General features: G+C 51.9%; 1 protein-coding gene across 4 annotated transcripts; it reads right to left on the bottom strand.

The window, feature by feature from the left end:
• Positions 1-40428: 40428 nt before the first annotated feature.
• On the bottom strand, positions 40429-138711 carry PAX7 (paired box 7). Of its 4 annotated transcripts, none has more exons than XM_063106007.1 (9): positions 138627-138711; positions 135809-136044; positions 135119-135248; positions 134135-134269; positions 85024-85223; positions 78069-78234; positions 75994-76196; positions 46430-46676; positions 40429-40602 (listed from the first exon to the last, which is right to left on the bottom strand). In XM_063106007.1, exons 1-9 carry the CDS (start codon positions 138709-138711, stop codon positions 40487-40489), a joined length of 1518 nt encoding a protein of 505 aa, XP_062962077.1. In that variant the 3' UTR covers positions 40429-40486. The 4 variants fall into 4 exon arrangements, with proteins under 4 accessions (XP_062962077.1, XP_062962078.1, XP_062962074.1 ...); XM_063106008.1 differs by having other exon boundaries at positions 134135-134263; XM_063106004.1 differs by lacking the exon at positions 40429-40602 and having other exon boundaries at positions 46302-46676.
• Positions 138712-142570: the final 3859 nt, after the last annotated feature.

Here is a 142570-nt window from a genome sequence, read left to right as displayed (position 1 = left end):
AGCCTCTGGGCCTGGACACTGAGACTTCATGTCCAGGGCCTTGGGAAACCTCACACCTGGCTGGGGAAAGATGACAAACACAGCAGAACAGTGTCTGTGACGTCCTGTGAATTAATCTGAGTATCCCAGGCCCCAGGCAGTACAAGTGGTGGCAGCAGGGGGGGGATCCTGTTTCCAACATTGATTAAATCAGAATGCTCTGCCAGTCCGTACCCATTAGCACAGCCAGAGAGGGCAGCTAAAGTGGAGAAGATGTGGCTGACACGTGAGGGGAGGGGGCACTAGGGTGTGGGGTGCAGGGCCAGGCAGAGGCTCTGGGCAGTGCAGATAGGGCAGGGGCACAAGAGGGGCTCTCTGGCCATGGACCCCCTTCTGGGCAATGGGATGCTCACCCCCTGCCACCCTCCCCTGGTGACGTGAGCTCTCCTGGGGCTCCTGGGTGAGCACTGGCTGAGCAGGTTCAGTTAACCTCTGTGGACCCCCAAAGTATTCATCATTCCATGTGTAGAGGAGACTTCTTGAACTGGGTGTTGTCGGCTGAGTAGGAGTTTTCTTGGCTCACTCCCCGCCGGCCTCATCTCTTGTTATCCCCACCCCCCACAGCTGGCTAATTCACACCTCTGTGCCTGTGCACGTACTGATCTCTTTGCCTTCTTTCCTTCCCTGTGTGCCACTTGGCAAACTCCTACACATTGTGGAAATAAACAAGACCAACCAAATGAGAAAAGCAAAGGCTATTTTTATTCAGAGCTTGCTATAGCAAGGGAATCAGCCCCCATCACTTGCATTTTGGCAGAGACTCAAAGACAGGCAGAGCAGCAGGAAAGCTTTATAGTGGAAAAATAGGTTTTGGGTGTGCCCTGGCTGGAGGCTGTTGGCCTGGGGAGGCAGGAGGCAGCTGACTAGAAGTGGGGCATCCTGTGTGATTGGTTAGGGGTACACATCTGGCTTTCTCTGGTTGGTCTAAGTTGGAAGTGAGGACAAACATTAGGAAAACTGTCAGTTATTAATCAAGTCCTGGCCATTTGGGGTCAATTGCTGGAGAAGTTATTCTTTAGCTTCCTGGATTGCCACTAGAGAGAGCAATCTGGCTTTCTGTGTGTCTGACCTAGAGCAGGCTGACCTCCTGGGTTGTTTGTTGTAGATAACGGGGTTGGTTTCCTGGGCCATTTGCTGCAGGTTGTGGGTCAAAGTTCTATTTTTATATATGGTCTGGTCATTGTCTGTTGCAGTCTCTCAAAATCTTTTGAGGACAAGAACATGATCGAGAGCCACCTCCTCCAGGAAGCCTTCCATATACTCTAAGGTCAGAGTAGGTGACCTCCTGGCATGCTTCCACACTCCGTTTCTATGGAGGCATCGTTGCTCTTGGTCCAGACTAGTACAGGTTTGAATCCTTTTCCCCACTCGTTAGGAATGTATGTCCTGAGCCAAGTGAAAATCTCTCGGCTTCCTCATCTGTAAAATGGAGGAGAATAATAGTACTATCATGAAGATTAGATGAGATAATAAATATACAGTGTTTAGAACATTGCTATCAATACTAGCATTATTATTACCACTGCCCCAGCAAGCATCAGGGTGGATGGGGCCATTTGTTTAGGATCTCTCTCCCCTTTAGACTGGGGGTGAAGGTGGGGGAAGTGTCAGCTCCAGGTCCCACCCCTCCTTCTCAACAACCCACCTGGCTCCCAGTACAGCCCAGGTACAGCACACACATCTTTGCCTGTCAGCCTGACTCCCGCTGAACTGGGAGCCTTTGAGGGTAAAAACAGTTTCTTATATTCTCTGTTTTTAATGCCTGTCTCAAGGTCTATCCAGGAGTGGGAGCCCGGGGAGGTCAGCTGGATGAGCACAGGAGTGAGTGAGCGAACGAATGCTCGGGGCTGCTCCCACAGCCAGCTTTGCCTTCCCCTCACCCTCACAGGACAAGCACGCCTCCCCTCTTCCTTGGCTCTGACAGGTGGCCTGTGTGTGTGTGTTGGGGGCTGGGTGGCTGCGACCCCTGCCCCTGGGGGAGGTTTATGCTGGAGGAGGGTTGGAGAAACAGGGAGGAGGAGGATGGGGGCTCTGTTCAAGGGCGGCCTCCTGACAGCTGGAGCTCTCCTAGGGTAGGTCACGCTTCCTCCAGAGGGGATGAGCTCCCCGTCACTGGAGGTATGTAACCAGGATCACGGTGCTGCAGAGTCTTTGTTTCATTCATTCATTGATTTCTATATGCATTTGTTCATTTCTTCAGGACCTCTATGCTGGGTGAGCAACACTGGGCGGACAATTTCATCAGAGGGGTGATTCCCAAGTCATGGGGTGTGTGGCATGAGAGCCCCGCTTATCCCTCCTTGGCCAGAAGTGTCTACAACCTCCCACTGACCCCATGCCACAGAGCCCTCCACCTCCCCACCTCTCTCACAAATCACAGAAAAGAGGAAAAAGCTGTTCTCAGAAAAACACATCCCTAACCACATAGAAAGCCAATTCTCACTAAAAGCTCAGCTGCTTTTTTAGTGAGAAGTGTGTTTGGACAGATAGATGCCACTTTGAGGTGCCAAGGAGCTGGAGAGCTGAGCCTCCACTGGAAGCAACCAAATTTTGATTTCAGGTTTTTTTAAAAAAACTTTTTCTTGAATTATAACAAATACAGCAAAGAGCACAAAAATTGCTAAGCATACAGAAAGAAAAATTTTCACCACGTAAATGCACCTGCATAGCCAGCACTCAGATCAAAAAACAGAACATCACCAGTTCCCAGAAGCCCCCTCATACCCCTGCCGGTGGCCACTCCCCCTACTCCCAAAGGGAACCACTTTCACATAAATGGAATCGTACAGTAGACCCCCTTTTATGTCTAGCTGCTTCCACTTGACACGTGGTTCTGTGTAGCTGAACTTTATTTATGCTCAGTGCCCTGTAGTAGTCAATCCCATTGTATGAATATACCTCAACCTGTTTTTCTGTTCTACTTGCAATGGACATTTGGATAGTTCCCAGTTTGGGGCTCCATGAATAGCCCCGCCATGGGCATTCTAGCAAATGGCATAGGCACTCATGTTGAACGTGTACCTAGGAGGGAAATTTCTGGGCCATAGGGAAGGCTTATGTTCTCCTTTACAGATACTGCCAAACAGCTTCCCAAAGTGGTCGTAATAACTTATACCCCTAACAGCAGACCATGAGAGTCCACTACTCTCCATCGTCAACAATGTTAGGGTCTTCTCCTCAAGCCCCATTCTGGTATGTAGTTTTATGTTTCCTTAATGATTAACTAAACCGAACACCTTTTCGTGTTTATTAGCCATTTGGATATTTTCTTTTGTCAAGTGTCTGTTCAAGTCCCTTGACCGTTTTTCTATGGGTCTGTCTATTTCATATTTATTTGCTGAAAAATTGTTTAAAATATTCTGAATATGAGTCCTGTGTCAAATACCTTCTCCCTCTCTGCAGGCTGCGTTCTCACCTTCTTACTGGTGTCATGGGGTGAACAACAGTTCTTAATTTTAATATAGCCTAATTTAGAACTGTTTTCTTTGATGGTTAGCACTTTTTGTGACCTGTGAGGAAAATTCTGCATGCTTCAAGGTCATAAAGATGTTCTGTCTTCCTGTTCAAGTTTTATTATCTTACCTTGCAATCCATCTGGAATTACTTTCTGTGAATAGTACTAGGAAGGGTTAAGATTCGTTTTTTTCCATACGGATGTTCAGTGGTTTCACTGCCAATTATTGGGAAGTCAAGTCACAGTGTGGTTGGGGGATGGGTTTGCAGAGACATTGTAGTGGGGCAGGGTGAGCGGGGTGGGGGGCATCTTCTTTTCTCTAATTAGCAGAGCAGTCATCTTGGTCTGTCTGCCCCATGACTTCGACCTCCTAGACCCTGTGACATAGGGTTTGTCCTCAAACTGCTCCTTGGCAGGGCCCCATGCAAGAGAACCCACTGCTATCCCTCCCACCTTGGAGAAGACGACTCCCCAAGGCTCGGCAGCTCTGGGTGAGCGAATCCCTGCTCACTGGGAATGCGCTTTCTGGACAAGACATGGCTCTTACTCATTCACCCGTTTCTTCATTCATTCATTCATTTACCCATTTTCCCTTCCTCCTCTCCTTCCTTCCTTCCCCTTTTCTCATCCCTTTCTCCCTTCCTTCCAAGGACATCCTATGTAAAATCCCAATCCCCTGACCCCCGGTTTCCTTCTTTATTTTCTTCTTACTATTTAGAGCCATGAGATATTCTACTCTCTAAATGTATAGATTTTACTTCTTTACTGAGGTTTACTTTAGGTACCGTAAGATGCACAGATTTTACATGTTCAGTTTGATGAGTTTTGGCAAATGTGTACACCCATGTTACCACCTTCCCACTCAAGACGACCCTCCCATCACTCCAGAAAGCCCCCTCATGCCCCTTCCAATCTTCCCTCTGAAGGCAATGGCCACTCTGAAGTCTATCACTGTAGTAGTTTTTGAACTTAGTATAAATAGAATCCTCCAGCAACACCATGTATTTGACTTGCTTATCTTATTGATTGTCTGTCTCCCGGACTAGAATGTAAGCACTATAGGTACAGATTTTGGTTTATCTTGTTTATTGCTGAATTCCCAGCTTCTGGAACAGTATCTGACATGTACTTGGCAAAATATTTTTTGAATAAACAAAAAGTCATAGAGCTGTCCTTTCACTCATTCATTTGCTCACCTTTCTTTCTAACAGGAGGCGGGAGATAAGGTTAAGTGAGAGGGCCCCAGAGTCAGGCTGCTCCTGGCTCCACCACGTACCTGCTCTCTAAAACAGGCTAAGTTGCCTTAGTTTCCCCACCTATGACATGGGGATATGAATGGTTCCTACCTCACAGAGTTGTCAGGATCAAAGGAGATAACAGTTATAAAAACAATTTGGTAAGCATTCAACAAATGCTAATTATTATAATTAATTGATTAATCAACTGTTGTTAACTTATCCTGAGAGGCCATCTAGGTCATTCATTCATTTATTTGTTCAACAAATATTTATTGAGGAACTACTTGGTGACACCCACTGGTGTGAATAAGAGTAAGTCCCTGCCTTCATGGGGGCTGTCATTTTGGTGGGGGAATTGGAGTATAGTGTAAACTACTAGAACAAATAAGCCCAACAATACAGTGGCTTCAACACATTAGCAGTTCTTTTGTTTATTTGTTTGTTTCCACCTTGAGTAACACTCCAGAGGTAAGTGGTCAAGGCCTGCTAAGGGCAACTATGCCATCCTCAACATGTGGCTTCTACCTCTGGGCCCAATGTGGCTGCTGCAACTCCTGCCATCTCATCTGCAACCCAGCAAGCAGGAAGAGGGAAAGGGCAAGAGAAGTGCCTGTCCTTTCTTTTTAAGGCATGCCCCAGAGGGTCTGATATCACTTTTATTTATACCCCACTCCTCATAACTTAGTCATGTGAGCACATCTAGCCACAAGGAGGTCTGGAGAATAGAATCTCTAGCTGAACTCTCCAAGAACTTGGGAACTAGTGGTCTGGGGCACTGATCCCATATGCTCCGGGTGAGCCAGGACCATTGTGAGGTAGCTTGAGCTATCTAAACGCTCAGACTGCCAGATTAGAAAAATCAAGACAGGACACCCAGTTAATTTGGATTTCAGATAAGTAATATTTGGGACATATTTACACTGAAAAGTTACTCATTGTCTATTTGCAATACTATATTTTATCTGTCATTCCTTCTCAAAGTTCTTTCTTGGGTAGGTCTCAAACCAGCCTTCCTTGTGTCTCCTGGTCCATCCTTGTTCTGCCTCTGAAGCCAAATGGGACAGATGTAAACTCCACAAAGCTTAACTGTGCACTTACTGGGTGCCAAATATTGCAGGAGGATGCAGAAGTCTCAGGTGACAGGCACCTGCCTGCTGGGGCACAGCTGTCTGCACAGGCTGCTGCATCTTTCCCACAAAGTGCATTAAGCAGAAGCCCACAGTTTGTCACATGGAACAGCTAGAGGTGTCCACCCCAAGGATCTGATCACAGTGGGCTGAGGCCTGCCTGTGAAGGCTTCTTAGAGGAGCTGAGCTTTGAGCTTGGAGTTTCCATGTGGTGCCAGAGCAAGGCCCAAGTCTTGGAATCACTGCAGTCCTGTGTCAAATCCCAGCTCTGCTCCTTCCTCACTGTGTGACATTGGGCAGGTCCCTTTGCCTCTGCAAGCCTGGGTTTTCTCCTTTGTAAAATGGGGATCAAAACAGAACCCACCTCATAGTGTGGCATTGATTAATTGAGACAATATTAATATAACACACTGGCAAAATAAGATCTGGACTGTTTTTGTGTTGTTAATATTTTCACTGAGCCTTTGAAGGGAACAAAGGACTGAGATTCTTATGCAGGAGTCAGAAGGACTTCCGAGCAGAATGAGGGTGGGAGGGAGAGCAAAGGTCAAGATGTAAATGGGGTTGAGGGACATCACCCTGGGCACCCCAGGGCTGGGCTTGGAGGTGGATGACCAGGCTGGGGACAGATTGGAGCCAGCAGGACCCCTGAAGGCCAGCAGCACTGTCCCTCCTCTCACCCCTGCACCCTGCCCCTGCCCCCTGGCACCCCTCTTGCTGAGCACTCAGTCCGGTGCCTCCTAGTCCCCGTGCCCCACTGCATGCCATCCCACTGTGGCCACGGCCACGCTGTGGAATTTCCAATTTTCAGCTAATGTGCAGGTCGTGACAGAGGCTCAGAGGCCCTGGTTGGACATAATGGCAGAAGAATTGTAAATGTCACCCCAGTGAATGGCAATGAGGAAGGGCAGGGAGGGGACATTTTCCATCGGCTGCGGCGCCAAGCCTGGGAATACATTTTCTCTCGGAGTGTGTCGCATTAGATTTCCAGAGGTGCTCGGGCTCCAGGTACATGTCATTAGTAACAGTTTGGGTGATAATGAATCCTTTTATTTCTTTTCCTCACAGCTCATGAATACATAACGAGCCCCGCTCAGGCGCATCTGGCCTGGGCCCGCTCCTCCTCCCGCCACCTAATCTTGTCCCCGCTCCAATATCCAGGTGGCCCAGCTGGGGCCTGCCTTAAAGGAGCCACTGCCCTTGCCTGCCTGGGGACTCCTGGCCAGCTGAGGGCCGGTCACCACTGAGACCCAGGACATGAAGGGGGTGGCAGAGTCAGAGAAGGAAGGGGGTCCTCAGACACTGCCTCCCAGTGTATTCAGCAGGCGCTCAGCAATGCTGCTTAGTGAACAGTGACGGCCCGCCCAGGGAGGGGCTGCGTGATCGCGTCACATAGGCTATACCAGGTGGGGCTTGTGATCCCATTTTACAGCTGAAGAAACTGAGGCTTAGAAGGGTGGGGGACTCTGTCCTGTATTTAGCAAGGCAGGCCAAGGCCACCGGTTAAGGAGGTTCCCAGTAAAGGGCATTTGATAAAGTCATTCTTGGCTCTACCAAATGTTTCCCTACCAATAATTCCGTTTCTATATTCATCATGAACCTGTTCGGTTCTGTCCATTACTTGACTGAGTAAATGCATAGTGGAAGACCAAAAGAGTTAGTTTTTTAAAAATCTTTTTTTTTCTCAAAATTCTCTCCTCCCTCTGCACCCCTGTGACTCACTTTATTTCTCATCACTGTACTTGTCAACACCTCACATACTACATTAATCAACCTCATACTACATTACGTTGGTTTATCGTCCATCACCTGCTGCCCTAGGAAGGGAGCTCCCTTTGAGCAGACTCTTGGTTTTCAGCTGAATCTCCAGCGCTGAGGACGGTGCCTGGCACACAGTAGGTGCTCAGCAGACACTTGCAGAATGACTAGCCACGTTTCACCGCAGTCATGGGCATTCCAAGGCTGGGCTGCTGCACTCCACAGGCTCCAGGAGCCAAGACCAGTTGCAGGCAGGGTCAATGTCTCAGGCCTCTGAATCAGTTTGCAGCCTCGCATCAGGGTCTCTTTTCAGGCCTTGGTGGCCTCCTGGACTGGGGTGGAGGAGACAGAGCAGGCAGCTTGGCTTCCTGATGGGTGGAGGGTGGATGAAAAGTTTAAGCTGAAACCATAACGCCTGTGCTGATGGTCTGTGTCTCTGCACTCTCGGATTGTTCTGCCTCAGTCCCGGGAGTTGAAGGCTAGTCTGATGCTGGGACCTCCCCTGGGACGCCACTATTGAATGCTTGCTGTCTGCCATGCAGCGTGATAAGCACATTACAAATGTTAAAACAACGTTTTAAAATGTAACCCCCAGAACACCTCTGAGAAGCAGGCGTTATCATGGATCCCATTTCCCCAGGTAAGGAACCGGAGGCACAGAGAAATCAGGCAACTTTCCCAGAGACACACAGCAGTAAACGGCAGAGGGAGGATTTGAACCCAAACTGTCTGGCTTAAGCATGCAGGTCCTCAAATACCAGTGCATCCTGCCTTTCTGATGGGCTTCACAAAAAGGCAGACAGCATTAGGAGTACCCTCTCGGCGATGCCAGCCAACGATCTTTCTGGAAATCCACCGAACCTGGTGAAAGTCTCTAAAATTCCACTCTTAAAATCTGAGCAGGGTTGGTGTGAACTCGTGAATAAGCCAGGGGCATGGGAGGAAGCTTTAGGAGATTAGGTGTGTGGGCCCTAGGTAGGGTCAGACAGACCTGGGTTGAAGTCTTGGATCTGCTACTTACAGCGATGGGATCTTGGGCGAGCCTTCTGGCCTCTGTGCCTCAGTATCCTCATCTGTAAAATGGGGATGGCACAGCACCACCTCACAGGGTGCTGTACATGTAAAGCATTTAGAACGGTGCACACAAAGCCCAGGAGATGGTAGGTTTCTTAGGAAAAGCATGAAGGGGCGCGGGGAAGGGTGTGGGTTAGGGCTCCACTGTGACCTAGCCATGGTGCTCACCTGTCATCAACTCTTACGGCATCACCTCCACTGCCCTTACCGCCACCATCCTCCTCGTCACCACCCCTGCCACCACCGTTGCTATTTCGACCCTCACCCCAGCCACCAAGAAGCACTGGCCTGAGACCCAGATCCAGGTGCCTGGAATACCTGCAACCCACCAGGCAAGGGTCATTGGGAACACCTGACAGCACACACCTGTCTTGGGATGTGCTGCCCTCAGGAATGCAGAGCTCCCCATGGAACTTAGATTCCACTGGGATTGCCCATGGCCACATGGTCACCTAAGGATTTTTTATTGAATACCTACTATATGCCAGTCCTGAAACTAAGCACTGTACATTTATTATCTCCTGTAATGCTCACAAAATTCCTGAGAGGAAGGTATTATTATTTCTATTTTATAGACATGGAAACTGGGGCTCAGAGAGGTTAAGTAATTTGCCCAAGGTCACACAGCAGGTACAAGGAAGAGTCTGGATTTGAACTGTAAGAGTCTGTCTGACTGTAAAGCCCATGATTTTAACCACAATATAGCACTGCCTTTCCTCTGCCCACCTGCGTCCACTACCTATCTCTGAAATTCCACCCTGGCTAAGAAGTCTTCCAGATTAAGGACAGAGGAGAAATTAAATGTCCTCTATGCTCTTGCCAGCATCTGTATCCACATGTCCCAGGGTCTGAGACTTGTCTTACACAGACTTTGTGTACAAAGCTTGTCCCATGGCCAGGGCCGTTCAGGGATGTGCCTTAGAGCTGAGCGTCTGGAGGGCAGGCTCAGCCCAGGAAAGCTCAGGATGGATGAGAGCTGGGTGTTGGTGCCTCAGTGTCCAGTCCTGTGTCTTCAGGTACCAGTGCCCTTGGCCCAAGCTTGACCACCCTTAGCTTTGGCCATCTGCCCCATGCACTTGTGGGGAGGCATTATGGCTGGGGTAACGACACCCTTGGGGGAGTGGAAAGGCCTCGATCCCAGCCCCAGCTTGGCCACTCATCAGCTCCATGACCTTCTGGCAAATGGCCCCCTCTGTGTCTCAGTCTCCTTGTTTATTAAATGGGGGTAATAATGCAACATCCCGTGCAGATATTGCGTGTGCTCGGAACAAGGCTCAGCACTTGGAGGTTCTCGGTAAAAGCTATGATCATAATAAGAATTATTGTTTTATTTTCTTCTCTTCACCAAGTACTTGTCCTATGCTCGTTCATTCAGGGCCCTGCCAGTGCAGTCCTGGCTCGTCTGCCTTGCTGAGATCGCTCTCCCCTCCCTTTAGCCCATTTTGTGAGAATTGCTTGGATGGCACATCTGATAACACATCTCTACTTGTCTCAGTGCCACCCTTAGGAATTTTCAGTAGCTCCTTATTGCCTCCAAATGAAGTCCAAACCACTTGCCCTGGCACTCAAAACCTTTCACAAATGTCCCCAACCTCCCTGTCCAGTCTGAATTCTTATACTGCCCTATGCGAAAGCACCCTCTGCTCCCCTGCAGGCGCCCACCCAGCACGTGGGCTGACCTGCCTCCCTGGTTTGGCCCTTGCTCTGCCCCACTCCTGGAATGCCTTCCGCACCCCCACTCTGTCTTGCTCCTCCTCCAGGAAGCCATTTACTCGCTTGCCTCTTTGGGCCTTGTTTTCTCATCTGTCAAGTGGACACTCACCGCGCCCACTTCAGGGAGCTTCCATGAGAACTGGGTGTTTTCAGAGCAGTTTGAAGACAGTGACCACGTGGGTTTTCTTCTGTTCCCCCAGTCTTGCTGCAGAGCAGCAGTAAAGCCCCTCAGTGCTCCATGGCAAAGACCCCCACCCATGCCCTGCACAACCCCTCTTGGCCTCCCCGCGGCCTTAGGTACATAGCCCTCACCTGGGCTGCCGTGACTGGCCTGGAATTTCAATCTGAATTTGATTTGACCTGTTCTGCAGGGCTGGCCCCTAAACCAAACCTTATTCCCGCTGAACCCCTAGTGTCCAGTGTCCCCCTGGGGGTGGGGACGGAGCCTGGCTGGGCCACTGCGCGGGGCCACCTTTGCCAGCCCCTGCCCAGTGCTGCCTCCTGAACTAATTCCCTAATCCTGCCTCCTGCCTGGCCCCAGCAGCTCAGGAAGGGTTCTCTGGTCTGCTCTGATCCCACCTTCCTGCCCAACCCGCATCTGCAGCCCCTCGGCCCCTCCCCCATCCATGCTAGGGCCCCGCTGAGGTTCTGAAACTCATTTAGGTCCCTCGCCCTGCTGGCTTAGCACCCCTGCCCCCACACCCCCAGCTAGGCCCTGTAACAGGATCCAGATGTTCCCTCCCCTGTCCCCAGGGTCCCTGGGATAATCCATGACAGTTGGGGGGCCAAAAGGGGCAGGTATAGCTGCAGGGACTGCTGGGAAAGAGGACAGAAATGGAGTAGGAGTCCCAGCATCCAGAGTCAATGGAGGGATAAATAGACACGCCCAAAGCTGGGCACCCTTTGTCCAGCCAACTCCACCCTCCTCCGGAAAGCATCTTCTTCTCCCCAGGTGAGGGAGGAAGTTCCCACGTGTGCTGGCTGTGTGACCTTGGGTAAGTTGTGGACATCTCTGAGCCTCGTCTTCCTCGCCTGCTGAACCAGCATGACTCACAGTGTTGCTCTGAGACCATGGAGGTGAGGGGCTAATTTGTCACAGGAGCCAGCACATAGTAGGTACTGGCCAAACAGGCTTGGACAAGTCACCTCATTGCTTGGAAGCTCAGTTTCCTAGTCTGTAAAATGTGGATAATAGTGCCTTCCTATCAGAATTTTGGGGACAACTGACATAGAGCAGGAGCTCGATGAATGGCAGGTGCTGTTTCCCTTGGGCCTCCCAGTGTTGCTGGTCAGCACCCAGTGGCAGAAGGAGGGACAGTCCCTCTCCTGCAGGCTGCACGGAAGGTCTGCACGGGGTTGGGAGCTGCTTATCCAATGGGAATTTCAGGGCAGAGAGGCTCAGGTCTACACCCAGCTCTGCCTCTAAGCAAGTCCCTTCCTCTGTCTAGGCCTCCGTTTCCCCACCTGAAACATATGGTCTTTGGGGTACCTTCCAAACTCCCGGAACACAGTAGCTGCTCAATAAATATCTGTTGAATGATATCTAAAAGGCTCTCCCTCCTTTCCTCTCTTCCTCCTTTCCGCACCCACTGGCCTTCCCGCAAGTAGCTGGGCATCCCTTGGCTTGACCACCTTCCCTCATCAGTGCTTATCTGCTTACCAATCCATGACCCAAACTCAGCAGAGGAGGGATTGAGGACCAGGTGGCGGGCAGGGAGCACAGGCCCAGGGGACCCACCTGGCTTTCCAGGCCCACTGCAGATGCAGTTTGGATCTGTAGCAGAGCGAAGGAAGGGTCCACACCAAATTTTCTACAGGAGGGGGAGAAGTCTTGCATTTGTTTTTCATACCCAACTAACACTTCAATTCATTCTCTTGGTAATAATTCAAAAGAGACAAGGTGACAGAGCCCTTCACCCCCCATTGAGATGAGTCTCCCTGCCCAAGTCCGCTCCAGCATCGCTCTGCTGGGTGCTCTTCCAAACACATTTCTGTGCTTTCAACATACAAATGCATGTGCAGAAATACAGTCTGGGGAGGGTCAATACAGGGGATCGTATTGTATGTATTTTTCTGCCATTTCGAAATGTCATTTGCTAAACCTTCAAGATCTGTATTTGTCAGTCTCTGTAACTCCAATTTATTTAAAAAAATTCACTCTTAAATTTTACTCTGCAAACATTTGTGAAATACTCACAAGAGCCAGAACCCAGGATTTGGAGAGCCAGACTCTGCTTTCAAGGAACTTACATCCAGGAGGGAAGCCAGACATCAAACTAGGCATTTCAGCTCCCAGAAATGGAAGGCTGGGAGAGAGGGTCAGAGTATGTGGGGGGGAGGGGTAGCTGAGCTAACCTGGCTGTGAATGGGAGCCGGCAGGCTGGAGGGGAAGGGCGGGCAAGCAGGAGTTTTCCAGGTGAGGAGGAAAAGGCATTCCAGACAGAGCATGAGCAAAAGGATGGAGGCATGAAAAAAAATGGCAGGTTCAGGACTCAGGGTGGCCCAGTCTGGCTGGTGCCTGGGAGCATGGAGGGCAGGAGGGGCAGGTAAGGCTGGGGCATGGGTGGAAAGGGCCCAGAGAACCACCATTTCTAAAATCCATCTGCATGCTGCTTGGCAGTTGTTTGAAGCTTCCCCCATATTGACACCTTTAATCCTTGTGACCGTCCTAGAAAGGGGTATTATTATCTATGTTTTAAAGAAGAGAAACTGAGACACAGAGAGGTTAAGAAACCTATCTGAAGACACACAGCTGGTAAATGGAGAAGCTGGGATTAAAACCCAAGCCATCCGTGCTTTAAATCACTTATTTCTTTCACTAGGGACGGGGCAGTGTCCTGTTGATGGCTGCAAGGCATTCATCCACTTATAAAGGAAGTGGGCTGGCACCTGACCCATCACAAAATCGTACAGAGGCCCCACTGGGTGCAACTGGAGCCCATGATGTGCTGGAGGATGGGCAGGGCCTCTGCCTGCAGGGACCTGGAAGGTGTTTGATAAAAGCTGCAATTGCAGACCATGGAAGGACATAGCTGTTAATGTTGGAGACGTTGGGAAGTGGGGGACAGGAGGGTCCCTGTGGCTTGTGGGGGAGACAGACTTGTTAAGAGATGGTCTCAGAGGAAGCAGAGGAAGCGAAAGACAAGAAGGGCGTGTGGTGAGGAGTTGGATGGTGACAGTGATGGAGATCGGGGGTTCTCACACTCGAGTTTGCAACAAGCATCACCAGGAGGGCTTGTTAAAATACAGACTGTTGGGCCCCAGCTCCAGAGCTGCAGATTCAGGGGATCTAGGGTGGAGCCGAACCATTTGCATATCTAACAAGTTCCTGGGTGCTGCTGCTGCTGGGAACCACTGTGAGAATCACTGGTGCAGCTAAAGCAGGAAGAGAACAGACTCATAAAGGGCTGAGCACAGCCCCTGACGCCTAGTAAGCCTCAGATCTTGGGAGCTACTGTTATTCTATTGTTGGGGAGGAACTGAATGGTCAGGAAGGTTGAGTGACTTGCTGAGACCCCTGCCACAGTCAACGTGTCCTCACCCCGAAGCTCGTGGTCTCCCACTCTGGGAGACTCACCACAGGGCCCTTGCACTTGCTGTTTCTTTTGCCAGAAATGCCTTTCTCAAGCTGCTAGGTGGCTGCCTGTTCCGTAGCATTCTGGTTGCTGCATAATTATAGCTTTCCAAGGGGCACTTAATGCAGCTCTACTGTCCCCTCGCAGAGCCCTCTGCTCCTTCACCATGCTTAGCACGAGCTGCAGTTACTATTTTCAATATGTGTTTGTTCAGCTGCTGTCATCTGTCTCTATCTGCCAGTGTGTGAGCTCTCCGAGATCTGGAACCATGACCGCGTTGTTCCTGCTGAACCCCAGGGCCCAGCACGGTGCTGGGATACGGACAGGCTCATGTCGTGTTTGCCGAATGAATAAAATCCTCTTTAATGGTCTTTTTTTTTTTTAGTCAAATGTTCTTGAACTTTTTATCTCTATTATTATTATTATTTTGTGTTTCCCTGTTCAAATCTCAACCATCAAATATTTCCCTGCCCTGGGAACCGTGTCGCTCTCACTAACTCGGGCTCTCTTAAAGGACTGTCTGATGGTGCAAATAAACTTTTCAGGCTTTACAGAGAAGCAATCTGTGTGCCAGGTCTGATGCTGTGACTCTCGTGAGCTGTTCCTTCAGAGTCTGTTCTAACGACTGCTTGGCTGGTGACCACCACCTATTTGACTGTGCTTTTCAGATGAGGTCTTCTTTGTTTTCTTAAGGTTTTTAAAGTTTGTAAATTTTATATATTTAATATCGCACATTCACATGATTCAAAATTCAGAAGGACAAAGGCCTCTCTCCCTGTCACCCTCCCTGGAGGTAACCAGTGTAACCAGCTTCTCATGTGGCTACCAGAGACTTTTACACAGGCACACGCGAGCCCACCGAGTCATTATTTTTTCTCTTTCATACACAAATAGTGGTATACCATGCGTACCATTCTGTACTTATTTATTTTTTATCTAACCAGATATCTTGGAGATCTTTCCATGATTAATAACTAAAGAGCTTCCACATTCCTATTTATGGCAGCGGAGAAAGGAGCAGTGTTTTCTTACATGGTTGGTTGACCTTCACTGGGCTCCTGCCTAGCGAGCTGTGCCTGGTGGCTGTGAAGGTCAGAGAGACCAGGGTTTGCATCCCAGCTCTGCCGCTGGGTGAGCCACTAACCTCAGTGTGTGCATCTCCAAAGGGAGACAATCCCGGCACCTGCCTCGTGAGCCAGGAAGAATAAGGTAACGCACATCAAGGTCTTAGCTCTGTGCCCAGCGCACAGCAGGCACTCAATATGTGGTGGCTGTTACAACAAGTATTATTAATTATTAAAATAAATATTATTACCCTGTCCTAACCCAGAGCATGAGGATTGCTGGAGGTTGTGACACATGCCCTGTTGAAACTGGAGTCCCCTCTTTAGAAATAGCCACACCCATGCTCGTGAATGGTGGCCTTGGCACCTTCGGACAGGAGGGGTCCTGGAGACTCCACCTTGTCACATGAGGACGGGAGAGGCTCAGGTTGACCAAATAACCAGGGAGTCCTCCCAGATGGAGCAAAAGTTGGTTCTTAGTCATTGGGCACATTTAGACTTGAAGTGTTTTGGATTTTGTGAAGTCCCTTCCTCCATCTCTCTTTCTCTAGCAGGGGCAACTTCTGCTTTCCTTGGGGAGTTGTCATTAAGAACAGGGCATTTTTCTTCTAGTCTTCCTTCTTACATTTATCCCTTGTCTGCCTTTTTCTGTTTAATGGGTTTCTAGTTATCTTAGTAATAGAGCATCCATTTGGAGAGTAAAAAGAAAAGCCCCATAACTCCATTCTCTGTGGCAACTTCTGCTAGCACGTTCATACCGTCCGTCCCAGGCTCCCGTTCCACACACTTTAACATGTTTGCGATCATGTCATAGAATCAGTTTTTTATCCTATGTTATTTGGCTCATCATTGGAGCATCCACCTTTCCCTGTGATGTTACAAATGTCATAAACGCCCATTTTAATGGCTTCAGAGTAGTCCATTGAGTGGAAATACCATGTTTTCCTAAACCATCTCTCTCTTATTGAACCCTTGGGTTGTTCCGTTTCATTCCACTATCCCGGGCATCCCGGGTAGAGAGCTTCGCTCCCATATAGGTTATTTTCCTGAGGCTTAAATTCCCAGAAGTGGAATCCCTTGGCCAATGACTGTGAAGATGTTTATGGATCTGGATTCCCAGCCCCCACCCTACACCCATTACCTCTAATCGGCTTTATTTTAATATGTGGCTTAACAAATCCTGCATTGCAACACACAGGGCTCTGAACCAAGAGACAAAAATTTCACATTTGTTCTCCCTAAAGCATCTCTGAGGTCCCTAAATCCAAGACCATCTGAACCCAGTGCAAACAACGTTCTAAGGCATTCAGGACGGCCCTGCCAAGGCTGATGAAGCAACATGGTAGGGAACAGAGAACTCTGCCATGTGCAGCAGACCTGGGTTCCAGCCGTTGCCACTCCTATCCCTTCCACTATGTCGCTGTCTGCTCTTGCAAAACATCTTAGCCACTCTGAGCATCAGTTATCTTTAAAATTGGGTTAACCCTTCACCCATCTGGATATTGATTGGGGATTTCCCGAGGCTGGTCCATTCCTAAGAGGACTGTTCACTTACTCAGCCATTTACTCAACAAATCTTTAATTAATGCTACATCAGGCTCTGGAGTCGATTCCTCATTTCCCACAGTTCCGTCCATACTTGCTGGTTCAACAGAGGATTGAGCCGGGCTCAGACAGTCATGGGTTAAAATCCTGTCTCTCTCTCTCTCACTGATAAGCTGTGGGAACCTCTCTGAGTCTGTTTTCTGGTCTCTAAATTGGAAACAGTAACAGTAGCCTGGAAGGTGGTTCTGAGGATTAAATGATATTTGCTTGGAGGTAGAATAAGCACCCCACAAATATTAGCTATAATAATAATTATTAACCTGTTATTGCATTGCATAACAGGACCTCAAACAACTTCTAAGATAGTCATTTTGCTTCATTTTCAGAATGACCAAATGCCTTAACAACCTTCAAGTTGTGTAGCTGTGGAGGTAGGAGAGAGGTTGGTTTTGCCCACGTGCCCATGGAAAGGCTCCCCAGGGGTTTCTGGGGCTCGTTTGCCCTCCCAGGGAAAGAAGGCAGCCAAAATTTGACCATCTTCCTGACCATGACTTAGACTCAGACATTGGAACAGGTGAGTTGAGGATTAGAGGGATTCAATGTAAACTAGACAGATTGTGCCTGAGCATTAAAATAATGTCATAATTAAGGGTGACAATGTTATGATGTTAGGGTGTTAAAATGACTCAATGTTAGAATGTGCATGGATGTTATAATAATGGATAGAACATTATGCTAGAAGAACTTTGGCTTTGGAAGGGCTATTAAAGAGAATCTGGCCTTTTGCTGAATCTGTAGACATAAAAAAACCACAGAAAAAATGTGGTGTAACTTTTCCGTGATCTTCAGAAGACTTTTGAGAAAAAAAAATCCGGAAGCAAGCTGGCACCATTTTTATAATATAGTGTACATTTGGGGACAGAATGCAAAATGTACATGCATTTTTAAGATTTAAAAATTTTGACCATTTAAATAGATGTTGATTTGAGGTGGGCTGTTCAGGGTTATTTGCCCACCCTGAGTGCCCTGGCATGGGCACTCATAGTTTGTTTCCTCTTGGGGGGCTTGTGGAAATATAGCAGACTATTGATTTCAGATTAGTCCCTTTATTCTACAGGTGAAGATGCGGAGTCCCAGAGACACTAAATGATCTGGCCAAGGCATGTGGGGACTTTGCAGAACCAGGAATGGAATGTGACCTCTTGATGATGCATCTACCGCCCTCTCCTCCACCTCCACTGCCTGAACTGCTCCCTGGGTCATGGTCTGACCAGAGTGCCATGAGGGTGCTGGTAACCCTGCTTCCTATACTTGGTATCAGTGAATTCTGCCTTGGAGTAAAGCAAATTGTATACATGTTATACTCAACCTGCCAGCTGTTGACAAACTTTTGGATCCTAGGCCACATCTTAATTATGTCCATTTACTAAGAAAGAAAATAGTTGGGAAAAGACGGTCACCTGGTTTACCTAGAACACTTGGGTATAGCAGTTTTTTAGACTCAGGTAGCCTGGGTTCAAATCCCAGCTCTCCCCTTCCTAGCTGTGTGATCTTGAGAAAATGACATAACCTCTCTGCAGCTCTGTTCTTCCATTTGTTAAATGGGGTTGATATTAACTTCCCAATATTGTCATGAGGGTTAATGGGATAAAGACCCTTAACACAGTGCTAATGACATGGATGTTAAATAAACATTATTATAATCATCTCTCTCATGTTTCCTCAACTCCCACCACCTGTTCCTGGATGCTCACACAGTTGTCTTTTAATACCCTGGTATCTGTTTCAGGCATAGAAACTTGTCTCACCCCCAAATACCAACAAGTTTCTAAGTGATGGATGTTTAGGGGTTTGAGCTTTTCTTGATGAACTGGAAGGATTTTAATTTTTTTAATATCTCAAAATCCCTTGGCAAGCTGGGAGCCAGAGCATGAGAAGAGGAGATCACTCTTGCGAAAGGCTTTTTGTGCTCTCCTAAAGTTAACTCTCACAGCCTCCATGCAGGAGAAGTGTCATTACCTCCGTCCTACAGATGAGAAAACTGAGGCACAGAAACCAATTAATTTGGCCAAGGTCAGAAAATAAGAGATGGAGATTAGATTTTGAAACTCTGAATGTTTGATCCTAAAACCCATTCTCTTTCCACTGGGACATCTCCTTTTGCTTTCTGAGCTGGAGTACAACCCAGTCTTCGCCTGGCCCTGGGGTCGGGAGGAGGAAGGGGAGGATTGAGTATAGGGTAGGGTGGGGTCAGAGGAATAAGTGTGTCCAAGTTCACAAAGCCCCAAGAAGCACCTTCCAAACAAGCAATGAGTCTGGAATGCTCTGACAATTCCCTACGTTGGTCTAGGAGACCTGGTTATTTCCTCTGAAAAGTATTGAGTGTGTCCCTCGTGAGTGAGGTCCTCCAAACAGGGCAGTTGCAAGATGGGACCCAAGGTAGAGCAGGTGGAAATGTTGGTGAACATAAGCAGATGTGCTAAGCAAAGGCGAGGGAGCTCTACGGTCTGCATCGAGCATCAAAGTATCTCCTTGGGCTTCTTTTACATCTCAAAGAGAAGGTGGGAAGACAACCATGCTGAAGTGGAGGAAAAACTCGGGCCAGGCTAGGCTAGCCCAGGATGGGTCTGAGGAAGAGCCAGAATAACCCTTATGGAGGAAAAGGCAGGACACAGCTGGCGGGGAGAGTGAGGTGAGAGACCACTCAACAGATCGGAGCCAGGTCCTGAGGCAGCAGCCGGGGAACTGGGAGTGGTGAAGCCTGCCTGGCAGATGACGGGTCAGTGCAGGAGGCTCAGAACCGAGACCGAGGGCCAAGGGGGAGATCGAAGGTCTGCTTTTAGGTGCTTTGCATGCAGATCTCATAGCCCAAGATACCCACCCAAACTCAGACCAAAGGGATGGATTTTTCTAGATGGTGGGTTTACAGACACAGCGAAGAGACCGGTTAAGATAGGAATGACCTTCACTAATGTCACTCAGCTTGGGCAATGTCAGAGGACTCCACCCAGGGAACTAAGACCCGCTAGCTACCTCCCCTGTCCACTTTTCCTGAACCCCAAAGTTCCATGGGGCCGGATCAAGCCACAGGCAGCGGCTGTTCATCCTTTGGTCTCCAGCCACAAAGAGACAACGGAATGGAAAAATAATTAAAAAATAAGAGTGGAGGTTGAGGGGGGAGTGTGTGAGTCGGGGGGAGAGCGGGGGCTGGGGGAGCAATTTCCAGAGGGGAGCGGGATGGAGGTTTGGAGTGGTTGGCGTCGAGATAACCAACAGATGCGATTCTGCAGATAAGCGTAGCAACTTAGATAAATCTCAGGCTTTGGAGCTGGTCGCCTGCGTCCCCTCTTCTCCATCTGCCTTTTTTCAATTTTATCTCTGAGCCAAGGGAGGGGGAGGGCAGGGAACTCTGAGGGGTGAGGAGATGGGAGGAGGGGAGGGCAGGGAGGGGGGTCCAACTTCATCTTCGGGGACTTTGGCTTTTCTTTTTAATGTGTTTTTCCCAGAAGGTGGGAAATGCCAGCACACACTCGGAGACCTAGAAGGCGGCCTATGTTTTTTAAAAAGCGGCGGACAAAAATCAAAATATTTGAAAATGTATTTCATGGTAATTATGTCATATTTCATGGGCTGGTGCCACTACTGAAAGAGAGGCTGAATGCCTTAATTTGTATAGAAATTGTAATCATTTGTTCATTTCAAGGTGAAAATTGCATTTTTTAATTTAAATTGTATCCTGCATGATAGTCTATTATCTAGTAAAATTGTCTCCATGTCTGAATGCCTTATATGCAGCTGCAATGCTTGTTACAAATCCACTTATATTCATAAAAGCAGGTGGACATCTCAGGAAATGGAAGGCGTTGTGTGGGTGCACGTGTGTGGATGCGTGTGGATGCGTGTGGATGCGGTGGCTCCTCTTGCCCGTCTCAGTCCTGACTTCCTGGCCTCCTCCGACTCTCATGGCAGCATTTTCAGATCTGCTTAACAAATGATAATTAGCTGGAATAAATTAGGAAGCTGCACAACGTGGAAGAACAAGCCCTCTACCTCGCCGTGTGCAAACTTGAGCAGGTTGCAGCCCTGATCTCCTCTCTGGGCCTCAGTTTCCCCCATCTGACTTCTACCCAGTGATGGTTCTAGGCCCACAAGATTGCAGAATGGTTAAGAGTCTGGCTCTGGAGCCTGCCTCTGGCTCTGACCCCTGGTTTCGCCACATGCTAGCTGTGTGATCTGATACAAATTCCTCTACCTCTCTGGGACTCAATTTCCTCATTTTTAAAATGGGATAACAACAAAATCTACTTCAGATGGCTGTCGTCAGCAAAGTACAGCTCTTGGGCCAAATCCTCGAGCCACTTCTCATACAGCCTAGGAGCTAAGAGTGGTATTTACATGTTTTCATGGCTGAAAAGAAATCAAAAGAACAATATTGTGTGGCATGAAATTATATGACATTCAAATTTAAGAGTCCATAAATAAAGTGTTACTGGATCACAACAGACATGCGCATGTGTTCACAGGGCTGCATTTGCACTACAACCTTCAGAATCGAGTAGTTGCGACAGAGACTGTATGGCCTGCAAAACCTAAAACATTTACTATATAACCCTTTATAGAAAAAGTTTGTCAAGCCCTGAAATAACATATGTAAAGTGCTTAGCCGAGTGTCTGGCATGAGACGTAAGGGAGTTTGGGGTGTCAGGAAGAAAATCAACTGACCAGGGCTTATGCGACAGTTACCATAAGCCCAGCTCACACCTGATGCAGAATTTCTCTTTGGGGCAAGAACCAGAATTGGGGCTTTGTTTCCCCAGAGGAACTTTAACCAGAGTTTTCTTGAAAATTCCATGACATTTTTTAAACTCTGGGATGTCAGAAGCAGCTCCGGACTAGAAGTTAGTTGCCCTTGTCCATCCACTGACTGGGCCTCTGTTGCCCACGTGTAAAATGGGCCTCTTCCAGAAAAAGGTATGACTGCAAATGCTCCATGCCATGGGTAAAAGGCCAGCATGCTCCTGGCATGTAGCGGCTGCCCGGAATGGTTAATTTCTTAGAAGTATCTACTACCCATCTTTTAGCTCATTCATTTGTTCACTCACTTACCAATTACCAAGCACGTCCTATGTCCCAGGCACTGTCTTGGGGAAGGCTCCATTGTGGACCTTCTTAATTGCAGGCTGTCTTTGGCAAAGGAGATAGAAAACCTGTACCCAAACCCAAGTTGCATGTCCTTTGGTGAGTGAGTTCATCTCTGAGCCTCAGTTTCTCCAACCAGAGAATGGAACTAATAATTTCCCTCTCCCTTACAGCAGTATGGAGAAGGATTCAAGGAGACGGTGTGTGTCAAAATGCCTTGCCAACTGTAAAGAGTTGTGCAATTGTTATTTAGGAATTTATCTTTCCTGGGAATCAGCTTGGGGACAACTTGCCCAGAGCCACATGGCTAAAAAGTAACTCACATGGGTTTAACACCAATGCCCATGTTGTTAACCACCCACCACACTTCCTTTCTGGATGTATTTAATGAAGGGAAGAGAACGCCAGCCTTCTGTTTGCAGCCTGAAGGAATTCAGGATAGGAGAGGGTTAGGGTTTGAATTATAGGGCCTCAGTTTCCCCATTGGTTGTCAATATTGGATGTGTGTCAGAATCAACTGGGGGCCTAAAATAATAATAATAATAATAATAATAATAATAATAATAATAATAATAATAATAATAATAATAATAATAATAAATAGTAATAACAACAGCCATACCTGGACTCCATTCCCAGATGTTCTCACTTAATAGGGCAGGGGCAGGCCTGGACATTGATGTGTTTTAACCCCTGTCCCTGTGCCCACCTCACCCACCCCCTCCCACTCTAACCTGCAGCAACCAGACTGAGAACCAGTGGACGCCACGTGCTGGAAGCAGGGCTCCTGTGTGACAGAACATGATGTGAACAGGGCTTTGGGTGGCTGGTCTTCAATGCCTCTTCAACCCCTTCCTGCCTGGGAAATGCTGCCATGCCGCATCATGCAAAGCCTGTGGGCTCTGGGCTCAGCAGAAGCAAATCCTAATCCTAACTCTGCCCCCACCGCCTTGCAACACCCCGATGTCACAGATGAGGAAGTGTAGCTCCAAGAACTTCCGCAACAGCTCAGGGCCACACGCCTGGGGTGGGCTGGGCTGGGAGGGGAGACCGAGGCTGGAGCCCAGAGCCACTGCTGCTGCTGCACCCTCCCCAGGGGACTTGCATTTTGGGAGAGGCAGGCTCCAGTGGCAAGTGGCTAATGGGAGACTGATGTGTGGCTGCGAGGAGTTTGCAGATGGGGACTTCCTTGGCAATCCTCCAAAGCATATTTAATTACAAATGACAGCATTTGCCAATTCCTGCAGGCTCACTGTGTCCTAGACGCTTTGCTATGTCACTCACGGAGGACCTACTGTGCGCCGGGTGTGATGCCTCATCCATGTGGCACTCTGGCTGCTCTTCCTCTTGTCCCTGCTGCTACTTTGCAGACTCTTTAGAGGCTGGAGTGCCCTGGGCCCGGTCCTTGGCTCTCTTTTCTTCTGTGTTCTACCTCACTCACTCCTTAAATGATCTCAACCAAACCAATACCAGCCGAACTTCCAGAGTTACAGGCTGAGCACCGTCCTCTCCTTCATGCTACAAAGCTGTCAGGTGATGCCTTCTCCACTCGGGGGTCTCCACTCTCACAGGCTGAACAGTCCTGTTGAAGCTCTGGACCCTGCTCCCTTTCCCAGACTGGCTCCTCCCCCAGGCTTTCCCATCTCAGTAAATGGCCCCCATTTCTACCCAACTGTTTAGATCAAAAGTCCAGGAGATACTCTCCATCCCCTTCTTTCCTATCCTGTGCCGTATCTCAATTCATGAGCAGGGGCTGCTGGCTCCTCCTGCAAAATGTATCTTCTCCCCTCCCTCACCACCACCTGGTCCAAGCCACCATGGCCACTGGTCCCCTGGCTTCCCTGCACCTCCTCTTGCCTGCCCACAGGCTGTTCTCCCTACAACAGTCGAATCATCTTTTCCTAACATAAATCAGACTATGTCACTCAAGACCCTCCCTGGCTTTCGTTCATTCTTAGAATAAAATCGAAACTCTTTGCCAGGCCCACAGGGCCCTCCGTTATTCAGCCGCTGTCCTTTTTACCTTCCCAACCTCCCATCACAAACGAATGATGATTGACTAAATGAATGAACAAATGAATAACTGAATGAATGAATGAATGAATCAATGAATCAATGATTGTACATGGAAAGACCTGGACTGAGAAGTAAGAGACATGGACTGAAGTCCTGGTTACTCTGGGACTTTGGGCAATCCGTTTTGTTCTGTCTCAGTATTTGTTGGATACACTCTCACAATGTCTCAGGAAGTAGATGTTGTTAGACCCATTCTACAGATGGGAAAAAGGAGTCTTGGAGGGGCTAAGTCCCATGCCAAGGTCACCCAGTGGTAACTGAGAGAGCTAGGATTTGAACAGTTGCCTATCTGCTTCCAAAGCCATGACCTGTTCATGTGCTTCTGCCCTGAATGTGCCTCCCATCCCAGACCCCTCTCCTTGTCTCCAGGTTGGGACCAGAAGCACATCCAGCTGCTGCTACAACTCCCCACCTGACCCTACATTCTGGCTGGGAGCGGGGTCCCCTCATTCCACAGAACCTTCCATCCCCCAGGACCTGACCACTCCCAAACCAGCTGCACAGGCTTGGAGAGGACACTTGAGAAGACAAAGTGTACCCGAATGAAAACAGGCATCCTGCCACATCCAGCTGTCTTCCGGAAAGAACCAGATCAACTGCTACTCTGGTAAAGATGGAAAAAATTCCATTAATTTAGTGAGTCTGGACATAGCCCAAGATGACTGAGGTCTCAGTCTCCCAGCCTTTGTTGAATGGAGCTAAGACCTTCCTCTGATTCAACCTCTAATCCAGAGTTTCTCAACCTTGGCACTAACATTTTGGGCCAGATAATTGTATGCTGTGAAGACTGTCCTGGGCATTATAGATGTTTAGCAGCATCCGTCTACTCACTAGATGCCAGTAGCAGCCCACTTGCCCAATCGTGACAACCAAAATGTCTCCAGACATTGCCACGTGTACCCAGGGGGCCGAAATTGCCCCCAGGTGAGAACCATTTGCTCTACTGTTACGCATAGCCTAATCTGCAGCTGTTCTTACAGGATAGTAACTCCTATCTAAGATGGGACTTACCCATGTTGCAGGCTTCTAACAATTAGTAACTCATTGAGCACCTACTAAGTGCCAGGTGTCACACGTCTAACATAGACTAACTCACATAATCCCCACAGCAGCCTTTTAGGTAAGTTGCTCAAGGTCACACACCAGCAGACCTGCCACGGCCAGGCTCTCTGTCAGCATGTGCCAATGTTCATGTCCTTGTTCAGTCTTAGCAACATTGCAGGTCACAGCGTCATGATGCTTGAATTCCAGAAGAGGAAACTGAGGCCCATGCAGTTTCCATGAGTACACCCAGCATTCCACAGCCATAGGAATAGGCAGAGCCAGGGTTTGGACCCAAACCAAATGGTAAAGCCCACTATCTTTCCACCACTCCTGGCTGCCTTTTAGAGACTCGTAAATATACTTTTTTTTTTTTTTTTGCCTTTCAACAATATATTTGTAAATATACTTTTGGCTTGACAGGTGCTTAGAGATTGTTCACTTACTCAGTTCAACAAATATTTATGGAGATGCCCACTCCATGCCTGGCCCTGTAGTAAACAATGTGGCCTCTTCTTTATCTTTTAGAGACACATGCTGAAATATTAAGGGTGAAATTATATGAGGTGTGGGATTTGCTCCAAAGTAACCGAGGGGGTGGAGGGGAGGGGGGTGGGGGTACAGATGAAATGAGATTGGTGGTGAGTTGATAACTGTTGAAGACAGGTGGTGGAATTTTCCATCACATAACACTTTTAAAAGTGTGGATCACTGAGTCCTTGCCTGGGTTCAAGCCCTGGCTGCACCACCTATGGTATAATCTTAAGTAATTTGCTTCACCTTTCTAGAGCTTGGTTTCCTCATCTGTAAACAGAGGACAATCATTTCCAGCTAACAGGGTTGTTGCGGGCTTAAGTGAGATAATCCAGGAGAGCTCGTGGCAGTACCTGCACAGAGCAAGGACCTAGGCAATCGCAGGGCTCCTCGGGGGTCACAGCAACTCCTCCTTCGTCTCTGCAAGGATCCAAGTGACCAGTGGAAAGGAGAGCTTAGCTTCTCCCAGAAACTCATCTTGGTGGTATCCTTGGTCCACCTCCAGCCCAGGTCTCTAGGGAAGCCCCAAGCCTGTGATGGCCCTGGAGGGGCTCTGACCCTGAGTTAGCCACAGAGCAGGAGGAAGACAAAGCTCCTAATCCCCATGAAGGACTCTGAGTCCACGCAAGCCCTGCCCCCTTCAGCCTCAGCTGTGACGAGTCTCATCTGGAATTCGTGGTGGGTGAGCTACCGGCAAGGTCCTTGCTAAAGCTACAGATGAGAGGACACTGCCAACCACTCAGCCCTCTCCCCTGGCTTCCTCTGTACTCTCCAGGGGCTGGCCCCTTTCCCTCATCAGCTGTCTGGGCTGACTGAATTATTTCAGTGTTCCCAGACTCTTGGGAGTCAGCATGGGGCATTGGAAGTCCTCCAGGAATTTTGGCCGGGTGCAGGGCATGGATGGACTTGGCAGGCAAACTGCACCCCCTTCAGTGCCTATCTACTTCCCCTGGCCTGATGGGAAGGGATAGGGATCGTCTCATGATCAGAGGATGGCTGCTCGGGGACTGGGCCTCCACCCAGCAATATTCCATGCAAGGCCCTGCACCTGCCAGACTCCCTTGCGGTGTCTGGGAGAGATGAAATGGGGGTATGTGACCAATTCTGCCCAATGGGCTGTGAGAGAAAATGACATGTGAAACTTCCTAGTGGAGGCGGTTAGGAGCCAGTGTGCCTCAGCCTCTCTTCTCTTCCCCTGATATAGTGAGTTTGGAGGCCGTGAGTTCTGAATACTATAGGAACACAATAAAGAAAACAAACCTTCATTGTGCAGGACTGCTGAGATTTGGTGTTTATCTGCCTCTGCAGCACAGCCACACTAGCCTGGCCAACACAACAGGGCCTCTTTATAGGGTCAGCCACCTCCAGAGGGTCTGGAGACTAAAGGTCATCCATGCAGGCAGTCTAAGTTGGCTCCCCAACAAAAACTGTGGACATCAAGGCTCAGGTGAGCATCCCTGGTTGGCCATACTCTGTGCATATTGTCACATGTCATATCTGGAGGAGCCAGCACTGTCTATGACTTCACAGGCAAAGGACAGCTGAAAGCTCTGCATTTGGGGTGCTCCAGGATTCTGCCCCATGCATCTCTTCCCTTGGCTGATTTAATCTGTATCCTTTTACTGTAATAAACCATAACCATGGTGTAACAGCCTTCAGTGACTTCTGGGAGTCCTTGCAAATTGTTGAAAGTGAGAATGGTCTTGGGAAACTTCAAACTCTGCAGTTAGAAGTGAGGGTGGTCTTTTGGACTGCCTCCAAACTTCACACTGCCTTTGCCTTCTTCTGTCATGAAAGACCTGTACCTGAAGGTGGTACCAGGTGAATGCACCTGACTGTACCCCAGAGATGTGATTCACCGACCAACCTGTTCTCTGGAGTTAAAACCACAAAAGAAGAAAATAGTGATGGAGATCACCCTTTGACTGCATGGGATTGTCTAGCAGAGCTTGATGACCTTGCAATCCCACACCTGAGTGCTTAGGCCAGCTGTGTAAGGGACTGGTACAAAAGTTTCTATCAGCACCGCTTCTGGGAGTGGGAGCTGGAAGTAACCCAGGCGTGATCCCTCAGGGATTGGAGAAGTGAAATATGATGGAATGTTATGTAGCACACAGAGGTGATGCTCAAGTAGAGTCACATGGAGGAGGTTCAGTGTCACCTGAATAAATGAGAAGACACAGAGGAAATCTACAGCACAAAGACATTTATGTAAATTCATCACATGCATAATGCTATTTTTCAAGAATCTATCTAAGGACATGCATCCAACATGGAGGATACTAATGGATGAAGAAGACTAACAAATAAGACAATGAGAGTTGACATTAGATTAGAGACTACAGCACTAGAGGCCACCATAGGTTAAAAAATTACTGGCATAACCCTGCAGCCTATGTCTTGCCCCTTTGGGGGTCTTGGCATAATGCTGCTCCCTTTTTTCCAGCCTGCACTTAAAGCAAGCACACCAGCTCCCACCGAAGTCAATGATGTTCTTTCTGCTTCCTGCACCTTACCTGCCCCTGCTTTCCAGCCAGCCTTCAGGAACCCAGGAGCCCAGATACATTGTTGGGTAACAGGGTAACCTAGAAGCCTCTTCTTAGATGTCGGGGATCTCAGTTCTGATTGCATCTTAGAATTATTTGAGACACTTTGAAGATCACCCCCACTCTGCATCAAGATGCCTATACAATTGGTTGGGGTGGGGTTGCATTGGTGAACTTTAACTGTCCCCCCACCCCAGGTTGTACCCAGGGATGAGAGCCGCAGAGGGAATGTTCTCTCGCTGGCCTCCCTCTCAGAGCCCCTGTCAGGAGCCACTGGAGTTTTCTACCTGTCTCTCCCCAACCGAGCTGTTTCTGAACCATCTTGGACAGGACCTGGCTCTCAGGAAAATGTGTGAGATGAACTGTTTTCAGATTGTTCGAACAGATGAGACACACATCATTATTCAGTTCAGCTGGCACAGTGATCATATTTGTTTTTCAGCCACCCCTGGACTCAGCTCATAGTTCCCATCTGGATCTTGGACCTCTTACATGCAGAGAAGGAAACGTCTTTTTTATTTTTAGGACTGCTTGCAAAACTGGGGGACCAAGAAGGTACAGAAGCCTGGGGTCAGTGAGCAGATGGTTTACAGAGGGTTCCAAGGGTCTGGCCAAGTGTGAGTCCTGGGGCCCGGACACATAAGTACCAGTGGTCATGTGAACCTCATTTATCTGTAGGTGGGACAAACCCCAAGCCTTGTCTTTAGGCCACAATGCCAGGAAAAAATAGCTCTGTGAGCTGGAGCATCCAAGGGAGATCTATCTTCTTTTTCTCTTTCTTTTAAAAAAATCTCTGCACTGTCCTGAGGCCAACCCCAGTGGTGGAGCCATGCCGCTGTGATGACAGTGGTGTGGGCACCTAACAGCCAGACAGAAAACCTGTCCCTCTGGAAAGAGGACCCAGGCAAAGGGGCCTCTGTTTTGCTGAGTGTGGGAAGAGTCCAGAGTTAAAAAAAAATCTTTTTTGTCTCTTGTGCCTTCTTCCTGAGGGCAGGCCCAGCCACATTCAACTGTGTAACAGTGTGGGAGCCTAAAGCACTAAGAGAAGCCCATTTTTCTGGCCAGAGGGACCAGAAAAAGGGATATCTGGGAGCTAGAGGGTGTGGGGGCAATCTCCAAGAGAAGAAGAATGGAGAAAGGGAATCTCTAATTCTGCATATGAACTGACACAAGTACCAGGCTCACCTTCAAGTGGTGTGTGCATGGAATACACATTAAAAAGAAAGAAAGTAAGAAAGAAAAGCAGAGGCTTTGAGAACTGAATGAGGATATCAGCCACTGCCCACGTCCCAGACCAACCTCTGAATAGCACACGAGTGGGACAGACCAAACCAGCACAGCAAAGGCTTTGAAAACTGGACTGAAGATGAAACCATCATTCACAGAAGGCAAGACAGATCCTGCAATCTGAACTTAAGTAGATCGATGGCCTGCTAAATAAAAACAATAACAAAACAAAACAAATGAACAAACGAAAAGCCTATTCTCCAGAGGATTTTAACAGGATCCAGAGTCTCACAACACAATATTCGAAAAGTCCAAAATTGCTTGACATACTAAGATCTAGGAAACTCTCAACCAAGGGAAAAGACAGTCGACAGATGATAACCCTGAGATGACCCAGATATTGGAATTATCAAAGACTTTAATGTGGCTTTTATAACCACACCCCATGAGATAAGGGTGTACATTTTTGAAATTAATGAAAAGATAGAAATTCTTAGCAGAGAAATAGAAACCATAAAAAAGAATCAAATGGAAAATTTATAGCTGAAACATAACAATATCAGAAGTAAAAAAAAAATTACTGATGAGTTTAGTAGCAGAATAGAGATAATGGAGAAAAGAGTCATTGGAATAATGCTGTGAGGACAGATCAAGAGAAATTGTCTAATCTGAGAAACAGAAAAAAAGGATTTAAAAAAATGAGCAGAGTATCAGAGGACTGTGTGATAAAAGAAAGGTCTAACATTTCTGTCACTGAAATCCCTGAATAGGAGGAGTAAGAGATAGATACAGAAAAATTAAAAAAAAAAAAAGGCTAAAAATTTCCCCAACTTGGTGAAAAATCATAAATATACAGATGCAAGAGGCTCAGTGATCCCCAAAGAAGATAAACCCAAAGAAAACCAGGCCCACACACAACCGAATCAAACTTCTGCAATCCAAAGATAAAAACAAAATTTTAAAACAATCAGAGAAAAAGTACACATTATATAAGAAGGAACAGTTCGAATAACTGTAGACATTTCATCAGAAACCATAGAGACTAGAATACATTCAAACATATTTTCTAAAAAAAAATAACTATCAACCCAGCATTCTATATTCAGCAAAAATATCCTTCAGAAATAAAGGCAAATGAAAGATATTCTTGCATGAAGAAAAACTAAGAGAATTCTTAACCAGCAGACAGGCTCTAAAAGAAAGGTCAAAGGAAATTCTCTGGCTGAAGGGAACAGATACCAGAGGGAAATTGGAACTACAGGAATAAAGCAAGAGCAATAGAAAGGTTAGATATTTAGGTAAATATAACAGACTACTTTTTTCCTCTTAGGTTCTTTGAAAATATGCGATTGTTAAGTATAACATTGTCTGGGAGGATTCAATGTATGTACATGTAATATAAATGACAACTACAACATCAAGGGTTGTAAGGATTCTATGCTTTACTTTTATTTACAGATGAAATATTACCTCTAAGTAGACTGTAAAAAGTTATGTGTGTATGTTATAATCCCTAGACCCAATTGCTAAAAAATGATATGAAGAGATATAGCCAAAAAGTCAATACATAAACACTAAAATATATTAAAATAATCCCAAAGAAGGTAGCACAAAGGAAACAAAGAAACAAACAAAAAGAGGTTACAAACATAAACATGATGAAACAGTAGACTTAAATCTGACTACATCACCTATCACATTAAACGTAAAAGATCTAATCATAAGCCTTAAAAGATAGAGATTGCCCGATCCTGACAATGCTGTCTAAGAAACCTATTAAATATCTATATAATTATACTCTAAAAATTTTTCTGTCCAGCTCTTTGCCATCCAATATTTATCAAAAGCCCAGTTTTTAGAAAGTCATGTTAAGTGTGATTTTCTTGATGGGCTCAACCTCCTCTAGGTATTCCCAAATGATCCTTGGATCATGTGAAGTCATCAAAGAACTCAAGGTCTAGATCATATCCTTTTCTCACCTCTCCTCACCTGTCACCAGGGTTACTTTTACCAAACGATCAACCTATATCGGAGACCTCACAACACATCCTTTGCAACACTTTTTAAAAATATATTTCACTAATTTATTCTTGAGTTGAGTGAGAAATTACTTACAATCTTTGAACCTTCCCTTCACAAGTTTCTTATTTTCTCATTGACATCAGTACTTGTGTAATTCATCAGGTTTCTCATTTTTTATTGGCTGCTGGATAGCTCCAGGCACCTCCCTAAAATGTTAATGAGCATTCCTAAAATACAATACCCTATGATCAAATAAATTTGTGAAACACAGAGCTAAAGAGTTTCTTTATTCTGTGATCTTATTTCATTCTCACCATTAAAGGTTGGTGCCATCCTCCAGTTTTATAGATGATGAAGAAACTGAGTCCTCACAGAAGTTTAGACCACTCGCACAAGATTATGCACTGGTGGTGTCAGGATTGGAGCATAGGCTCCCTGACTTCAGAGTCTGCTCTCTTAACACTGTAGGCAAATCATGTATATAAAGTGCCTGGCACAGAGAAAACACTCATCCCATAGTATGGGCAGCTAAAGTAATGGCCTCAAGCCTGGCTTCACAAAGGGAAGGAGAGATCTGTAGGGTCAGGTGAGTGTGGCCCAGCACAGGACTTGAGGGAAGCCATCCACCTCTACCTCAACTCTTACCTAAGCCCTTCTGCCTGAGAATGCTCCTGCTGATGTCCACGTGTTCAGAGCTGCTCCTGATAACCCGCAGACCCCATCCTGATATTCTAACGGATATTCTGGCACTCACTCTGACTTCTCCTAGGGTCCGCTTTCTTTTCTTGGAGGCCTGCCCTCCATGGACCAATTTGACAGGGCTGGGGAAAGGGCCTCATGGGCTTCAAACCCACCATGGAGGTAACTGCTTATTGGTCACCTGTGTATCCATGGAAATGGAGGAGCTAGAACCAGAGGGATTTTTTTTTCCCGCTAAATTTCTTGAATAATGGGTCCCAATTATTCACTCCCCTATAGTAGAATTAAATATCCATATCTTTTCTATGTCTGAAGATGGGTGGAATGTACCTCTTCATTCCTTGACTTTGAACTTGGCCATGAGACTTGCCTTGGCCAATGAGATGTCAATAGATCTGACAAGAGAAGAGGCTGGAAATGGGACCCCCACAATGCCCTTTGAACTCTGGTGATTTGTAGTCATGGCTCAGTAGCTGCCTCCTTCATGGGCCCCCAGAACAAATATTGTCAGACCTGGAGCCTGAAACCGAGCTGCCATCTGTATTATTTTTCTATTGCTGCATAGCATAGTGCCACAAACGTAGTCGATTAAAGCAACACGTATTTATTATCTCATAGTTTCTGTAGGTCAGAAGTCTGAGCATAGCATAGCTGGGTCCTCTGCTGAGGATCTCACCAGGCTGAAATCAAGGGGTGGTCAGGGACTGTGATCTCATCTGAAGGCTTAGCTGGGGACGAATCTGTTTCCAGCTTCATTCAGATTGTTGGCAGCCTTCAGTTCCTTGTGGTTGTAGGACTGAGGTTTCTTGCTGGCTGTTGGACAAGGCTAGCTCTCAGCCCCTAAAGGACGCCCTCCCACCCTAGCCACATGGACTTCTCACAACATGGCCACTTACTTCTTCAAGGCCAGCAGGAGGCTCTCACTCCAGTCTTCTGTGAAGGAGTCATGTAATGTAATGTAATCATGAGGGTAACGTTACCATGTCAGGTAGTGTATAGCTCATTATATTCACAGATCCTGCCCACACCCAAGGGGAGGGAACTATATTGTGTACACCAGGGGGCAGGAATCTTGCGGGACATCTTAGAGTTCTGCCTACCACACTATCCAAGCCTAGATTGGCCAGCCCATACAAACTGGTGAATGTGAGAATTAATGCCTGTGCTTGTAAGCCACTGAGTATTGAGGTGGTTATTCTGCCGCATGATTGTGACAATAGCTGTCTGTTGCATTTCTTTTCAAGGTGTCCTATTTCCACTTTGGGGAGGCAGACTGGTATGACGCACAGGGCATTTGGGATCTGTTGGATCTGGGTTTGAATCTGTACTCCTCCACTTTCTAGTTGGGGGGTCTTAAGCCGGTTACTTTACTCTCTGGGTCCATTTCCTCTCTTGGATAATAGGACCCACACCTCCCTCATCAGGAGGTTGGGAGGGTTAACTAAAACCAGGGATGTGGCACATAAACATCAGCGTCTTTTCTCTCTCAAGCTCATATTTCTAGCCAACATGCCCATCTCTTGGGAGAATGAATGTGGTATAAATTCCTGATATCTGTAGGTTGCCTGGCTGGTGTCTTGTCACCAGGGAAGACGGTGACCTTCAGGGTTCTCTGACCCTAGGTAGACCGTCTGGTGTGAGGCACATAGCAAAAGGCAGCCCTACCTGGTTTCTGTGGGGTAGAGACCCTGCGCATCACACAAGGTCCCTGTTCCATCTCCCCAGAACTATAAAATTCAAATGTGACATGGTCACCTTCTTTCGGAGAGTTCAGTCTCTACCAGTGACTAGTTGTGGAGCTTGGGCAAGTTGCTTTAACTTTCTGACCTTTGATTTCCTTCCCTGTACATTAAGGGTTAAAGTCCCACCTCACAAGTTGTTATGCTGAGATTAGGACAAAACACAAGTGCCTGGGCCTGTCACAGGAGCTTACCACGTGGTGTTCCCTTCCCCTCAGAGCAGACCCCTTCTACATCTGTTGTTCTTCTTAATGCCCCCCTCCACCATCTCCAGGGCCCATCCTAGAGAGGAGCACAGAGCGGGCGCTGCGGGGATGTGTTTGCTTCCCCTCCTGCACCAGGGGCCTCATTTGGTCCTCATGAAAACCCTCTGTGGTAAGGAGAGTGGCAGTCCTGAGTGGTCACCCCATAGTCCCACCTCCCACCTCCCAGGCACAGGCACGTGGTAGATAACACTTCCCTGCTCTCTTTGAAGTTCACTGTGGCCACGTGATTTGCTTTGGCCAATGCAGTGTGAACAGCAGTGTCCTGTGCTTTGGGTGGAAGCTTGAGGAGCCAGTGCACGATTCTCACACACACACACACCCTTCCAGAACCAGTGGCCAACACGCTCGAGACGATGCCCATTCTCTACCGGGCTATGATGAATAGTGGACATAAATATGAATGAGAAAAAAAAAACAAACCTTTGGTGTTTCAAGCCACCAGTATTTGGGGTGTAGGTGATTGTATTCTATCCTGATTCAGTGGGGCAGATTTTATTTCCACCTGGAGGATGGGACAGTTGAGGGAAGTGGCTTGCCTACAGTCACATAGAGGGTAGCTGGGACCAAGGTGGGGCTCTACCTGACGGAGCACATCGCGATTGGTCTCAGGGGAGAGAGCGGCTCTGAACACACTCTCCCTGCTGCCTCTGGGGAACGAGTCCCGCTCACTCCAGCAGCTCATTACACCGTCAGGAGCAGGAAAATGATTCCCCGTTCAGAGTAAGTCCATGGCAACCTGAGGAGGGGAGAGGGGAAAGTTCTGGAAGGTGCACTCTTGGGAGAACCACGTATTCTAGACCCAGCTATGGAATAGGCAGAATTGTACTAGTCTCTCTGTCCTGTGTGTCTCTCCCACCTCGATGGCCCCATTGATCTGCTAAGGAGACTCTCTCTCTCATTAGCAAACATGGCCATGAAATCATCCACTGTAGATGTGTGTGACCAACGAAGCCAGAGAGAGACTGCTATGTTATGCTGCACTGTTGTGGCAATAGCTGACTGATCCACGTGTCTATCCAATATCCATTCTCTGCTTTTCCTTTACACCCAGAAACCTGATTTTATTCTGGGCAGGAGTGTGTCAGGGCAGAAGACTACATTTCTCAGCTGTCCTTCCGATGTAAACAAAGTTGTTGGCGGGGGAGGGGTTTCTAGGAAAGCTCCCTAAGAGGGGGTCACAGAGCACTCTGGAGATCCCCAAGAGCAGGGGCTGTGTCTAGGAGCTTCTTGGCCTCACATGGCATCCAACACTCTGTGTCGCTTTCCCAGCATGGGTGGTGGGCAGCTCTGCGCCCTCTGGGGCTCTCTGGGCTGCCTTGAGACTGGCCTTTGGCTCAGTTTATTGTCATGGTAACCTGGAAGAGCCTTAGAAATCATCTAGCCTGCTTTTAAAAAATATATGGAAATAAAGTCTGAGAGGGGAAGACAATGGTCTCAGGACCCAAGCGAGTGGGATGCAGAGCGGAGGGCAGAACTTGACCAGTTCTTGACTCCTCCCCAAGTCTTCCTGACTTATGGATGATGGATTGGCTGGCTGGCGGTGCAGGGAGGTGGGTGGACAGACGTGGGGTGGACCGAGGTTGGGAGCACTGGTTCTGACATAAGCTGCCTGGACTCCACAGGAGGCTGGTACAGAGCCCGTCACATGGCAGGGTCTCTGTGTGGAGGAGGAAATGGGGACAGCACCTGATTGGCCCTCAATCCGTGGAAAACTTGGGCTGGGTTGGATGGACTCAGGTCAACAGGACCCCTTATCAATTCCTTATGTGCAATTTCTCCCAACAACTCCTCCACCCCACCATCTTTCTCTTCAGAAGATTATCCATGTCATTTCAATGCCCTGAAATGACATGGGTATCCTGGTTTAGGGCAAGGAGATTAATATGTGGAGTGGATACTGCTGGTCCCTTCCCAGGTCTCCTGTACTGGGCCAGTTCACCTGTCCCTGAACGGACGTGCATGTTGCTGCTAAGGGCTCATAGCTGCGCCTTTCTCTGGAGGACTGGCCCTCAGCCCACAGAGCCACTTTAATTAGAGATGCTTGGGCCAATACACTCTTCCCACCCACCCACGTCCCTGGGACAGCTGGTAGCCACTGACTGATTAATATCATGGTGCAAAAGACCACCTCCCTGGTCCCAGGGGGGACTAACTCTGGTGCTACAATTCATATGCCAGAGCTCCCTGTAACCTCAGGTTGAAGCTGGACTCCAGCCAAAATCACCTCTCCTGCCCTATCTTGCTTCCTTCACTCCCTTACAGATTTCTCTTGAGAGCGCCTCATCCATTACTTATCTGTCCCCAAATCCCCCTATCAGACTCTGCTTCTAGGGCAATATATAAGCTTCTGAGCTCTCTCCCACCTCCCATATCCTATGTACTGGGAGAGAGCCCCAGAGAGTTCTAAGCTAAGCAACAGGAAAAGTTTCCCCTCATTCTCCGACACTGTGCTGTTCCTATGAGTTCAGAGAGATGCTTAAACAGCAGTATTTATTAATCAAATATTGATTAGGCATCCATTACCTGCCTAGCAGCTGCTTGGCACTGGGGGACCCAGTGGGGCACAAGAGAAACACAGTTCCTACCCTGACCCTGGAAATCAGGTCAAACGCCTCCTCTGACACCCCTCAGTCCCTTTTGGGGCAGCCGCATAATGGCAATCAATTGAGTACACAGAACCTTCAAAATGCTTTTAATTTCTTTTAATGTATAACAGTTACGCCTGAGTTACAGAGGAAGCGCTTACAAGCAGCAGGTAGTTAAAGCAAATACCAGTTTCTCTTTCTAGTCTACTACTCCATATAGCTGAATAAATTATGGTGCGATTATATTTAAACACACACCCTCACGCCCACTCAGCCACGCGCACACCCACTCACACCCTCGCACGCACGCACACTGCCGCGTGGAGGAACACGGCTGTGAGTCAAACACGGAAGCAACGAAGTTGCAGTTGCTAGGAAGGAATGATCTAGAGTGCTATGTAGATATTCCCCAGGTAGGGGATTGGCCATGTCAGAGCTGAACAGAAGAAGCCTTAAATACACAGATGTCTCGGAGATTTTGAAGATGCTGGCTAGAGTACCCCCATTTGGCCTTGGTTTGGTGCCTCTGCAGGAGGGGAGGAGAGAAGACCTGTGTACCCCAAAAAGCATCCAACAGTGAAGGATGCATTTGGGTGCTTGATGGGAACACCAACCTGAGAGAGGCCCCAGAGAATGTCTTTTTAGTCGGCGATCATGGAGTTTTATGGAGCTCCAGGATCCAAATCTTGGAATGCATCACCAGCTCCATCCAGAACAACACTGGATTTTGGTGGGGTGGTCTAAGTCTGGGACCTGTCCTGTCCCCAGGCCATCCTCATATTGGAAATCTGACCTTTTCATTTTTCTTCTAGGCAAACCTCTCTCTTCACTCTCCTCCCGTTCTCTCTTAGTTCCTATTTCTCTGTTTCCTCTGCTTTTTCCTGTTCCTCTGGCAAAAGAACGGCAAAGGTAAATCAGGTAAAAAATAAGAGTAGAAAAGCACAGCTTGGTTCTTACACATCACTTTTTTTTTTTTCAATAGCAAGAGAGAAATACCAAATGAAAAAAACCAACAAAAATGAAAGAACCCAATAGAGCCTGGAATGTATAATTTGAAACACACGATATGCACATATGTCCCTACAGATGGTTCCTGGCACTAGCACGACACGCACTGTGAGGGTTTTCTTTCCTTTCTTAGTGTGTGTGTATATATATATAAAAAGTCAACTTTCTATAAACAAACAGCACATCACCACGTTTCCGACTAATGTACAATGAGTTCAGAAGAGGCGGCCCCTCCAAAGGTAGGACCAACAGCTACTTGTGATAAGTTGGAAGAAACATCTCTTATTTTGCTACAGACTCTATTTACAGGGATGCATGGGGTTGTTTCTGGGCTGGGCTGGACTGGCCACTGGACTTCAGGCCTCCATTCCTAGGCTGTGGTCAACCCCAAAGAAATTGAGGCCTTGTCTCTCTCATCCAGGATATTCTCTCTGTGAAGTTGTGAACTGCCAACACAAGGCTGAATTTTATAGATTGAATTGGCTAGACACATTAATACACAGGGTTTTAGAAAAAATCTGTTGGTGTCAAGGGCCTCTTTTGGAGGCGTGGTGGGGTCCTTCAGGGAATACATCCCATTTTCTACCACGATGGTAGCTTCGGAGAGCTTCAGAGGTGTCAGATGAAATGAGAAATTATTTGGTTTATTTCCAAGCAGGTCTCGGTTCCATTTCACCATAGGGGACAGATATTTGGGATTGGTCCTAGGATTGGAATGTTACCTCCTGGGGGTGGGGCTGGGTAATTTTTATATCACCTGTCTAAGGTCCCCGCCCCTGAGCCACAAAGGGTATAAGGAGACTCAGACACTTCCCGAGCCAAGCCTCAAGGGGGAAGGATGGATCATTCAAGGAAGGTGGATGAAGATCGTGGTTGGTTTTCAGGAAGCTGCTGTCTGGCTGTGACAGCTACAAAAGCAGGGACTGGGTCACCAAGGGACCACATAATCTTCCTTTTTATCCAGAGTCTGGAGAATCAAAAGCCTCCTGCAGTGGATGCTTCAGTTGAAACCTTGGCTAAACCTGATGGGCCACATGTGTCTGGGTGTCCGCTGTTACCAAAGAGTTTATTTGTCCACAGTTATTAATAGGTTCTTCTAAATCAGAGATATGAGCCACCCTGATCATGGTCCAGGACAGACTTGATATTACTGAGTCTGAAGATGAGAAACAGATGAGCCTTTGTCACAGAGGTGACATCCATGCAGACAAGTGTCCTAGCATCTTGCCAACCCAGCACCCCAGGAGAGAGGAATTCAGGTTGACTCCCAAAACTGCAGCCCTTCCCTCTAGGAATGTCTTGTGGCTGAGGGCAAGAGGCATGGATTGAGCAAAGAGGTGGCCTCATGTGCCCAGGTGGGGACAAGCAATTTGGTCCAATGTTTGTAGATTCAGTGCTGTGTCTCCCATCACAAGTGCCTTGTACCCAGCAGCACTTGATTAAAGGTGATCCAGGTGTAGATTATAATGATAGTGATGGTGAAGATGAATATAATTTTGACAAACAGGTACAGATGGTGAAAAGTTCCAGGAGAGGAGTAATCAGGGGCTTAAAGCATTCCCTAAAAGGTCCCAGTTCTTAAAGAGAATGGAGCTCGACGGAGCCACTGAAATGGGTAAGGAACGTGCCTTTTCTCTCTTCTCTGGAAACTTTAGCGTCTTCCTCTGCCCAGGGGTGGTGGTTTGAAAATTGGCCACATCTGCCCCCACTCAGCTGTGTTGGGTCAGTAGACAGAGGCCTCTCGGCCAAGAGTGAGTCAACATTGAAAGATGCCACTCTGGTGGGACAGGGGCATGCCCCCTACCAAAATGCCAAGGGGAATGGGTAGTCTCGTCTGCGGGAAGAGCAATCCCTGCCAGGTCCAAGAACCCTCCTGCAAAGCTCCAGGGGAAGCTCTCTGCACCCCCAGCGGCTTCAAGGGGCCAGAAGAAAGATGGAGGCCCCCTTCCTGGAGGATTGGGCACGTGCAGGACAGGCTCAGGTCTCTGAGGGAGACTTTGTGTGAAATCTAAACTCCGTGGGTGTGGACTTGCAGGCAGGGAGCTGAAGCCTTGGGCAGCAAAGGCTTGCCATCCACAAACAAAGGACCCCAGTCACAAAAGCCTCTCCGGGCCTGCCTGTGTCTCTTCACTCATGTACCTCTAGACTTTATCCCTCCCATCCCATTCCATCCCATCCAGCTAATATGGGCTCCTCAGGCCTGAGATGGGGTGGACAAGGTTGGAACTTGGGCTTCAGTCTAAGAGCCCTCTGCTTCCAGATGCCTGAGTTGGGCCCTTGTACCCTGGGCCGCCCATGGCTGACAAGCTCTGCCGCCACCTGGTCCCATCTCCTGCCCAAGCCTGTTCCTGATCTTCCCAGTCTCCCTGCCTGGGCTAGAGTTCCCCCTATCCCCAGCAGAGGTGTGTGGAGAGGTCCTGAAGTGCTCTGAATTCCCAGGTGGAGGTGAGACTGTCACGCTGCTGATGCTCCTGGGAAGACCCCAGGGCTAGGGTCCCCTCTCTGCTGGCATCCCAGTGGCCAGAGGAGGACAGGGCTGTGGTTCTGACACTGAACCAGAGACCCACGTTGGGGTGCAGCCCCCAGCACTCCCAGCTGAGAGTAGCCCTGTGAGCTTCCCCTCCACTGCTGCAGTCAGGTCCAGAGGGCTCCCGGGCCTGGTCTCAGGCACCATCCTCTGGCTGCTCAAGGTGCTCTGTTCAGGGCAAGCCTCAGTTTCTGTGCCTGAGACTGCACAGAGGCCACAGTGGGATCTGACTGGGGGACGACTGTGGGCTGACCAGAAACCCTTCTGGGTAGAGAGTGAGGGGCTGACTCCAAGGGGGTCACTCTGGGTCCCTGACCCCAGGCGAATGGTGGACTGGCCATACACCTCCAGAGGGCTGGCTGTGAGAAGGGAATAGGCTCCTTTCCTGGCCTCCTGGGACCGCAGGAGGAGGACGGGACTGAGGCTGGGAGGCTGAGGGGTCAGTGAGGGTCGGGCTGGGACATGGGCTGGGACAAGTCGCCCCAGGGGCCTAGTAGGCCTGGCCAGTCTCCACAGGCAGGAGTCCCAGCACAGCGGAATGCTCCCCGAGCTTCATGCGACGCTGCGTGGAAAGGCTCACGTTTTTGGCCAGGTAGTCGACAGCAGCTGGGAAAAAAGAGAGAAACTCCTAGAAAATGAGGCTCTATTTGTTTATTTCCCTATTTACTCCATATCTATCCATCCATCCCTCTGTCTATCTATCCTGTTCTTCCATCCATCCATCTACCCACCCATCCACCCTTCTGTCCATCCATCCATCCCTCTGTCCATCTATCCATCTTTTCTTCCTTCCATCCATCCATCCATCCATCCATCCATCCATCCATCCATCCATCCATCCATCCATCCATCCATCCATCCATCCTTCCATCCATCCTTCCATCCATCTCTTCATGAAGCTCTTTCTCTCACCTCCTCTCCAGTAATTCAGCAAATATTTACTTAACATTTATTATTTGCTCAGCTCTCTTGTGGGTTTTGTGGGGAGGTACAGAAGGGTATCTGTATTGTTGAGTGAAGAATTAATCTCCCCTCCTAACAAGCCCTCTACATATCTCTGCAATGTGGGATGTCCGTGAGTCCTGCTGAGTCCAGGTAATGAAGAGGGCCAGGTCCCTCTGCCTTCCCTGGACCCCGAGCCCAGCTCATGGATGAGGCAAAGCAAGACCCTTGCTCAAAAGCCAAAGCAGTTTTTGTGGGTGAGCTGAGGGGTACATGCAGAAGGAGGAGCCAGGACCCTGATATGCAGGGAGCTGAGACCCACAGCTCTGTCAGCTCTGTCACCCAGAGACTGGTGAGTGTCTAAGGGCATGTGAGCATGTGAGTGGTGTGTACTTGTGTGTGTGTAAACAGTGGAAAAGAGAATCTCCATGAAGTGATCATGGGTGTGCAAGTGAATGTTCACACAAGGACAGTACGTGCACATGCACATGGGTACACACGCGTGAGTCATATGCACCTTCGTGATTAGATGAATGGTGGGAATGCCTGTGCACACACACGTGCTGTGTACAAGTGAGTTCCTGCCTGAGCCAGGTACATGCATCTGTGTACGTGTATGTGCAGGTTTGACCACTGGCCTGCATGTACATGAGCAAATGGTTTGACTGGCATGTGACCAAGGCCTCCTGAGGCGCAGAGATGCTGCCTCCCAAGCCGAGCTCTGCAGCTGTGGCCAATCCAACTTCCTGGGACCTGTAGGGTCCACAGGCAAGAGGAAGATGGGAAGAGCAGTGCACTAGGAGTCAAGAGGCCTGGCCCTACACCTGCTCTGTCACCTGCCCAACAGGGGGCCCTGTAACACTCTATGTCCTTCGCCAAAGTTGGAGGTTCCTACCTAGGGCAGGTGGGTGGGGGCAAGAGGTGATGGGCACGTTCCGAGGGCGAGGTCAGGTGGGCAATACCAGTAATTGAGCTATGGCAACTTTTTGTATGTGATTTGGGGCACACCACCTCACTTATCCAAGCCTCAGTTTCCTTGTCTGTAAAATGGGGATCATAACAGCATCTGAGATATAGTGTTGTTGTGAAAGTTAAACGAGAAAACGCATAGAAAGTGGTGAGATAGCACTGAGTTTGGTACATGGTGGCTGAGGTGACTGTGGCCAGCCTTGCCCCCTGCTTTGGGACTGCCCCTTACTCTGGGTGGAGGTGGAGACATTCCCATCTCTGGCGTCAGGGGGACCCTCCAGCTCTGGCCACACCATCTCTGCTCCTGTAGGTGGGGCTGAAAGTCAGGCTTTGAATAACACTGATGAGGCCAGTGACTGAAGGCCCTCACGTGCTGAGCGCTTACTGTGTGCTAGGCAGACACAATCTCACTTAATTCTTGCAACAGCCCGTGCTTTAGGCATGACTGTCCCTATTTTATAAATATGGAAACTGAGGCACAGGAAGACTGCTGGCCCCGAATTGGTCCCGCTTGTGCCACTAGCTGATTTGTGTGTCTCCTCCTCTTTAGCCTCTCCTAGTTACCAGCCCATGGCCCAGCGCACAGTAGGAGCTTGCCCAGACCCTGTGGAGGTGACCAAGGAAACGCTAAGAAGCCAAACTTTACCGATGACCCAGCCAACTTCAAGGGCACCCAACTGGCCACAGAGGCTGCCTCTCCCTGGGGTGGAGCTGAGGGGCCAGAGAGGGCAGGGCTGTGACATTTCTCATTACGGCCTCTGTCTGTGGCCCTCCCTGTCCCTCTGTCTCTCCGTCTCCCCTCCTCTGCCTCGTACCCATGCCTGGGCTCTAAACATCTCAAATTAGATTAATCGGGAGTTGGCAGGAGATGTGGCGGCGATGCCAACCAGTAAACAATCTCAGCCGTCAGCTCCTCGTCAGCCGCGGCCCCAGAGGAGGACCCTTCTAGACACAAATTCTTATTAGACTTGTCAGATCTATTAAAATTCTTTTCACACTTCTGCGTTCTATCAGCCCCATCATTAGTACGGCTCTGGCCTCTGGGAACACCAGGGCCATATTAATCTGCAATGTGCCCTGTCCCTGGCCCCTGCCCCCACCCCCTCCAGGAACAGGGAGAGACAGACAGATGGACGGACAATGGCCAGAGCAGGAAAAGAAGGTGTGAAGGTATCCCTGGGAAGGTGAGGGGCCCAGGAGAGGAAGAGGATGCTGCTGCTTAAGAGCTTGGCCCAAACATTTGCTCCATGCCCACCTGGCGGTGGCTCTCCAGGGATGGGGCTGTAGGTGTGGCCCTGTACACATCGATAGGTAGTGCGAGGTGACCATGGGCAAACAACCTCTCTGGGGTCCCATTTCCTCATCTGTGCAAGGGAAGTAACCATGTGCACTGCAGAGGGTGGCCATGAGGATGATCCCAGGCCCCAAGCAGATGCTCAGTAAATGGCCATTTCTCCTTCCTTTGTGCACATGCATTTTGAACATTTCTGCTCCGAAGCTGTGTATACACACGCATTAGTGAGTGCTCACATGGAAATTCATCTGTGTGTGTGCATCTGTCCTGTGGAGGTGCATGTGGAGCTGTGAACGTGAACCCACATGCAGGTGGATCTAGGAGTGTCACTTTAAAGCTGTGGTTTAAAGTTAGCAGACCTTAAGTCCACCATTGCCCCGCTGTGGGACCTCAGCAGAGCTACTTGGCTTCCTGGAGCCTAGTTTTTGCATCTACAACATGGGAACAAATACCTTTGAGAATTCCATGAAGGAGGAACATGCATTTCGCTCCTTGCCCCATGGGCTAAACTTGTGCACAGGACATGTGAGGGAATGACAGATGGACCTGGGCATACATGGGGGCAGTTCAGGACATGCAACTCTTGTACATGCACTGTGGAGCCCAGCCACAGGTGTATTCAGTTGCCCATGGACATGGGGCAGGTGGATAGTGGAAACACGATGTGTCCCTGGGCTGCCCCAAATGTCAAAGGGGAGGGAGATGGTACAATGGAAACACTTGGAGATGGCTCAGCCTAATTCTAGACCCCATTCTACAGATGGGAAGACTGGGGCTCAGTGAGGCAAGTGTGAGACTTGCCTACACTAATTGGTGGCAGAGGAGCAGACTGTCCCTCTGGTCCCAGGCCAACCTGGGAGCCTGTGTGGGGTGGGTGGTGGGGGGTCTGTGCTGGGATTCCCTTTGGGTAGAGCTAGAGAGTGTGACCCGAGAGGAAATCTGAGCCATCCCTGGAGAAGCTGGGGGAGCAGGGGTGGAGCTGGAAGGTGAGTGAGAGGAGGAGGAGGAGAAGGGAGAGGAAAAAGGAGGAAAAAGAGACTGGAGGGAGGGGAGGAAAAGCTGAGGGAGGAGGGAGAGGAAACCACAAGAGGAACAAACACTCCTTTCTCGCCTCCTGGGCCCCTACACTTTTGATCCCCCCTCCCCTGCCACCCCCATGCTGACTTTAGGTTAATTTTATTTCCGAATTGGGCAGGGACCCCTGGAGCAGGGTGCACGGCTCCGGGTGTGACTAACGCCTGCCCCAGGCCAGGGCTGCTGCTGCCTGCTCTAAAATCTTTATCAAGAGCATGTGTGTTCCACACCAGGCCCAGGAACATGGGCTGGGTCAGGGGTCGCCCCAGGCCCCTTTGGGAGCCATCCCATGCACATGTGTGCACTATGTTCTCAAACAGACATGAGTACATGTGCTCCCTTGCACACACATTCACACACCGTCATACACACAGACATAGCACATGTACACACCCAGATGCATATCCACACACATGTGCACTCAGCCACACCTGTGCACGTGCCCAGACATGCATGTACCCCTATTTACACATGCACACATAGTATACATGTCCACATAGGTACTCCCAAACACACAGTCACAGAAACACTCAGCATATATACACACCCAAATGCACATTTAAATGTGTATTTTACAGCTATACATGCTCACATATATGTGTGCGCATGTGATTCCCATATGCACATCATGGGTACGCATGCTCATTTATATGCACATATATGTGGGTAGTCACATGCACATATACCCACATGTGCCCACGCACACATTTACACACATACATGCACTCACCTATACACAAAAATGCATGCAACATATGAATGCTGAAATACTCAGACGCATCACAAGCACACCATGCATGCACACACAAACCGTAACATATTGTGACATATGCACTCACGCTCACCCGTACACGCATGTGCACACGCACACATGCAAATACCCACATACACAGGAAGGGTCCTTGGACTAGCTGGGAGGTGTAGCCCCAAACAGCTGGCCTTCATTTAGCCGTGGAGGCCAAGGCCATGTGAGAAGGAGTGGGGCAGGAAGCAGAGGTCAGAGGTCAGTGAGGCCGGGCAGGCCAGGCTGCGGCAAGCTGGGGGAGAGGATGCCCTCAGGCTTGGAGGCCTCACTCTCTCCCCACCGCCCTTCTGATTAGTTTGACACCAGCAGGTGAGGCCCTTGCCAGGAGGTGGGGCAGGAGGAGAGCGGTGACCTCTGGCTCCCCATCCAGTCTGGGCCTGCTGGCTCCATCAGGCTGCCCGAGGCCGTGGCTGGCTGGACTTTTCCAGCTCTTAGTCTGAGGGTCCCCCATTCTTGCCTCAAGGTGAGGGGCTGTGGGGGTGGTGGCTGGGCTGGGTGTGTGAGACCATCGCAGAGTTGGGGAAAACCAAGGCTGAGGGTGTGGGCTAGAGGAGAGAGCCCAAAACACAGCTTTCCCCCTACCCAGGGGTTGGAAAGGGGCAGGGTCTCACACTGAGTTGTCCACCAGCTGCCACCAGCCACCAGCTGCCACCAGCCACGTGTGACTACAGAGCACTTGACCTGTGGCTACTGCAACTGGAGAACCGAACTTCAAATCTTCTTCATTTAAATTTAAAAACTGATCTTCAATTTAGTTATTCAGTGGTTGGAAAACTTATCAGTGTATTTGGAACAACTTGAGTGTGTAAATCTACTTTCTCAATTGTAAATTGTATGAAATTTCAATACAGATCGAGTATTCCCCATGAAAACTTAGTGCCTGGATTAAAATGGGCTGTAAGTGTAGGACACATACTGGATGTCAAAGACACAGTAGGAAAAAGAAAATGTAAAATATCTCATTAATATTTTTATATGGATTACGTGTTGAAACGATAATCTTTTGGATATATTGGGTTAAATACATTAGTAAAAATAATTCCACTTGTTTCTTCCTATTTTTTAATATGTAGCTGCTTGAGGATTTTAAATGACATTTGTGGCTCATGTTATATTTCTACTGGAGCCCAAGTGCAGGGGCAGGGACCTGGCCAGGAGATGACCCGGCTTTGCTGTCTGGCTCAGTCTCTTCTTAGGTCAACTGTTCCTTCTTTCTGGACCTCAATTTCTCCATCTATGAAATGGGCACACCCACCCCAACACCACCTTGCAGCTCTCTACAAATAAGCAGGAGGCCCTGAGTGGGCACAGGGATAAGGAGTGGGGATGCTGGGGTGCTGGGCACTCACTCTGGCCGTACTGGCTGTACTGGTAGCCAGCCACAGGGTCCACGCTGTAGCCAGTGGTGCTGTAGGTGGGCGGGCAGTAGGACTGGGAGGTGGGCAGGCTGTCCCCCGGCTTGATGGAGTCGGCCCGCTGGCTGCAACTGGCTGAGATGGAGGTGGCCGAGTCCAGGCCGCCGTGCAGTGGGGAGATGGAGAAGTCGGCCTGTGGCTGTGGCGGCACTGCACTGGGGTTGCTCAAGATGCTCATCACCTGCAGGGGAGAGACTGTCAGTGCCCAGCTCAGAGGATGGACCTGAAGACACCAGCGCTGGCCATGGACAGGCCTTTGCTTGAGTTGCTCCTTTGAGGTTCCCACGGTATCAAGATCCTCAGTTTACCTGGTTTGCATGCCCTTGTGCATGAGATGGCTACTGATCTTTAGTGTTTCTCCTGCTCAAGTCCTGACCTGGGGAGCCTCTTTCTGCTGAGAGCTCTAGGGGCAGGGCAGGGCTTTACTCATCTCTCTATCCCCAGGGAGGGCCTGGATATAAGGGGCACCCTGGGCCTGTCTGTTGAATGAATGCATGCATGCATGAATGAATGAATGCATGAATGAACAATCTAATGATACCTCTCCCATCAGTCAGGGAGCTCTCCTATGTCAAGGAACTGTGACTCCACCATTAGACTGGGGTGCCCCCATCTTCCAGCACAAAGGTTAGAGCAGGACTGTGATCTGTCTGGCTTCACCCCCTTTCCTGTGCCAGGCTGGCTCTGCTCTCAGCTTTCCTGGACTTTGAACTTCCTACACCTACAACACCAAAGTGCACAACCAGTGCTTTCATATAGCCCCCCAGACACTTTTCTCTGATTCTACCAGCCCCTGAAGTCTGTGACCATCTCCCACTTCCCTGCTTGTCTTGTTCAGCAAATAGGAACTCACCATGAGAACTGGCAACTCAGACTGACAGGGTGAGGCTTGTCTCTAGAAACTCAGCTTAAAGAACCTGGGTTTGGGACACTGGGTGTTCACTAATTCATTCGACAAACATGCATTGATGGCCTCAGGCTGAGGGTTCTGGGACTTCAGAGGAGAAAGAGCTATGGTCCCTGCCCTTGGTGGGGGAAGATGAGGGGAGAGGGTCTGGGTCTGGTGGGGGAGGCAACTAGTGAAGACATCAAGACGTGGAGCTGCTAGAGGCAGCTCAGGGGGCTGTGGGGGTCCAGAGGAGGCCACCCAGCCAGCCGGTGGTCCAGGAAAGCTTCTGAGGGAGGTGGCACCTGCTGTCTTGCTCTCCAGGACAGAGAGTGAGGAAAGGCAGTGCTGGCTGCAGGAGTCCCTGGAGAGTGGGAGGTCCTTGTGGGCCAGACCTGCAAGGCCCAAGACCCTGGTGACCTCCTGGTGATGCCACTCCCTGGAGGAAGGAGGCCCTGAGTGAGAGGTGGGGGTAGCGTTGCTGATGATCTGTCTAGCACCTAGCTGAGGATCCGCCCAGCACCTAGCTGAGGAAGTGCATGGCTGTCCCTGCCAGGTGCAGAGCTGTGTTCTCCGACGTCCCCTCTGCGGAGAGTGCAGGCTGCGGACACCTTGCAATGAACTTCTTGCTGACTAGACACCTGCAGATGTTCACCTTCCCACTTTGGACTTGTCCCTGCCCTAGGCACTGAGGCATGGCCTCAGTCGAGAGCATGGATGTGGATTCCTTGGGCCCCGAGCTCCTCCGCTTACTAGATGTGTGACCTCAGAGGGTGTCCCTTAACTTCTGTGGCCACCCCTAGTGCTGGGAAAGGGATGTGATGGTGCCTGACTCAGAAGGTGGCTGGGCAGGTGAGATGAGCTCATGCAATGCGCTTTGCACCAAGCTTGGCATGCAGGTAAGTGCCCAGGAAGCAGCAGCCCTGGCTCCTCCAGTCCTACTCGGTTGCCCTCCTTCCCTGTTCCTGCTCTGAGTAGTTCACTGATGTGACTCCCCCAATCCAAAGCCCTGCAGAGATATGTGGGGCAGAGCTGGGATGCCCACTTCTCAGATGCAAATGCTGAGGCCTTCAATGGGCCGTGGCCTCCTCAAGCCTCACAGCAGATCTGTGAGGGAGCAGTCCAGGGCCCCATTTCCCTGACCTGGGCTCGCCTGCAAAATGTCAAGATTGACTCCCAGGGATGTGTTTTCAGCCTCTGACCCCTTTAGAGGCTCTCACTCCAGGGACCCACAGTTGGTTGTTTCCTGGGCAGCTGGTGGGGGTGAGGTGGGACCCTCACCCTGGGGGCCTGGCTCCTCTGGGATGCTATGAGCATAGCCTCCCCTCTGTGCTCCTAGCACCCTCCCCTCGGCCCTGGAGACCACCCCTCTATCCTTCTCCTCTCCCACCTCTCCCAGAGTCAGAGCCCAGGGCAGGGCTACCTGGAGCTGCTGGCTGGCTGGGCTTCGTCTCCACCAAGGCTGGTGGGACTTAGGTGGGACATAATGGTGTGTCAACCCCTCGAGGTAGCAAAGACACACAGGGATGGGTTTGCAAGGAGAGAGAAGGGTCACCTGGAGGCAGGAGGCTGAACCGGGCAGTGTCTGGACTGCTCTGGGCAATAGCGCTATTTTGGGGAGCTGAGGGCTCCCAAACTTGCTCTGTGTTGCATGCGCGTCAGAAGTCTTTGTCACAGGGGTCAACAGTAGAGGGAACAGTAGGTGCTGGGGTGGAGCGTGAGGATACCTGGCGCTGTTGGGCTGTGTTTGTTGCTTTCTGACTGTCAAGAAGGGATCTCTTCAGACCAAAGAATTTCCTTGGGGGATGGCGAGAGACTAGATCCTGGGGCAGACGTGCAGGAATCTGACACTGCCCTGGGGGTAGGAGACCAATTCTTTTCCAGGTTGTCTGTCAGGTTCCCAATCTAAAGCTCACTTTCCACCCATCCCATGCCCCACTGCACACAAACATGGAACCTGCTCCCCACTCAAGGGAGGCCTGGGCACTAAGAATAGACTGAGAGGTTCAGGGAAAACACACAGGCTCCATTTCCCTTCCTTCAGAGGGACAGTTGTGGGAGTGGGAGACTCCAGGGAGGGCTTGTCAGCTCTGGTGACACCCCAGTTTGGTCCTTAACTCTGGCACATTGCCAAGATGCCAAGCCCAGAGGGATGATGGGCGGGGGGGTGGGGTGGAGGGACGCAGTTAGGGGGAGGATAAAGGTGCTTTGGCACAGGCTGAAAGCTGTGCACAGACCAAGTGCTCATCCTGTGTAGAGACCTACACAGAACTGCTGCCAAATCTGACTACATCGCTCAAGAATTATCAATGGCTCCTCAGTACCTCCTGGCAGTCTTCTTGTGATTTGACCTCTACCTGCCCAGAGGTGTGCCAACTCTCCCACCTCTTCCAACCTGTACTTTATATCCCAGCTATACCAAAGAATGTGTTGTGTCCCAAAGATATCCTTCCTTCATTCATTTATTCATTCAACAAACATCTCCTAGAGTGCTACTATGTGCCAGGCTGGAGAGAGGGCTGGACTGTGAGCTCTTTGAGGGTAGGATGGAACTGTATTTCATCCATCTCTTCAGCCCCAAGGATCTACATTGTGTCTGCTATGTACTAGGAGCTCAGAAAAGCCCTGCTGAATCCATGCATGCTTGTTTAACAAATATTTATTGAACACCTATTATGTGCCACACACAGAGCCTGGCACTGGGGATACAGCAGTTAACAATACCAATTCCATGCCCTTCTGGAGCTGTCAGTCTAATGAAGGAAGCTGAAAACAAACAAGTGAATGAATAGAGTATAATTTCAGATGCTGATAAATGATACTGGTGGAGGAAAAATAAGAGGGTATGTGGGGGAGTCAGGCAGGACCTCCCCAAAGAGGCAATATCCAGCAAGACCAAAACAAACAGCCATGAGATGTGGCAGAAGAGCTTCTCAGGCAGGAGAATCAGCAAGTGCAAAGGCCCTGAGGTGCCTGGACTGAGGAGGCTGAGTCGGGAGACACGCCCAGCATATTCGAGAAACAGCAAGAAGGTCAATGTTGAGAGTGAAAATCCCGGGAGCTGCAAGGCCTTGTGTGGTCCTTTATTAGAAGGGGCCTATGTGGTGCCCAGTGGCTCAGAAGGCCTTGGACCCTGGGCCGTTAGCCGACAGCTCAGAAACAGCTCGGGCCCAGGGAGCTTTTCCTGTAATGGGATTTGCTCAATGGGATTTGCCCTGGAACATCAAATCAAATCCACATCTGGGGTAGGTGTGAATGGGGGATGTGTGGCATTGGCTCACTCTCTCCCAGAGTCCCTGCAGGCCTGAGGATCAAAGGGTTTCTCTTTCATCCAACCCCCTGTCTCCGGGCAGGGCCGCTCCTGAGCAAATGGGATAGGACCCAGCTGACGAGAGCTGGGAGGAGGGACACTTGCTGAGAGAAGCCCACAGGCCCTGACTGGTGCTCTGGTCACTTTACTGACTCCTCAAGCAAATGGGCCATTATTACTCCCATTCTGCAGATGGGGAAATTGAGGCACAGGGAAGTGAAGAGACTCTCCTGAGGTCACTGAGCAGCAGAGCTGGGGTTTGTACCCAGGTCTCTCAGACCCCAGCTGTGTTCTTTCCCCACAACAGGCTGTGTTGAAAAGCATGGAGGGAGAGGCCCTGGCAACCCCACTGCGGGGAGCTCTACAGGCCTGAGTGGCCCATTCCTGGCCTCTGGCTGGCCCGTGGACCTCTGGGAGTCCCTATTTTCCTGCAGAAGCAGGAAGCCTTTGCTCATGGGGAGGGACCCGGCTGAGGTCCGGGGCCTGCAAACTTTTGAACTTGAGGAAGTCCCGGTCTGATGCGGTAATCTGCCCCCCTCAAGAATGCTAAGGCCTCTCCCCGGGTGGGTTTTACTTTTTTCCTGGTGACCTTGCTTTCACTAATGTATTACTTCTTGCTACGTTACCGTTACTAACTCAAAATCAATACCGACCTCCACATCTGTAAGGTTTTATCTGAAGGCAAATCTCAGGGCTGTCTGTCAGGCTGACTGACAGCCATCCCTTCCTCTCTTTTCCTCCCCACTCCCCCCACCCGCCATGGCCTCCACCCAGCCCCCAACCCCTTCCTCTCCCTCTGCTCCAAATCAGTCCCAGCCTCGACCAGACTAAATCAATAAGGGGCCAGCCTCACCCTCCCTTCCGCCTGCTGGGGAGAGGCTTGCTGGTTTTGGGGGGTGGGGGCCCCCCTTCCATAGCCTTTGCTCACCACCCCCTCCCCTGGAACGCGCCGGCGCGCTCCCCTACTTTAAAAGAAGGGGATGGGAAAAATGTAATTAATTCCCTCCGTTCCTGAGCTGGCCCTGAGGGCCTGGGACCGAGGAGACTGAGCTGCGAGATCTGCACCCTCTGTGATAACCGAACGTGGCTTTGGGAGCGTGGCTGCAATTAGAAAGGACGATCGCCACCATCGGGGCTCTGTGGCAGGGTGTGGGGTGGGTGAGTGGGGGCTGCGGCAGGGTGCAGAGGGGAGAGGGCAGTGCAGGGGCCAGAGACTGGAGGTCAGGATGGGGAGCCTGGAGGTGGGGAGGGGTCGAATCCAGGCAAGGAACAGGATGCAGGTCAGGGAGACTCACTTCCAACGACCAGAGGGGAACCCTGAGGCCCTCAGAGAGGGCCTCAGCCAGTCAGTGGTTGGTGGGATTTCCCTGCAGCCTGGGGGCCAGAATATGCTCTGCCACTGACTAACTGTGATCCTGGGCAATTTCTTTCACCTCCTGTGCCTCAGTTTTCTCATCTGCATAGTGGGATTGCTAATAATTGTAGCTACCTATAAGGTTATTGTAAGAATTGAATAAGTAAATGCACATAGAATGCTTTAGACAGTGTCTGGTGGGTCGTTGTTCCCAGTAAACGCCAGCTCTTTCCTCCTCCCCTCCGCATCCCCTCCCCACAACTCCTCTGCCTGGATTAGAGGGGAGGAGGTTTGGAGGAGGGGCCCAGGGACCCTGCCTGAGACCGAATCAATCACTTGAGGGCAGAGTCTCCTTTTGCCTGTGGGGGTGGCACCAGGGGTACTTTCCGAATGAAGAACTGCTCCACCACCTTGCAACAGTTCTGCCCCTGTGCAGAAGTTGGGGCCTGCATGCTGCCAAGGGAGCCAGGTGCATGTCACTTTGACAAGTCACCCCCCACATCCCCACCCCCACCTGAATGTGCTCATCTATAGACAGGAGGGGGCATCAAAGGACACGGGGGCATCAAAGAACATGGGGCCTTGACGGCAAATCTGTGAAGTCTCCCAGCATAAACCTAGTGAGGCCTAGAATCCACACACCTTCACAACACACACATGCACAGAGCAGCCCACACCACATTCCACAGGACACGTGTCTGAGTCGAGGACAGCGGGGCGATGCCAAACCTCTTGTCCTGATCATCAAGCAGCTTTACTTCAAAACCCCAGTTAACCATCATGGTGATCCTTTACATCTGCTTTTCTTAAACTCATCAAATACACTCACACACACACACACTGACATGTAAGCATACCTAAATACACTCATGAAACCTGGGAGGAAATTTGCAGATTCCCACATTTTCATAGATGGGGAAACTGAGGCTCAAAGAAGGGGAGTGGCTTGCAGGAGTCTCACAGCAAACTAATAATGGTGTAGCCTGCCTGGGGCTTCCAACCACTCCCTTCTGTCCTCAGTCTCGAGTTGGGCTTCAAAAGGTCTCTCTGGATTGGCACATAGTGCACTTTTATCTCCAGTCCTCAGATGCAACTCCTGCCCTGGTTTGCCATCTTGCTAATTCATCCCTTGACTTCCACTAAAGGTGAGGGGAGATATTTGGGGAGCAGCCTGTTCCCATTGTCTGGGTGCAGCCTGCTGGGAATGGAATGAAATGTTTGTCTGAATGGCATGAAAAACATCTTTGTGGACAAGAATTGTCCCCAGGCTGGGGGATGACCAGCTCACAACTTGCCCTGGTTGCATGAGGGTCTGGGACCTGGAGTCCATCTCCATATCCAGGCAGACCCCATCAGGGCAGGCTGAGGGCTGGAGAAGAGGAGCAGGGCTGCTCCACTGGATTTGTCTGCTCAGGCACTTGTTCTCAGTCTTAGATGTCCATTGGAATTACTTGGGGGTCTGGGGGTGAGGATTTTTTAAAGCTCCCCAGGTAATTCCAAACAGCAGCCAAGTTTGAGAACCACAGCTCTCAAATGATCATTATAATTGCTACACACACACATAATACGATTACATATCTACACTCATATGGGCAAAGACATGGGACGCCCACAAAATGCACACAGACACACAGACACTCATGCAGGAATGCACACAGCATTCTACAGACAGGCCAACACAAGCACACAGAAAATGATACGTACATGAGAAACTGGATAAACACATACAAACCATCCTGCATGTACACACAAAACTGTGCCACAAGCCACCCACATACCTCACAGAGCCAAAGAGACCCACACATGTTCATGCATACAGAAGTCCCCCACACCACATGTGCCAGCTCACTAATGCAAACCTACATGCCTACATTCACCCTCCTCCAGCCCCCAATGGACACCCTGACACACATGCACTCACACACACACACTCACTCACACACACACACACACATGCCCCCACCCGTCCCAGTCCCGCTGCCTGTCCCCAGCTCCATGCTGGGATTAGTGCAAGCGAGAAATCACCCACCCAGGCAGCTGGCCACCCCCTCCCCCCCCTCAATCCTCGCTAAGAGGATCTGGGCCCCCTCCCCTCTCCCTGCCCCCTGTGGACAGTGGTAATGGGCTGCGGGTGCTGACTTGGAGCTTCCAAACGAGATTTCCTGCAGGTCTCCCTGTCCCCCACCCCCTTTGCTTCCCCCTCTGCTTATAGCCTTCACCACCCGCCCCCTCCACCGTTCACAGCCCACACAGTAGCCCCCACCAACCAGCGTGGCCAGCAAGCTCCTTTCCCCTCCCCCAGCCCCGACCCCTGACTCCCTTTCCCCTCTCATTTGTCACCCCCAGCCTTCCACGAAGGCTTTTCTAAGCCTGGCTACCGCCATTCACTACATAAGCACAGCGCCTCACAGTTCACAAAGCATTTCCTTTTAAGCTTCATATCTATTCTATGAAACAGCACTACCCCATTTTTCAGGTGAGAAAATTGAGGCTTAGGGGCTCACCCAGAATCACCTAGGGATGAGTGGCAGATGTGGGGCAAGAACCCTGGACCCCTCACTTCCAGTCCAACACTCTTGCCTTATCTTCATTTACACAGACAGCTCAGGGTTATTCATTCACTCAGTGTTAACCCAATGTGTGTGTGTGTGTGCGTGCGCACACGCGCGCGTGTGTGCATGCCTAAGTATTGTGTGTGTACACATGCTTATGCACATGAAAGTGCTGTGTGTGAGTTTTGTATGTGTGCATGCGTGAACATTGTGCTAGCATTTGAATGTACATGTATGAATATTATATGTGCATGAGTGAGAATTTGTGCATGTGAGAGTATTTGCATGTACATGTGTGATTATCATATATGGGAGTATTCTATCTGCATGTGTGTGTTTTGTATGTTTTCCCATGTGACTAGTATGTGTATGTGTATTATGTATTTGTGTGTGCATGTGGGAATATCATGTGTGCATGTGAGAGTGTTGCATGTGTATGTGCATGTGAACATTGCACATGTGTGGGGCACACGTCCTGTTGGCCCCTCTAGTCAACAGTCTCGCCAAGAGTACAGACTGAGGCTTGGGGACCTCCGAAGCTTGGAGGGTGCTTGGTAAAGACTAGGTCATTGGCTACCCTCTCTGCCCAGGGTGGGAGCTACCCACCTGCAATCCCACAGGGCGTTCTCTTCTACATGCAGTTCAACATACCAGACTCGAAAAGACTCATGAGGCAGGCTCTGTTTGAGTGCAGAGAAAAGTGGGGGTGGGGTATGGGGTTGGGGATAATTTGTGAAACTGTAGCAGAAGGGATTCAGTTAAGACTTTGGTAAGAAACTCCGGGTGTGTGGAGGGAGAGACCCTGAAAGGATAAGCCAAAAGAGGCTATGACATCACTAAGTATGAGCCTTATCCAGAGGAAACTTTCAGCCCTACTAAGGCCCAGCCCTCTTCCTGGTACAGACTGATCCCACCCTGTGCCTGGTCTCTTGAGGCCATGACATCCCTGGATTTGGCCAGGAGTTGCTTGCAGGCATAAGTGCCTGGCACATAGTAGGTGTCCAACAAACATTTGCTGACAGAGCAATTCATGAATGAATGAATGTATATTTTATTCCCAGCATAGAGTTGGTTGAATGAAAATAATAAGTTGAGAGGTCTTGTGGCATGTTCACAACCCCCGTCCAACCCAGCAGATTTCAAAGAGCCCCCTCCCCACCCCAGGGGTCCTTGGAGGCTTTTAGCTAAAGACTATCTGGAGGTGGGATGGGGGTGGGGGGATGGACAGCAAGGCTTCCCACCCATTGCCCAAGAAGTCAAACACACACACACTCACACTTCCAATACTTGGTCTACAAGATGCCAACCTCCAGAAATATCTGAAAACACCAGACGGGGGCTTTGACCTTCCCCTTCCTAAGCAGATCCTTAGGTTGGCTGAGTCTGAAGGTGTTCGTGCCAGGATGCATCCAAGGGCTCCAGGTCCGTGGTGGGTGCTGGGGCTGGTAGGGTGCCGTGGGATTCAGAGACTGTCTCTGATGGCGTGATAAATGGCTGTCGAGGGATTAGAGCGACTCTGCTCGGAGCGGCAGCGGGGTTGGAGAAGGAAGGGGCCGATTGCCGGGAAAGATATGACTATTTAAAGATAATGATTGCATAAATTTAATTAGCACACTTTCACGCGGCAAATGGCCGTTTTGTAATTAATGTATCTGGCCTTACTAAGCATGAAAGATCCCATCTCCTCCCCCTCCCGTACCCGCTCCCCCTCCTCTGCGGCCCTAATGAAAGACAGAGAGCAAGTGACAGAAACAGTTTGTCAGCGGCTCCAGGTGTCAGGGGCCTAATTGGCCAAGCTGAGGGGAGGAGGGGAGGTGGGAGGGAGGGGAAGGGAGGGAAGGGGCCTCCTTGACTCCAGCCCCAGCCCAGGATGGGAGAGGAGGAAGATGAGGAGGCCTGGGCTCTGAGGCCCCCCTGGCGTGGTGGGGGGGGGCTCCCCCTCAGTAATTGCTGGAGACGAGGATGCAGATTGGCCGTGGCAGGGACTGAGTGGTGGCAGGAAGGCCTCGTTAGTACCTGGGCAGACAAGCTGGCACATATCACAATGCGTTAGGAACTCACAGCCTTGATAGCTCAGGTCCTGCTGCCTAGGCAGAGGAGCAAAGCCCCTTCAGTGGAATGAATGAATGAATGAATGAATGAGCCTCAGTTTCCTCTTCTACAAAATGAACCCTGGTTACTGAGAGGCTCACATGGAAAAACGATCCAGGCCTTCCGTCATTAAGCACCTACTATGTGCAGGCAGCACTGCCAGCCACTCCTCCCCACGATGCCCGGTGCACATCAGTTGGAAGATGTACATTTTAATCTTTCTGAAGTTGGATGCCTATTGCAGTCATCACTGCCTCACTGTGGCTATGTGACTGTGTAGCTGTGTGCGAAGCTTTTGTCAACACCTTCTAATGAGATCAAGAAAGGGCCGGCATCAAATCTTCTTAAATTCAATGAAATATCAGTATAATGAAAAATGGCTGTTCCACTTTAAAGATTGGGAAAGTGAGGCTCTAGCAAACTAAAGAACGTGCCCACCTATTAGTAAGTGGTAGGGCTGGGATTTGAACCTGGTATGTGTAAAGCGAAAGTTGAATCTCTTTCTAGCATTATCTCTAAGGGACCCGCTGTGAGGCCAGCTCGGCACTTTCCCCCCTCTCACGTACCATGCCCTCTGCAGGATGCCTCAGATGCTTGATTTGCTGCATAGGAAAGTCTCTTTGTTAAGTGAGTATAGCTGTGAATTGCAAACGTCCTGAAAAGTTAGGGCCACCTGGTTTTCTTGTGGGATGACCAGGTAATGGGGTGGAGAGGGTTGGAGCTGCCATGCTTGCCCCCTGGATCCTGGCTGTCTTGGGGCTGTGCCTAGGGTGGCTGTGTGCATCCCACCTCTCTGACAATGACCCGCCGCTGTCTTTACCAGCTGCCTTCACTGCTCTCTGCCAGCCTCAGTCACTGGCCCATGCCCCTGCCAGCTCAGCCCCTGCCCAGTTTTCTCTGTGGAAGGCAGAGCAGGGAGACCTTGAGCCAGCTTAGGCTGGAGGAGTGGGGCCCAGCCAGCCCTCTCCAGGACCAAATTCAATTTCGAAGCTTAATGAGTTTGCAGAGGAGCCGGGTGAGCTCGCTGACGCCACTCCTTGCCGGCTGGGTGGTTCCGGCCGGGCCACCGAGTGCGCAGCAGCTCGAGCCAGGAGAGCCCTGGGCCCCAGCGAGAGTGGCGGGGGCACCGAGCGAGTGAAAAATGTCAGAGCAAATTGCTCTTGACAGCGTTAATATCTGCACCTCATAGCAATAATTACATGTAAATAAATAGCAAAATCACACTCAGCTGGAGGCAGCGCAGAGAGGACAGACGCTGCTAAGGACCAGCTGGGGACCCGAATGCTCTGCTCCATTCTATTCTTTCCTTCTTAGAGTCTCTGCTCCCCCACTGCCCCTCAACTAGATTCTTGCTGCAGCACGGAGCAGGGACATCAAGAGGCTGGCTACTCACATCAAAAATGGGAGGGAAAGAGAAAACATTTGGGTTCCCCCCCACCCCCCTGTTCTCATCCAGCTGTGGGGGAACAGCTGGACCAAGCATCCTCCCAGCCTCTTTCTCTCCTCTCTCCCTGCTCATCCTATTCCATCTGCAGGTCTCTGCACATAGAGATGCCTCTGGAATCACATCTCTGGCCTGACCTCTACCCTGGACACCCTTGTGGTCGCCTCCTGGCATTGTCTTCCAAAGAGCTACCCCGATCCAGGCTGTCCTGCTGTACTCCCTGTTTCTGTCTGATTGCCTCACCTTCTTGGTCACCCAGGCTCCAGATGTCCTGGTCATCTCGCTTCCCCCCCAGTCCCAACATCTAGTTGGCCATGATGTGCCATGCAAAGTCACAAGCTAAACATGGCATGACTTCCTGGAATCAACTTGACATGACGCTAACTTATTACGTTATCATTACCCAACACATATGGCTCCAGAGTGGCAAGGAGTGCAAAATTCACATGCATTTTAAAGATAATACATGAAACTCTGTGTTACATCACACCCCAGGGCCTCAGGGGGAACACATTCAACTATTACCAGGGGTGCTTCGAAGAGAAGTTTGAGAAGCCCTGTATGCACCAGATGGCAATTGCTTAGACATCATCGAGGCTAGAGAGCAACTAGAAACATTCTAAGGTTTCCAACCATATTCGCTTCTTGCTATCAGTTTGGGGGCCTGTTAATTTGTTGGTTTGATTTTGCTCAACCGGACGGTGGAGTCTGCAAGAGCAGAGACCACATCTTATCCGCGTCTGAATTCACAGTACTTAGCACAAGGCCCTTGGAGGGGTCTGAGGAAGGAAGAAAGAAACAGAAAGGGAGAGAAAGGCTGGAAGGAAAGGAAAGGTGGGTGCAGGTAGATGATGGAAGGAGGAGCTAGGCCCAGGCAGGTGACACCCAGCTGTACCCATTTACCTGGAATTAATTCACGTTCCACTCTTCCCTCCCCAGATGGGCCTACGGGCCCTTGTTCCAAAGACCCAGCCTCCCTCCCATTCCCTGCTTGTACTGTAGAAAGTTCCTGGGAGTTAGGGCTGCCCTGGGCCTGGAAGAAGGCCCACGACGACCCTTCCAGCTACTTCTACGCCCCGCCACCTCGCCCGCACGGGGCAGGGAACGCAGGCTCCATTCTTTGCAAAACAAATATCTTCTCCGGAGCAGCCCCGCGCCCCACACCTTCTTGTTTAGCTCACTGACTAATCCACTTATCGAGGATAAAGCGCCTGTGAATCCCCGTTTGATAAAGGCAGCTACAAAATTAGCAAAAACGTGCCCACGGCATCAACGTACCAAACAAACAAGAGGCTGGGGACTGCCACAGAGAGATGTTGTCTCATTCCAGTCCCCAGCCCGAGAGAGATGCGGGAGGAGATAGCGGCTTTCTTGCTGGCGCTGCAGGCTGGGAAGGCGAGGCTGCGGCTGTAGGGGATGGGTTGAGCAAGGTGGGGAGAGGAACGGGATTGAAGTCCCCACTCCATCCTATACTGCTGTACTCCAACTCCAACAGGGGCCCCCAGCTCTTGTCACAGCCCACTCCATGACCCTGGTGCTCAGCATACTTCCAAATTCAACCATCCAGAATCCGAGCTAATATTTCTTTAATGCTGACTCCACGCCAGGCAGCAGTCTAAGCATTTCAGGGTGTTAACTGGTTTACCTCTCACAACGACCCTGTGAAGTAGGTACCACCTTGTGTCATCTACATTTTGTAGATGAGGAAACTGAGGCACAGAGAGGTCAAGTCACTTGCTCAGTATCACACAGCTGGTAAGCATTGCCCCCAACTTAGATAATACTCTCCAACTAAACATGATTAAAATTCTAACTCCAACCATGGTTCCCTATTCTGACAGCAGTCCCCCCAAACCACCTAAGGCCCCTGGTCCTGGCTCTACTGCCATCTGTCATGGTCCCCTCCTCTGCCACTCTGCACAGGGCCTTCAGGTTGCTGAAGCCTGTATGTTCCCATACACGATCTGACCTCCCTGCATCTCTGACAGGGCCGAAGTTGTTCTTCTGTGCCCCCAGGTCCTCTGTTAGTGACTCTGCTTTGCTCCATGAAGCTCTGGGCACTTTGCTGACACAGCCTTCTGACCAAGGCAACATCACACAGCCAGAAAACAGACTTGTAGGAAAACTCAGCCACAGTCAGCTGGCTCATCGGTGGGTGGCTTTGAGAAAGGGTCTGTTCTCTGCTCCTAGTGGCCAGAGGAGGCCCAAGGATGGGAAGGAACCAGACAGGATTCTGGAAGTCCCTGTCCCTGTGCTGCCCACCCACCAGCCAGCTTTGGCTTGGAAGGAGGGGCTGGTCCCAGGCCAAGGGGGTGGGGACATTAATCACAGGGGTGCGCCTGTCAGGGTAGCATCTGGAACTAAAGGGAAACACTTGGCAAAGGGCAGAACTTCTCACCCCAGCTCCGGGGGCTCTGGGACCAACCAACGCCACCCCAGGAGGCCAGGGCATCTGGGGTGCAGGCCTGGGAAGCCCCTTTGGCCTGGGAAAAGGTCCCTGCCACAGACACTTGTACTGTGGGTGGGAGAAGGGGCTGGAGGGAGCATGGAGAGAAGCTGGCTCTGTCAGGTCACCAGGTTGGGAGGTAAAGGGACTTGCTGCTGCTGCTGCTCCTGTGGATGAAGAAGCGAAGGCCACACGTCTAGGAACTGGTGGGGCTGGAATTTAAATCTGGGTTCCTCTGACTACACAGCCATGTCTTCACCTCTCCTCCCCACCGCAAGCCCTCTCTGCACCTGCCTGCTCCAGCTCTGGTGTCCCCTCCTGCCTTGACTCCCTGTCTCCATCCCACTGTAGTCTCTGATGCTCCAGCACGCCTTGCCCCCTTTTCTCACAGCTTCTCCTGTTTCTCTCTTTCCCTTCCTCTCCCTGCCCAGGCCCCTTTCCGTGTGCCCTTCTCTGTGTGTTCTGCATGATCTTTTGTCTCCTCCTATCTCTGCCTCTCTCTGTCTCTGGATGTCTCTGTTTCTCTCTGCCTCTGTCTTCCCCTCTCTCTTTCCCTGGGCCTCTCTCCCCATCTCGACCTCTCCTTGCCTCAGTCTCTCCCTCCCTCCCTTTGTGTGTCTGTCTGGACTCCCCTCCCTTCTGTCCACCAGCATTGCACACCCTGGCTCTCCATGGGTTTGTTGGTCTCTCTGGCCACTTCCTGGCCCCTCTGCCCACCACCCCTGCATACCTCCTGCAGGAGGCACCTCTTGAATCAGCCAGGAGCTCAGTGTGCCCAGAGGTGAGCCCCCCATGCCAGGGTGCCAGGCTCGAGCCCTGGGCCAGCTGGTGGTCAGCAAATCATGGGACTACAGGAGGAGCTCTCATCCCACCTCCCTCACTCCCCTGCCACCTCCTCTGGGCTTCTGAGGCACTGTGGGTGGGTTCCCAGGTCCCTTCCTTTCTCTGTCCTCTCTTGTCCAGGGTGGTCCACTTTGAGTCACTGCAGGCAGCTTATGGGGCATGTGAGAGTTGGGGAGGAAGGGAGGGCAGGAGAGGTCACCCAGGCCAGTGCTTCTCAAGCTTTCACGTGCACGTGAATCCCTTGGGGATCTTGTTAAAGTGCAGACCAGACCCAGAGTAGCAAAGGTCTAGGCCCATGTCTATCTGTTCTAGCAGCGCAGTTTGGAGGAGAGAATTTAATCTCTGGACAGACCTGGGTCTGGGGTTTCAACATTGTCCCTTGGGCCAACCTTGGGTTTGGCCTCTCTGAGTCTGCAAAATGGGTGTGATGATTCCAAGCCCTGAGGGCTCAGTGAGGATCAGACAGCTAATGGGAGTTAAAGTGCCTTGTCAACTGCCAAGTTCTGAACAAATGAGGATTCTCTGGGGTCAAAGCAGAGTACAGTACCTATTAGAATAGCTGCTTCACCCCAGAGACCTAGAGAGGGAGAATGGAGTTGGTTGGGGTTAGAGTCAGAACCCAGGAGGCTCAGGGAAGGATGCTGGGGAGTTCGGGTGAGGAAGGCATTATCTATGGCCAGGAAGGGAAAGAAGCCACCTGCAGGGGAGGCTCAGGAACTTCTGCCTCTGGGCATCATGTCTCAATTTCAGCCTGGATGTGTCCCCTTTGCGATAAGACACTTGCCAGAGCCCTCATGGGACCTTAATCCTCCAGTGCTGCTGGTCAGAGACCCCCGGTCTGGTGAGAGAGGGTCACATTCATTTGGCCTTGGGCCAGTTCCACCCGGCGGTACCCGGGCCTGGGGAGCAGAGTTCTGAGCCCTCATGCTCTCTGCTAGCCCACAAGAGCCCCAGCCCTCTGCCCCACCCCCTCACCCAGCAGGATGGAGGGACAGCAACAGGGCGGGGTGGGTCTCCCTTATACATCCCACCCAAGTCTCCTGTCTTCCAGTGCCTGTCCACCCACACGGACTGCCTCGTTTCGGGATGCTTGAAAAGATTTCCCAGGGCTTTGTGTCAATGTAGAGGTTGCTCAAGCCACTGAGAGCTGAGGTAGAGATGACTATAAATGCTGTAGGTTATCCCTCTTAAACGATCAGGTGGTTACCATCCATACCTGCTGTCCCCTTGGAAAAGCCCTGCTAACTCCCGAGTCTTTCTGGGCAGTAAACGTGTGCAGGGGCATTTCGGGTGTTTCTATTTGTAAAATGAGGCAGTGGGGTATTTTTAAGGTGTCTTCTAGCTGTGAGATTGCTGGGGAGGAGGATCTCATCCAATTTAAACAGACCCTCCCTTGAGTTGCCTCCTAAAGAAAGGGAGGGTCAAGGTGCTGATGCTGTCGGGGTGTATGGGGATCCTGAGACACACTGAGACTAGGGAAGACATTGACAGGGCTCACACTCCACTTGGGTGAGGTTGACAGGGTGAAAGTTCGCTAATCCTATGCTCTGGATGTGCCAGGCCCAGGACCAGCAGCCTCGAATGGTGCCTTCTTTAAAATACAGATTCCCCCAGTCCCACTACGGAGCTCCTGTAAGGGCCTCTCAGGGTGGAGCCTGGGAATTTAGATTTTTAACAGGCTTCCCAGGTCATCCTGATGCACAGGCTTGGGAACCACTGGCTCTAGTTTAATTGCCCTACCCTGCAAGGGACTCCCTGTCCAACAGTCTTGACAGGAGTGGTCTGGATTCTGCTTTCTCAAGTCATCTACCTCCTACCTTCATCCCAAACACACTGGCTCTCTCTGTCCCGGACAGCTCTGTGGAGGTTCAGGGAGGGATCCTTTGGGCTCCCTTTTGACCTCACTTTACATAATCTGATCTCCTGCCCCTCTTGAATCTCCACATGGAACCCCACAGTTTGCCAAGGACGGTGGTCAGAGCAAAGGCAGGCCTCTAAGTGGTCTGTCCAACCTAGTCAGGCTGGCTGACCCTGAGGACAGTATTTCCTTTGGTATAAGAGGGGCAGGGACCACAGACCCTCCCCAGCTTAGCCGGGGTATCCCTTCTTCTCTGGAGGCTTCTGGCTCATGGTTGTCTACTTGCTTGTCTCTTGCAGGACTGACTGGAAGGTTTTTGAAGGCAGAGGCCAGGTTTAGTTCACATGGCATCCTCCGTGCACAGAACTGAGCTTGGAATGGATGCTCACAATGTCCTACACATGCCCACATGTTCTGGGCTTTGCTCTGGGGACACAGGCCAACAGATAGCCTGGTCCTTGCTTTAGAGGGAGAGAGCAGTATCCAGAAAGTTAGAGTCCACAGGCAAAACCGCTTCCCTGGAGCGAGTGCAAGGGCTGTGGGGAGTCAGGGAAAGCTTCCCGGAGGAAGTGACCTCCGAGCTGAGACCAGAGGGATGGATGGGCCTTGGCTAAGTGAAGACAGGGGAGGGTGACAATGTTCTAGGCGGAGGGGACCGAATGAATGGATGGGGACTGGGGAGGAAGCCTGGCGCTGAAGCCTCTCGGCTTCCCCGCAGATCGGGCGGCGGGTCGCATGGCCCGCGTGTTCCCGGATGGCAGAGGCGACCCGCGACCCGACGTGCGCGGTCCGGGGGCGGCCAGGCTCGTGCGGCTCCCGGATCCCAGGCCCGGGCAGCGGGAATTAAGCAGGCCGCCGAGCCCGAGGGCGTCCTTATCTCGGGGAGACAGTTGTTGGGAATCACTTTGACTGAGTGGTTTTGTCTCCCCGCATTTTCCACTGTCAGGCGGCCTCGGGCCACGGATCAAAGGCGCGGCGGCGGAGACGGCGGCGGCGGAGCGCGGGGAGGGGCGGCCGCGGATCCCGCCCGACCCGGTCCCCTCCACGCCGCCACCCGCGCCCCCGCCCCGGACCCGGACCCGGACCCGGACCCGGACCCACGGCCTGGGGACCGCGCTGGACATGGGGGGCGGGGGGCAGAGAGGGAGAAGTGGGGCTGGAGATGCGGGAAAGAAGAGGGGCTTGGGGGGCTGGATCAGAGGGACAGAGGGACAGAGGGACGGAGGGGAGGGGTCACCAGGAGGGGTGGGGGGAGAGGAGGAAGACGGGGCCCTGTGGGAGGGCAGCGAGGACCCTGCCGGCGGAGGTGTTCCCGGGTGACGATGGGGACTGGAGAGCGTGTCCCCGGGGGGCGGTGCAGGTGGGGGAGGGACAATGGGGCGACAGGGGAGAGGACGGGGAGCGGGGAGAAGCAGGCAGCTGGGGCGCTGTGCAAAAGAGAAGCAAGAAGTGAATTTCCCATCAGCTGAGCCCAAGAGGAAGTTCTGGGCTGAGGGACAGTGAGGCCAGAAGGGCTGGAGGGGAAAGGGAGAGGCGGCCCGTCCCCCGAGACTGCGCTGGCCCTTCTCAGAAGGCAACAGAGGCCCAGAGTGGGGGGTGACGGGGCCAAGGTGCCTGGGAGTTAGGGGTGACACACAGGTCTCTGACAATGCCCTGGGCGACATTGGTCCAGATCTCTGGTGTTTCCAGAGAGCCCAGGGGAGGCACCTCCTCCCCATGTCCTCCCCACCAGCCACCACCCTTAGCAGGACTCCCTGGGGTGGCCAGAACACCTGTCCCCACTGAACAACGTGTAGGAGAAATTTTCATAGCTGGGGAGGGGGACAGGCGAGAGAAGGGGAGGGAGGGGAGGGTCGGGAGGGAAGGGGGGCCCTGGGGCTGAGGTTGGGGCAGGGCGAAGATGAACCAGACTGATGGGAAGAGGATGGGAAGTGAGGCTGGAAGAGATGCTGCAAAGGGACTGGGGAAAATGAACTCCACCCCAGGAGGTCTGGGTCCTGGCCCTGCACTAGCTCACGGTGACCTTGGGCCCATCGTGGTCCCTGCTGGAGCCTCAGAGCCCCCTGTGAAAACAGCTACCTGGCATTGTACCAGGTGCTGTTCCACATGCTTGCATACAGGAGCATGCTTACTCCTCAGACTAGCTCCATAAGACAGGAACTATTCTCAGCCCCGCTTTACAGACGTGGAGAAGGAGGCAGGGAAGAACCTGTTTGAAGTCACACAGGTAGGAAGTGACAGTGCCAGGCATTGGGCCCAGGCACAGGGATGCCAGCCTGCATCTTGACCTCTCTGCTCTCCTGCCCCTTATGGGCACAGGGAATGGCCGAGATCAGTCACATTTGGGGCCCTCAAAGATCTCACCAGAGAGTGGGGAACGGATTATTTGAATGTCAAGCTGTAGGTAAGAGCATGGTGTCTGGGGCCAGGTAGGCTGGGTTCAAGTCCAGGCTCTGCTGCTTGTTGGCAACGTACCCTAGACAAATTATTTAAACTGCTCGGTGCCTCTGTCCCCGCCATTTGTAAGATAAAAATAATTCCAGGGCCTCCCCAAGGTGATGTTATAAAGATTAAATGAGATAATCCATGTAGCAGACTTCATGGTAAGTGCTCAAACAATTTAACCTTGATTATTATTATTATTTAATAATATTTGTCTAGTAATGTAGGTACTTTTAATATATGGACAAAATGTGATCAATGCCCAGGGAACAACTAACCCACCATGAGGGGGTCAGGGAAGGTTTCCCAGAAGAGGGCCGAATCTTAATGAGTAAGTAGGCTGGATTCAAGATGACCATGGGGTGGTGAAGGGGTCCCAGGCTGAGGAAGCAGCCGGTGCAAAGTCTTGGAGGCCCTTTGGGGACCCTTAGTGTCACCCTTGCCTCTCCTACCTGGGGTCTTGCCTGGCCTCCCAGGTCCATTTGCCCAGCCATCCCGGCGGCCTCCCTCCCACTGGGGACCCCAGGGACAGGCGTGCGAAATTCCAGTCTGCCCGCTGTATTAATTGCTAATCTCCCTCATTTTCTTTCCCCCTATCTGTCGGGACTGTTTCATCCTGAGCCCTCCATGCTAATCAGAAAGAAGGACAAATCTGCTATTTGCATTCTTTCCCACCATACCAGGCACCTCTGGATGGCCAAACCCCAGGCCTGCTGGAAAGCCCAGCAGGCCCAGGCTGGGGCCCCAGGAGGGCAGAAGAAGGTGCAGGATGAAGGACTGAGAGGAGTGCCGGCCTGGCCCGCAGATCTAGAGACCGTGACTCCCATGCTCGCAGAATCACTGACTCTGAGTAGGAAGATTGTTTGCTAGCAGATGGTCCATCTCATTCATTGCAGAGATGGGGAAACTGAGGCCCAGAAGGGGGAGGCATTTACCAAGAACACCTAGTAGGTCAGAGGCAGAGCTCAGATCTCATTTTCCAACGAGTGGCCAGGCCTGGGCTGGGTGGGATGGATCTCTAGTCTCAGAAAACAAATGGCCTGGGCAGAGAAACATAGCAAGACCTCAGTAGTTCAATTTCTGTTCAAGGCAGTGAGAAGCAGAGAGGGCAGAACTGTCACTTAATAAGCTCTTACTCTAGGCTAGGCATGGTACTGGGGTTTCCCATGAACAGTCTCATTTAATTTCCATTACCCCGCAAGGTGAGTGGTATAGGTCCTGTTGTACAGATGGGGAAACTGAGGCTCAGAGCTCACATAACTTGCCTGTGATCGCACAGCAAATAAGTAGAGGAGCTAGGATTTGAACCCCGCTCTGTATGGTCATTCCCCTGTGTCCATGATGCATCTGAACAGCCACTGTTTTAGTATTTGCCATATCATTTGCTGCTGTCCAGTCTGCACCAACCTCCTGCCCCCTCCTTTATTTTTCCCTGAGCAAAACCTGTCTCTTCTTTGGGGCTCCTCCCCTGGGAAGCCTTCTCTGGCCAGGCCCTCTATTCTCCAAACTTCCTCTGCTCCTCCTGTCTGGCCAGAAATCACACTAAATTGTCAACAACTGATTCTCTAATTATTCTTGGAGAGTGGGAGGAGAGGAGAGTCTTGTCTCCCCCAAAATACACTTTGTAAGAGCAGAAACGGCCATGCATATTTCCTTTACCAGCCTCCCTATATGCTGTGTTAATAAGGGGAGCTAGATAAATGAACTTGAAAGGAATCACAGGTAACGACATTCAAGTGCAAACCAAATGATCAGCTGCCTCAAAATCCTCTTGGGAACAGACTGCAGCTGTGTCTGATCAGGCTTGCAGTATGCCCAGGGTTGGCCAACGCTTGTTGGTGGCCTACTATGTGCCAGACCCTGAGTAATGTGGGTCACCAGAATGAGTATAGCCGTGCTGCCTGTGGTCCTATTGAGGACCGTGGCCCCTGACAGCAGTGGTGTATGGAAACATCTGGATCTTCCAGGCAGGCTACTTTCTCCCGCACCACTTGTTCATGCCAGGCCTTTACTCTGCCCATGCAAAGGGGCAGAGGTAAGCTCCTGCCCACACCTTCCCAAGGTGTGGAGTTTAGATCGATGCAGATGTTTCCATGGTGGGCACAAAAGAGGCCCAGAGTGGCCCTTCAGGGCAATCCTCAACCCACCTCTCTGGTTCAGACTCAGGCAGGGGGGCTCAGGCCCCATCTTCCCAGAATCCCACTCTGTCCTCTAAGAAAGGAGAAGAGACCAGTGCTGCTCTCCAAGTCCTCTCTCAATGATTAAAAAGACCCCCGTGTCGCCCTGGAAGCCAGGCAGTAAGCCAAGCCCTCCAATTCCTATGCGTAGGCATGATCCACTCCCCCACCAACCAGCCCTCTGGAAAGTTCCTGATCCTGGTTTGGCCTTTCTCTCCGGGAAGGGTTCTCTCCCTCCCCCTCCCCCTAGTCCCCTTGTTCCCCTCCGCCCAGGAAAAAGGGATGAGAAAGGCAGAGACATAAACACGTGTCTATTTTCACAGAAGACGAAGCTCTGGCCAGGCCTCTCCCATGCGGGCAGAACCGGGGCCTCTGACTGACGTGAGCAGGTGGTTTTGCTTGGTGAGGAGCCACCAGGGGGGAAATAACTCAGCTTTTCCCAGTGAGGCAGGTTAACCATGGACAAAGGCAGAGCTGGATGTGAGAATGGGACGTTGGCAGGGTCTGTCTTCCCAGGGGCTGGAAGGGCTCACGATGCCCAGGGCCCCAGGACTAAAGTCCACTGTCAATCCACAGCTCCACCATGGTTAGTTCTCTGAGCCTTGCAGCTCAGCCCTGCCCTGGGGCTGGCCTAGCCAGGAGTAGAAGGGAAGGGGCCCTGGGAGTGAGGGGGACACAAAATGGGCAGAATAGACAGTAGCCATGTCCCCCAGTTGCTACCTTGATCAGGACTGTGATGAGGGGCTGGCAGATGTGGTTTGGGGGTTCTGTGGGAGCTGGGCTATTACTGGGTACAGTGAAAATCTTGGGGAGGGCAGACACTGAAAAATGTCATTCCACTTTAGGTCCAAGAAAATCTAGCTACAGACTCCTGGCCCTTTCCACACACTGACCCCTGACCCCACACCATCACCATGGGTCATGATGAGAAATGGGCATGTGGGTGTGTGGGAAAGATGACTCAGTTAGCTTTACCCTAATCCTAGGAAAAACTGCTCAGAGCCTGTGTCACTCCAGATTGAGTCAGCCACTCTTTCCGTCCCAGCTCATCCTTCCCCAGGGCCTGAAGGGAGTGGCGAGATGCCTCTCCCATGCTTTCTGCGGAGAGGGGTGCTATCTGCACCCCAGTACCCTCTCTTCCCCAGACCGGGGTCAGCAGAACAGCCCCCATTGCCCTGCATAGGAAACCAACTCAGGCATTTTCCAGCCAAAGGAGAGCAGGGAGGGGAGGAGAGAGAAGAAGGAAGGGGAAAGAGATGGGAGAGAAGGGCTGGGATTAGTGCAGAGCTGGAAGCCAGGGCACAAATGGAGCGGGTGTGGAGAATGTACATTTATTAAGCACCTACTATGTGCCAGTACTTGATTCGAATTTTCCCTTAGTATGCACTGTATCCCCTGGGAGGTAAGGATTATCACCCCAATTTTCAGATGAGGAAAATAAAGCCCAGAGAGGTTAAGCAAGCTGCCCCAGGGTCACACAGCAGTTTAATAAGTGGTGGAACCATAATGCAGTTTCTGCCATCCCAGGGTTACTTCCACTCTTGAGGCCTGAGGAAGAGGCCTTCTGAGAGAGGGGAAGTCTGGAAAAGACCCTGAGAAGGCAAAGGGAAGGAAGCGAGTGACAGGAGAGTTGCCCAGGAAGGAAGGAGAGAGAACGGCTGGGCGGGGACAGAGGAGCAGCGGCTGGGGTTAAAGCCCCATGTTCCTACAACCCGCTAAGCCGGAGAAATGAATTCTGATCCGTCCAAAACCCAACCTTGGAAAATGTGTGAGAGAAGGGTCTCCTTTCAGGGGGGCAGGAAATCCTCCACACCTCCTCCCGATGCCCTGGTAATGCCAGGATGTCCCCAATCTGCTTTGAGGAATGGAGAGATTAAGAATAATAAAAAAATTGCAATAAAATATGTGTGAAGGAGGGGGTAATTGTGGACAAACGCAGCATTCAAATTCATTTTTCAGCTCTTTTACACACCATTTCAATCTTATTTTCTGCTTGTTAATGAGATCTTGTTGCCTGGGCTAGGCAAAACCTTCCAATATCAGGACGTAATTGCACATAATTTTCTCTCCTACCAGTGATTTGCATCAGTTTTTTTAAAATTCTGGGCTATTTAACACCCCACAATCCCCCTCCCCATCTTCCTGCCTACAAATCTCTCGCTCCCTCCTCCTTCCTCGTCCCTGGTCCAGCAAGACTCATTTTAAATGCTTATTATAAACGCAGCGTCGCCAATAAAGGGGACACAAAGAGGAAGTGAGAGGGAAAGAGGCAGAGGGAGTCTCCAGTGCTCACCATGTGAGGGGCATGGCTCCGTTCCCTAGAGCAAGCGGAGTGTCTTGAACTTGTCTTGCTGAAGGTCAAGGGGTGCTGAGGTTCCTGGGTCAGGCAGATCCGAGTTAGAATGCCATCTCCACCACTCGCCAACTCTGTGGCCTCCAGCAAGTTACTTAACCTCTCTGATCCTGTTTGCCCAAGTGCAGGGTCACTGTGGAACTTGAATGACTTCACACAGGCAAAGTGCTTACATGGGATCTGGCACCTGGCAGGGGTTCAATTGATGGAATGTCTTTCCTTCCTGCACTGGCCTCAGATGATGCCAGGAGGGCAGCGTTGGGCATCTGCTGTTGAGATGCAGCCAGGAGACCCCATTCATAAATAAAGTAAAGGCTTGAGCTGTATTCCTGCTGATTTTGGTGTTTGGAAGTAGGAACTCTGAACCTGGCTCTGCCATTAGTTGCTCCTGTAGCCTTGGACCTCAACTTTCCTATGTGGACCATCGGACCAGCCCCATGCAGCAGATACAACACAGTAGCATAGTGGGCTGTGCAGCCAGACCGTTCCAACCCTACCTCTGCCACTTTCCAGAACCTACCACAGAGCCTGGCACATGGGAAAGGCTCAGTAAATATTTGTCAGATGGTTGGACGGATGGATGGATGGATGGCCCTGGACAAGTCAGTTTTCTCAGCTGTAAAATGAGGGTCATGAGGTAACTGCCAAGATTCAAAGAGTGAAAGCAGGTATGACATTGAGCCCTGTCGTGCCTGGTCTACTGTAAGCATTCACTCACATTAGCTGTCACTGTAGTTATTAAATGCACGGGAGGGAAAGGAGAAAAAGAGCGTCGAGAAGCAGGAAAGGACCATAAGGCTTGATTTTCTGTGATCATGATCACGTGACAAACTGCATGCTTAGAGAATATTTTTCATTAGTTCAGTGTGGGGAGAAATTGTAAATATGTAAATCCCTTGTACAGGGTCCTTCATTTTAAGCTCCAGAGAGAACAAAGGAGACGATGAATGTGGGACACTGTACAGGAGCAGAAGGAGTGGTGGTGGCAGGACAGAAGAAATGCCCCTCCACGACCCAGTGGCAGGAGCCCTTCACGAGGAGCCTGGAGCCCTAACCCAGCAGTGTGACTTTGGGCATATATTGGGAAACTGGGCCCTCTCTGGGCCTCAGTTTCCATTTCCAACTCTGATAGAGGTGACATCTAAAAAAAAGGGGAACAAGGAAGCTCCAACTTAACCTCCCCACCCCTCAAGCCCAGGACACACCAGCACAGGGCAGACAGGGGCCGTGTCTCCCCTGTCACACTAGAGATCTCTCAGGGCAGGCCTGGCATCTTCCTTCCTATCTCTGCCCATTACCCCTAGGAGCGTGCCCTGCTTACAATTCCTAGATGGGGCTGCTATAAAGCAATCGATCTGCAGGTATCGGATTACTTAATCATTCATGTTACAAAAGATTCTTTTTGTCCTAAGCCATCCTGAGTTGTTACCTGAGTCATTTTCCAACTAACTGACCCTTACCTGGAGCAAAGGGGAGAGAGTGGGCTGGGGTCTGTGAGTCCTAACCCCAGACAAGCCACCAGGCATGAGGTCTCATGGGCTGGATTCCTTTTCCCTGCACCTCTTCAGAAGGACTCAGTGCACAAAGCTGGGGACATCTGTGTGCTGAGTGCTCAATCTCTGATCTTATAAGGCTGGAGTTTGGGGGGGCTTGGGGGAGCTAGGAGGGAACCAAGCCTCAAAGGCATCTAGACCTCTCAGGTGGCTTTTGCCCTGTAACTCAGCTCTGCCCATTTGCCCCTAGCCTGAGGTCCATGACCTCAGTTTTCTCATCCATGATATGGGTTGAATGAGCTCTTCCCTCCACCAAGCTGAAGGGACCAGCTTTCCTAGATGATTTCTTCTCACTGCCAGCCAATCTCTAAAACGAGAGAGCGTGTGTGGGCATTTCTGAGCAGCAGGAGGACAGAGTGAGTGGTTAAGATCTCAGGCTCTAGAGACACGGCTTTGAATCCTGGCTCTATGCTTTATGTGGATTAATATCTGTAAAACACTTACAACAGGGTCTGAACATCTTAGGGGCTCTGGCAAGTTTAGCTGTCCTTGTCGACACTGATATTAAACGTACTGCATGACTTGCTTTTTTATTATATTTACTGCCCCTCTGCCCGGTTGTACTGTCAGCTCCACTACAGGAGGGGTCTTTCTCTCTCACGCTCACTGATTTATCCCAAGCACCCAGAACAGTGCCTGGCACATAGTAGGCACTCCATATTATTCGCTGTATTTGTTACTCCCTTCAGTGCCAGGGGACAGGTGCAGAGCTGAGATGAGTGAATGGCTTTTCCATGATATTCTGCTGGGTGTTCTCTCCAGGGCATCCCTGAAGCTCAGCGGCACTCACTTCCCAGCTGGGTTTGAGACAAGGGACCCGGGTCTACCCACTGGAGGAGGCGCGTCTTCCCCACGGGCAGCAGCAAGCCAGCCAGTGTGATGAGCCGCCAGCCTATCCCAGGAGTGACCGGGTACTCTGTAGAGCCCCAGCGTCATCCCCCCAGTTTGATCCCCTTAAACTTCTGAAAGAACAAAAAACACCTTCGAGGCTCAAGGGCCAAGCCTATCTGGGTGACAGTGGTAGGAACCTGCGATCCTAGGGAACGGGACAGCGTGCCACCCACCACAGCCCAGATGGAAAGCCCACGTCTCTCTCTTGCCCAAGCGAGCTGTAGAGAAACCTCTCCCCCTGGGGACAGAGGAGCTCTCCTTACAGATCATCTCCCTGCAGATTGCACCTCGACCCCACACCTCCCAAGACCATACAGGTATACTCCAGAAAGGTGTCGAGTCCACCTGCTGAGACAGAGGAGGAGCGAACCAAGAGTCAGGGCTTAAAAACCCCGGGAACTTTCCTGCAAGACCCAGCCATGCCCTCCCCCTGGCTGCCCTTCCTTCTGGAAGCGTTTGCAGCTTAACCGCAGTGGTTCCCACGCACAGAAGCACACGCAGCCTGCCCTGGCTGCCCTGGCATCTGCCCCTTCCCACTCCTCCAGCAGCTGTTCACTTCCCGGTCCCCTCTGCCCCTGTCAGACCCTCCATCTGTCTTCACACCTTCAGGGGAACCTCTGCTAGGGTCTCTGAGCTTCACCCGACTCATCATGTCCTTATGGCCTCTCAGGACCAAGGAATGAGGTGGAAACCTCTTGAGGGGCTCTCGCTTTTAGTTTTAGGGAAAAGCTGGGTGAAGTGGAGGGGTGAGGATCCAACTCAGGAACTTCCAGGCAGGGGAGGAAAACACAACATCCATCTCTGATGACTTGAATCAGTGATAGGAGAAGATCCCCACTGGAGCCAGCTGCTCACACCAGCAGGTCAGTGTCTCCTCCTATTCCCTTTAAGCCCTCCGCCCTTTAATCCCATCCCCAACCACACTCTAGAGCCCTGGGGCCTCTTATTTGCTAGTCTCTCCTCTGCCCTGTGACAAAAGTCCTGCTTGGAGGATAAATCTCAGACCACAACAAGACAGGGGTGAGTTGGGAAGAGCAGTGGTTAGGGAGTCAGGTGCCCTGGACTCTCAGCCCTGGCCCGGCCCCTGTGTACTGGGGCCCTCCACCTGTAAAGTAAGACAGCTGGCACACATAGTCGCAAAGTCCCTCTTCAGCTTCCCAAGGATGCACCTCCAAACTGGTACCACAAGGCCAGGCCTGGACCACATTCTTGGCTGTGGATACCTTGGGTCTCTGCAGCATCCTCACCCAGCCTGCTCTGGGATCCTGTTGTGTCTGTTTCCTGTCCCAACTCTGGAATGTTCGCTTGGCCAATTAGCCCTTAGCACTAATGAGATAGTGCTCATGACCTTGAACCCCAAAGAAGCCAGTGGGGTTCCATTGATAAAACATTCTGCCCTACAGGCTGTATTGCACCTGCAGGGTTTTGTTCATTTGGGATATCAGCAAGAGAGTGGGGGTGGCCCAGTGAGGACCAGCAATGGGGTTGACAAGGTCAGCCAAGTCAGTGGCACCCTCCATAATGTGGGCCCCAAGAGGGCTTGGCGCATCACTGTTAGGAGCTCTGAGTGTGGCTGCTATGTTTGCCAGGCACTCACCCTGTGCCAGGCCTGAGCAAAGTGCTTTATGTAGATCATCTCATCCAATCCTCAACAACCCTAGGAGGTCGATACTAGTATAGCCCCATTTCATGGATGAGAAAATTGAGGCATAGAGAAGGGAAGGGACTGGCTCAAGGTCTTACCCACAGTAAATGATGGAACTGAAATTAACCCTCAACTACACATTTAATAGGGCAAATAGGAATGAACCCAGACAAGCAGAAAATTAACATTCTTGGGAATGTTTAGAGCAGAGGTTGGCAATGTTTTGTCTGTAAGATCATATAATTTAGGTGCTGTGGGTCATACGGTCTCTTTTGAAACTAACTGTTCAACTCTGCTGTTGCAGAACAAAAGCAGCCATGAATGAAGGGACGTGGCTGTGTTCCAATAAAACTTTATTTACAAAAACAGGTAGCTGGATGGATGTGGCCCACAGATTGCAGCTTGCTGACCCCTTTGGCCCCTTTTTTTTCTTCAGGTAACAGGTTTCCCATATTAATTATATTGTTCTGGCAACAGGAGGGCAAGAGAACTAATATTTACACGGCCCCTATTTTGTGCCAGGCTCTGTGCTAGATGCTCTGATGCATGTGGACTGTAGCAAACACCACTTGTTAGGAGGCTAGTAACCGACTCTCTGTTTAATGAGGGATAAGTGGAGGCTCACGAATGCTAACTTGCCTAAGATCACCCTGAGCAGTAGAGCTGGGATTTAAACTCATTCCAAAGCCTTCACTTCTCTACACACCACAGCTGTTACTCAGATCAGCGTTACAACAAACACATTCTCACACAGACACGAGGAAGGGGTGTCTACAAAGGTGGGAGGCAGGATAAACCAGTCTTGGATTTAATTCCTTCCCCCAAGGATATTTGGGAGCCTGCTGTAGCTACAAAAATAAACTCATCAGTTCCTCAAATTCACTGGGACTCCAGTTATCAACAAGCCTCCAAACCCACCAGTAACCGCCATAAGCCCCTGTATCATCTTCCTGACTTATCCAGATCAGGTCCTATGATGTCTAACAGCACCACCAGGCTGTAAGTGACTTAACCAGCACCCAATCACACGTTAGGTGAACAGAGTTCCAAGACCCACTCAGTAGAATTCCTGGTCTAGAACCCCATCTGCAATTCTCTCCACCAATAGGAAATGGTCCTGCCTTTCACGGATTGGGAGATGGAGCACAGGATGGAATCCAGAAAGGACTCCTGGTTCTAGAATAGAAAACTCCAGTCAGGCTCTTACAGGAAAGAGTGCAAGGCTTCTACCAATGGACTGTCTGAAAATGCCTGATTATCATGGACTGGCCAGGCATGAGGTGGATGGTGGGCTGGTTCCATAAACTCTGGTGACTCTTGGACCAAGAGCAAGTCTATTACATAACCTCCTTTTGTTTTGGGGTGGCAAGAAGTATGGAACCGTTTTTTCCATATCCAGGTCTGCAGCTTGAGGAAGACAAGCCCAGGGCAGAGGATCGTGGATACTGAGAAGTGAAGGTGCGAGGAGCTCCCCCACTTCCTGCTTGAATTCTCTCAAGGTGCCCAACACCCCATGGTTTGTGGAGATCAGTGAATTCTGAGTGACACCTGTCTTCCCCAAGGGAGAACCAGCCTGGGTCCCCAGAGCCCTCACTGGCTGGGCCAGTGGGCTCCTGGCGATGGGACCCCAGGTGGAGGGCTGAGGCCGCCTACCTGAGGGGACAGGCCATTGCTGACTGGGTTCATGTGGCTGGAGGGCGCCGCTGAGTTCATGAAGCTGTCCGAGTAGCTGGAGAAGCTGTGGCGGGCTCCGTAGGCTGAGCTGGTGTCGGCGGCCGCGGCAGCTGCAGCCAGCCCACCCTGGTGCATGGTGGATGGCGGGAGGGGCTGGGGCCGGTGCACCGTGCTGCCCCCATCTGTGGAGAGACCCAAGAGAGGGCCTGGGTGAGTAGCCCCAGCCTGGAGGCTAGAGGAAAGAACCTCCAGTGCAGGAGGCAAGCCACGAGCCTCCTCCTCCCAGTCTCCATCCCTCAGAGGGAAGGGATCGTGCCTTCTCAGGCAGCTCAGGATGGGACAAGCTGGCTCCTGGGCAAGGCACTAGGGACCGGCCAGGTCTTGACTGACAGCCAATCAACATTCCAGAAGCCTGTAGGCAACTGTGCACCCACCCTGTTGCTCAGTGCTTGGCACGTGGTAGGTGTTCAATAAACGTTAGCTGGACTGAAAGTAGACCTGGGTGAAGACCCCGTTAATCTGCCCAGGTCTGTCCCATTAGCACTTTGTGAGAATCATCCACTTGCCAGGTGCTTTTACAAGTGATGTCTAAGGGTGTGAAGCACAAATATAATTCCCATTTTATAGATGAAGAAACCCAGGCTTAGTGGGGTTGGAGCACTTGAGCAAAATGTCAAGGCTAGTGGGTGGTGACACCAAGGTCTGAACGGCCTAACTCTGGAGCCATTTCTGTTCTTAGCTGCTGGGCTGCTAATCCACTCTGTCAGGGCCCTTCTGTGCAGCCTTCTGGGGGTGGGGACCCTGTTATCCTCAGCATTGGTTCAATTTCTTATCAAGAATCACGGGGGAAGGACGGTGGGTCCCTGATTCTTTCCTGCCAGCTTTTTAAGAGGAAGTGTCATGAGGCAGATATCAAGTAGTGGGATTCCAAGTGTGAGCTGTGGGGGAGGAGGTGGGGAAGGGACGGGAAGGGATGTGAGGGGCAGATTGGGGCAGGGTCTAGGGAGGGTGGGGTGCTTGACATCTCTTCTGGGGCCCAGTCTTCCCTTTCTTCTTCTCCCAAGATCCCTCTGACCCCAGCCTCCCCCACCCACCCACCTTCTTGCCTCTGCCCACCCCTTCCCAAAGCCAGAATGGAATCTCATCCTTCAGGCCACTGGTAGAGCAGGGCCCAGGCCACACTCCTTCCCAGGTGGACCTCCCAGGCCTGACCCCACTCAGCCCAGCCCAGGGCTGAGGGCAAGGAGAAGGTTTGACTCTTCAGCTCGGGGTGGGGGGGCTCTTTCAGAGGAAGCTTCTTCAGGACCTCAAAGGAGGGCCCTGACATTTATTCCATCTCTGAAAATGGATCTTTTGAGAGATGAGGCAAGAAAATGAGATCCCAGAAAATTATTTAAGCCCTCTTGTAAGTTTTTATTTTGCATAGATTGGAGGCCAATGCAATCCTTAAAAATATTATCCCAATATCCTCCCAACACACCAACACACACACACACACACACACACACACACATGCATGCGTGCGTGCGCTCATACCACTCTCATTTAAAAAAATCAAAGACTATAGCCACACAGAATCCCAAAGTGTTTGGGGAACATTGTGATCTCTTCCCTCCAAGATTGGTCAGCTCACCGCCCTCTGGCAGAGTGCTCTAAATTCTCACTGCTCAAGGCACTGTCCATGGACTGGTAGCTTGGGCCTTACCAGGGAGCTTATTGGAAATGCAGAATCTCAGGCCCCACCCAGACCAACATTTCAATAAGGTCCCCAGGAGATCCATGTGCACTTCACAATTCAGGAAGCCCAGTTCTAAACAAGTGCATGGGGGCTGCCTTGTTGACCCGACCTGGATGCTCCGTGGCCTGTTGGCAGAGCCAAGAATTTCAAGGGCAGGACCACAGCTATTTTGTCTTAACAGTCTGCCCACATGGAAGTAGAGAAATGGCCATAAAAAAGAATAACGCTTGTAAGTGAAAGCAAAGAAAGAACGGATGGGACAAGGGAAGGGACGATGGGGTGCCACCAAGATGTCAGGATGGGCCAGGACACTCACCTTGGGAGATGGTGGTGGTGGGGTAGGTGGAGTCCGGCAGCTGGTAGGGGGGCAGCGTGGGCATGCCGGTGGGTGGGAAGCCTCCTGGCAGAAGGTGGTTAAATGCCGCTAGTTGGTTGGCTCCTGCCTGCTTACGCCAACGGGCACGGCGGTTACTGAACCAGACCTGCGGGATCGAGAGTGGAGAATGGAGAACTCTCAGCCCAGCTCCTGATGGAGACCTGCAACCGGGCACTGCACCATCAGCCTCTGATCCAGCCAGCATTCTCCTCTGGGGAAGGAAATTACCCTCTTCGTGCAGCATGGGACTGTCTGCAGAGTGTTTTCGTAGGCATGATTCCATTCTGTCCTCACCACCACCCAGTGAGGTGGTTCTTAGCACTATCCCCATCTTACAGATGAGGAAACTGAGACCCAGAGAAAGTGGGTGACTTGTTCACACAACAGGGTATGCCGGCGGCAGTCAGTTCGGTGACTCTTGGGGCAGTGCTCTTTCCACTGAAGTGCTCCTGCTCCGAGAGGTGCCAGTGCACTGCCTGACCATCCCTGTTTCAAAATACCTCACTACCCACCTCCTCCAGGAAGCCCCCCAGGAGGAAGCTGCACATCTAGAACCCCCCTAAGTGAGAGGTGCTCTCTGGACTCAGATGGGCAAGCTAGTTCTTTGTCTAGAGACTGAGGCCCTATTTTGCTTACACAGGCTGAGCCCCCTCAAAATAGGAAACACACACACACACACACACACACACACACACACACACACACACACACACACACACAGGGATTTATTAAACACTAGTGGAAAAATAGTCTAACACCTTTGAATCCCCCTTTCCTCCAACCACCGTGCTAGTGCTTCACGTCTGTTCATATATAGGCCCATGAGACATGTTCTCCTATTTCCATTCTGCAGAAGGGGAAACTGAGGCCCATGGAGGTCAACTAGCTTGTCCAAGGCCACATAGTTGGTCTGTAATGGATGTGAGGCTCAAACATAAATCAGTCTGACTTTCTAGAGTCTGTGTATCTGGATTTGCAAGTTCCCTGGCACAGACCAGAGAAAGAGAATCATGCAAAATGGGCACTTTGGGGGGGGCTCTCTTCCACCTTTGGGCTTTGCACATGCTGTTCCTTCTCACCTGAACACTCTTCCTGCAGCTGGTTCCTCGGCCTTCAGGGCTCTGCTGAAATGCCCCCTCCCCCTCCTCCGACTCCCTGACAGTTGCAGCTAAGGGTGGGTTCCCTGCCTTCTCCCAGGAGGCCTCCTGCTTGGTCCTTCCCCACATGAGCAGTTACTCCACGTATTTGTTTCTTGGCTGTGCTGCTTTGTCTCCCCCTCAGGCTCTACACCCTGTGGGGTGAGGCAGTACATCCCTCACTCACCACTCGGCCCTTCACAGAGGCTCAACAAATACTTGCTGAATGAGTGAATGAATGAATGAATGAATGATGAATGAATGAATAAATGGGGAAGGCAGGAATGGCTCTAGCAAGTTTTTGCTGGGGCTGGGGCCACAAGTCTCCTCTGGAGTCCCCTCCTGGTGGGATGAAGACCCCAACTTCCCTTGGCGCCAGATCACCTAAGCCCCCCAAACCTCTGGACCATGTCTGCTGAGGTGGGGGAGGGAAGTCTCAGGGGGATGGAGGGTGCTGACATGCCCATGATGTCCTTCCTTTTGTCCAGTCCTTCCTGGGCACAGAGCTGTGCTCAGCTTTCTGAGCCGGATGGACAGAGCAGCTGCCTCTGACCCATTTAGGTGTCACAGAGAAAGGAGACGAGACACCAAATCACGAGTGAAAACAACTAGCTCCCAAATAAAATCAAAGTCCTGGCTTCTTCCCACCTCTGCAGGGCATTGAGGGCTTCCCCAGGGCATCCTGGGGTGAGATGGATGCCGGCCAGTCAGACCGAGATTGCTGTGAACTCTACCAGGAGTGGGCACTGTCTCCTAGCTCCCAGCTTCATGGGGAATGGCTTTGTATGAATTCAGTGCACAGGGCAGGCTTCCTACCACCACTGCATTTCAGGGAGCCATCCCAAATGTGACGCAGACATTAAATAACCGAGTGATGAGGCCTTCCGGATGTGGGGAAGAGAAGGTCTTGATTTGGTGCGAATGCACCCTTACTGCCTTGCCAATGCTTGCTAATCTCCCTTTTGAATACAGGGAAAGGCCTGTCCAGGTGACATGTTCCTGCAAGAAAATTTGATCATGCTGTTTTATTTTCCCTCATGCATGTTTGTTACAATTGCTTTCCCTTTATGGGAGTGACACACATCTTTATTTTAAAATGCTTTGATTTCATGAAAACGTAAATAACAATATAGATAATACGCGAATGTGGCAAAAATCTTGGAGATGGTCAGAGAATGACAAGTTTGGGATATGCTGCTCTGGCTTGTTATGCAGCAGCTGCTGCTTAGGCGTGGCTCATCTTTTCCTCAAAGAAAGAGTGCTAGATAAGGTTGGATGCATTATTCTCCTTCCCACACCTCCCCTTCTCTTCTCTTTCCTTCCTTTTCCTTCCCGTCCATCCTTCTTTACTTCCCTTCTTCTCATCCCAAACCTTTTCTGGGACTCTACTCTGTGCTGAGCAAGACACTGAGGATAGAGAGATGAACAGGACCCAGGCCTCACCCGCAGGCTGCCCTCTGCCTGGGCGCCTAAGAGACAAGTGAAAGAATAGCTGCTTTTCAGTGCAGTGAGCTCAGACGGGGGATGTGCAATATTCTGTAAGGAGATCAGAAAAGGGGCTTTCAACTTTACCTCTCAGAATCCAGGAGGACTTCCTGGAAGAGAGGGCATGCCCTTTGCTGCCAATTCTCTCATGTCTTTTACCTTCCTTGTCCTGTTTCCCCAGGGCCACCTCTATCCTAGCAGACACCTCCCTTCTCACAAAGTGTAACATGGTGGTGGAGAGCAAGGACTCTGGAGCCAACCGCCTGGGTTTGAATTCTGCCTCTAATTCCTAGCTAAGATGAGAAAATTCCATTATTCCTGTGTCTCAGTTTCTTCATAAAATGAGGCTGACACCCAACTCCTAAGTAGTTCTGGCCCTCAAATGGGTTAACACACCAAAGTGCTTAGAACAGCATGGGCCGTGTACAGCTGTTACTGTGCTGGAGACCTTCTGAGATGGCTGATCTGGAAGGGCTCTTTGCAGCATCCAGTGCAAGCTGCCTATTGACAAAAGGGAAATGGAGACTCCAAGGGGGACAGTGGTGGCCCCAGCACCCCGACCAGAATCCCCGATCAGGGTTGAGTTCTTTGAAAGCAGGGGTTGGGTTTGGTTGTTCATTTTCTATCCTTCTCCCCATGAGCAACACTGGGAGCAGGGCACAGTAGACACCATCTGTTTACTGAGCTGAATATTTCACCTGGCCCTTCTCTTAGTTAGCACAGAGGAAAAGAACATGAGCAGATAGACTTGGGTTCAAGTCCCAGCACAGTCACGTATTCACTGTGTCTTTATGAAGTTATTTCCCTTAGCTAAATCTCAGTTATCTCATCTGCAAAATGGACAGAGGAATCACACCTACCTCACAGGGTGATGGTGAGGATTGATAAAGATAATGTATGCAGAGTGGTGAGATGGTTCCTGGTGCTTAAGAAATGCCCCATAAATGCTATCTATAGTTACTAAAAGATTCAGTGTGAGTTGTTAATTAGCGAGTCTCTTTAGCGCCTCCAAAATGGGATTTCTGTTCAAAAAAATCAAAACAAAACAAAACACAGAAACGGAAGCAAACAGCAGCATTCTGATTTAGGGCCACCATGCAGAGTTGCAGCACACAGCCCCGGTTTCCTGGCGCTGATCACCTGAAGGACAGGGATGTTGTCATGGGCAGTTGTGGGAGATGCCATGGGGTGACCTCAGGACCTACCAGCCCTGCGGTCTCTGTTTCTAGAAGACACACACAGGCTCGAGATCGTGACACTCAGGACACAATGCACGTTGAGCTTGGGCCACCAGCTGTTTAGAAATGGCAATTCCTCCAGAGAAAGGAGTCATGGGTCCCCAGGCATGGGTTCTGCTGCCTGATACCCCCTTCCTACCCTTCACATGGCTTGGGCTTTTTGCTGGCTGAGGCTGACTGGGAGGTGGGGGGTGGGGGTGGGGAGGCTCCGGACACCCCGTGGGGGAGCAATGTGGGAGGGAGCCAGAGGAAGGAGACAGGCCATGCCCTGCCTGACACAATGTTTACCTGCTTATGTGTTTAGTAGGATGCCAGCTCCACTACAGCAGGGATTTCTGTCCACTGAATCCCCAATGCATAGAACAGCGCCTGGCACATAGTAAGTGCTCAGTAAATGACTGGCAGATGAATGAACCTGGAGCTGCAAGGACAGCTGGAATTGGGGTTGCCAAGAACAGGTGGAGTTTTAATAACAAGTCCCCGCTTATGGCATTCTGTGTGCCAAGCATGTCCTCACTTTGTTTTTCTACATTAAACCACTTAATCCTCAGAACAAAGCAGACCCTATCATTATCATCTCCATTTTGCAGATGAGGAAACTGAGGGCTCTGAGCCCACTCTGAACCACCTGACTAACCCACCCACCTTCCAGGGCTGGTGAGATGAGATGGAATAGAATTGTAAAATCCCAGAGCCATAGTCTCTTAGAGTCAGAGACCAAGACCTCAGGATCACAGAGCCATAAAATCCAAGCAGTGCTCAGGGGTCCTCAAGGTCCCTGTCCTGCTCCCCACAGCAGGAATCCTCTTGCCAGAGTCCCTAACGGACATCGCACTTTTGCTTGAAAACTTCCAGTAATGGGGACCTCATCATCTCACAAGGTGTTCCTGATTGTCAGTAAGTAAGGGTCCTAGAACTTTAAAGGGTCTTTGTGATCGAGTTCTAACCCCATATTTACAGAGGGGAAAGTAAGTCTTAGGAAAGGAAAGTGACCTGATGAAGATGACACAGCTGATCAGAGACAGAGGCCCAGAGCTCTCGGTGCTGAGCTCTCTTCCTGCAGATCTTATGTTGGACTTGAGACATTCCCCTCTTGGCCCTGACCCAACTGTCTGGGGCTCCTCAAAACAGCCATGTTTTTCAAGTCTCCTCCTCTATAGGATAAATGTTCTAGATTTTTTGGTCAGTCTTTGTTCATTCTTCAAAAACTCAACATTTTTTGTTTCCTCTTCTGCTAAGAAAGCTCTCAGGCTAAGTGGGGAGTCCCAGCCCTGCCCTGGGGGAGATTCTGCCCTGGTGGGGGAGACCCAGCCCTGCCCTGGGGGAGCCCAAAGGGTGCTCGAGGAGCCAGCACAGTAGAGGAGGTCGCCTTGGTTCGCTTGTGTGGGTTTGACTGGGCTCTGGCTGCTCCTGCATTCCCAGACCTCCTCCCTCCTTGGACCTGAGTGACACCTGTTTCTGGGTCCCCTGGGCCAATAAAAGCACTGCCCTGACAGCCAGGACATTTTACAAGGAGCGGTCAGGCTTCAAGGTGGTGGGAAGCAGCCAAGGCCTCCAGACGTGGGAATGAGAAAGCATGCAGGAATGTGCCCAGGAGAACAGCTGCAGCAGGATCAGAGGAGGGGGAGGGAGGCCGGGAGCCGGGGGGCAGGCTCGGATGTCACCCTCCAGAGGAGGAGGGAATGAGATGAGCTGGCTGCTGCCTGTCCCCTTCCCCTCGGGGTCTCCCTCAAAGGCAGCCAAGGGCCCCCCACCCCGGGAGTGGGGGTGGGGAGGGCGTACAGCTGTACACTGGGTCCTAAGTGCTCAACCCCAGTTTGCTTCAAGGACTTTCCCTATAGCTTTCAAATTCCATGTTCTGAGTCAACTCCTTCCTTCTACTGGATGGAAAGAACACGGGCCATGGCATCAGCCAGGCCCAGCTCAGCTGCTGCCCAGCTCTGTGCCCCTGGGCGTGTCACTTCTCTGAGCCTCAGTTTCTGCACCTGTGGCTTGGGGCTGGGGGTGACCATACCAACCTGACAAGGTGGCCTGAGGCTCCACCAGGTTGTGTGTGAAAAGCCCCGACCACCGCAGCTGGCACCAAGTGGATGTTCAACAAAGCCTGGCTCCTCTTGGCTGGAGGTGGCTCCAGTAGGCAGCCTGGGGTTGCCCCCCTGCAGACCCGCCTTCCCCATCCAGGAATGGGTTTCCACAAGCTATTCATCACTACCTGTCCTGGTTCTTCCTCCTCCACCGCCCACCCTCCAGCCAGGCCCCAGACACTCTCCTACCCGTGCATGCTGCACGCTGTGCACTTGGGTGAGCAACTGTAGGCCTCATGGAATCTGAGAGCTCAGCCGAGGGACACGAGACTGTTCCCCCCCTCCTCTCCCCCTTGGCAGACCCTCGCCTCCCCCACAGCAGGGTGGGCAGTTCTGGAACCCCCAGCAGGCTCTTGCTGTTCTCTGTTCTCCCTCCTCAGCCTGCTGATTAGGAGCCACACACTGAGGCTGTGGAGGGGATGCAAGGTCTTCGGGGCTGCCCACCCCACCCTCATGCTGCCAACCGACCAGGAGCATGCCTGCCAGTCCACTTGCATGCTTCCATAATGGGAAACTCATCACCCACTTTGGAAGCTAGACCTGTTTGGAAATTTTCCTTCTAATCACCTTGCCCCCCATCAGAGATTTGGAGATTTTTATACCCCCCTGAGCCCTCTCTTCTGGCTGAACTAATGCCCTTTCCTCCTTCCTCCTTCCTCCCACCCTCTTGCTCTCCATTCCCTCTCTCCCTTTCTCTCCCTCCTTCCTCTCCCCCTACTCTCTCTCTGTATCTCTCCCTCCATCTCTCCCTCCCCCACAGGCTGTCCACCTCTGTCAGCGGACCAACATTTGCTGCCCACTTACTCTGCATCGAGTGCTGGTGGTATCACTTGTGTCCATGGTCCCTGGACCCCCTGTTGCAAACCACCAGGAGTGGGGGGCATTAAACTCACAGACCATCTGGACTTTCTCCATCCCGATCTCTGAAATACACCCGCAGGTGCCTCCTCACCTGGACGCGTGCCTCGGTCAGCTTGGTCCTCTGTGCCAGCTCCTCGCGGGTGTAGATGTCCGGGTAGTGCGTCCTCTCGAAGGCCTTCTCCAGCTCCTCCAGCTGCTCGGCCGTGAATGTGGTCCGACTGCGGCGCTGCTTGCGCTTCAGCGGGAGGTCGGGTTCTGACTCCACGTCTGAGCCCTCATCCAGCCGGTTCCCTGCAGCCGGGCAAGACGGAGGAGAAGGTGGGGGCTTAGTGAGATGGAGGGGTGCTGGGGTTGGCAGGAGGGCACAAAGGCACACTGTGCCCACCTTTGGACCCATCGCTGCACTGAAGATCAGGTCCCTCCTGAGTACGAGAGGAAAAAGGATGTTCATCACAGCATCGCTTATCAGAGTGAAGGATGGGAAGCAACCTCCATGCCCAGCCGCAGGGGATCAGTTAAATATGGCATGACCATTCTACTTAAAAAAAAAAAATTATCCCCTATAGTTGGGTATTTAGGTTATTTCCTGAAATGGAAGGATGCCCATGATGTAAGACTCAGGGGGTGGTTTCACAGTGAAAGACGTGTGAAAATTCATAGAACTATGTTCTCCAAAAGAGGGAGGATTTTGCTATATTTTATCTATACCTCAATAAACCTGACTTTAAGAAAAAAGCAAGGGACACATCAATGTGCAAAGACCAATCCCACTTTTGGAAAAAGCACATGTGACACATTTCGGAACTTTGTATCCCCAAACATTAGTAAATGTTAACCTTCAGGGTGACAGAACTTTTTTCTTCTTCTTGACACTTGTTTGTATTTTAGTATTTTAAAAACGATGATCATTTAAATGACAATGCTATTGCATTTGGGGAAAATATGGCAGAAACTAGGGAAGCAGGCAAGCAGGAAGAAAGGACAAGAGGGAGGGAGTAAGTGTGGGCGTCCAGGGCGAGCAGCCAAGGAGCTCAGATTCCAGGCCTGGCTCTACCCCAAAATGCCACCAGCTGTGACCCTGGGAAGGCTACCTCCCCTCTTTGGGCCTCAGTTTCCCCACTTGTAACACAAAGGGCTTGGACTATGTGACTTCCTCAGACAGGTCCTTCCTGGGATGTTCCAGGATCTCTGAGTGACCTTCCAGGCTGGAGGAGGAAACCCCACCTGGGTGACCTTGGTCAGGACCATGGCCTCCACCCCATCACCTCCAATTTCCAGCCTGGAGCTGGGGGGTGGGTGAAAGCCTTGTGCTTCCTGTGCACAGAGAGCCGAGGAGGCTGGAGCCAGCTTGCTTCCCAGCCTGGCTGGGGCTGGCAGGCTAGGAATCTGCTCCTGCCCCAGGGCGGGGAAGCTGCAGGAAGGGCCTGATCAAGCTGCTCAGCTGTCAGGGCTGAGACACAAAGACCGAACTGGCTCCCCGCCCCCGTCAATGCTGAGCCTCTTGCCAATCTCTGGCCCAGCAGAGGGGATGCCAGCGGGGAGTTCCCCAGCCAGGGCCCTGAAGCTGCACCTTCAGCATCCCCGGAGGAGCTGTGGAGAGCAAGGAATAGGGGGCCCGTGAGAAGAGAAAACAGGCAGTGGGAGGGGAAAGAGAGGGTAGACAGTCAGCGATGATCTGCCTTTCTCCCCACTCCTGCTTTCTCCCTCTTCTCTTTTACCTACATTTCTCTCACCCCCTCCCTTTCTTTCCCCATCTTTGGTTTTCTGGAAGCATGTCTATATTTTGCCATTCATTCATTCATTCATTCATTCATTCATTCACCAAAGCATGTATCAGGCACATACTATGTGCCAGAATGGACTAGGTATGAGGTGGACAAGGTAGGACCTGATCCCTGGCTCAGAGCACTCAGTCTCAGTCAAGCTGGAAGAGCCTCGGAGATCATGTTCTCATTACTACAGGAGGGAGAAACTGAGTCACAGAAAGGCCATGTGAAATGCCTAAAGTCTCTCAGTAATTGTCCACACTGGCACTTGGGCTGCTCTCTTACCCCAACATGTTTCACAACCCAAAGTTATGTTCTTCCTCAGTTGCTTCAAGTGTTGGTTACCTGAATAGGTCTAGGACCCTCCCACAAGGGACAACTAGGTCCTCCCCCTCTTCAGAATAAAACCCCAAACTGAAACCAAGACAGCCTCACATGGCGAGCGGAGGGGAAGGGAAAGGCAGCCCAGGCAGGGGAACAGCGTGTGCAAAGGCGCTGCCTATGGAAGAGCAGGTTGGTTGATTCCATCATGGGCTGCATCCACAGCCAGGAGCCAGGCGGGTGGACCGGGACTTTGGGGAGTCATACACCCAGAAGGTCATCCATTCTTGGGCAACGTCCCTCAGTCTGGATCCCCTTCCCTCCGTTCTGCTACTTTGTCCTTTGAGAAGTCATCCCTGCTTTTTATTGGCCACTGCCAGCCTGTCCCCGATTGTGACACCATGCCACACAAGGGAACCAGTGGCAAAGACGTTCTCTCTTCATCCTTGCCTGCCTCATCCCCAAGAGCATAGACCTAGGGTCAGATCCCACCCCCCTCCTCTGCCCTTTCCTGGCTGGGGCTGCCAGCCACTCAGCCCTCCTTTTGCATCACTGAGAGGAGACCATGGTGGGAACAGCTGGCATCCTGGAGACCCTTCCCTAGCATGAGTGAGGCTCAGAGCCGGATACAACTAATCCCAAGGATTCATTTCCTGAAACTCACTGCACGACCTCCATTTTTTGATGGTGACAAGGAGAGTGAGCCCTTGGAGTCTCAGAAGGAGGAAGGAGACACTGGCGGGCAGGAGGGGAGGCCAGCCCGCAGATGGGCAACGGGGTACCAGGCTGGGTCCCCCCCATGGGGACCCTCAAGCTCAGCAGGAGCTGAGTGGGATGGCGATCAGGGTTGTTGCGAGTGAAATTCAGAGTTCTCAAGTGATGGAAGAGGCACAGCCCTGTCCTGCGGGAAATCCCAATTTGATTAAGTCAGTTTCTTTCTAGAACAGCACTGTCTAAAAGAACCTTCTGTGATGGAAATGTTCTAGATCCATGCTGGTCTGTACAGTAGTATTAGCCACATGTGGTATTGAACACTGGAAAATTCCCTAGTGCAACAGAAGAACTGAGTTTTTCACTTATTTCATTTTAATTTAACTGTATATAGCCACTCATGGCTCATGGCTACCATGTAAAACAGCACAGTCCAAGCCAGTCTTTTTTTTTTTTTTTTTTTTTTTGTCCTTTTGTGACCAGCTGCACCGCGCTCAGCCAGTGAGCGCACCGGCCATTCCTTATATAGGATCCGAACCCGCGGCGGGAGCACTGCTGTGCTCCCAGCGCCGCACTCTCCCGAGTGCACCACAGGGTCGGCCCGTCCAAGCCAGTCTTTAACGCAGCTCTTCTACCTTCTTAACAAAGAGAGGGCAGGCCCTGAGCTCAGAACTTCTGGTACCCAACAGCCTCTAAGCAGAATTTAACCACATTGTTTCTATGCTATTTGCTTCTATGGTTCCCATCTACCAGGGGTCTTCAAAAAGTTCATGGAAAGATTCATATTGTCTTTTAATTCTATTTGTCCAGGAAGTTTTTGATGTACTCTCGCATTTATAGGAAATGATACTCATTTTCCATTTATTAGAGCATTTGTTTTCTTGAATCACGTTTTTAAAGGTGCTTTTGTATACAGTAAAAAAATTTTTTTTTTTAAAGATGACCCGTAAGGGGATCTTAACCCTTGACTTGGTGTTGTCAGCACCACACTCTCCCAAGTGAGCCAACCGGCCATCCCTATATAAGGATCTGAACCTGTGGCCTTGGTGTTATCAGCACCACGCTCTCCCAAGTGAGCCACGGGCCGGCCCTGTACACAGTAAAATATTAAAAGAATAACAGGACAGGCTACCGGGTTGTGAGCAAAAGTGTGACTGCTGTTAGCAAATGACCAACCTTTGCTCTGTGCCAGATGGGGGATAAAATTCAAGGTGCCAAGCCCTTGGCCTCAGTGCTCTCCCGTGCATTCATCTGAGGCTTTTGTCCTACAAATTACTTTCAGCTCTCTGGACTTACCATGGAGTTCTGGGTCTAACTCCTTCCCATCTCCCCGTGTCCCCCACCCGTTATTCAGCAGGGATCTGGGGATCTCCGTGGGTGCAGAGGGATGCCAGACAGAAGCCCAGACTGAGGAAGGCAAAGCAGGGCCCACAGGGTCTTTGTTGTTTGCAAGGATCTGGAATGATCCTCTCGGATGAGGGGGTTGCTGTAACAACCCTCTGGATGCTAAGTGGGGAGAGAAAGCCTCTGTGCTGCCGCCCATGAGATCCAGAGAGATCTCAAGAGAAGAGGACTGCAGCCTGTTTGTGGCTTCAGCCCCCTGGAAAAGAGCTTCCATCAACCCCCTGGGCCCAGTCCAGGGGAAGAGACCTCCATGCTAGGGGCCTTCTCTGTGCCAGCCTCGTGACAGGTCTGTGAAGCTGGGACTATTGGCTCTTTTAAGAATAGTGAAAACAAGACTCAGAGAGGTTTAGTGACTTGATAGAAGCCACACAGCTGGCAAGCCCATGCTCCATTCTGGGAAAGAGGTGGGGAGAAAGGGATGGATTGGTAGGAAGTTTGAGGGTCTTCTGGTACAGTCCTGGTCTAGGCAGGAGTCCTGATCTGGGGGTCCTGAGACCTGGATTCTGGGTTCTGTCTTTCCCTTGCTGTGTGGCCTTGCACAAGTTGCTTCCCCTCTCTGGACCTCAGCGTTCTCAGCTGTTAAAACAAGAATAATAATGCGTGCCTCACTAGAAGGCTTTCAGAATGGAATGAAATAAAGATTATGGCAGTAATTTGGAACATTAAAGAGCATAGAAAGGATTATTATTATTATTATTGTTACTGGTGGTGGTGATAACGACAGTGATGATGACAGAAAAGGGAGGAAGGTGGGGGGTGGAGGGTCCAAGCAGGGTGAGAAGGTTCACAAGGAGCCCTGATGCCCCCACGTCACCCTCACTTCCACTTCCTGGATCCCCCACCCTCTTGGGGTACCCCTCCCCCTCCCTGGAAACCTTTTAGCCTCTGAGTTAAATTAATCAACAGGATTAGGAGGAATTGGCCACAGAGAGGCCTGGCTGGCCGGGGCTGAGGCCTCCACGCACCGAAACCTGGTCGCCTCTCCTTGCACAAGGACGGGGACATGTGGGGAGAGTGGACATGGGAACGCATTCATTAAATGAGGCGAGACGTGGGGTGGGCAGCGGGGGGGTGGCCTCCTGGCCAGCCGCAGCTCCTGGCCTCCCTCTCTCAAGCAGCCACGGGATGAAACGGTCCCCGAGGGTGTGAGACGGAGCCAGGTGCCATTCTGGAGATAGGCCCGAGAGAGGGGCTCATTGAGGGACCCTCTCTCTGGGTTCCTGGATCCTGTCTCTGCTTGGGGATGTGGGGAGGCCCATACAGAGCAAAGAATTAACACAGCCCCTACCTTGGGGACCTCCCAATCTGATGGGGTAGAAACAGCCTTTGTTTCAGGAAGCTCCCAATATGATGGAGGCAGTATCACCCATGTCCTGGGTTCTTCCCAGTCCAATAGGAAACACTTCTCCCAGAGAAACTGAGGCACAGGACAGATGTAAAACACCCAAGTAGTACGTGACTTGCAGAAGCCGCACAGCAACCTGAGGATAGCATGGGGGATGGGAGGGGTGACAGGAGCCGTTCTCCCCCAGGCCAGGTGGGTGGTGGTGGGTGGAAAGTTGTGAGGGCAGCTCTCATCATCTCTCCTCAGTTCTGCCTCCCCTTCAAAGCCTCCCTTCCTAGCCCCTGACCCCAGGAAGTCATCGCTGCAGCTGGGGAGGGCTGGGAAGCCTCGGCCACACCAGCGAGGCCACACACCCTTGGCCCTGCCCTCGTGCCCAGACTCACTGCCATTCTACCTGGCTCCATGGCCAGCAGCTCGAGCCTGACTTAAATGAACGAGCCAGGCTTTCCCCCGCTTCTATGCCTTTGAACATGAGCTTACTCAGCTTGCAATGCCTCACTCCCTGCCACAGGGGCTTTCCTGCTCATCCTCCACCACCCCGCTCATGGGAGGCCTCCCCAGCAAGGCTTCCTGGGCCCATCCAGGCAGGTTTCAATGCTCATCCTCGGGCCTCCCCAAGCTCATGGTGAGACACTGAATTAGTCTATTTATGGGTCTGTTGGTTTCATTAGGCTGGGAGATCTTTAGGTACAGCAGAGAATGTGCCTGGCACACAGCAGGCACTCAATAAAGGCTTCTCAAATGAATACAACTTGGCAGAATGATTACAAATTTCTTTTGAACTCTGACACACTAAAAGTCATCATCCTGCACTTGTGCTCAGCACTCTGTAGTTTACAGGACCTTCCATTGTCCCAACATGGTGTCTCCCAATAACCCTGGAGGGTGAAGCAGGCAGCATTAGTCCCATTTTACAGATGTTCAGTGGACTCCCAGGGCGGTGAGACCGGGAAGAAAATCCAGGACTAGAAATTCCCAGCCCGGTGAGAGCCAACTTTGTACAGCGACTTCCTAGGCGATGGAGAATTTTATTTCTGATCCTGAAAGCCAAGGTGGCTGCTTCTCCGTCCCCAACCTTTCCCTCCTCTCTTTTGCCACAGGAACAGCCTTGAAATAAGGTGGTCACAATATCTGGGCCTGCCCACCTCACAGAAGGCAGCGGGGAGTTGACCCATCTCCAAATCCCTTGTCACCCCAGATCAGTGGAAGCCAGCTGTGGCCCTGAGGTTGGGGGGTCCTTCTCTTGGTCCCCCTCCCACTCATGGACACCTTCTCACCCCTGCTCCTGTCCTTCTCTCTCCCGCCACCTCCCAACCCAGCCTTTATTACAGTTTAACATAGGCCCGGTGTGGAGCTGCAGCAGAGAAACGAATCACATAATAGTTGATATGCGTTTTAATCAAGTAATTCGGGCAGAGCCGAGAGCTGGCGAGTGTGGGCCGGGCGTCCCTGAATACCAAACAGGCCTGGGCGCAGGTCTCGGAAAATGGAAAAGTCATTTACAGCTCAGCTGGGGGTCCGGCGAGCCTGGGCCATGGCAGGCGTCCTCCCGGCCCCTCCGCGGGAACTGCTCAGCTGTAACCAGCACGGTGCGTGCGGCTGGACCAAGTCTGCGGGAGCCAGACCGCACACAAGTGCAGGGCGTGGGGCATCGGACGAAGGGGCAGGGGCTCTGAGTCCACGTTAAATCTCCGAGGGAGCTCAGTGAGAGGATGAAGCCTCCTATCCCGTCCACCTCTGCCCGCACTTGTCTGGGTGCCCTCAGTGCCACCACCCAGCCACACTTGTCCTTAACACCCCTTTCCTCTCCCTTCACGTCTCACATGTATCCAGCCCAGCACCGAGGCCAGGAGATTCAGAATCCCTGTTAGCTTGGAACTCACCCCACACCCCTCGCCTCGCCTGTCCTCTCCATCTCTCCCTGGATTCCAGCAGCTGCCTCCTCTCCCAGCAACCGCAGGCCTTTGCACAGGCTGTGTTCTTCACTGGGAGCACTATCCTCATGCCCCTTTAGGTCTGACAAGCTCCTGCCATTTGCAGCTGACCAGGCCAAGGACCGCAGAGCACTAAAGGGCACAAGCTCTAGCCTCAGTGTGCCTGGATTCTGTGGACTCCACTTGTATCAAATATGGATAATAACAGAGACTCCCCCGACTCTTCCACGGAACACCTCACAATCAGACACGCTCAATATTCTGTTGCATTGTCTGTCCCCAATCCCCTCCCCCCCACCACAAGCTCCATGAGGATGGGGTTCTGCTCTGTCTTTCTGTTCATTGCTGAATCCCCAGTGCATGGCACAACGTGGGCACCCAAATATTTGTGGCATGAATAACCAATGATGAAATGGGCTAACATTTAAAGGTACATAACAGTGGGTGGGACTCATAGGTCTTTCTCTGTCTGGGCCTGAGGTGCCCCTCTCTGTGTTCTCCTTGCTGGGGCAGAGCAAAACTGCCCACGCTTGACTCATTTCAGATGTGTCCTGGGCATCCACTCCAGGGCCTGGGAGTTCAAAGATGAAACGGACGCAGTCCTGCTCTGGGAGTGCAAGGGAGAGGGGTGCAGGGGAGGCCAGGCCTGGATGTAGTGGAGCCCCTGAACCACCAGTTAGCTCTACTCTCGTTTCTGGCTATATCTGACCACTCACCTCCCCCGCCCCCACTATGCATACACACACTCCCCTGTCCTGGTGGGCAGGGACTCCAAGCCCCTTCTAGGCTACACACCCCTGGCAACTGGGTAGGGGTGAGGGGCCAGGTGGAGGAGGAGAGTGAGTGAGGGGCTCAGGAGCAGGGAGGAGGGTCTGCACGTGTTCCCAGGCCTTGCATACCCTCCTGCGGCCCTGCAGCCCCCTTCCTTTCTCCCCTCCCTATGCAAACCCTGGAGCACCAGCAATGTCTTGAGGCCGCAGGGCATCTGGGGAGTCCATAATTTCCAACTCTTGGGCCAAGGCTATAATGCAGAGGTGCTAGCCCCAGAGGAAGGAACCAAAGCTCAGAGTCTCAGGGAGTTACCCAGGGCCACCATCAAGAAGATGGCAGGGCCAGGATTCCAATGTCAGGTTTTCCAGAGCTGGAGCTCTGCCTCCTTCAGGCTGCTCCCCCCACCCCAATTATTCACTGGGAAGAGGACAAAGGATGAACGACTTCTGATTCAGCAGAGAACATGTCTTGCTTCTTCTTGAAGAAGATTTTAGAAAGGGGGTGACTTAGGTCCTCCCCTTCCATGGGACCCAGCTGCTGGCAGAAGGTGAGACCCCTCTGTTATGTCTGAAGGACCCCATGGACCCGTAACCAGACCCAGGCATTCAGATTCCTTGCCCAGAGCCCTCCTGCTTTCCCAAGAGGCCCCCTTGGGGATGGGGAGGTGGGGATCAAATCAGTTCTGTCTGACACTGAATCCCGTGCTATTTCTCAATGACTAAGAGAAGTCGACAGGCCCAATTTCACCTCCCAGCTGAAGGAGAGGTGGGAGGGGGGAGAGCGTCTTTAGGAAAACTGAAGTTGGAACTCTCACCTTATTCACAACCTAAACTTGACAAACTTTTCCTTCTCCAGGACATCCCCATCTAATCCCATCAGGCCGCATCTTTTATTCTAAACCCTACATAGGTAATCTGTACTACAAACTGTGGGGCCCCTGTTGGGTGATCTCTGGTCATGGCCCTGTGCTGAAAGCATGGTCCTGTTCTTAGGCACTAGAGGGCACTGTTTATACATTCCTGCCAGGAAGGGGCATAGGCAGGAAGAAGGAAGTAGTACTGCTTGAAATGGTACTGTGTAGTTGCATGGCCAGAATTCAGAGGCGTGTTTTCTCAGGATGGGTCCAGAGCTCTTTCTTCGGCACCAAGCTGTGAACCAAGCACAAATCATGTGTGGGAGAGAAGAGAGGGGGTGTAGAGGGCTAGAGCCATCTGAGCCCAGGGCACTTAGGGAAGACTTCCTGGGTGCAGAGAGTTCCAAACTAAGGTTCACCTGCCTTAAGGCAAGCGTTGAAGCTGAAGATGTCATGAGAACCCTAGCAATTTGGTTTCTTTAGTATGTTGGTGTCATATGCAGCTAATGAGAAGTTTTGGAAGGGGGTGGCAGCTGTGGATTAGGTGAGGAGGAGGCGAGTCATTTTAAACTTGCAGAAGCAAGCCCACTACAAGAGAAGCTCAGCTCAAAATCTCCCTTTCCACTCTTCCAGTGATTTTAAGACCATCTGGAAAATGATTGCCAGTTTTCATTCACTTCTTCCTTGGGGAATTTCAATCATTTACTCACCTAAGTCATTTAATGAGCATAGGTGCTGGGCAGAGAGCAGAGTTCACTCTGCCAGCTGCTAGAGGGACTTGCCCACCTTGTCCTGCCTGTGGAGCGTGGCTGAGACAGCCAAGGGCTGACACTGGGGAGAGGTGGGGAGAAGAGAAGCTGAGAGACCAGAGGAACTGGGTTTGGGTTCTGGATCTGCCACCCACCCTCTGCAGATGCTGGTTGTGTTAGTAACTCCTGAGCCTCATTCTCGTCATTTCCAAAATGGGGATAGTGGTGGGAGTCAGAGAGGAGAGGAACAGAGGAAAACTTGAGTGGAGGCTGAGCTCCCAGACCCATGGGTGACAAAGCAGCCCGGGCTGACCAGCCCAGCTGGCTGCCACTCCCAGACCCACTCAGAATGGAAGCCTGGCAGTGGGGAGCTGGCACTCCAGGCTCGGTCCCTGACCTGCTGTGTGACTTTGAGCATTTCACTTGTCCTCTGGGAATCTCTATTTCCTCATCCATCCTCTGGGAATAAGAGTGCCACTCTGACACTCCTCAGGGTGTTGGTAGCTCCAGGGATGGGAACCTTGAGAATACAGAATGGTGCCCTTGATACAATTATCCTAGACCCATAGTGACTTAGATACTTCCTCCCTCTGGTTCTCAATTTCCTCATCTGTAAAATAAGGAAAATAGTCCCAACCTCATAGAGTTGTCATGCGTGAAGATTAGATGAACCTATAGCAAGACAAAGGTTTGAAACAGTGCCTGGTACACAGCAAGTGCCTAATAAATGTTAGCTATTATTATTATTGCTGTTGTTATCATTGATTCCTCTATATGATGAGCACTTAATTTGCCTCTGCAAACCCCAGAGGCAAGCATATCAGCCTGGCACGAAACACAAGGGCAAGGAAAGAATGCATGAATGAATGAATGAACAAATGACTGAATGAATACTCCTCTGTCATCCCTTCCTTACTCTCCCATGGTGGAGACCCCACATCCCTCTCTCTCCCTGGGGAATCAGTTTGGATGCAAAAGGCACCTACAGAGAGGAGAGGGCAGGCTGGACTCAGGTAAGCGACCGGCTGGAGCACAAATGCTGGCAGGTGCTAGGGGCCAGGGAGTCAGACCTTCAGGAAGCTGGGGCGGGAGGCCTAGGGAGAGGCCTCCAGATCAGCAGAGGGGAAACAGCTGCAGATGGGGCCCCAGTGGCCAGATGAGCTGCCCTCACGCTGAGGAAAAGGCAGCCTGGCCACCCGTCCGTGCCCCACAAAGCGACTGTGAAAGGACCATATGCCTGAGAAGTCAAGCCTACCCGGATCCTCCTTCTCCCCCTCCCCCACCCCTCCCCCTCATCAATGCTGGAGGCAGAGTGCCTGCAGCCAGTTGGAAAGTCATCAGAGGAGGCGGAGATGGCCCCCCTGCCTCCCTCTGTCCATCTCACCCCCGGCCTCCGGGCTCAGCCACAAGGAGGAGCTTAAACCTGGAACCTTCTGTACCCTGAAGACTGGGCTTTGTGATCCCACACAACTCCTCCAGCAGGGCTGGGCATGAAGGCCCAGTAGAATACACATAAAAATAGCTGCTAATGTGTTTTGACCTGACTATGTGTCACATAATCTCACTATAACCCTAAGAAGTATGTATTACTATTAGCCACATTTTACAGGTGAGGAAACTGAGGCTCAAAGGGGTTAAGTTACTCAATGGCAGAGTGACAGGTAAGCCCAGGCAGCTGGCCCCAGCAGCCCCCACTTAACCTTCGATGTGACGCTTGTGCCCCTGATATTCCAGGTCCTCCCTGCATTGGCCCGAGCATGCCCCCTTCAGGGCCACCTCCAGGCCTGGGATGATGCCCTCAGGTTAGTGCCTCTGCCTTACTCCCCATCCTCCCAACCTGGGATTGACATCCTCCTAGTCCACGCAGATCTCCATGACTACCACGCCTGAGAACTCTCCTTGAATCCCTGTGGCACCCGCTGCCCAGGCCACCCTCTCAGCCCTTGACATCAGCTCCTGCTGGAGACTAATAATTCGCTTTTAATAGATACGTTCTGTGTATCAAATACACCTTATAATCCAGTTGCTAGAGGTTTATTTGAGCTTCTTGAGTGTGGAAACTGGATCTCTCCATAAAACTGGGGACACCAGAGTGGAGACTGTGCCTTCACAATAGGACTTATCTCCTTGAGGATGGGAGCTGTATTCTTTCTATCACACCAGCCGTCACCCCAGGGCAGGGTGAATGGAAACTGCTCTGTGTTTCCTATTGCCTATTGTTCTACAATGCTCTTGACAGTCTGTAATAGGAACTGCAGCCATCAGTTAAATAAAGAAACCATGGGGACTGGATGGCTAGCTCAGTTGGTTCGTCCCTGTACCACCAGCTGCCGCCGAGAGAGAGAGAGAGAGAGAGAGAGAGAGAGAGAGAGAGAGAGAGAGAGAGAGAGAGAGAGAGAGAGAGAGAGAGAGAGAGCGCAAAAATGCTCCCCAAACCAGCTGCAGGAACCCAGTGCTCCAGCTACATGACAGGACTACACCTGGCTCAGAGGATAGTCCCCAGGGAGCCTGTGGGCTGGGTGGAAAGACTAGGGGGCTCCAGATTGGAACCCTGAAGTTTGTCCCCTGACTTTACCTCCAACTTGCTGTGTGGCCTTTGGTGAGTCTAAAACCCTCTCTGGGCCCCATTTCCTCCATCTCTAAAAAGAAGGGGTCCTCCCGGATCTCTAAGATCGGCCCTGAGAAGGGGGCCAGGGCTGTATCTGATTTATTCACGACTTCACCTCCGGAGCCCAGTATGGTGCCTGACACACAGCAGGGCTGGCTTTCAATAAATGCCTATCGATGTTGAAAGGATTATTGATTGACAGGGGTAGTGAAGAGTTCCAGAAAGGACTCGGATTTGAAGCTACAGGTGCCGTGCGGGCTACAGGACACTCTGAGATCATCTGAGGCCTGTGGGGGAGGGGAAGGACTGATTTCATTACCCTCACATTCTGCCTGGGCCAGCCCTGCTGCCCAGTAGCCTCCAAGCCCCCTCTTCCTCTGTTAGGAGAAGGGGTTGGGGAAGGCTCATCCTTCCCCTCCCTTCACCCCACCTCCCCTCCCCTGGCCAGTCATGGGCCCCTTGTGTCCCTGGCTGGTCGCTGGGCAGCAAGAAGCCTTTCATGGTGCATTCTCCCGCTGTCCCCTCCCCACCCCCTCTCCCCAGCAACCCCGTCCTGTCGTGCCCCCATCAATCTACAGCAACCCAGCCCTCTCCAGCTGGCCTGGCTGGGCTGTTCCCAGGCAGAGCAGGTCTACAGTGGAAGGTGGTGGAAAAATGTGGACAAATTTCTGATTTGCAACACTCTGGGAAAGAGTTTATTGCCATTGTTTGAGGACGAATGTATAAATAAAGCAAGGCGAAGATTGCAGGGGGAGGCTGATGAAAGGCAGAAAACGAGAAATTTTATGGCCATAAGGAGCATACTCTAATGGTGATTTTTGAGGCACTGGACCATGGTAGTTACTTAGCCAAATGATGGCTGTGAAGCTGGGCAAGGCAGCTTATTTCTTAATTACTGTTATGTATTATGTCAGGGGGATGCCCCAGCCCTGGAAAACTTGGTCCTGAGCAGACACCGGCTTGGAGCCAGGTCCCAGTGCTGGGATGCTGGTGGGCAGGTGGAGGGCTGAGTGGTGGCCTCACCAGCACCCGTCAGGGCAGGGGGCCCTGGGCCTGATGCCTCTCCCCCCTGCCCGGGCTCCTGCTCCCAGAGAGACCCCGTGTGAAGAAGTAAAAGAAAGACTCAAACTTAGGGCCGTGCCTTCAGGATGTTAATTCATCCACTCAGCACGAGTATTTGAGCACGTGTATGGGCCAGGTCCTGAGCCGGCGGTGAGAGATACAGCAGAAAATGCAACTGCCATGATCTCCGGCTTCAAGAGCTATTTGCAGAAAGTAGCAAGGAGCTCATTTGAGACTCCCTGGCTGTGAGTCTCTGCAAAGTAACTGAAGGGCTGGACAGAAGGTGGGAGGAGGCAGCCTGTGTGGTCAGAAGAGGGTGGGAGAGAGGAGGGGTGGCTCTGACATGCTGTGTCACCTGGGCCAGGTGCATGGCCTCTCTGAGTCTCTGTTCCTTCACCTATGGGAAAAAAAATGGGTGTGGGACTAAATAGTCTCATTTTGTTTCTAACATCTTAAGATTCTGTGATTCTAAGATACTGCGATTCTGTTGCTTTCAGAATTGAAAGGTTGATTTTTCAAGGTGATTGGCATGTGCTGTTGAACACTTTCAGTTTCTTTTCATGGTTTGCTTCTGTCAGGTGTTGCATTAATAGAGGAAGAGAGGCTTACAGTTTATTAAGGGTCTGTAATGTGCCAGTAACACACAGAATCTTCACAATCATCTTTGGTAATGCTCAGGAGGGTATAGAGACTTGCTCAGGTGGTAAGTGGCAAAGTCTCCTTTCAAACCCAGCTGGTTCAGACACTAAAGCCTATGAGCACATTTTAAGTAAAGCAAGTGGCCTCTGCAGCACCTTCCAAGACAGTGGTCTCAAGCTCTCGTGGCATTCGAATCACCTGTTGGGCTTGTTGACACACAGGTTGCTGGGATCCACGAGGGAGTTTCTGATTCAGTGGGTGGAGCCTACAAAGTTGCATTTCCCACAAACTCGCAGGTGACGCTGCTGCTTGCTGGTGGGGGCTGCGCTTGGAGAACCACTGTTTTGTAGAAATTCTGAGAAAATGAACAACAGCAAACAAAACCATGCTGCTCTGTGAAAAGGGAATAAGAGCCCAGGGAAAACCACACAACTCTTCTCACCTACTATCAGAATGGAAATAGAGGGACAGAAAGGGAATGCGGAGCCCTCAGCCCCTTATGGCTCCAAAGCCCAGGATCTTTTTTACACAGAGAGCAGGTGGAGGAGATGCTCAGCCCAAGGTGGGCCCAGCCATGGGACAAGCTCAGAGGGGGAACTTTTCTGTGCCTACTCCTGTAACTTGCGATGGTGGCTGTGTCACCAGATTCTCAACAGATCACAGCTCTGGAGGCCCGGAGCCCTGACCAGAGATGTAGGCCACCTCCCCAACCACCCCAACCTCTGCACCCACCTCCTTTCCACTCCTTCTCTTCCCTCTGGCTCTTTACCTATGTTCCCTTTCCTTTCTTCCACCATCTTTCCCTTCGTGTTCAGCAATTAGATGTGTCATGGTATTTGCAAGAAGAGTGAGCTGTCACAGTACCAGGAGAGTGATCTTTAAAAAGTGGAAGTCAGGGACCACACCTGACACCTGTCTCCTCTATGAACTGTCTTCCAGTCTACCAGCTTGAATTATTGGAGGGGCCATGTTTCTGCTCTATGAGGACAAGGATTTTTAGGGTTTTTAAAATCACTTTATCCCCAATGCCCAGAAGAGGGCCTGGCCTATGGTAAGTGCTTAACACGCATTTGTTGAATGAATGAATGAATGAATGAATTGCCTCCTCCTATATGACCAGATCTGTGCAATAACTTGCAATGTCCCAACAGATGCCTACAGCAGTTTGCTCTTCGAGCCAACGTGATTGTTGTTGAGTATGTTAGAATCATCTTGCACAATAATCTCATTAGAGATGTATTTATGCAACACCAGACACCTGGCCCCATGCTGAAAGCCCTAGCTAGCCAGCTGAACACTTCCAAGAGGTCCAGAGGATCCACGCTCTGGAAACCAACACACAGGTACTCCATCAAATTCCCCCATCTGCCTCCAGATGTTTGATCCACTCAGAGGTCCCCCAAATGCAAATTTGGTGTCTTAATGATAGCTGCAAAACAACTTCCACATCCCATGGAATCCTTTGCCCACCCTGGACTTTGAGCATCTTTCTGCCAAGAGTCAGACATCTTTGGAAATGGGTTGCCAGAGGGAGCCAGTTTTTAAAGGAGTTAAAATCCAATTTGGTCCTGCTGCTTACGCCTTTTCTAGTTTGATGTATTTTTGATAAAAAAAAATTTTTTGATCAATAAAAATAAAATCTGTTACTCACACTCAGGGGCAATGATTGTTCTGAGCTCAGTTTGCTGAATCTTGATAGAATAAATAACATGGTTTCCCCAAAATGTGCACAGCTGTAGGTTAGTTACATTAAAATAGTGGGGTGTGGTATGACCTGAAAACACTGGTTCTCAGAGGGCAAAAATGAAGCTTCCAGGTGTTTGGGGCTAGATAAAATGTTCTCATTTAAGTGGCTAAAGGTGGGGGATTGGGCTTCCCAGTTCTGAAGAGCAAGTGGTCCTCTCCGTGGCGATTAAACAGTGATGACAGGCATCCGTGATGCTCTTGCTTTGTGGCAGGTGCTAAGCTTTGCATGTGTAATTGATGTCATCCCACAGCACGCAGAGCTGGTAGGCACTAGTAACCCAGTTCTAAGGATGAGATTCAGAGAGGGGCAGTGTTTGTCTAAGGTCACACAGCTATATGTGCGGGGCTGTGTCAGGACTTGAACCCAGGTCCATCAGGAGCCTGAGCTCATTCTACAGACCCCTTTGCCACTCCATCTCCCTTTCACTAAGTGAGGACAGTGAAAAGGCCTTGGAAACTGCAGAACATACATGTGCCGATGCTGCTGCTTCTACACGCTTTGCCTCCTTCCCTTCCGCCCCCTCCCCGCCCCCCAGTGCCATACTGTGCTTGCTCTAAATAGCCCTGAGAGGGGCTGCTGGAAAGACCAATGCTCTCAGGCCTGGGGCTGCATCAGTAGGAGGGGATGCAGCTCCCAAGACATGGATACCTATCATGGGAAAGTGCTGGATCCTGTGCTCTGTGAAATCGATGTGGAAGAGCACACATTCACTGCCAGCCAGGGTGCTGCTGAGTGGTCTGTGGTGCATGCGCATGCATGTGTGCTTACGATTCCGGGGATGTTTATTTTCTGTTATATACTTCTGAACAAAAATGCTGATCTTTTATGAAAAGAATCATATATATGCTGCAAGAGGCTGGGAGGGGCGGCGGTGGATGAGTGATCTCAGAGGCTGAGCTAGACTCTTAATACCAGGAGGCTAGGGGACCTGGTGGCTGGGTTCAGAAGGAGAAAGAGATGGGAGATGGTGAAGTGCTGTGGCCTGAATACTTGTCTCCTTCAAAGCTCAGGTGGGAGCTTGACTCCCAGCATGGCAGTGTTGAAAGGTGGGGCCTTTAATAAGAGGAGACTGGATCATGAGGAATATGCTCTCATGAATGGATTAATCCATTCGTGGGGTAATGAGTTAATGGTTTAATGGGTTATCACAGGTGTGGACTGGTGGCTTTACCCAGAGAGCAAGTGAGCATGTGAAAACGCTCTTCCCGTCCTCACCAGGTGACACCCCGAGTCACCATGGGACTCTGTAGAGAATCCCTGCCAAGAAGGGCCTCAACAGATGCTCACCTGGATTTTGGACTTTCTAGGCTCCAAAACTGTAAGAAATAAACCTCTTTTCCTTATACATTACCCAGTTTCAGGTATTCTGTTAAAGGAACAGAAAACTGACTAGTACGTGAAGGGAGATTCTGCAGGTGAGGGGATCGTCACGGGTGCTGGGCTGAGGAAGGCGTTAGTTAGTGTGGGAGGTCAGGCTGGTGACCATTGTGAGAGAGGGTGGTCAGAAACCAACATTCACTGAGCGCCCAGGAGGTGTCAAGCTCTGCTCAGACGTCCCCTCATTTCAGCCTGACAACTACACCAACAAGGACTTGCATTATCCCCATTTTAAAATAAGAAACAGAAGTCCAGGTAGAGCCAGCAACCCAAAGACAGAAGGCAAAGCAAGACGCAAGATTCGAATCCAGACCTGCAAGGTCCTCTGTGATGCTGGGAGGGACAGCACCTCCCAGAGGTCGTCCTTCCAAGGCCCAGCTTCTATCCTGAAGCCCTCCTGCCACCTGGCTCCAACCTCCAGCTTCACCCCCTCCCAGGCTCAGCCACCTCCTGCTAATTAGATTCTCCTGGAAATAAGAGTGCATTGTACAGTTCTGCTAAAGGCAGGCTGATTTTACAAATTCTTTTCTTTCCTCCTCTTTCATAACTCACCATGTCTCAAGGAGGTTTTACTTATGGCCTGCACACGGGAAAATTATTCTGTCCCTCACGTGCTCATTTTTGCTCTTGAGGAAAATTGGAAACTGGGTTTATCCTCCATCAGTGGCCCCCTCTCTTTGCCTGTCTTGTACACAGAATATTCTAATCCTTTCCCAAATTGCCTCCTTGGCCTTTCTCTACCTCGAAAGCAAGACCCCCTGCCTTCCTGCCCCACAGCTTGGAAAGGTTGGCAGGCACCGCTGATCTTGGGAATAGGAACAGTGAGGGGTCTTTTCAAAAGTTGAGGGAGCATGGGGGTGGGGGAGGGAGAACAGGAGTCTGCTGCACTTTGAGGTGCATTTGCCTGCAGAGAACTGGACGGGCTCCAGCACTTCTGAGGTAGGAGTTGGGTGAGTTTGGAGCCTTTATTGATCCCATCGGGTTCCCGTTAAGTGTCAGGGAGTAAATTATAAACAAATGGATCCCATTTCCATTTCTGAAGGCATCTCTAGCCCTGCCTTGGCCCTCCACACTTAAGGGTACATCCTCTTAAGTGGTGCCTGATGCGATGGGGAGCCGGGCGGATGGTGTCCCACAGCCTGGGCTGTTGCCTGCACAGCCTGCAGCCCTGCCGGCTGGCTGGCACCCGCCTCCAGACCCTGGAGCCAGACCAGCAAGGTTCCTCGTGTGACAGACGGACAGTCAGATGAAGGATACAGCCTGGGGAGCGGCAAATCTGGGCCCTGAATCTACAGGTTTCATGAATTAGGGGTCTCAAGCTCTGGCCCAAGGAGAAGCGCAAGGGTGGAGGGGGTGCTCGGTAAAGACAAGGCCTGGGCTAGGGTTGGCATGGCCACAGCTGTGGGCTAAGAGGTGGTAGGGGCACAGGCAGGTCCCCTGGGCCTGGGCACTCAGGACGTGTCTTTGGCAACCAAAAACCACCCCCAGCCCACCCCTGCACTCCCCCACTCCTTGGCTTCTACTGCCCCTGGTCTCATTATAGGGGTTGGAAATGAGAGAAAGACTCAGTCACAGCCGTGCAAATAATTGATTTTACAATAACTGGGACCATTTGCCAGGGACCAAGCTACAGGCACTTATTGTCTCACTTAATCCTTGCAATAGCTCCACGAGCTAGGTACTATTTTGTAGACAAGGGCTCCAAAAAGCAGAGAAATCCTTATCAGTGATAATTACAGCTCACAGGAGGCGTTTTCTATGTACCAGGCACTGTTAAGGGCTTTTTGAGGATTAACTCATTTAACCATTGCAACAATGTTGTAACTTTTATCATTCCATTGCCGATAAAGAAGCCGAGCCTCAGAAGGCTATGCTACTGCCAATGTCTCAGAGCTTCTAAGCAGCAGTGTGTGGGGTGAGCTTGGGTCTGGTGCACGTGCCAGCCTTTCTATGTGATTCAACTTCCCCTTATGAACCTGTTCTCAAATGTCTGAGACCCCCCCCCCCACCTTTCTGTATCAAGAGAGTTGGTTCAAGCTGGGAATTTAATTCCAACTCATTGTCTTACAGATGAGAAAACTGAGCCCAGAGAGGGACTATGACTTACTAGAAGTCACACACTTGCTAGAGAGCTGGGACTGGTCCCAAGCCCCCTATCTAGTTTCAGAGACAACCAGACACTCTTGGGGTATGCCAGCAAGGGTGGAAGGGTGACTGGCCGAAAGCAGGCCTCGCCAGACACGGATCTGCTGAGGGTGCCACCAGCATGGCCACTGCTTTAGTGAAGTCCTAAGGCCACCGGCTCTGGAGCTCTAGAGATGCCTTGGATTCCTCCTGGCCAGTCAGAGGGTGCCCTGGACCTGGGAGGATGGAAAAGGAGACAGGAGAGGCTGGGAATCCAGAAGCATCATTCCTCCGTTCCCTGCACGGTACTAGAGGCTTCTGGCAGGATATGGCTTTGGAGGCAGAACTGGAGTTTGAATCCTGGTGCCCTTGGGCTGGCCACTTGGCCTCTCTGAGTTCCAGCATCTAGGAGGCAGATAGATGGGTGCTCACACAAAGCCAAGTGTCTAAGGAAGTAGAGGAAAAGAGATCCCTGTCCCTCAGCCCCTGATCCCTCCCAAGGGCCCCTGAGGAAAACCAACACAGGGGCTTGCCACATCCTCGTGGGTCCTGACATGTTGCAGGAAGAAACTTGAGGAAGCCGGGCCCGGCATGGGAAGGGACTCATCTACGGCCAAGGTGGCTGAGTCACTGTTTGCCGAAGATTACCTAAGATGTGTCTAAACAAGAACCAGCCAGGGTCCTGCTCCAGGGCTTCCAGACACACCCGCCTGCCCCAAACCAGGACAAAGGCAGCCCTCCTCTGCCTCCTCTTGGGGAAAGACATGCCAATCCCAGGAATCATTCAGGTCTGGAGGAGTTTATGTAAATGTCTGCAAAGTACCCGGCACCAGGTAGGTGCTCCAAAAATGGGAGCCGTTATTATTCTAACAAGCATTTAATGAGCACCTACTAGGTACCAGGCACTTTCTCACACTGGTCTTCCTTCTAATCTGCCTTCCAGCTCTGTGAGATGATTCTGATGGTGCCTGCTTTTTTGCAGGCAAGGACTCTGAGGCTTGGAAGGTGTGGCTAAGGCATCTTTGTGGCTGAAACGTCCACAGCTCTGACTCTGGGCCAGAGGTTCTCAGCCTGGGCTACGCATTGGAATCACCTGGGGAGCTTTAAAAACCACTGCCCTCCCCTGACCCTATTTTGATTTAATTGGTCTGGGGTGTAACTTGGGCATTGGGGATTTTTAAAGCTCCCTCCCATGAATCTCACACGCAGCCCAGCTTGAGAACCACTGCTCTGGGCTCCTGGATTTTTCTCAGATGGCTCCTATTCCCTATGCAGCTCCAGAGGACAGCATGGTTAGGACACTGGGATGGGGAGGGAGGGTCATGGAGCTTCAGAGGGAAGGGAGAGTTGGGAGCTGGGGAGAGGGCATGTGTCCCACTGGTCTTGGCTGCAGGAAGAGAAGAGCAAAGATTGGACCCTCCCTAACCTCAGTTAGACTGCCTCAGGGCCAGGTGTCCCAGCTGAAGGGGACAGGGGGGCCAGAGCTCCTGGGAATAGACTGGGGAGGTCATTTACATCATTCCCCTGCCTCTACCACGTACTTAGAGTTCTTTACAGTGGTCCTCAAATCTCCACCCCCTTCAAACAAATCCATTTCCCCAGCGTCAGGATTTCATGACTTGTGGAGACTAATGGATGTGCATTTCCTTATGTCTAATCTCAATCCCTCCAATTGCAACTTCCAGAGCCCATCTTCTGGGATTTGTCTCCTTGTGCTCCATTGTTATGTGAGGATGTGGCTTCTTGGGGAAAGGTCCCCCTTTATGGGGCTGATGCAAAGTCAGGATTGTGTGCAGACCGAAGCATCCTTTCTTCTCCCGTGACTCTCTGAAGGATGTAGGTGGAGCCCAGCTACCAAACACCTTCGCCTCACCCCTTCCCTTTCTGCAGGATTTACACTTGACCAAGAATCTCTGAGGTGGGTATTATTATTGTCTCCCATTTTAGAGGTGGGGAAAGGCACCAAGGGGTAAATCAGCTTGCCTGACAGCACACACAGCTGGGTATAGTAGGGTCAGGATTTGAACCTGTCTCCTCAACTCAGCTGCTGAGCCGGGGTAAATTGTCTTTTGATCTGCAGTCGAAGGGAATGAAGTAAGACCAGAGGAAGAACTATACAGCATTAGTAGTTCTAAGTCATAGAATCATCTGCTATGGGGGAGCTGGAGAATGTCTCAGGGGCCTTTCTGCATGACCCCAGAAGACTCCCACCCCCTAAAACTACCAAGAGCCAAGTCCCCTGATGCCCCCACCACCAAGCAGTCTGAATTTTTCCCCAGGTGAGTCGGTGGGGAAATTCAATCCTATTTCCTTTTCTCTGAACTTGCCAAAAGCTTGTTTGCTCTGAGAATGCTGAGAGGCCCAAGAGGCCTTGGCTTCCTCGGTTTCAAATAATTGACTTTCAAAGCCTGTCTTCTGGAGGAACGCTGCCACACGTCACCTGGTAGAAGGGTTAAACCCTTTGCCAGGGAATGAGGAGATACCCGGGCTCTGTGACTGGCCAGATGCCACCCATAGACCCCCTCTGGGCCCCACCAGCCCCTTCCCCCATCCCAAAGCTTTTCTCCCAGTCACTGGCTGGCACCTTTACTCAGATTAGGGGCTGAGGTGGGCAGGGCAGGCTGCAGGCCCCCTTGGACCCCTGAGGATGTCCCTGGGCAGCTACTAGGGAGAATGTGGCATTTGCAGGTGTGTTCACCTGTGCCCTTAGCCTTTCCAGGGCTTGAGGCAGAGAGTATGCCACCCACTGCCCCCACAATTTCGCTGGAGAGCCCATTAGACCCCCACAGGCCAGAGCAAGCTCAGGGTCTCCCCTAGACCATAACTAGACCACTGTGTGTGGACAGAGTGGGGGACAGACCTGAAGTTTGGGGTTGACCTTCAGCCCTGGACTGCAGGGCTACTTCCCCCTTCAGATTAAATGATGATTTTGAAACAAGACAAATTGAAGTGGCACAGCCCTGGAGAAAGGAGGTAAAAATGAACTGCCTCCTTGCTTTTGATTTCTTTTGTGGGAAAACTTCATTTCTTTCTTTCTTTTTTTATAGATGACCGGTAAGGGAATCTTAACCCTTGACTTGGTGTTGTCAGCACCACACTCTCCCAAGTGAGCTAACCGGCCATCCCTATATGGGATCCGAACCCGTGGCCTTGGTGTTATCAGCACCGCACTCTCCCAAGTGAGCCACAGGCTGGCCCTAGAAAACTTCATTTCTGCAGCTGAGATGCCACCCAAGCCCACTCACGCCTGCTCCTCTTCAGGTACAAGCCCACCTTGTTCCTCACCTTCCATGGGTTGGCCAGAGACCTGTGAAGGACACGTGTCACAGATGTGTTGTCAAGGCCACTGAGGCTGACAGCTGGGATACTAACCTCTCTCTGTAGCCCTGATAATAAAAATAAGCCGCAAACAATTGGTGAGCGCTTCCTGTGACCAGGCTCTCTGCTCAGCTGTGTGCATGCGTTTCATCATCTACCCCTCTCTACCAGCCTATAACAGAGCTCTATGTTGCATGTGGGGGAAACTGAGGCACAGAGAGACGATGTCATTTTCCTAAGGACACAGAGCAGAGTCAGGAAGGGAGCTCAAGTCCAGCTGACTCCAGAGCCTGGAAGCTTAGCTGCCACATGACAATGACACTGCCATGTTGAGGATCATTGGCACCAAAGGGGGCATCTCCAGCTGGGCATTATCCTGTCTTTCCTTGGGATCTGGGGTTCACCATCATATATCTAGGGGACAGTATATGTCGAAGGGGATGGGCTCCAGAACAGGGAGCTCCTGGCTTCCCCTCCTCAAGGCCTCCTTTTCCTCATTTGTAAAATATGATGATAGAACTGGATGGTCCCAAAGCCTCCTCCTCCACCCAAGTCTGATATTCCATAACTTGCTGTGTGACTCTGAGCAACTGATGTCACCCTTTGAGCCTCAGTTTCCCTCCATGTAAAACAGGGGTGACAAGGCTACTTCAGAGAGGGTTGTGAGGATGACAGCGTTGGACGAGCTTCGTAAACTGAAGTGCTGGCCCATGAGAGGGCTGTGATAACCTGGTAACTGGATTTCCAGCCCGGCTGTCTGCCCCTCCACCCTCCCCCACCCAGGCTTGGTCTTCCCTTTTCCAGGTCACCAGCTCCCCATTTGTTATGCCTCCTGGCCTCCTCTGGGTTTGGAAGACTTTCAACAGTTGGGAAGGAACAATCCAGATGTGGCCATAGGCCGTGAGGGGGCCAGGAGAGAGGTCACCACCGCCTCAGAGGAATAAGATCATCTTTCCAGCAAGATGGAATCTGTCCCGGCCCTGCCGCTAATTAGCCGTGTGACCTTGGGCAAGTCACTTAACCTTTCTGGGGCCTCTGCCCCTCCATCTGTGAAAGTGAGAGGGTCAGACTGGAGACTGGATGCTTCCAGAGCTGACATCTGAGGAGGACCTGAGGGTGGAGAAGCTTGTAAAGCTCCAAATCCCCATCTTAGTATAGTGACCTGGGGGAGCCATGAGTTTAAATACCCTGGATTGGCAAAGGGAACTGCAGAAGCAGGACCCTGCTTTCTTAATGCCCGTGGGTGGGGTGGTGGCTTTCTAGGCCTCCCTCATCTGGGCTGTCTCACCAGCAGGGAGAAGAGGAGCCCGTGGTGCTGGGGAGCCATCCTGGGTGGGCCGGTAGCAGCTGGATTTCACTTCATGACTATGTTAAAGCCATGAAACTGCTCGTGGCCTGTTGGGGGAATGTCGACACCACCGTGTATCCTTCACCCCAGGGCTGGGCTGTGCTAGGGTTCTTATCCGGAGTTCCTCCTCTGAACTCAGGTGGGAACAATTCCCTGGCATACTCCAGAACAGCCCAGATGACTTAGTCAGAAAATCCAAACTCAAGTTCCAGCCCAGCTACTTTCCAGGGGGAGACCTGAAGAAATCATTCTGCTTCTCTGGCCCTCAGTCTAAGCATCTGTAAAGCGAGACAGCAATGGCTCCCTGGGTTAACAGATGAAAGTGAGGAACCAGGGCGGGGCCCATCAGCTCTCACCTATCAGATTGACAGTGACCAGGACAACAGACACCTGGACAGGTGTCAGGAGGAAGCAGCCTCTTGTACCAACCTCTAGAAATGATGTCCTTGACATATTATTAACTGATTAAGTCTAGAACAGTAACTGTTGCACCATCCTACTTTGTCAAAATAAACATGTACATGTGTGCATTTCTCTGCAGAGAAGCATCTAGAAGATCATACTCCCAAATTATTCATAATACTCAGTTGTAGGGAATAGGAAGCAGGGGATGACAAACTTTTTACCTTCTATACTCTTTCAGTGTTTAATTTTTTTTATACAATAACCACGTAATTCTTTTAATATAAATAATAAAACGTTTTGGATGTTAGGAACCCAGCTTTCTTTCTGTCTAACTTTAAGCAGAAGTCTGATCTGAAGTTGCACCTCTCTCACAGGGTGCGTGAATGGGCGATTAAATGGATGAATGAATGAATGAATGAACCAACAAACTAAAAGAACGAAGGAGCAACTGCAAACTCCTGTACTTTGTAAAGGTTAATGTGATCACACCAATGAGCATCCTTAGCAAATCCTTCAAGACTGCTGGGACAGTGGTCATCTTTAGGTCCATTTTGAAGACAAGATCACCAAAGCTCAGAGAGGATGAGAGAGTTGGCCAAGGCCTGGGTCACACACTTCAGAACTGCTCTCCTTGGGCTTTGGGCAACCAAAGCTCCTGCAGGAGAGGCTATTTCCTTGGCCCCTGAGTACTCACCCTGTCCTCAGCAAAGCACCAACCCCAGTTGTCCAGCCCCAGAGCAGACTTCTGGGGACACTGGTATAGGCAGAGACAAGGCTGTGCTCAATCGGGGGCCAAAAAATAAAGCCGCTCTCCGTGCTCCTAGCAGCTGACTTCCACCCCCTCCCTGGAAATGTTCTTTGATTTCAAAACAGGCTGGAGTGTGAAACCAATAAAGCTTCCTGTGCCCATAAACAAACAGGCAGCAGCTTAACCTCCCCCCTCCCAGCGCCCTCCGCCCACCCCCTGCCACTTGAAGGCGCAGGCAGAGGGCAGGGCCACACGCCATTGTCCCTGGGTAATTAATTGCGGTAATAAGGAGCTATGCTAAGCTTCAAAGGCCAGACCGCCACGGGAGCCCTGGCTCTTGAGTGCACCAGAAAACCGGCATGGGCTCCGGGCGCCCTCTGGCACCAGCACCCACGCTCTGAGGACCTACTGTGCGTCAGACACAGCTCTGGGCTCTCAGCTCTCTCTGACATTGTGATGGATGTTGTTAGCCCTATTTTACAGATGTGAAGTCTGGGGCTCACAGAGGTAGTTTCTTGCCTGAGATTACAGTGCAAGGAAAAGGGCCAAGTTGGAACAGGAACCGAGCCCAGCACAGGCTTCCAGATAGATCTGGAGGGACAGCCTGGCCAGGCCATTTCCCTTCTCTCAGACTATGTGTCCCCATCAAGAGGATAGGGAGCGTTGAAGCCTCGCCCAAGAGACGTGGACACACGAAAGGCAGATTTGGGGTGGGTGGGAGCAGAGATCAGAAAGTTTCTGGAAAGATGCACAGGAAACGTGAGTTTGAGAAAATAAAGACATATTCATTTCCAGCTCATGGACCCCAAAGCCTGACTCTCCCACAGCCCCTGCCTGTGTCCCCATCCCCAGGGCAACTCTCACACTGAATGCTGGGAGTGTGCCTGCCTGTCCGTCTACTCCACCAAAAAAGGGGTCCTCTGGGGGCCTCTTTCTTGGTTTCAGCCCAGTTCCTAGCATTGTTAGTGCTCAAAGATTTACTGATCAACTAACAACCAAGTGTCAGCTATTTAAATCCTCAATCATTTTGCCCCCTTCCCCTCTGCTTTTTCCTCTAGCTCTGTTTAAAATTTTGGGGATTAATTAAAAAAATTTTTTTATTAAAAATTAAAAGTAAAATTAAATTAAATTTGTTTTATTTTGGGGGGGTGGGGGGTGAGCTGGTTAATGTAGATAGTTAGAGTGCAGCCTTATAACCAAGGTCATGGGTTTGGATCTCCGAACCAGCCAGCCTCCTCCCCCCCAATTTTATTTTTTAATCTTTCCCCTCCTACCACTGATACTCTTTTCTTTTTAAATTTTATTTTTATTCTTTTTTGTTGTTTTTCTTTTTTCTTTTCTCGCCCCCCTCTAGCACTGTTGAGCCCTTACTACTGGCCAGGCTGGTGAGAGCTGCTTTCACCCACATTATTTCACCTAATCCTCACAAAAACCTTATGAGAAAAGTATTTTTAGCTCCATTCTACAGGTGAGAAAACTGAGGGTCAGGGAGGAGAAATACCTTCTTATTTGGGGGCTCAGATGCCCACTTCTCCTCTAACTCTACCACCTGATCCCTCATCCCAGGTCCCCCCATCTGTCTTCCCCAACCTTCCTTCTTAGGCCACATGCTCACAGGCTAGGCCTGAGCCCCACCTCTAAGTGTCCTTCTGTTTTTTCGCTCAGGATTCCTGAGTCCAAGGAGCCCAGCTTGTTTATAGCCCTGCCGGCCCTGTTGCCTTGGTCCTGGCTCAGGTCAGCTCTCAGGGGCTAGTAGGGCTTTTGAACGTGCTAAATACAGGTTACAGGGGTCAGGGGTCACAGCCCTTCCTTGGGGGAAGTTTGACTCGAATCATCCATGAAATAGCAACTCTTATCTTGGGGGAGGGAGGCGAGGCAGATTTCTTAAATTATGATGGTTCTACGACAACCTGTCCCCCAGCCCCCACGCCTCACTCATCGCTGCCCCCTGCCCCCCAACTTTGGTCTCTCTGGATACACTTGGCATCTGGATTTCCCGTTTTCTTTCCTCCTAGTTCTGTCCTTAAGCCAGAAAGAAATAAGGGTCTGGGGAAAGAGCAGAGCAGAAAGGAAGGGAGATATTTGACATTTGTTGGGGGCATACTTTGTTCTGGGCAGGGTCAGATTTGAGTCGTGTCACCTCCATTCCACAGGCTGGGGAGTGACTTGGCCAAAACCACCTGGCCAGCAATGGCAGAGTCAGGATTTAAACCTGCAATGGTCTAAATCAGAGGGCCAGGCTCCCTCGGCCAAATCAAGGACTGGCCCCACCCCAGCCCACCATCCCCTGACCAAGGCTCCAACCTGGGAGAGTCGGGGGGCAGGGCACCCAAGGCTCCAGCCCCTGGGCTCCAGTCCCACCACAGAGATAGACTCCAATGTCCACGCTGCCCTTCAACCACCCGGCACAACAGTGCAGACGCCTCGTGAGCACAGCCACCCATGCTTTCAAAGTCCCTTTGTGATCTCTATTCCCTCCCCACCCAGCCCTCTAACAAAGGTGGGGTGAAGTTGAGATTTCTATCAGGTGATGTCTCAGAGCCCCTTGGGCCTAAGGGACTGGTCCCTTATGCCCAGGGAGGATGACCAACCATCCTAGTTTGCCTGGGACTGAGGGATTTTCTGGGATGTGGGACTCCCCATGCTAAAACCAGGAAAGTCTCAGGCAAAACAGGACAGTTGGTCACCCTACCAGGGAGAACACCAGGATTGAGGCAGGTTTCCCACTGCTCAGGCAAGAACAATTTTCCTTCCACCTGGCGACTCCCTGAGGCCCTTTCCCTCCAACCTCTATTCCTTTCCTCAGGAGAGAAGAAAAAACACCAGGGAAGGTGAAGGCAAACGACATGGGTCAAATTTGCTCACCTGTGATCATTAGGGATGCTCCTTTTCAGGCCCCCTCAGTACCCAAATTAAGACAGATGTGGGGTGGGGGGAGAGAGAGGAGGAGAAGTTGAAGAGAGAGGGAGAAGATGGACGGGGGCGCCTTCAACCCTCAGCAGACAGGGCCTGGCTGTCCCCTCCCCTTCACGTGCCTCAGGAAAGTTCTACATTTAGGGAGCATTTATTGAGCATCTACTGTGCATACAGCATTGTACCGGCACTGCATAGGGGAGATCAAAACAGAACAAAATGCCATTAACAGGTCCTTGCCCTCTAAGAACGTCCTAATCTGGCACAGGAGGTGGAAACAGAACAAAGCCGAGTAGGTGAGTGAATCTGCAGTTCACACTCACTCCCACACACGCACACACACACACACGGACATGCACACACGCACACACATGCACACGCACACATATGCACGCACACACATGCACATGCACACATACACACACGCACACATACACATACACACGCATGCACACGCACATGAATGCACATGCACACACATGCACACACATACACATGCACGCGCACACGCACACACGCACACACACACACACACACGCATGTGCACACTCATAAGCACATGCTCACAGTCTCGCCAGCCCAAGGAAATTTTGGATTTTTCTTTAACTGTGGCTTGTCTGAGCCACAACGCCCCTCTCTCAGCTTTGATAATTAAGAAATGATTCTGCCAAGGCAACTTCATGTCCCTTTGTGTCAACCCCAGTCGGATCTCCCACAGCCCCATCCAGCCATGTGTCCTAGGGCTCAGGCTTCTACCAGACCCCTTCCTTCTCAGAACACATTCTCTCTCAGCCAACCAGGCTCTAGCCAGCCGATTCAGAAGTCCGCCCTGCAACTGGGGCTAAGATCTGCGTTTGGCCTCAGCCCTGATGCGAGTGGAGCAGCTGAGAGGCAGGGCAGGCTGGTCCATCCCAGATAGTCCTGGAGAAAGTGCTTCCCCTCCCTGCACTCTTCCCCATCTGTGACCTGGGGCAGGTGACCCCCCTCTCGATGTAAAAGACTGCAGAGATGATGACATACGTAGTTCCTACCCCAGCCCCTGGTACACAGTAAGTGTTCCTATAAGTGGTTGTTATTATGGGGATGGACCGGAAGGGATAGACCCTCTAGAACCCCATTCTCTCCTCCAAAAATACCCACCCTGGGGTCCCTCAAAGACACAGGCAGGCTGTGCTCACAACATATGGCTTGAGGACCACTGTTGGGGGAGGGGGAGGACAGGACGGGGAGGGGGCGGAGGGGCAGGTGGGGGCAGGGAAGAGGAGGAGGAAGGGTGTATTTAAGAAAAAAGAAAAACCCACACAAAACCGACAGAGTTCCAGCCGATTATTCCTCCCGCTGCAGATGTACATTAATGCAGGAGAAGTGGGGGACGGAGCTTTGGGCTGGAGAAAGAGAAACAGCTCGCAGTTCCTTTTAACAAGCCGTTGTCTGGCTTGATCTTGTCACTCTAAAGAGGGCCATTGAGAGGTATTCAAGCGTCCGCCCTGGGGGGACAAAAGGGCCCAGTATATATACTGACTGCTCAGTTGCCTGCGGGCCTTGGGGCCTTTGTCTAACCTTCCCTTAATAAACTTTTGGGAAGAGTTCATCAATCCGCTTCAATAGCTGATGTTCTCATTTTCAGAGAGAGAGAAGAGAAATAGCAGAAGGCTGGCGTCTTTTTTTTTCTTTAAGGGGGCATTCTCAATGAGAAGGGGACAGGGGTGGGGGAGAGAGCCTATAGACACCCCACTTTAAAGGGAAAAACAACATACCGCAACTACAGTCACAGTTCCTAAAAGGGAACCCAGACAAAACCACTATTCATCGGGGCCTGAATTCTGCCTCCGTTTGAGTGTCCCTGGGCCACTGGCGCTGGGTGCCGGTGGTGGCCTGGAGGAGACAGGGGAGGCTGAGTTCACAGCTGAAGGGAGTTGGGGCTGAGAAGTGGCATTTCTTAGGACAGTGTGGCTTAGAAAGCAGCAGCAGGCAGGGAGCCCATCCTCCAGCTTCATTTTTTAGTCCTGGAGCCATTTGGTTTTCTTGCTATAAGGCAGTTTTTAAAAACTGGAGGTGTATATTTTTAGGGTGGGTGGTAGAGTGGGGCAGTTTTTTCTCCTCTAAGTGGTTTTTCCTTCTCTAAACAAGGCTTCTGCTTCTAAGACCGTAGGGACCTCTACCGTTAGGCTGGGGTGGGGTTTCTATCCCCAGCCCTTCTCATCAACTTTGGATTGGGTTGTAAGAAGGGATCCCCTCTAACCATCCCCATGATCTTCACCAAAAGGACAAGGACATAGACCTCCCCAAATTCCATGCTGCATGGCGAGGTGGGGGGAATGGGTTGAATGGGGGAGGGGAAGAAACAAAGAAGAAAGGACATCCTAATATTCCTGCAGCACCAGACGTTTTGATTCTGTATGTGTTAACTCACTTCTCATCACAATCCTATTTCTTTTTTTTTTTTTGGCGGCTGGCTGGTATGGGGATCTGAACCCTTGACCTTGGTGTTACCAGGCTGTGCTCTAACCAACTGAGCTAAACAGCCAGCCCCACACTCCTATTTCTTAACATACATTTTATTTCACTCATTTTACTTGGGGAAACTGAGACTCAGAAGAGTGGTCTTTAATCCAGGGTCTCACAGTAGGAAGCTGAAGTTCAAACTCGAGTCTTACCAAATCCAAATTTCAAAGTTCTAAGCTAAGCTGCCTCTTACATTTGGGATCATTAATCACCACAAAATAATACTAGCTCCCAGTCGCTGCCCTCTTAAAATGCACCAGGCATTGTTCTAGGTGCTTCATATGCATTATTTTCCCAACAGCCCAGGAGATGGGTCCTATTATTATAATACTCATATTACAGTTTACATAGGTAAACTGAGGCAGCCTAGGAGGGCAAAGCCAGATTCTAATGCAAGTCTGACTGCAGCCGGTGCCTCGACCCCCACACTGTTGCTGTGGATAAGAGGCAGATGCAAGAAGGAAGGAAGGATGTAGATGAGCAAACAAATGTGACTTCTGCCCCTGCCAAGCCTCAGTGATGGGTCTCCCAGGGCCTGGTTCGGCTTTGGAGTGGGAGCCCCCGCCCCCCCCATGCACACACATGCACACACACACCCTCTCTGAGTCTCCCCAGTGGCTCCAGTTCAATGTTTTACAGGCCTAATGAGTGTTGACAAGTTTAATGAGTTTGTTTTAAAGAGGGGAGGGGGAATCTGGTCAAGTTGAGATTTCCGAGTCAAATGAATTAGCAGAGGCCTCCAGACTTCAGCTGACAGGCCTGGAAACCCTCCCGCTGACTGTGGCCTTCAGCCATGGACCCCAGCTCCCCTCAATGGGAGCTGGGCCTCATGCCAGACACTGGGGACTCTGGGGGCCTCTGAGCAGCCCTCAGGTGCCTGGGTCCCAGCCGAAGCCCCTTTCTGCATCCTGCAAGCTCCCTCCCTGCCAGCCCACCCCTGGTGGCCCCCCTTCTGCTGGACTCTCCTCTCCCACTGAGTCCCCAATGAGAAATTTGATTCAAACCCAGTTTGGCACTTGTTTGCATATTGATTGCGTGGTAATTAAGTGGCTTCATCTGCGGAGGGGACTCGCCACCTGCATTTCTAAACTCCGCAGTCATGGGCTGGGACCGGCCGAAGCCCTTGTTTCTGATGGTGGAAACTGGAACCCAGGGAGACCGGTTTTTGGCTGCTAGAAGGGAGTTAAGTCGCCTTCGTTTAAAATCGTATTCTTTATTTTTTGCAGGGATGAGATGAATTGGGAAGGAGTTTGCACAGACCTGACGAGCTCCAGACAAAACAGCAGAGTTAAAATTAAACAATAATAATTATACCCAAGTTAAAGGAATACATATGTGGTCGTGGCCTATGACCTAATGTCGCTGTGGCTTCATAGGCACTTGCCAAGCAAGATTAGTTCTCTCTTTGATCAGCCCCTCCTGAGCTACCGGGTGTGTGTGTGTGTGTGTGTGTGTGTGTGTGTGTGTGTGTGTGTGTGTGTGTGTGTGTGTGGTGTGTGTGTGTGTGTGTGTGTGTGTGTGTGTGTGTGTGTGAAATGAGTCTTGGACCCAAAGCCTGAGAAGGCCAGATTCAAATGCCTCTTCCACCTCTTTCTCTAGCCCTGTGATCTTGGGTGAGTGACTAACTACCATACTGTGCCTCAGTTCCCTCCTCTGCAAAATGGGATTAGTAAAACCTGTGACTTTCCCAGGGTGGTGGGGATTAAAGGGGCTATGCCCGGCACATGGTACATCCTCTGCAATTCCACGTTTGCTTTCCAGAGCTACATCCCAGCTGGAAATGAGCATGATCTGTTCATCTCTAATTATTACAGCCTTGCAAATTAGTACAAGCTACCTCCCAGCCCACCCGATGTGTATTTTTTTCCCTCTATTAGCCCGGGTAGACTGTAAAGTTCTGAGGCGGCATCTGCCACCTTTGCCACTCTCCAGGAGGAAGGGGTGAGTGGAGATTTAGAAAGGAGGAAGGTGTTGCATTCATATGTGTTGGTTTGGCTTTATTATGCCGTGTTTTGTTGTTTGTTATGGAGAACAGTTAGACTTGACACCTCTCAGGCTGGGTCACAGCATCCAGCTAGGATTCCAGCCCCCTCCCCACCTCGCTGTCTCTCTCCCATGTGTGATTATTGACTGGATATTTCCCCCAGAGAGGGAGTGTCCCTCCCCTTCTTTAACTTTCCCCTAATCAGTGGTCTAAGGTGGTGGGCTTGTGTGAAGTGTTCTTTCTGGTGAGAATTTCTTTACAGACTCTTTTATCCTTCCAGCCAGGAGCTTGGAGCTGGCGAGTGGGGGCGATGGGTCACTCAAAGTCAAGCGGGCAGACTTCGAACCGCCTCCCTGGACAGGGCTCCCATGCTCCTCTGGTGATTTCTTCACTTCCAAGGTCTCACCATTGTTCAGGGCTGCAGCCAGCTGCGGACGTTAATCTTTGGCATATTTGCAATCCCAAGGAAGAAAGGCCCTCGTGCGACAGGGCTGGGTTGGGGGCCCGGGGAATGAGCAGGGGCTGAGATGCCAGAACAAGGAGGGGGACATGCATGTGACAGCACACACGTCCGCCAGACCCCCTGACCGAAGGTGGCGTCACCGCCGCATGCTGGCATTTAAACCTTTTGTTGTCATTTAAACCTTTCCTGGGGAGCAGGGAAAAGAAGCTGGACTCTGAAAGCAGCTCTGGTTTCCCTTCCCGGCTCAGCCACTTCTTGGCTAGATGACTTAACCTCTCTAAGCCTCGTTTCCTATCTGTAAAGTGTGTGCAGATACATTTGGAGCCATAGACAAACCCAGTGACCTGCACCCGGACACAGAGGAACTGACAAGGTCACACGAGTATATGTATCCCTTGGTCTGTGGTGACATACCAGGGTACACCCTCCCATCACCAACAGCTGCACACCCATATCCACACAACTGTACACACCTGAATACATTCTCAGTCAGCACACTTCATACCACAAGGACATACCCACACGTACCCCAAAACCAAAGACAACCCCTCCTCCACAGTCTAACCAGGAAGAAACTCCACTTGCTTCCTGACTCCCCAGATATGATCCATCAGTAACCACATGTGCACAGTATAGCTGCAACAACAACAAAATACACACAGTGAGCTCTGCCTTATCAGGGATGGCGACACTGACCTTCCAACACACTCCCACGGCCAACTGGGATCCTCAATTCACAATCCCAAACACAAGTTAACAATGAGGGCTGAGGGCTGCCTGGTTAGCTCAGTTGGTTAGAGCACAGTATTCTAACATCAAGGTCAAGGGTTCTTATCCCCATACCTGTCAGCCGCAAAAAAAAAAAGAAAAGAAAAAAGAAAAAAAAAAAAAGAAAAAATGTGGGCTGGGAACCCCATTAGGAATACAAATCAGCAAACCCTCTTGATGCACACACCCCATCCGCCCCTGTCCGCAATGTGATTCCCAAGCTGCTGGCCCAGTGGACCCAACCTTTCTGCTGCCTGTGATTCTCTGGCCGCCTCCTGCCAGGGGGCCGGTGAGCCTTGATGGGTTTACCTGGGTGTTAATCCCCCAACAATCCCCCCTGGCCTGACCCAAGAGCCAGCCTCTATTCTTGTCCTGGGTCTAATTAAGTGCCTGAAATGCCATTTCCCCTTTCAAACCAGGCTGCTTTTCTCCGAGGCAGGCAGGTAAAGCCCAGCCTGCTGCTTTGAAGGGAAAGAGGCCGGAAGCCCAAGCAGGTGCATGAGGAGGAGGGGGAGGCACTGAGGGGCCTGGAGGGAGGTGGGGGCCAGGGGGCTTTCAGAGGGCAAACACCTGCAGATCTTCTAACCCGGGATGCTTAACCTTTTGGGGACCCTGAGCTCTGGGAGACTCAGTGAAACTAAGGATCCCTCTCCAGGGAAATACACATACACAGGTACATACCCGTACCCATGATTGCAATTCAGTTCTGAGGGTGCATGGTCACCCTCTGAAGCCTCCATAGTCCCCAGGTTAAGTTGATGTGATACCACTTTCCTTTAAATATATACAGATGTAGATACAGATACAAATATATAGAGAGATAAATAAATCTAGATAACTATATCCCCAAACTCAACAAAGTTATTTCTAGGGAAAGAAAAGAATTCTAAATTTTTATCTCATATGCTTTTTTATGATTTGAAGTTTTATATGTTCACATTACTTTTGCAAAGAATCTTTCAAAAAACATATGGAAAAAAAATCTATGCGTATATATTTTTGAGCCCCTGATAAAACAATTTGCATTTGACGTGGGAAAATCTTACACACCATTATGAATCAGCTATTCCACACCAATTATCTTCAGGTGTCCTACTTCATTTTAATCATGCACTTCCTGTGTGCTGGGTACCTTTTCTGTGTTTTAGCTCACCTGCTCCTTTTGCAATCTTTCTCCCCACTGGCTGGATAAGGAAACTGAGGTAGACAGAAGGTAAGCTCAGGACTTGTTCAAGGGACCCCAGCAGGGAGGCAGAGCTCAGGTCTCACTGGCTCCAGTCCAGGGCACTTTGGTGGCACTGTAGCTGCCTTTGGATATAAGGGCTGAGGGCCCAGAGTTGAGTTGAAAGTGAGTGTCTGGAAGACCATCCAGTGGCATGGGCAGGAGTTGGGGACAGCGGGACAGGGCAGAAGTGTTGCCCTGCAAGCACCATTGTTCCTAGCCTAGCATGGTGCCCTGGCAGAACAGACACTCAGTTGGGGCAGGTGACAATAGTAAAAGGTGTGGGTCCCAGAGACTTTGGAAGAATGTTCCATTCATGGTGCCTTGCTTAGCAGTCTGGAGAATGGGTCCCTGTTTGAACTCTGCACTGGATTTGCTGTGCAAAGGGTCACAAGTCCCTTCCCTTCTCCAGGTTCCAGTTTCTTCATCTGTAAAATGGAGTATTGCACCAAGCTTTCAACTGGGTGGCCATCAGGATGACCTGGTCAGATTATCCAAAAGCTACTGCCCTCAGGTGCTCGAAGTTGAGAAAGTGCCCAGGTGTTTGCGTTTTGCAAAAGTACCTGGTGACTCTGGGGCACACCCCTTGCCCTCCTGACTCCAGGCTTTTCCATCTCCCACATTCTGCACTGAATCCCCATTCTGGCATTGTTCCAGGATGGTACTGCAGCCCAGTCACACCACCAGGCCCTCCAGTGAAGAACACAGAGGGTAACTGCCTCCCCCAGTCACACAGCAAGGGGGCAGGGACTCAAGAGCAGACCTCAGTGTCTGTAGACCAGCCCTGACTGTTCTTCCAAAGAGACCTCCCAGCCAGGAGAGAAAGTTCCCTAATCAGGGGAATAGAAGAGGAGGGGAATCATTTGTCACCAGATAAGCAGTATCACCTTATCTCTGAAGACCAATAACCACAGCCTGGGGGCTCTGATTCCAGAAGTAAACAGAGCGTCTCTCTCTCAGCCTCCTAGCCTTGGATGGGAGGTGGTCCCTGCTCTTCCTTAGGACAAAGCCCTGCCTCACCTGAGTTTCCTCTATCAATGGGGAAAAAGGCTGGTTTTTTAGTTCTTTCCCTGCAATGCATATATGCCTGGAGTATCAGAGCTCCAAGGATCATCCCTGAAGCTCTTGTCCAAAATCCCAAGTCTCCAGAGAACACAGTTTGAAAACTACTAGGCTGATCCTGCCATGCCACTGTTCAGACAAAAGGACCAAGGACCAGAGAAATGAACTAGCCCATCCAGAATTACACAGCAGTTAGTGCTCAGGCCAGGGCCTCTGCATGGGGCCATTTACATAAGGATCTGAATTCCAACTCCAGCCACGATCTGATTATTTTCTCTCTGGGCTTATTTTCTTTTGCTGTTAAGAGGACTTTTCGCAGGACAATGTGGCATGAGAGTCCCAAGATCCAAGTAGGGGATCATGGGTGCTGGGAGTGTGGGGGATAGTGGGTGGTCCTGGCTTGAGACACAGTCCTGGGCCTGAGGATCTGGGGTTCATGAAGAATGGGAGTGGGTGCAGGGGCTGCAATTGTCCAGACGGGGCAAGAAGGGGAATTGGATTGGTGCCTGTCAGGACTCTCAGGGAAAAGGCATCATGGTCGTGCAGACCCTCTTATGAAAGAACCCTTCTCTCCCTACTTCCTTGGGCTATTGATGCTTTGCGCCTCAGCTTCTTCCTCTGTGAAATGGAACTTTAAAGCTTGTTTCACATTAAACACAAAGGGTGATGGGCTGCAGGGATGGGAAAGGGCCACATCTCCCTGGTTGTCCTCCTCCTGTGCCTTCCTAATTCTTGGAAGTGAGACTTCCACTGGCTTATTTTGCTTCTCTGACCAGCGCAACTGCCAGCAGACCAGGGCGACCTTTACCTCCTTTGGGCTCACTCACGTCACTCCCTCTGGACCTCAGCTTTTCCATCTGTACAATGGCCAGATGACCTCTCAGGCCTGTTCAAGTCTGACTCCACCCTTTGGGACTCTTAACCTGGAGAGGAATCCCAAGGTCCCTTGAATGGACCTAGTAGCCAACCAGGGGCTCAGCACACTGGGCGTTGAGTGGGAGGACTCCAGGACAGCTGCTTTCCTCCTGCTCTCCATTCCCAGCTCGGGCAGCCCTCTCCTAAATATGTCTCCACTCATCCACAGTAACCTCCTAGCTGGTCTCTCCACACCTCCAGTACATTCTCTGCTCAGTCCGGTACTCCTCTGCTGAAACCCCCTTCATGATTTCCCACTGCCCTTGGGATAAGTCCTAACTCTTTAACTCAACCTTTGGTGAGTCTATGACCTGGACTCTGGGGGTATCTTCCCCAGCACAGCCCACACAAGCTAGGGGCTTAATAAATAGTTGTGGAATGAAGGGTGAACATCCAAGATGCCTTCAAAGCACTTCCGAGTCATTCTAGTCAGCGCCTATACCTACTCTATTTCAAGGAGATGTCTTGGGGTGGGGTGGGGCAGCTCTGATAGAAGAGGAATGTGATTGGGGACCAGTCAGGTGAGGCTCGGAGGCTGTCACATACCCTCACCTGCCTCCTGTGTACCTGGAGGGTGTTTTCACCATCTCCTTCAGTCACCAAATAGTGCTCAAGCCCACCTTCCCCACCATACTGGCCAAAGCTGCCCAGCTTCTACCTGGGAGGGGACAGAAAAGTCCTTCCACACATCTGACAGTGTCTGTTGGGCCCCAAGAACTGGCTCTGTGTGTTCCTGCCCTCTTGCCTCAGCCTTCTGCTGGAAGAGGAGCCTGACTCAGATTTTAGATAAAGGGGGATACTATTCATTTGGACATGCCCCCACTCCTGCCCACATTAGGTGATCAGTTATGGATTTGCAGACCCATTTGTTTCATGGTGGTCCCTATTCTTTCTTAAGTCATACAGAGTGACCTCTAGATTGAAAGAGGCCTTGGAAGAAAAGGGGAGACAGGAAGGGATTGGGAAGTAATATTTATGCAGCTGCTCAATTTGACCTGTGCCTTATGTAATTACTCGTGTATCCTTTGCTCCTCCCGGTGTACTTTGAGGCTGTCATCCATGGACCCATTTTGCAGAAGAGGACACTGAGGCTCTTAGAGTTGCCCAGATCTTTCAGGCTCCAGGATCCACTTCCCTCTCCTTCATCTCTCCCCTCCCCCCAATTTAGGCACCTCCTCTACAGCATCTCAGAAGAGCGGCCTCTGCCAGCTCAGACATCGCAGATCACAGACCCGCAGGGGGCCACAACTGCGGTGACTTTTGGAGACCTCTGTACCTAACTCCCTGTGTTCACAAAGGAGGAAAGGAAGGCCTGAGGGGCAGAGCCCTGTGCCCAAGCCACGTAGCCCCTAGTGGCAGCGCAGTGCTTCAATGGCTGTAACTTTCTCCTTTCCTCCTCCCCTCCCCCAAGCAAGCGACTCCAGGCGGCAGGGACGGCGGGGCCGGCTCCTTTGCTCCCCCTCCCCTGCGTGGGTTGGCGGGGGCAGCTGACCCAGCAGAAGCCCAGCGCACAGGAGCCCTCCACCCGGGCCTGGCTTCCCTTCGCCCCAGCTTGGGTTTTGTTGTGGGTTTTGTGCGTCCTGTTTTGTTCCGTCCCCCGCCCCCTCCCGCGCCGCGCCACCCCTCCCCCCTGTCCCCGTCCCCTCCCCCCTCGGGTCCCCGGCGTGCCCGCTCTTGACTTCATCCACTAAGTCAATAGCCCGGGCGCGGGCGGGCCCGCTCCCCCCCGCGCCACGCCGCCCCGCGCCGCCCCCCGGTTTTCTTCTCGGGATAATGGGGGCTCTTTGTGGCCTAATCAGCCTCCTGAGGGGCCGGGAGGCCGGGAGCGCTTCCCCCGCGGCCGTCGGTGGAAATGAAAGCGGGATTAGGCCGGGGCCTCGGCCCACACCCCAGTAAAGCGCCACCAGGCATTCGCCCCTTCAAAGCCCCTTTCGGGGGTTTGGTTACTTTCTTTCTAAAGTTGTTTGTATTTCTAAAGTGGCCATTGAGGCGCGAGCGGGGACTGCGCCGAGAGGGCGACGGGGAGGGGGGAGACGGGGGCGGAGGGAAGCTCTCTGAGCCTCTGCCTGTCCCCTGCCTGTCCCCCGCCTGGGCTCTAGTTGGCTCCTGCCCGGGGATGCCGGGAGGGGCTCTTATCCCCAGTGCTCAGATAGGGAAACCGAGGCTCAAGCACCAGAAGCAGCCGCCAGGGCAGCAGCCAGAGGATGGGCTCCGGGGATTCACACCCACGGCGCACCCGGGAGGGGACAGACGGGGTCTTTCGGAGAAAGACGCAAAGGGCCGTTTACAGCAGTCACCGCCCGTGGCGCGCAGCTCGAGCGCACCGGTGCAACCTCCTGGTGTCGCCTGGACGAGCCATCGAAGGGAAAGTCCCAACCCGAACGCAGTTTGTCCCCTCGAGGAAGGGAGATTCAGTTCCATTTCTTCAAGAAAGTTCCAGAGCCTCTTTTCTTAGGGTTCATCTCGAGAACCTCCAACCAAGCCCGGAAATGCTGGGGTTCTGCCATGGTTCAGAATCTTTCCCCATCGCCACAGCGGGCGGGGGCGGGCGTTGGGGGGCAGCGGGGGAGAGCACAATGGAGGAGGCGTCGGCCGGCGGGGGGCAGGTGCCAAAAAGCAGAAGGAAGAGGGCTTCTCCCAGCTGCGTCCGTTCTCCGCCCCCCAGCCCCACTGGAATTTCTTTTTTCCTACCGGATTTTTGGACCCTCGGAAATGTCAGGCAAAGAGGAAAACTGCGAGGACGAGGATCGCGGGAGGGGGGCCCTAATTTGGGGCGGGTGGTGCGGTGGCAGGAAAGCGCCGGGTTCTGCGACAGACGGCGACACGAATGGGGCCCGTGGTTACAAGACAGCGTGGGAGACAGGAGCTTCTGCACGCTTCTGCTGGGAAGGAGGGGGTTCCAGAAGCTTCCTTAGGACTCCTCCCCACCCCAACTAACCCCCAAACTGTCGCCTTGTAGGCCAACTCGAGCTCGAATTCGATTTTTGTGTCCATGCAGCCCTGAGAAATCCGGCACTGACTTTAAGACAAGTTTCCAGGGAACCAAAAGGCTTGATCCCAGACCCACGACGTCCGTACAGAAGTATACAGAACACACCACCCAAACACACGCACATCCCGCCACATCTCTCCCCAATGTCGCCCTCTCTTCCCTTCCACCAGTCACCCAAAGACCTGCGGCTTGAATTCGAACCCGCCACCTGTCACCCTGGTCAGGCTTGGGACCGTGGAGAGAGCCCTGCGCAAAGGCGGCCGCCCACTCGGCTGGGGCTCCGCCAGGTCTGGGTCTCACAGAAAGGACCCCAGAAAAGTTGAGGATGGAGTTTTGCAAGCTACTTCTCGTGCCCACCGCCCCACCCCTTTTTCTGCCCGGTCTGGGTGCCTCTTTGATCTTTGGTTTTCGAGGCGTCAGACAAAGAGCGCAATGAAGGCGAGAAGCTCGGAAGCCGCGCGGCTGGGCTACTCCTCTCCGCCTTCCCCTCCAACCCTTGGCTCAGCGAGGCCCCGGCCGGCGGACCCTGCAGCTCCAGAGGTCAGCTCGGGGGCTGCCTGCCAAATCAGCCCCAGCCTCAAATTCAGTCCCAGCCCCAAACACACGCTGCTGTTGCGCTCACGGACGGACCTGCACACTCGCACCCTCGAGAAGACGGACACAGGTAAACACACGACACACACATACTCTGAGACGCGTCTGTTTAATTTGCTGGCTTGTTTGTTTTCTGTCTCCACCACCTGGCTCAGAACTCCATAAAGCCAGGGAACTTCATGATGTCTCAGGTATTCCCGACACTTAACACTGTGCCCAGCACCTAGTAGGTGCTCAACAAAATTTTCACAGGATGAATGAAGAAATTCGCACACATTCACCCCCCAGAGGAACACTTTTCTTTTATTGGTGGTACAGACAAAGGGGGAGCATAGCATATATGCTTCCCTCCGCATATAAATGCTTCTGAAAGGACCCTTCCAACAACCAAGTGGGACCTGACACCTGCTTTGGAAAGGGTAGGTGGTAGCCAGGGCCAGACAGAGGGCAGGCCCTCAGCCTCCACCCCAGCCCTTCATCCTGGGCTCCCCGCTCCTGGAATCAGAAGCTCCCTGGAGAATACTGGAGTCATCAAGAAACAGCAGATGTGAAGTCCATACCAAATGCAGTGTGGCCTCCGGAGGCCGAGGGACCCCATTATACTGTATGCAGAGTTCTGCCTGTATGAACGTGTGCGAATGGCCGGGTATTTTAAAAAAAAAATTTTTTTTTTTTATTTTTTAGCTTTTATCCAGTCCTCAGAGGGGTCCAGGATCTCCCAAAAGCATAAGAACCTCTGTCGTAGTCTAATTCTCTGCCTTTTCATGAGGCGAAACTGAGGCCCAGAGAGGTTGAGTGAGTTGTCCAGGATGACATCGCTAGTCAGTTGGGGGCAGGAAGGACACTAGAACACTCACTGTAGTGCGCTTTGCTTCTCGGGATTCCTCTAACCCGGCACGTGCGAGTTCAGCAGGACATCAGGAGAGAGGCGGTCGGTGCAGAGAATTAAACACTCAGCCGCGGGGAACTGGAGTGGGTGAACTGGACCCAGAACAGCAGAAAGCATTCAGCTCGCCCTGGGTTGTCACCTCGCCCTTACTGGCCCTCCCGTCTGCTGCGTCTGAAGCCTGGGAATAGAGATGGTGGCCTGCGCGCCACCCCCTTCCCAAAGCCAACAATTTAGAATGGGCGGCTGCTAAACCCCACGCGCGAGCCTCACTCTCCGGGCAGTGAGACCCGGGCTGGCCTGTCCCTCTCGCTCCACGTCCCGACCTGCCAGGCGCGCGGGCTGGCCCCCTTCCCAGCGCCCCGGCTCGCAGCGCGGAGCCCGGGCCCCCGCCTCGGGGTCGGCCTCCCTCCCGCCCCGCCGGCCCGGCTCGCTCGCCTCTAATTAAGCGGCGGGATCGCAGCGAGCCGCCGGGCCGCGCTGTAATATGATGAACTGCCTTTGTGCCAGTGTCACCGAAAGCGCTTCTGATAAGGGGAAGCCGCGGAGGATCAAAAGGGCGGCAGCGGCTCGCCCTCTCGGCCCGCGCTCCCCCGCGGGCTCTGCGCTGGGTCTCGCTGTCTCTCCTGATCTGCCCGTCCCAGGGCCAGCCTCTCGGTGACTCTGCGTCTCTTTGTCTCTCTTGCTGCAGCTCAGCACCTCGCTCGGCCCCTCCGCCTGTCTCTGCGTCCCCAAGCTCTCCACGCAGGTCTCTTCTCCCGCGCGGGGTCTTTCTCACCCGGAATTTTCCTGCGCGCTCTCTGCGGACGCGCTCGCCCTTTCTGACTCGCTTCCTCGTCCCACCTCTGTGGCTCTCTGTCTCCACCGCCTCTTCCCACCCCTCTCTTAGTCTCCACTGGGGCTCAGGCCCAGCGCACCTCCCGGGCCCGGGCGACCAAATCACGGAAAGGTCCGAGAGGTGACCCGCAGATGGGGGGAAATCGGACCGATTCTTCAGTCGCAGACTGGCAGGGCCCCGCCGCGACTTCTCGCAGTGCCCTCACCCAGCTGCCGAACAGGGGCCCGAGCACGCGCGCCCAAGGCTCCCTGGTTTACCCTCGGGGCCTCTTTGGAGCTGGACTTGGGGCGCGCACGCTTCCCCTCACCCCTCCGCGCACCGTTTTCCTCTCTCCGGGGGCTGAAGTTCCAAGGGCAGCCGACACCCCCCCCATCATCCCCTGCCCCACACCCCTTCCTTTGGCCCTCACCTCCCCTTTGCCCTCGACCCCTTCTCTTCCTCCTCCAGGCCCCTCCCCTTTGCACGCTCGAAGCTCCCCCCTCGCCCCCTGACTGCTTCCCTGCCTCGCCTCCCCCCCCACCCCACTTTGTTTGAAGTTTTGGAGAGATCTATCTACTAATGGCAAAACTTCCCCCTTAGGTCACCGTTCTGCCTTGATTCGATTTGGGAAGGAGAGTTCCCTCCCTCCCCCCGCCCGACCCCAGCCGGGGCCAATCGCTCCAGAGCAGGTCAGAAAGCCTGACCCCATTTCCACCTTTTCCTCTTTCAGCCAGAGCTGGGGGAAGGGGGAAAGAAGAGGAAAGGCCCAGGACAGAAGAAAACTGAGGGGGCATCCCGGTCTTCCAAGGGCCTCTTATCCCCTTCCTCAACTGGGTTTCCTAATTACCCCCATTAGTCTGGAGTGGGAGGAGAAAAAGAGCTATTTTTCTGGAATTCCTGGAATGTGCCCCCACCTCCCCTAAGTCACGGCCTTCAAGGCCCCAGAGCCTCTGGAGAACCTTCCTTTTGGGGTCTCTCTGAGCAGGAACCCTTTGCTTCACCAGTCATTCTCTTTTCTGGGCTGTGAGTTCTGTCCAGCTTAGACCATGAGCTTCCAGGGCCAGAGCGTGTGCACTTCACGTTTAGATCTTTAGGTGCCCTTATTCCACAGTATAGGATGAACTCGTCAACTTTGCTGCTGCCGATAGAATGATGGTACACAGGAACTCTAAAGGCGTAATACGGAAGAAAGTCTCATTTGCTCAGCCCTCTCTCCCTACATAAAAATATATGTTTTTATATAAAATCATTTATATATACGTAGTGTGACAACTATCATTTTCAGAAAGACATACTTTAAAAAAAAATAAAAAGCCCCAATAATCACCTTATTGCTTTAAGGCTACTGTTATATGTGCTTTTAAATCCTTCCATGTAAATTCCACTGAAAATTTGGAAAGCTGTGAAAGGGGGGAGGGGGCGGCGGGGGTGGGGGTGGGGTGGGGGGGAGGTTAATCCGGGTTTAACGCTGCGACGCAGTCTTAGGACCAGGGTTAGCCTGATTGCGTTATCTCTTCCCAACATTTGAGACGCCCATATTTTACCCAGCCAAATAGCTCGGAGAGCAGCACAGATGGCTGCCGCGGTCGCGCCTCAGGAAAATGTGTTATTAATATCTAAATAACTTCCCAATACTGTCTGGTAAATCCCCCCTCCACCATTCCAAATGATGAATTCGTTTGAAGTCTTCCCCCAGCCTCATCTTTTCAGTCTCTCTCTCTCTCTCTCTCTTCTTCTTAGCCAGGCTTATTTCAAACTGGTAAATATCTAATTCCTTCCACCGCCGCGCCGCGCACACGACTCTCTTAGGTACAAACGCCTCGGTGTGTGGCGGTGCGTGCCCTGGGGGTGAACACCTACCCCCCAAAGCCCTCGCCGCGGGGGACCCCACCCGGTGGAGACCTGCCTGCGCTCGGGAGACCGGGGCTGCGTGGGGCACCTCAATCTGGGAGCCAAGCCCCTTTCCTGGAGCGCCCCAGGGACCTCTCCCGGCTCCCTGTGGAGTCCCCCCAAGCCCCCACGCCCCCCAAACGCACAGATCTTCCTCGGCTCCCTGCAAACCCTCCGACGTCTCCCCCCCCCCCGCACCCCCGCGTTCTCTGGGGGCGGATAATTACCCTCCCCGCACGCCTGCTCTCCCTTGTTTCAAGTCTGTTTTCTAAATGTCTTCTGTTAGATCGTGGCTCGTTCGTTCCCCCTCCAACCTTATGTCCTTCTGTCTCTTCTCTCCTGGCCCGTCACACTCGATTTAGGCACGAGTTTATCTGGCAAGCAGTTTGCCGACTTTGCTGGCCCACCGCGGGTTCTGGGGCTGCGGGCGCGCGCGCGCCACTGTTGGCCTTTGTCACAGTTATCTCCTTGCGCTGTGCCTCGTTCGTCTCAGCCCCCTCCTCCTCCTCCCCACGTCTCTCTTCTTCGGTTGGGGGGATGCAGGGAAGAAAGGGGGAGTCTTGTCAGCCCAGTGTGGGCTCGGCCCCTCGCCGGGAGCCCCCTCCGCCCGGACAGCCCCCCTCTCCACACCCCCTCTGCGCGCCCCACGCCGATCGCCCCACGGTCCCGGCTCCGGGGGGTGGTGGGGGAGCCTCTGCCGGGCCCCCTCCCTGTCTCCCTCGGGTCTCCCGGAATATCCACCACGGAGCGCTGTCTAAAGCCGGGGAATCGCCTGACACCCTCCCACCTTCCTCCGAGCCCCCCATTATGCGAAGCTGATCCCCCTCTGAACAGCCTCAAATCCCGCCTGGACTCCGTTTGATTAGATTGCCAACCCGGGGTAATCCTTTGATTTGGTGGAGTGTCAATTACCTCTCTCTAAACACACATTTACAGAGGAGGGAACTTGTTGGTTTCAATCACGGCAGATTGTTCCTTGATAAATGGACTATCTCCGTCCCCTCCTTCGCCCCCTGGTCCCCAGGCCCCTCTCCGTCTCCGCCCCCTCCCCTTCCCCCGTTCTCGCCGATCCGGTAAACAAGGCCCCTTCCAGGTGTGAAGCCGAAAAAATGGGGTGGGCTGAGGGGAGCCGTGCCCCCCCTTCCCCTATTCATTCGCTCCCCCGGAGCCTAATTAAATTTGGCAGGTCCTTGTACACACAATCAAAACAGCTTCCTCCAGTGTAGCGAACGACCGAAAACCGCATTAGCAGCTATCGCCGCTGCCAAATTAAATTGTTTCCCACCTCCTTTTACAAGTGTCTAAAACCGACACTTCGGGCTCTCCCCTCCTTTCCGATCCTTCCCCGTCATTTCCCACTCCACACCTGGAAGTCTGCTGCTTTAAGAACAAATGAAGGAAAAATGCAAAGAAAAACAAATCTGCTTCACACCCCCCACCCCGTGACACCCCCCCCACCCCGTGACACCCCCCCCACCCCATGGTCTTTCACACCCAGGAAGTCTGCAAATTCTCCCGCTAAACTCTGGCACCCGCAGGGTGTTACCCTCAGAGAAGAACGTGTTTCCTTCTTCTGTCTCTTCTTCTCCTCTCGTAACTTCTCCCCATACTTCACATTAATTGTAACCCCGCTGGGCTTTCTACCCTAAAGACCAGTGTGGAGCCCCCACGGTCTGATCTGGTCAGTTTCGGCTTAAACTTGTGCATTGTCAGATACGTGAGGCTTTGGTGTTCTTACTGTTTGTAATTGTTACTCTTGTTTATATTATTGCTTATTTCCTCACACTCACTCCCTGAACTCCCACAGAAGATGGTTTGACCCTTTGCAAACCCCTACCAAATTCCCCACAAGAATCTCTCTGGGCTCAGACTCTGGGAAAAATTTTTCCTTTCCCTTCCGTCCTTGAATCTTTTTCCTGTTGGGTCCCTGGCATGTGTATCCCCTGATCCTTGGAGAAAGAGGTAAAGAGGGGAGAGTCTAAGTGCATGAGGCAAAGAAATGTCCACTTCTCCCTTCGGGTGAGCAGAGCCTGGTGGGAGCCCCTATCAGCAGCGGTCTGAGAATTCTCACAACCAACAATCCTAATAACTCAGTCTTAACAAGGATAAGAGAAAAAAAAAAAAAAAAAAAAAAAAAAAAAAAACGAACAGCCTCATGAATATCAGCCCAAGGGGAGCAGGAGTGAGCTGTTCAGAGATGAAAGTGCACAGAAATAAAAGCTCAATTTAATCTGCTTTAAAACCCTTCAACTTAACGTTTGTGCTTCAAACTCTGAGAGTGGGGACTGATTGCGGATAAATAGTTTCTTACCATGCCTGGAAGCTATTACACCCCTCTCCAACACAGTTTCCTATTCAGCAGTCCCAGTTTTCATTACCAGCTCTAATAAGTCTTAACATTATTAAATGCCAAGCGGACGATAGGAAAAAACGGACTCAGGGAGGGATCTCTCTTTAGTGCTTAAAGAGGAGAGCTCTTAAACCCCTTCTTTGGTGGCTCCCCGCCATGAGAGGGGCAAACTCCCCCTGGAGAAAGCATTTTTTAAGAGCAAGAAGCCAAAACAAAGTTGTGGGTAGGCACCTCTCCCCCTGCTCTGCCCAGAGGGTATCTCTAACTCTTCCAACCTGGACAACTCAGGTGGAGGTGGGGAGGTCTTTTCACCTTTAACTTGGCCATGAAACTGATGTCTGGGGCCTGGGAGAGAGAAAATGGGTTCATCGGGATGCCGGCCCACTGGCCCAGGAACTCAATTCAGAAACCAAGAAAATTTGTCAACAGAGGGATCTACAGCCCTCTCCCATCTGCACTGTCATACTGCCCATTTACATCCGTGTACAATCACAACGCACACCTATGCAGAATCCCACTTGCACAGACATAGCATTCTGATCCAAAGACCCATGGTAAACAGTCACACTGAGAGATGCATGCGCTTACACAGCCATCCAGCCCGCAATCACAGTGCCTAATGTACCCACTGTCACTCAAAAACCACGGGGCTTTCTGGACACCAGTCTACTGCAGGAGACCACTTCATTTCTGCAAGTTCTCTGTAGACTCAGCACCTGTGTTCTCAGCCCCCTTCTGGAACTGCCAGACTCCTCCTTAAGCCCTTGGAGATTCGGAGCTTCCTGGTTCTGTTGCAGGGAAAACCTCCATCCAGCGAAGTCATCTGCTGGCTGGTTTTCAAAGCCCAGATCAGCATTAGAAGCCCCTGAATTTCCATGAGTCAAAGGGATCCCCCAAACCACACGATCTTTACATCCTCTTCCTTTCATTTCCTTCTTTCTCAGAGGAAATGTATCTATTTTCGCTTCCTAACAGGCTGAATTGGACATCCCCCGCCACACACACACCCCTAAAGTCTCTCCAAATAGAAGCAAACCTCCTTCCACTTCTCTCTGGGGTAACTCTCAGAAGAGGTGTCTGTTGTGCAATACTTGTTCGGGAAAGATTAAAGTTCTATACCCTCTCCCCCCGAAGTCCAACGAGTGTCTTTCCTATAGGAACTGAAATAAGGACTGAGTCTCCCCGCAGGGGTCCCAGGGCTGTGGGCTGACTTGCCAAGCCAGGGGCTGCTTGGCAGTGCAGGGCTGCCTCTGCTGCAGACCCGAGGCCCCTCCGCAGGCCCGGCACAGCAGGGTTCCAGGCACAGCCCGCTCCTATTTTTCCCTGGCCCTTTTGTCCTGGGCGGGACTGCAGCTCCACTAGGGGCCCTGAATGTCAATAGCCCACCCCTTTTCCTACTCCAGGCGGCTGTCACGCAGGGCTGCCCGCCCCCCAATCCTTCCCCCTCAGAACAGGCCTGTGGGGGCTGGGCCTTGCTCAGAGTTGTCTTTGGAAGCGGGCTTTGTCTGTGAAGTTCATCTTCAAGGTTGGGAGGAACTACTGAGAACTGGAGACAGACCTGGGCTAGAGAGGGGCGCGCTCTGGAAAGATACTGGAGCAAAACGTGCTCTGTACAAGCTTCCGGGTTCCAGGGCATTCCCTTACTTTTTCCAAAGCCAACATTTTGTAGGTTCCCATGGCCGTGGTCTTTCCTGTTCTCTCCGCCTGCCATCTCTCTCTCTGTGTGTGTGTGTTTGGGTGCTTCTCCTCCCCGTCAGTCACTGTGACTCTGGTTCTTCCTTTTCTATTTCTCTCTCTGTCCCCACTTGACACGTACGAAGTCTCAAGAAGAACTTCTACGCTAGGGAGTTACGAGGAAAGGTTTTCCCAAAACTTCCCCGGGTGGAGAAACAAAAGCATAATCCCGTTCCCCGGGCGTGCAGGCGCTTGAGACATAAACGCCTTCCTTAGCTGGTCACGGGAGAAGCGGGGCGCTGGGCTCAGGCTCCAGCCCGCGCACGGAGGCCGTGCAAAGCGTGGGGGGTGGGCGCGTGGAGCCCGGATCTCTCCCCCACAGGATCCTCCGACCCTCAGCCCCTGGGAACTCGGCCTCACCTCCCCGCCCGGCCGGCGCAAGCCAAGGGGGAAAGCAAAGCACCCTTCTGCCCCCGACTCCGCCCCCGGCGACGCGGGACCGGGAGCGGGGCGGCGGCCCTGGCTCATTTTTATTGATTGCAGCGGTCAGTCAACTGTCAGGGGGTTTCAAGGGACCGTTTAGAGAGCGTGTGCGGGTCTGGTTAACAAATTCATTTAGGGAGCGGCGGGCCGGCTCCTCCTTCCTCGCCCCCCGCCCCCTTGCCCAAGTTCCCTATAAATAATTGATCGACACCGGGACTAGCAGCCCAAACGCCAAGCCCCGCAGGACGCTGGCTCCGGAGCGCTCGGGTGGAGTGGGCGGCGCACGGAGCCGCACCCCGCGGCCGCGCTCCCCGGGGACGCAGGGGCCGTCCGCGCCCCGGCTCGGTCTCTGGGCGCAAAGGAGGCTCCGGCTGCGCGCCCGGCCCGGGCCTCCCGCGCACGGAGCGTGGGAAAAGGCGCGCTCGGGCGTCGCGGGCGCCGGGCCGCTCCCTACCTTTGTCGCCCAGGATGCCGTCGATGCTGTGTTTGGTCTTCTTCTCGCCGTCGGCCTCCTTCTTGTCCGTTTCGTCGTCCTCCTCTTTCTTCCCGAACTTGATTCTGAGCACGCGGCTAATCGAACTCACTAAACCTCAGAAATTCAAAGGCAAAAGAGCGAGTATAAGTTGTTGGGCAGGAGAGAGCGCGGCCGCCTGGGGCCCTGGGAGAGGACCGTGGAGCCTCCTCCCCGCTCACGCAGACATCCCCTCGCTTCCCACACACAGCCGTTGAAGCATTGACACCTGAAGCACAGTCACCCTCCTGGGGCCCTCACGTGGTGGTAAGACTGGGACAGACGCACCCACCCGGTGCGTTCCTATACACGTCCCCGCACACGTGTGTGCCTGACACAGTCGCGTACCCTAGATGCACTCGCGCTCACAACCCACTGCCCCAGGGCGTCCCTGGAGTCCCTGCAGCCCCTGCTGCCATCACCCCCACGCTCAGGTGTGTGTCCTGGCCCTGCGTGCCCGAATGCACCTGTGCATACACTTACATGTACATGCACACACCAGGCCACCTTCCCTCCCACAGGCAGCATGGTTTGGGGCCTCCGAGTACGGGACCCACGGGTGGCTGGAGGTAGCAACAGAACAGAAATGATGACTTAGAGAAGGGGGTCCGGGGACGCTGTGGACATCAACCCTCCTAGGACAGAGCTGTCTCTGTACACAACCTAAGTGAGCTTGCACCCCTGCCTGCCTGCCTGCCTGCCTCCGTCTCTCCCTCCTCCCTTTCTCTCCTTTTCTAATTTTCTCTCTTCTTTCCCTCTTTCCAGCATCCTTGTTTGCATCCACTCCGATGCCCGAACTCTCTTTGCCTTCATTCTTCCTTTTCCTCCCAACTTTTCTCCAAGTTCCCTGACGACTGTCACCTCCCCTCCACTGTCTCCCACCTCCCAGACTCCGGGCGAGCTCTGCGGGCTCAGCTGCCTTCTCACCTGAGGGCACCGTGCTGCGGTCGCAGTGCCCGTCCTTCAGCAGCCGATCCCGGATCTCCCAGCTGAACATGCCCGGGTTTTCCCTCTTGTACTCCTCGATTTTCTTCTCCACATCCGGAGTCGCCACCTGCTTCAGAGGTGGAGGTGGGAGAGGAGGAGTGGGAAGATGGGGTGGGGGGAGGGAAATACTTTTAATATCAACCTCCCAAGAGCCCCAAGCCAAGCTGGTGGCTCTGGTCGCCATGCCCCCCTGCCGAGATTGGCTTGATTCTTTCAAGAAACCTGGCTCCCTGGAAGGCAGCTGGAGTGGGGACAGAAGTAGGTAAGAAAATGAAATGTAATTAGGGCTCCTAGGGCTTCCCCTCACCATCTCAGGCCAGACTGAAAGATTTCCCCTGGTCTGGGATGGTGGTAAGGGGTTGGGGCAGATGTAGGGACAGCCCAGAGATGGCTCATTGGCCTCAGCGTCTTGGACATCTAGACCTTAGTTATTCCTATCCCTGAAAAATTTCTAAGAATTGGGAAATAATGGGGGAGATATATGGGAGTAGGGGGCTCTCCCTCTGTGCTTTCCATAGGAAGCATATAGACACCCCGCTGGTACTGGCTGACACAAGGTAGTGAGAGGGGCCACAGCCAGGTTCCCCCATGAAAGGGCTGCCTGCCAAACTCTGTGGCAAAGACACTCACTCTGGGCTTGCTGCCTCCTATGGCCCCAGGCCGGATGGACCCAGTCTCCTGGTAGCGGCAGAGAATCTTGGAGACGCAGCCGTGGGAGACACGCAGCTGGCGGGAGATGACACAGGGGCGGATGCCATGGTGGGCCATCTCCACTATCTTGTGGCGGATGTGGTTAGGCAGGGGTCGTCCGTTGATGAAGACCCCGCCAAGCTGATTGACCCGGCCTTGGCCCAGCGGGGTGGACACTGGAGGGAGGGGGGATGAGGAAGGAGAGAAGCACAGGGTGAGGGTGGGGAGGACACACTGAGTGCGCTCCTTGACTCAAGTTTTGTTTCAGCCCCGAGACCCCTGACATGCGGAGCTTCCTTCAGAGATGGGGGATAACTGTCATGAAGCCGTGGGAGGGTCCTGCAGGGATGGAAAAAGGGGTCATGGTTGCAGGCATCCCCCAAGATGCTGTGTTCCCCAACTCCTGCCACACTAGGAGGAATGAGGACACACCTGGGGGATGTGAATGCCCCTGAGAAGGGGAGGGAGAGAGGCAGAGGTGAGAGAGCAAAGCCAGGCTGGCGGAGCCTTAGAGACCTTGGGACCAGTGGCTCTCTGTCCCCCAGCTGCAGCTTGGGCCTCAGGCCTGCCTGCCTCTCAGAGAGACCAATAACCAGTGAAATGTGGCCCATCTGGTCAGTTGGATGCTCCTACCGGTCAAGACCGATTCATTTTATTAGGGGCCAGAAAGGACTGGTTGATTACAAGCATTTATATCTCTGTCTTGAGCAGGAGAGCTGTCCTACCCATGGTTGAACAGCCAGGGCACAGCTGAGGGACCAGTGACATAATGCTGTTGGCCATTGCCTCTGGGGCACCTGGCTGTCCCTCGGGGAACTCTCCTCGCTTCCAAACACTCTCGAAGTTCTAATTTCGTTTTGGGACCATTGGGGGACATACTCTACTGTCAGCAATCTCCTAAATCAAATACCTCACCAAGTCTCAGAAATCTATAAACAGTCCCTGCAGGCTTGGAGAGGCTAGTACACAGATGGGCCAGAGTTCCAGGCTGTGGGTAACTTTTGCAACCAGGAAGACAAGGCTCCCCTGGTATGTGCTAGGGAGGGGAAAACGTCCCGGTCGCCTTCCTGCAAAGTCTACACAATTTCCTCACAGAAGGTTGGGGGACACCCGGTGCACTAATCCAGCCTCGATCCCCCCAATTTGGGGACTCAGCGTCTTCGGAGATCTGGAAGATTAGAACGATTTCACAGCCGCCCGAGTGGAGGGAGCTGACGGTATAATTGGAAGGGAGGAGGCGAGAAGAGGCTCCGGCTGCTGAGCTCTTTCTACCTCCCCCCCGCTCTCGCTCTCCCGGTCCCCCCACCTCTCTTTGTAAAAGTAGGTGTCTGAAGCCACCCTCGGCTTTAATCAGAAATCGTGCGTCGCCAAGTCAGAGTCACTCGGTCTCCGTGGCGGGATATGCCATTAGCGCTGGAGAGCTCTCGAGCGCCCAACTTTATATTCAAGAGCCTCTTGAGCGACCGGCACTCGGCTCTCTTCAGTATTCTGCGTCATGTTGGGCAAATATTGTCCTAATCCGCCGCGCGTCCCCGGCCGCCTGTTTCACTTGCATTCGCTGCAGGAGAGTGCCGCGGCAAATCCCCGGGCTCGTGCGCTCCCCCGCGTGCGTGGCCGCTCGCGCGCACTTGATCACGGAGCCGCTCTCTTTCGCCTCTGTCTCATTCAGGGACCCGGCGCCGTCGCGCGGCCCGAGGGGCTCCCCCCGCCTCCCCAGATCGCAGGCCGCCTGCCCGCCCACCCGGCTCCCTGTCTTCTCTCCCCTTCCTCACGCACAAGGGGGCTCATGCAATCACCAGAAGAGTGATTAAAAAAAAATAAAAGTCGCACATATCTCTAACCACTTCTGGCTGACACCCCGGGCTCCCTACCCCCAGAAGCCAAATGATCCCTCAGTGACAGGTTGAAGGCTTCCTTCCATTAGTTTAAAAAGAAAACAAGAAAAACGCAGGGAAAGGGTCTGGGCCGTGTGCTCCTAGCCGGGGTGGGGGACCCGTTCTCTGCCCGACTGCTCTGCTGTCCCCCGGGCTCTGGATATTTAGGAAGGACACGTTGCAGAACGAACACTTTCCCCTTGTTTCCACATTGCCGGGCCCTCTCGCCTTCTCGAGGTTTTCTCCCGGGAGTTTTCCAGACTTCGGAAGGCCCGGTGAAAAGTTTTTTTTGGGGGTGGTGGTGGAAAAATAGCATTCCTATTTATTATTTCAAATTAGTTTGCTTCCAGGCCGAAAAGCAGGAGAGTTTGAATGTTGCTTTGATGGAAGCGGATAGCCTCTGGTGGCTCAGGCGTACAATGCACCAAACATTGTTGGTATTTCGAAATAAAAGGGATTGGAAGACCATCCTGGTTATGAAAAGAACAATTCAAGACAAGAGTAGAAAACCGGTAGCCAGCGAGCTCGGAGCCCAGAAGCGATCAGAAAAGACACATCTGAAAAGAGTGGACAGAGCTGAAACTCACTAGGACCTAAAACGGACTAGGAGCTGAAATCTGCCAGGGGTTCGTCCCTGCGGGTAAAGGCCAGCAGCTCGCTACCTGTGAAGCAGGGTCCGGGGGGTCAGCGAAACCCACGCAGAAACGGACAAGTGTCGGTCCCAGACACTTCCCGGGTCCCGCGCCCCGAACCCGGACCCAGAAAAGAAGGGGATCCCGGTGCGACCCCGGGCGCCGCCACCACCCCCTGGAGACGGCCACCTCTGCAAGGACCTGGAATCCCAGGCGGAGCAGTTGAGGCGAGGCAAGCCCGGGCAGTCTTACCTTCCAAAGGAAATCCCGTGCGGGGATAGTTCTGCCCCGGAGCCGGCCGCATCATTCTCGGTACCGTGCCGGGAAGGGTCGCCATCCTTGAAGCACGCCGGGGACAAATCCAGAGCCGGCCCAAAGCGCTTCGCGTCCGCTCCCTCTACCCCTGCTGCGATCTCTTTCTTTCCTCCTCCTCCGTCTTTTTTTTTTTTTAACCTCTTCCCCCACCCCTGCACACACTCTCCCTACCCCAGCCCCCCACCCCCGCTGCAGCGCGACGCGTCCAGAAGCTGGGAAGGGGGGAGCGGTGGGGGGCGGAGGTTGGGGGGGGGAGGGAAGGCGGCGACAAGGAAGTTCAGACAAACAAACGCTCCAACCCCAAGTCCGCCTCGGCCGGCTCGGCTCGGCTGCGCCACGAGTCGTGCGGGCTGGTGCGCCCGGCGGCGCCGCGGAGAAGAGGCCGGGCCGTGGAGCGGGGGCTGGGGTCGGGGGGACGCGGCCAGAACCCGGGACCCCCAAGCCTCGGGCCGGCGAGCTCCTGGCTCTCGCGCTCCGGGCCGAAGTTTGGGAGCCGAGAGGCTGCGGAGGGGAGATCGCTCTGTCGTGTTGGTTTATGTATTTATTCTCTCGGTCCCCAACCCCCCTTCTCCACGCCTTTTCTGTCCCTTTCCCCTCCAGACCACACTCGCGACTCTCCTGCACACCCGCGTTCACACCCCCGCTACCCCCCCCCAGAAGACTTGAGGAGGGGAGAGAAGGTGCCTCGTCGGGTTTCGGGGGTTCCAGGGGAGGCGACAGCGGGTGACGGGGTCGGGGCAGAGAAGAGGAAAAGGGAGAGGGCGCGAGGGCTCAGCTGGGTAAGTTGTGCCAAAGTCCTCAAGTGCAGGACGAGGGGGACGAGGAGGAGGCAGTGGACAGATCTGATAGGTTCGGACTTTTCTTTTATTCATGAGGAAGGAAGGGGGCCAGGGCGGAAGGGAGCAGAGGACCGATTACGAAAAGAAGTCACCAAGGAATATATATATATTTTTTTCTTTTCTAATCCCTGGCTCGACCTCGTTTTGGGGGAGAATTTGAACCGCCCGTGAAAGCAGAGGGAGCAGAGCCCGGGGAGTGGGGGGGTGGGGGAGGGGAGGGGGCCAACTTTGTCCGAGTGTCTCGCTTTGATGAATGGGCCGGACCCGCTGAGTCCTCAGCTCCCTGGTCGCCCACGGCCTCTCGTCGTCCCGGCTCTATGGGGATGTCGGCCTCCGGTCGGGGGCTTCTCTGGATTCTCGCCTTTTCTCTGGCCTCCCAGGGTCAAAGTCCACTGGTATTTCACGTCTTCTCCCTCATCGTACACTGAAATTTCCACAAGTGGGGCTCACTGGGAAATGACCTGGGGTGACTTCCAGGGAGGGATTAGGACTTTCTCTGTGACATAATATCACAGTCCTGGTGTCTGGTTCTTGCCTGGCCTCCTGCAGCTCTGAGAAGCCCAGAGTGACCGTATCTGGGGCTAATTCTTGGAAAAGTGGGTCCACCAAATGTTAGGGATGTGTCTTTTCTTCCTCTCCCAGCCCCCACTCCACCCATTTCCAGCTGGGTGTAAACCCCGTCCTTCTCTTCAGACCCCCAAGCCACAGTCCTGAACCCTTTTCTAGCGGGTAGTTGGGTGTCCTGAGGCCGTACATCAAGCCAGTGCTGACGATCTAGAGGTCTAAGGGGTGGGAGAGGGGAGGGAGCCTGTCAATACTCGGTGCTCCTCTGAACTCATCGACTCTGAGCTCCTCTGCTGGTGGGTTGGAGCGGGGATGCCCCAATTAGATGGTCGGGAGTGGGGGCAGGGTGATCCGAGGTCTTGCAATTCTGTGTTCTCCGAGGCCAGAGTGACCAGTAGCCCCAATATGGGGACACTGAGTCCCGGGAGCGAAACGCCCTCCCAGCGGGGCAGGACGCCACGACTGCAGGCCTTTTGTCTCCCCGGGGAAAGGGCGTCTCCGGCCCAGCGCTGGAGGCAACATACAATAAAATAAACTCAGCCCTCAAATTCACCCCCTGCCCGCCCTCTCCTGGCGGTGGGGTCAGCCTCGTCTTGGCCTGGGGCTCTCGTAGGCTGGCCCCAGTGTGTCCCCTCCCCTCCCCTTCCCCTCACCTGTGACCTTTGCCCCTCTCAGCATGTGACAGACTCCCTCCTCGCCCATCTCTTCTAGCACGAGAGAGACTCCTCAGACTTTTGGGGAGCCTTCTGGGAATGAGGGCCCTGCTGAAAACCTTGTTAATTCATGCCCTCCAGTGGCCCCAGATCGAGAAGGGTAAGGTCAAGTAGCTTCAGAACTGGAAAGGGGGACCCCAGGGTGCCTGACCTGGACCAGGCCGTGTGGCTGCCTGAGTTATAGGGGTCCTCCCCCAAGAAAGATTGGGAGACGAGGCTTTAAGTTATAATGTGTGTGTCCAGGGAAGTTGGTAACCCCTTTGCACCTCCAGTCTTGCTGGGGGGCCTGGTCTGCCTTGACCTCCAGGGGTGCATATATATTTTATATGTTTTATATATATATCTGTAGATAGTATACATATACGAGGCTATTTCAAAAAGTTCATGGAGAAGTCACGTTATCCTTCAATTCTATTTTTCCACAACCCTTTCGAGGTACCCTCGTACGTACACATACACACATATACACACGTATTACACACAGTGCATTCTCATTCATTCCTTCATTCATCCATCACGAATTTCCTTCCTTGATTAGAAGGTTTAAGGCACCACTTCTCTCTGTTTGTGCAATGGGCCAGTGTGTTCACGTGTGAGTAGGGGGCTTCCACCGGGGTCCGTGCGTGTCTAGGTGCAGGTGGGTGTCCGTGTAGGTCTGTTTGGTATCAGTCCGAGTCCAGGTGAGCTTCTAAGTGAGGATCTGGGTTTGGGTTTGTTTTGGGGTCACGCCCATGTGGCCGTCGCGCAGCTCTAAGCGCGGGGTCAGGACGAAGTGAGTGTGTGTTTTAGTCAATTCCCCGGGCAAGGAAAGACCTCCAGAGCGTTTCCGAAAAGACCCCGGGCTTCGTCCCTCCCCGCGGACTTCGCAGCCGGCGCCGGCGCGGCTCGGAGCCAGTCGGGCGAGCGCACAGCCGGACCTCGGTGCGGGGCCCTCAGCCCTGTGGGCCGGCGCCCGGGGACCCTGGGAACCCGAGGACTGACAGCGACACGGGCCGGGAGCAGGGACCCCGCGCTGGCCGCGCCACCCCTGCGCCTTCCCCCGCTTGGGGATTCCGTGGGCCCCGGCGGGGCGGGCGCAGGGGGAGGAAGGGGGGATGTCTGCCGGAATGAGCGTGGCCGTTCTCGCCTGTTGGAGACCAATTTCACAAATGATTTTTGCAACAATTAAGAAGTGTGGCGGGGTGAAATGGCGATTTCACATCCAGCGGGGGAAAGGGGGGTTCACCTGGGGACTGGGGCGGCTGCAGCTGGGGGTGGGGGGAATCTCTCCCCGTCCTTTCATTCCCCCCCCCCACCCCCCACCCCCGCTAACTGCCTTGCCCAAATCCACTCCCCATAGGGACATTAATCAACTCCTAAGACCCCCAATCGCTGCTGTGAGGCTCTGAGGGATTCCTGTCCGGATGGTGTGTGTTGGGCTGGATTTGGTCTGGAAAGTTCTCGCTTTATCCCTTTCCTTCCCTCTCTCCCCCCACCCCCTCTCTGTTTCTGTCTCTTGCACACGCAGACACACACACACACACACACACACTTTTTGTCTGTCTCTCTGTGCCCTCCATAGTGTGTCTTATGGTCTCCTCTGTCTGTTTCATTTCCTTGGTCCCCCTTTCTCTTTTCCTCCTTGCCTTTCTGACTTGTCCCCAGCGGCTTTCTCTCTGTCTTGTCCTCCCGCCTGCCCCATCTCCATGGTTTCCTGAGGTATGTATGGGCCTCCATTGCTCTCTGGGCTGTAACTCAGACCTGAATCCCTGGAAAGACCTTCTGC

The sequence above is a fragment of the Cynocephalus volans genome, chromosome 8 (genome assembly GCF_027409185.1).
Source record: "Cynocephalus volans isolate mCynVol1 chromosome 8, mCynVol1.pri, whole genome shotgun sequence".
Lineage (NCBI taxonomy): Eukaryota > Metazoa > Chordata > Mammalia > Dermoptera > Cynocephalidae > Cynocephalus > Cynocephalus volans.
The sequence above is the reverse complement of the archived record's forward strand: the minus strand, read 5'-3'. Positions and strand labels throughout refer to the sequence as shown.

Excerpts from the sequence above, each read along its gene's own strand:
- PAX7 (XM_063106004.1), bottom strand. The coding sequence starts at position 138,711 with ATGGCGACCCTTCCCGGCACGGTACCGAGAATGATGCGGCCGGCTCCG. Across the intron at positions 136,045-138,626 it reads CACGGGATTTCCTTTGGAAG|TGTCCACCCCGCTGGGCCAA; the intron begins GTAAGACTGCCC and ends CCCTCCCTCCAG. Across the intron at positions 78,235-85,023 it reads TGACCGAGGCACGCGTCCAG|GTCTGGTTCAGTAACCGCCG; the intron begins GTGAGGAGGCAC and ends TCGATCCCGCAG.